Source organism: Caloenas nicobarica, chromosome 2 (assembly GCF_036013445.1).
Source record: "Caloenas nicobarica isolate bCalNic1 chromosome 2, bCalNic1.hap1, whole genome shotgun sequence".
In the NCBI taxonomy this organism is placed as follows: domain Eukaryota; kingdom Metazoa; phylum Chordata; class Aves; order Columbiformes; family Columbidae; genus Caloenas; species Caloenas nicobarica.
This window is the reverse complement of record NC_088246.1, coordinates 16,698,137-16,842,315: the sequence shown is the minus strand read 5'-3', so window position 1 is coordinate 16,842,315 and position 144,179 is coordinate 16,698,137. Positions and strand designations below refer to the sequence as shown.

At 40.0% G+C, this 144,179-nt stretch overlaps 1 protein-coding gene across 14 annotated transcripts; it reads left to right on the top strand.

The window, feature by feature from the left end:
- Positions 1-31,179: 31,179 nt before the first annotated feature.
- On the top strand, positions 31,180-138,991 carry SVIL (supervillin). Of its 14 annotated transcripts, none has more exons than XM_065629714.1 (41): positions 31,180-31,266; positions 68,929-68,995; positions 74,154-74,245; positions 79,590-79,647; positions 79,786-79,937; positions 80,353-81,037; positions 85,810-85,890; positions 87,938-88,819; positions 89,152-89,322; positions 89,956-89,990; positions 91,201-91,262; positions 91,633-91,772; positions 92,533-92,628; positions 93,846-94,098; positions 95,608-95,631; positions 96,699-97,002; positions 98,821-99,034; positions 104,531-104,660; positions 108,797-108,874; positions 109,486-109,554; positions 115,369-115,519; positions 118,211-118,300; positions 118,385-118,471; positions 119,535-119,712; positions 119,995-120,167; positions 121,413-121,568; positions 122,324-122,460; positions 122,959-123,106; positions 123,230-123,375; positions 124,767-124,942; positions 125,046-125,187; positions 125,520-125,796; positions 127,667-127,818; positions 128,993-129,098; positions 129,919-130,126; positions 130,785-130,918; positions 131,604-131,759; positions 132,150-132,293; positions 136,498-136,619; positions 137,425-137,580; positions 137,706-138,991. In XM_065629714.1, the coding sequence occupies exons 1-41, from the start codon at positions 31,203-31,205 to the stop codon at positions 137,790-137,792; spliced, it is 6,783 nt and encodes a 2,260-aa protein (XP_065485786.1). In that variant the 5' UTR covers positions 31,180-31,202; the 3' UTR covers positions 137,793-138,991. The 14 variants fall into 14 exon arrangements, with proteins under 14 accessions (XP_065485786.1, XP_065485784.1, XP_065485783.1 ...); XM_065629712.1 differs by having other exon boundaries at positions 85,807-85,890; positions 115,372-115,519; XM_065629711.1 differs by having other exon boundaries at positions 85,807-85,890.
- The last annotated feature ends 5,188 nt before the right edge of the window (positions 138,992-144,179 follow it).

The window sequence follows — 144,179 nt, the reverse complement described above, 5'->3', positions numbered from 1 at the left end:
AAATACATTGATAAATCTTTTAATTTAAAATAAACTACAATATATGATTTGAGTAGAACCAAAGAAGGACTTCCAAGTACACTTATTTTTTTCTGTACCTAGTAAGTACAGCATTTGAATTTTAAGACAAATATCTTCACCTTTAAAGCAGTAGTTAGTTTAGTAGGGACTAATTGATGAGAAACTGGGGTTCTGTGGGTTTTTTTAATTAGGTTTTGGGTTTGTTTTTTGTTGAATTTATTTTTGTGATCTTGATCGAAAGAGTAATCCATTATGGTATGTATGGAGAGTAATTCGGGAGAGGTTCAGTGCAGCTTATGGATGATCCAGATCATTCACATCTCACTTGCCCATGTAGGTTGACTGTCAATGCATTACCTGTAATTGTTAAAAATCATCTGTTTGAACTCTGCTAAGCTTTGCTGATGTCATAACTCATTCCAACACCCTGCACTTGTTTCAAGCCTCCATTGTTACTTTTTTGTTTTGAGAACAAGACTTTAGAGACACTAGAGCAGTGGGATGTGCTCAAAGCTGGGTAAATCCGGGTAGCAGAACTGGTTCAAAACTCTGGAGAAAAAGCTGCTGGTGAAGGTGGGGCTCTAGAGCTCATATTGGGACCTCTCAGGGATATGAGCGATCGCTCCCTCTGTCACAACAGCACTTGCAGCTGCCCCTGGCATCAGTGCAGCTGGAAGAGCAAATCTATGCTCTCTTACCTTTACAGATGGTAGGATTTGGGGGTAGCATGCCTGTTACTGCTTTGCCTGCAGGAAGGGCACTTAGCCTAGTAGCATTTTGGTACCAGAATGATCTTTTCTGGAAGTGTGATCCAAGGCTCTACTTGTTTTCCTCCTTTATTCAGTATGTATATTTCATTTAAATGGGTAATTTCTTAGAAATATGACTTAACTCACAAATGGATTTCACTAGAAAGTCTTTATCAGAACTCTGAAATCAAAGTGTACAGATGTGTCATTTGGTTGCTTAGGTGTGCTGAGAGATGTGCTTACCATTGACAGAGTCCCATTAATTACAAGACAGAATCTTATAACCCATATGCCAAAATCCTCCTTTCTGTGATGGCTATTAGTGGCATTTTATTTTATAAAAGCAAAAGCGATTAAAAATTGTGCCTGCGTCTGTTATTGTTGCTATGACAGTTGTCTTTGTCCAGTTTTAACTATCATACTCTGAATAGCTCTTAACTGGGATTGTAACATTAATGGCTATGTGCAGAGGAAATAGAAGAGGAAGTCTTTCAGTGCTGTCCCCTTCTCTGAGTCAAAAAATATTTCTTCTGAGTAATATTCATCGAGATGCAGTGGGTTGAAACATTCCATTACTAACTCTGTTTGGTGTCTGGCATAATTAGGAGTGGTATGGTTAAGATATAAAGTAGTAGCCAGTTTGTTAGCACTATTTAATCATGGCTTGTCTTGAACAAGACAGATGGTACCACTGATACTGTGCTTCTGAGACTTGAAAACTGGAAAGATCACTCGAAATAAGGTGATGCAATTTTTGTGCAAGGTCATGTACAAAATTGTGTTACCTTCAGATGGCAATTGTGAAACAAGCCAGTGCTCCTTGCAACACGCCTATCACTCATTGCATAAGCAGCAGCAAATAAGGATGATCCCTCTGTCTAGGTGTAAGCAGTGGGATGTATTGTCTTCAGGTGCCAACTTAATTTGCACCCACGTGCAACGCTAGTGTAAAAAAAAAAAAGCTGTAAAATAGCCTATGTTTATTCAGACCCTCCTTTCTAGTATGCTGAACATCTTTCACTAATGTGGATAGCTAACTTCTGCGTAGTCAGTGTCCCTGTTAAGAATTTACATATGGCTGTCTTCCTAACTCTAGCTGGAAAATACTGTCACAAGCTAAGTTTCTTTTTATATGTTAGATGGCAACCTGTTGGTCTGAAAAACGCATTGCTGGAAACAGTGGTAGCAACCGTTTGGAAAGCTTTATGACCCTAATCCAGGCCTGTTTTAAAGGGTAACTACTTCTAATACAGAATCTTGTACAGTTTAGTCCAGTTGGAGGGCCAGCTGTCTATTTTGGAAATCAGACTGTGGCCTTTTAAGATGAAAGTCATATTTTTGTGAATATGAACTCTCTTGTATCTGCTCTTGGTGCCTTGTCTGAAGGAAGGAGCAGCTGTAGGGCGTTCGCCAGACCTGCACTTGGCTGTTGCTGCCATTGTGTTGTGTGTAAACACGTACCATTATTTTGGATCACATAGCAGCCTGTTCAAAAGGGTCTCACATTCCCCAGCTGTTCCGCAACTTTTCCATCTCTGAGCTTGCCAGCTGCTTAATGCAGGCAACTGTAGCTGCATTTGTTTCTCTGGTGTTAAGTATTAGTGGAGATAAAATTGACTTGTTAAATGCTGGGTGCTGTGAGCACCTCTCCTGCTTCTAATGGACTTCAAAGAAAAGTAGAGTGTTCTTACTGTATCAGCATTGGCAGAAGTTTTCTTTGCCACTAGTCAGACAGATTGCATAAAAATCTTATTTTCTTAGGTTCAGCACAAATAGGAAATACAGTTATGTTTACATATATATGTACATCCACAGCCTGTGGTAGTAACATCCAAAAGAACTGGGGTATGAAAAGGTGCTCCTTAAAGCCATGTCAACAGGTCTTTTGTTTCCTCACTTATCTGAAAAATGCTCAGTTTAACCAGGCATCTTGTCAGCCAACGCTTTCATTTACCAGTTCTTGAAACAAGTTTTATTTCAGTGGCCGCACTGCTCAGATCGGATGGTGGGGAAAGAGCAAAGGCTCTGAAGTGCCTTGTATCTTCAGTGAGTGCTCAGTCCAGGTGAGGGACCATAGGCTGAGCCCTGCCTTCTGGATTTTTCCATCCAGCCTGCTGCCCCTGCTATGAAAAGGATAGGAAATGCCTGGAAAATGTTTTGTGTGGCTGAACTTGTCTTTTCTGCAACAGTGAATCTGTAACTATCTCCCCGGAGATACAGAAGTATGGCGAACTTCAGTTAAAGTTTTGAACAGAGTAAATTCAAGCACCTTTGGAAAAGGGAGATATTTCTGTTAAAGACTGAAGTCGCTGTTTTAAACACTTAATCTGTTCTACAATGTCAGTTTGAAACTTTGAGTGAGAAGGAGCCTGTATTTGGTTGCTGCAAGAGATGGTTAGAGATAGTGATAAAGCTAAGTTTCTGGAGGTTTGAGCTGGTTTCATTAACTGGCATTCCATGCTCCTGTATAAGGGGATAAATCAGACTTTTTCTTGAAAACATATTTACTGCAGTTCACAGTTGAAGAATGTAAATTTGAATTTTACTGGCTGTTTGAATCATTTCATGGTAAAGGAGACTGGAAGGGAATAACTTTTGCATTCTTGCTGTTGATAGCAGAAAAGGCTACTTCTCCAGGCTTTGAGTTACCCATTGTAACTGATCTGAAACCTGTTATTCAGAGAGGAAATTTTCAGGTGACTGTAGATTTATATATTTTTTCCTACCCCCCCCCCCGCCTTTTTGTTTTGTTTTGTTTTGTTTCGTCAGGCCTACTCTGTCCTAGCTGGTTGTAGCTTTTGTATTCCTGTTAAACATCAATGCTACCTAAATTATGCTAAGAAGATGACTCTGGCTTAATCATATGCATTGCCCTGTAAAAACAGAACAAAAATGTAAGAAGTTTCTTGATTTAAGGTAGTGTATTTCAGGATCTGTTTTTCATATCTCCAAATAGCTGAGAGTTTGAACTTTTCCATTCTAGTGTTAGTGTCTTAAAAGAAGTTGAAACATTGACTGTCTTTGGCTAGATGCTTGCTCTTGTCTTCTGGAAAATTAATTCTTTAGGACTCAGTGTTGGAATACTAAATCAATATTTGTCTGAAATCATAGCAGAAATACAGGTTTATAGTTTGAAATGATCATATTAGATAAATAGTTATGTTAGCTGAGCACAGTCATGGATATTAGCTGAAATGTGTAGTTATTACAGAAAACGTGGAAATGAATGTGAATTCTGGATTTAATAACTACATGTATTAGCAGTTCTTTAGAAAACATGTAACAAGGGTTCTCATCCAGAACAGCAGACTGTCCCTCAAAAACAGAGGAAGACAACTGAGTGTGATACTGAGGGCAGGCAAAGATGGGTGAGGAATGGAGAAAAAACGTCTGTCACAGAGAAGGTTAGGGAACGCTTGTTTTTTTAAGTGCTGCTGATTAATTCATAAAGCCCTTTGGACTGAGTCTAGGGAATGGACATAGAGGAGATTGGGAGGAGTGGAATTTGAGAAGTATGAAGTATGAAAGGAGGTATTGGTTTGTCCTTGGTTGAGCAGAGGAGGAAGACAGTAACTGATTAATAAGAGGTGTTTGGTTATTAAAGGCTTTAGAAGAAACAAATACTTCTACTGGAAGGTGGTGGGAATCATAAAATCATAAAATAGTTTGGGTTGCAAGGGACCTTTAAAGGTCCTTAAAAAGTCAAGCGATAAGACTTGAAATGGCAGTAAATTGCTAAAGATGTTTAAAAGCAATGGGGGAAAAAGAAGGGGTTACCCCCTCACTCACCTCCAAAACCTGTTCTTAACTAAGTTGGTGGAAGTTCTGGAAAGGCATAGAAATAGAGCATTGAAGGAAGCTTTTTGTTAGAGGTTTGTGGGTTTTTTGGTTTTTTTTTGTTTTTTCTTTCTTTTAAATGAAAGGTTCTGTCAATGTTGTTAACTTGGCTTAAATTTGCTCCATCCCCTACAGGGGAAAATATTTATTTTAAAGTTTCCTCTAAACTTAAATTGGCTTCCCAGGCAATTTAAAGACATGTCTGTGTATGTAATGCCTTCCAACTGCAGGAAAGCTGACAACTGCAAGCCTTGGCAAAGGAGTCTTTGTGGATTGCACAGGAGAGCAGCATTTCCAGCAGCAGGAAAATTGCTGTTCCAGAAATATAACTTGAATTAATCCCTTCAGCCTTTGTTTCCTTTTGTTGTTGTTAATGATTTCATTTGCACAGCTAGTGGTAAGTGCTGCTTAGCCTGCCTCACTCCATGACTCTTCCACTGCTCTCCGAAGCTAAAAATTACAGTGCGTGTTGATTTAAAAACAGAAGTAGAGCTGCTTCCCCAAGCCACATGTTGATATGTGATGAGAGTTGCCATCTCTCGCTTTGGCAATTTAAATTGTTTCTTTCCAGGTTGGTCACTGCAGCTCTGGTTGCCCTGCATGCTGGTGAGCTTGGATGCCTGTTATCTCACAGGTTGTGCAGATCATGACTCTGCCCTGTATATAGCTGATCAGCCATGTGTAGGGCACCCCAGAGCCTACTTACACACAGTCATCTCTGTCACTGGGAAGATGCAAAGGTTTGCTTACTTAAGCAGAAGTTGCGAAAATGAACAAAATTACAAAAATAGAACAGAGTATGTTTATCAAGGTAATAGCTATCAGTAAGGATCTGGCTTAGTTGGGCTGCTGTTGTTAGGGTTGCCTGTTATAGTTAACTTGTGTTCTGGATGCTTTGCCTTGTTTGTGTGCTGTGCATGAGGCTGCACTCTCATCTGTAATCAGCGTTTAGGTGTTATCTGCTAAAAGGTAGCTGTTTCTTCTTCTGCCTTACTTCACAAGACTGCTTGGGTTATGTATTCCTCATTAGATCACACTGTTGGCTTTCAGCTTGAATTACTTTAGTTACAGTATTCTGTCATTTGTGGTTTAAAGCATATACTGTGACAAATATTACTTCAAAGGAGTTTGTACAAAACTTGAACCTTGCAAAGCTTAGAGAATAGACTCCCAGAACTCTGTAAATACCATGACCGTGGGATTGCACCAGCCCTCTCCTGGATGCTCTCCCCAGTGCCCTGCCCTCTTCCTTCCTGTAATATTTTAGAGTACCAGTAGTTGACAGAGAAAAGATTTGTTTTTTCTTAAATACACTTGTTTGTCCTGTTTTCATAACATTTGTTGCATGCTTGACTTTACAGCTTGCATGCAAATGCCTATTTTTGTATTTGCGGGTTGGCAACAAAGTTGTTCTGGCTTCCTACTGCAAGCAAAAGCCTGGAGTATGGCAATAAGTTGTTTATATGGATTCCTGGTATGGAATGCAAGTTTAATTCTTCTAGCTTGAAATTAAATTAAATTGAATAAAATGAATTTTGAATTTAAGTGGCATTGAACCCAGCTAAACAACTTCCTAGGACTTACCTTAATTATGCTATAGTTAGCTTTTATTAACTACTGCTAGGTATGCATTTCGGGTTTTAAAACTTGTGGTTTAAGAGGGGAATGCTCAGCTAATACTTCTGTAATAAACTTCATGTCTGAAATGCACTGCGTTGTGTACCCTGCTGGGATATTACAGCCACAGACAACTTGAAGGGATTTGTGTGGGCAGGGAGATGGCAGATGAAACATTCCAGGTGAGATATAAATTTCCATTCCCTGGTTTGGGAACCTAATCTGCCTTCCAGTAGGGAGCTGCAAAAAAAGAAGTCACCAGTGGTTTTGTTTAATCTGACTTGCTATTAGTGTTTTGACCTAACAGGCTTTTCAAAGAAATCTTTAAAGCAGTATTTGGTTGGACGTGCTGGGCTCCCAGGAGGTGCCTGCCAGCAATGAGCTGCTGAAATCAAAAGCAAAACCCCAAAAGGCCCATATATGTGTATGAAGTAAGGAAGTGGAGGACCAGAATGGTTTTGTGCTGAACTTCAGCCTGGCCAGAAGATCTTTCCAAATGCAACGAAGAGAGGGAACACTTTAAATACTGGTTTTGAGAGTTATGATTACTTGTGAAATTCCTAGAGTAACATACAAATGTACTTTCATGATGCAATAGTAGACAGTATCCTTCCAATAAAACAAATGCTATTTCATTAGATCTTTCTTATGCAAAGACTGACATGGTGACTTATAATCATGCCAGTCTCTGCTGAAACAGAGCAAGTAGTTTTGGTGTTACAGAAGTTAGTTTCTTAAGGAAGCCCTGAAAAAAACTTTTTCCATGGACAAGTTGGTGTGAATTGACATTCTTTCTTGCACAGGAAACCACAAATTCTTATTGTGGAAAACTTCTAACTCTTATAAAACAGTCGTTAGTTTTGTGTATTAAAGTTGTTCAGAATGTTCTAGGTTTTTTGTTTTGGTTTGTGTGGTTTGTGGTGTGTTGTGGATGGTTTTTTTTTTTGTGGCCTCTAGAGATCTGCTGTAAGAAACACTATTCTTTTGATAAACAGAAGATCACTTGCTCAATTGTTACCTGTCACTTGTATTCACAGTGCATGCTGCTGGGGCTTGGATACTTGTCAAATACCTACAAGCCTGAGACCATCTTTATTCCTCAATTATTTTTATGCCCTCAAGTCTCTAAGTATGACAGTTGTTGCAACAGAACACAATCCCTCTATTGAATACAGCCATGTCTTTGAGTTGCTTTGTCAGAGTTTCTGAAACTGGTGTACTTGAAATTGCCTGTGGTGGATGGGTAGCTCCTAGATCAGCACCAGTATGTGTGCACAGGTGTGCACACACACATACAGGCATATATGTGCTTGTGCGCACTCCTGGGCAACACTTGGCCAACATTTGTGTGCAACTTGAACGTGACTTGCGTACCACTAGTGTGTGATGTGTGCACCACAGGTTGGGAGTGACAAGTTCGGGTGACTTGAAAAATTACATGTATCACTTCACTGAGATTATACTGAACAACCCTCTTTTTCTTTATGCTGGTCTCTTTCTTTATGACCTGATGTTCTCAATCTCTTTTTTTTTTTTCTTTAATCTGGATTTCAAATGATCAGTTTTTCAGACTTCCCATAAGGTAAATCTCTTTCTTCACTGAGAACTGCATCCTTAATTTGTTCCTTTCAAATACACAATCAAGAGTAGAACACAAATTACACAGCACATTCTTCTTGTTTTTCTGTTTAATGAAAGAACAAGGAGTGGAGATGTAGCAAATTACCTAAGATAGCAGAGATAAAAGTGTTTTGTTTTGTTTTTTTTTCTTTGCAGAGCAGGCTACTTGTTTGAAACAGATTTATCACATGAACTTCATTAATGTTTTATACTTTCCAATATTTTGGAGTGTTAGCTGGGCTCTCAAGTACTGGAACGTTACTGCTGCTATTTAAGGCAGGACATCTGTCATAGTGTGTCTAGAGTCTGATTTCCCCAAGCCTGAACAATTCTTGCCTTTATATTCCACCTAGGTAGCTGTTGCTCTTTCTACAACCTAAAAATACTGCAAATAAATAAAGCTACAGAGAGGTTAAATGACTCTCTGAAAGTGTGTGATTTCTGAGAGCAAGAACTTGCCCGTAGCTATGTCTTATGTTGTCTGGACAATGCTTTGGCAGAGTTTTAAGACTTTGCTAAACCAAGCCAAAGTAACTTTCCTTTCTGGTCAGGCATAACTTTCTGTACTGGAAGGGTGTGCACAAAATAAATTTGTGCTTCTCACAAATGGTGTTAACACCGTCTCATGCTGCACACACCATGGCTTGTGGGATCCAGCCCTAGCAGCATCCTGCTGATGTGCTACCCACGGCTTGTCCCTTCCTTCTGGAAATCATGGCTTGTGTACTGACTCCCTTGGGCTTTGGGACTTTTCCCTTGTGGTAGCCTGAGTGTTGGCTGCCCTCTCAGTCGTGGTTTATGTCTCAACAGCTGTTCATTTTGCACACTTCTATTGTAAATGATATTTACAATAGTATTACAGTATTATTGAATGTTCCCTCCACAGAATGGTGAGGTCACTCTGAGCCTCAGAACTCATTTCTAGAAGTGGTAGACTTTGCAGGGTAATGCAGAGAAATTATTTCCTCTCTCTCGCTGAAACCCTACTCTGAAGACTTTGTTTTAGAGGCAATTATAGTAAGTTTTGAAACCTTTCAGGCACTCTTTGTGTGTGGCTTTGCGATTTACCATTTTGGGGGTGAAGTTTTCAGTCTAACAGCTCCCTGCTCCTCCCATTTCTCTCTGTCCTTCCTGCTTCCAGCTGTAAGCATGTGCTGATTATTCTGGGGTGGCTCTCATCCACTCCTTCAACTTTGCAAGCTGCCTTATCTTGGGTTTTGGTTGCTGCATCAGCGCATCAGTGTTCTGCTGTGTTAGCAAACTGAGGAAGCTCTCAGACCTCCAGTGCATGTGGGAGCTGGTGCGGTGGGGTCAGCCCAGCGGGGAGTGGGGATGGAGAAGAATGCGAGTGCTGGTGGCACAAGGCCCCTTGATCCAGCTCCTGACTTTAGAGCCTTGGTCTTCATGCTGGTGGAGCAAGGTGGATCAGAGTCAGACTGGACAAAAAAATATGTGCTCTTCACAGTTCACTTCATCTAACATGAATGGACCCATGTATGAACATGGGTTTTCTCATCACACCTTTCAGCTGTGATTTGACAAATTAAAAGCATTAAAATTGAATGCTGCGGTAGTGTTCATCTGAAGCTTAAGATGCTGGAATTGGAAGTTTTTATTTTTTATTTTGTGGTTGTGGCTCCTTTTCCACACTATTTTTTAAAAAGTTCTTTGTTTAAAGGAAACTTTATGCTTTTCAGGGAAGATCACAGCTGGGAAAGGCCAGAAACTGTTGCAGTTGTATAGTGTTGTTTGGCTCTATTGGATTGTGACTGTATATGAGTGTTAGTAATCTAAAATTGCAGATCCTTTACTCGTTCATCAGATTGTAAAGATGCTGTGAGATCATCTAGCATCTTTTAAAGACAGCATGAGCTGCTGTATTTTTGAGTTACAATAGCCATGGTAACAGCATGTCTTTTCTGTACTGGGGATTAAATTAAAGAGAATGGGGAAGAAATGCTTGGGAGGAAGGAAATTTGAAATAACTGTACTTGGGTCAATACAAACAACATAGGAAGTTTTGAAGATTTGTTCAAACTCTGGCTGAGTACTTAAAAGTTTACTAGAGAGTAATAAGTGCTATTGAACCTGATGGCTTTGGGTTGTGATCATCAGTGAAGGCCTGCTTTTTCACCTAGTTTTGCAATTGGGGATTTGCTTTGGCGCAAAGGAGGCAAGTGTCTTGTTTGAGTTAGCAGAATACAAGTGTCTGGCTGGAAACATTCCCAGCAATGATCTGATTCCTAGCCTTTTCTGTAACTGCTCAGTAGTGCCACCAATGCATATTTGGCAACAAAAGAGTTATGACAACCTGCGTAAACTCCAGGATTTTTGAATGTCCCAAAACCACTGGAATATAGCTTAAAAGCTGGTCGTTTATAAACATTGGCTTGAAACAAAGCAATGGGATTTAGCAAGACAGCTTTGTGGATTGTGGGTTCCAAGTGTGCTGGCTTCCTGGGAACCACCAGCATTGTTTAACAAAACTATTGCTCCTGCCTGCTGACTTTGTGGCACTGGTGGATGCAGCTTGGTAAGTTCACTGCCAGTGACTGGCCCTACACACCTACCTCACAGTACAGGAGTCTTGTCTCCTAAGCCATCATTTTCTAGACCAAGATCTCCGGATTAGTGCTAGGTTTTGTTTGCAAAGGACACCTGAGCTCGCTCTATTAGCTGCAGCAAGTGTTGAATTGCCTCAGTGTTCTAGAGAAGGCTGTGCTTTACTATCAGTGCATTCTCCAGAATAAGTCATATATACAGTTTTGACCAAAGTAAAACCAGCTTTATCTTCTCTCACATCTTAACAAAACTTTTGCTCATTATAGAGGAAATTGAAGTATTTAGATTAAAGCAAAAAAACCCCAACAAACAAAACTGCTTGATTTCTCACTTAGTTCTGGCAGTAGGTGCACATCCACTGTGCAAAGGGGAGACTAATGGTTGTGTTGAGCTCCAGACATGGGAGCGTGTTCTGCATTACAGGTGGATGAAATAAATTTCAGACTCATCTGGCAATAAGCAGAGTGTGACTGCTTGGCTGCCTTGAATTTTACTTGTATAAACAAACCTCAGTCACAGGTTTCATTTTGAGGAGCATTCTGAAAAGATTCTCATTCATTTTTTTTACATTATGGTTTGGTGATCTTATTGTCTGAAATATTACATAATTGAGATCTGAGATTTAGACTCAAAGTTAAGGTAATATCTCCATAGCAAAGTCCTTGTTGTTCAGAGGTGGTCCAGTGTTAATTGTTAACAGAGGTGCTCTCACTGCCCAGCTGAGATGCAAGGTTTGTTAGCTGAGTACTGCTTATGGCGCTCTAGTTGTTCAAGTGCTATTTCTGATGTCTTGCAGCACCGACATATTTAACTTAATAGATGTGGCATGGAGGACCCTTATCCTGAAATCTGGTGCTAGAACTTAGTTAGGGCTGTTTGGATTATGCTCTCAAATATTACTTTATATCTTCTCCAGATTTAATTACAGCATCTATTTGATTCATTCTATTTAAATAATGTGCTCTGTATTGAGTGCTGTTGTTTAGAACAAGCGTGTATTCGTGTGTGCACCTGATTCACAAGAATCTCTTTTATGTTCTGTTTGTCTTAGGCACTTGAGTCTTGCTTCATCTTGTTTACTGCCTCATTTCTGTTTCTTGTGTGGCACTATCAATTTCCAAAACCTTGGAGGGGTTTTTTGACTACTGCTCTTGTCCTTATGCATAAGTAAGTCTTCAGTCTTGTTCTATAATTGCTCGATGAAGAGGGCTATCTCAGTTGTTGAGGAAGCTGAGATGCTTTGAGGCGTTGCAGATCAGATGATGATTGTAGTAAGAGTTCTTCTGTTTTCCAGTGTAACATAATGTTGTCACTAACAGATGAAGCATTTTTAAAAATTTGCATAGGTGAACAGAAGTGCAATATGCTGCGTGAATCCAGTATGCCCCTAACTTTGTTTAGTTAGAAAAATATATTTTTTTAAACTTCAGGAATTCTTACATTTATTGAATTTTAGTGAAATTTATTTCATTAATGAGGATGATGTTATGTCGTTATGTCGTCACAAGATGCTTAAGCCCAGGAGATAAATCTAAACACAGGAAATGTGTCTTGAATCCATTGTTAAGAGATGATCTGAATAGGCTAGTACATGACGTACCCGCTAATGACCATGCAGCACTAGTCATATCCTTCTGCCTTGTCTGAGAGAGCTAAATGTTTAATATTCCTTCCATTTCTGAATCTGGCCTTTCTGGAGGCTGTAATTAATTGTGACTGTTATCTTTGGTAGGGTATTCAACTGTTTCTGTTTTGAATTTTATGGTCTGTTTTTGTCATTAGTCTGTTCTTGGGTGTTTGGGGGGGGGTGTTTCTTTGGTGGTTCGTGGTGGTTTTTTTTTTTTTTTTGGCTGTGCACTACTCCCTAACTTGCTATGAAGACTTCATTGCTAGACACTCAAGCCACGTCCGGTTGATCCACAAGGCCCCAACAGCCAAGATATCCTGCGTTCTGTTGGAGCTGGATGATGTGCTTGTGCTTTTGGGGATGATGTATAGTAATCTGACCAGGAGAGGTGACTGTGGAAAAACGAAGAGGAAAATAGGATTCTGAATTAGGTGACCTCTTGCTGGCTTTAGGGGAAGAGCTGCTGGAAAGCAGGTATACTTTTAAGGGACTAGTTTTCTGTTATGGGTCTCTCAAGAGCTGCATAGCTTTAATTCACATTTTAAACTTTTTGGATTACTCTGCTGTTTCTGGTTTTATCCAGATACTCAAAGCAATTTTGCCATTGCTGTGCAGACCCACTGAATGATGATGTTTCAGTGCAGAGTTGTAGTAATCGCAAGTCAGGCTTGGGCAGAAAATGGCCAATATATCGCTGCTATCTCTCCCAAACTCAAATTTGATTCCTTCTTTGTAGACATGTAAAAGGAACATGTGCTCCTGTGCAAAGCAGATCTTACAGTATAGCTGAATGTAACTGAAGATCAGAGTTACATGCCAGATTTTTAAGTGCATGATGGATCACATGGAGACCAATTTAATGGAAACTTAGTCAATTGTACTGCTGAAGACTTTGAAATCAACCCTAATTACCCAATTCAAGTGAGAATGCTTTTATTCAGCAAAGACTTTAAACATAGTTTGTCCTTCCCTCACTCTCCCACTTTTTATTGGAATAGGACATTCCTGGACTTGCCACTTCACTTTGGCTGGCCAAGGACTTGGAGTTGCTGATCGCTCTAGCACTTCTACCTTTGCCTGACCTCCAACAAATCTTCTCCATTAGCCATATTTGCAGTATCTTTCTGGCCAAAAGAAATCATGCACGTCTTATTTGTATTACATTTTTTTGGTTTGTAGACCACTCAGTCTTGCTAGGGTGCAGCATTGGTATGAGTTTGGAAGGAGGGCATGAGTTATGTGAATGATATTGTCTCAAGAAATTTTGTCTATATAGGTAAAGACTCAATGAGCATCAAAAAAAAAAGAAAATCTTGGAGACTAATTTGAAAAACTTGATGTTAAAAATTGGACAATTATTACATGTAGAAGCGCTCTCTTTTAATAAATTCCTGAAGTGTAAGAAATGGACACCTGTCTATGTTATCCACTTTGTTAGTGCTGGCAAATTCGAAACTGCAAGTGTTGCTTGTGATGAGCTGGAATTCCAGTGGTGACTCTGCTGTCAGCTCCCTTGATACCTGCTGCTTTCTATGCTCGATGCAGCAAGTCTGTTCCTCTGCGGTCCTGTGGTAAACAGTTGTGAAAACTGCTGCTTCTCAGCATACAAGAAGCTCAGCATCTTTAAAGCAGTGAATATGTTATGCTACTAATGGCTTTGGACTAATCAAGTGGAAACTGAGCAGTTCCACACTTAAAATGTGCTCAAGGTCCTGTTTGTAAACCCACTTAGAGATGAATGATGCATCTAATTTTCAGTATTTCTCCTTTATTTAAGTGTTGAGGGAGACAGTAAAGTATCAAAATTGATGAAAGCAAGTGAAAGCTGATTTGTTTTGGAGAAAAGGAACGCACTCTGGCTTGAAAGAATGATTCTTGAGACCTTAATGCTTGGTATTAACACTGAAACCTCATGTACTTTGAATGCTATAGGCTTAAGTTACAATAAGGAGGTAACACGGCTGCAAAATGAGTTGGAGAAGTGAGAGAAACTAGGCAAATAAAATAAAAAAATAAATAAAAGTGGTGAAGAAGTGTTGAATGTATGGGGTTTTTTGAAGAGGTGGTTAAGAGCTATAATCTGCAGCAGAATTGCATGTGTCTTCTGAAGGAAAAACTGCCATTTTTATGGAATCAGAACATTCAAATGTCTCTGAGCCTGAAGGAGTGTTTCAAAAATTCACTTTGAGAACTTGGAAGACAATCTAATGAGCATATGTGGAAATCTGCTCCATAATACTTACTAGGATGGCAGAAGTCATTGGTTTACATGCTGGTAAAATAGCTCTTTCATAAGTGTTGCTACTCAATGAGACTAAGAACATTATAATTTGGTTTTGCAGCCCTTTCAGAAGATGTCTTAAGTAATTGATGCCCTGGCCAAAAGAGTAATGTAATGGAACCATCTCCCATGCTACATTTTAGTTGTGTAGGAGCATATTAAATAATGAAATCTTCAAATCTAGGATCACACTTTATTTTAGCTAGGATTGGCATTTATTTAATCATAGGTGTGCTCTATTTCTAGCGGTTTATGAGAAAACTTTCGAAGTTGGAAATGTTCTTGCTCAGATACAGCCGAGAATGGCAATTTACTGCACGTCTCATTCGACACTGGTGTGTGCCTGTGTTGGGATGTGAGTTCAAGGTGGGACTGCTGTGACTTGAGTCAGTGGCAGCTGGTTTGCAAATATAAAAGGAATCTTCTGTTTGCCAGATGTATCTTAGTCAAAGTTGCTGAAGTTCTTTGAATGTACAGCCAGTGAAACCTATACACAGGATCCCGTGTGGAATTTATACTATTTGTCACTGGGATACCCACATTCATACTGTCTAGAGAATGTGGCAATTGCTGCACTTTTTTTTTTTTAAGTTGGATTTGGGAGATGAACTAGTTTGTGCAGCTAGTGCTTGGCTTTTATTTTGCTATATCTAATTGATATGTAAAAGATGAGGAAGGAATTCAAGCTAAAGATTAAGGACCGAGTGTGCCTAAGAGAGCTTAAGCAATGTAATTTGTGCTCTGAACTCATGACTGAAGCTCTAACTATAGCACATGCTTCTGGCCACTGTTCCTGTCCGAGGGTGCTCTGTCACAAGTGATTCCCACCCCTGTTGTTTGCACACTTCCACATGTCAGAGGTGACTCTCTCAGTAATGAGTGCACATTGCAAATCTTCACAGTCCTGATTTATGGCAAGCAGAGCTGTGCAAGTGCAGGTTAGAATTCTCTCAGATAACATAAATCCAGAACACTTGGGTCTGCCAGTTTGCTGATACATTAAGTGGGTGTTTTAAAGCAGATACTCTCTAAACTGCAAGGAAGAGATTGAAAACAATAGTTGTTTCATAGTCTTGCTGTAAACTGGGTTTTAATCTGTTTGTATTGTGCTGTTGGTTTTATTTTTCTTTCTCCTGTGTGTTTGTGGGTTTGGTTTTTTTGTGTGTGGTTTTTTTTGGTGGTGGTTTGTTTGTTTTGGTTGGTCGGTTGTTTGTTTTTTAGCCTGTAGGTAGGGAAATTCCCTTACACTTAACATCATCTTTGATTTCATCTAATAGTCACTTTTTACATTCATTGAGGTTCTTACCCTTCCGCATTCAGCGTAGCAAGTTACTTAGCCAAGAGGAATTACCTTTCTGTGATGTGTCTAGCTTTTCAGAACCTTGTTACCAGCCTAAAAAAATCCCTCACTCTGTCATTTAAAGTGAAACATGGCAGTCTAAAAATAAATTTTAAAATAAATCAAATTACCCTTTGTTGTAGCCCTTTGTGTATGTTTCAGAAAATGCACTCTACTTGCTGCTGGCTAACTGGCAAACTGAGCATCTGCCCTAAGCATGTATGTTATGAATTTGCGTGGAATTGGGGAAAAGCAAGAGGACACATCTCTGTGCAGGGTAGGAGTGAGCTGGTATCTCCACACTGCATTTCTCAAGTGTCTGAAGCGGGGAGGTCTGCTCTGGCTCAGATGTCTTTCCCAGCCGTGAGGAGAGGAAGGCTGGAGAGGAGTGCTGACCCAGCTTGCCAGCAGTGATAAGGCCTCTGGGTGGTGATCACAGTAAACTTTCTGCAAGAATCACATCCCTGCTTTCCCAGGAGTTACGTGAGGCAAGGATGAACTTCTGTCACTTGTTCTGTTGGACGCTTCTGGCCACTGGCAGCTGAATGACGTGCTGAGCAATCAAACAATGGCTCTTCCAGCGTTACTTGTATTCTGGCTGTTGGTACTTGCTTCTGTTTTCAAAACCGAATTTATCAGCATAGACAGACCACTGCACTCTGAAAATGTGAAATCTTATCACAAGTACTTCTGGTGCTGTAATAAACATACATAGCTTCCCTTTACAAGAGCTGCATATCATGCTCACTTTTTTTCTCCCATTGCTTACTCGATAGCCTGCCGAACAGCATAGATATCTTCTGAACAGAATTATGCAAAACCGGCAAATTGAGTAATAATGATATTGTTTCCATTAAATTCAGACTATTGTATTCTACATACAATATTCACAGCTGTATTACTGATAACAAGGCTGCTGTGCTACAATGAAGTATACCACAAAATTGCTCCGATCTTAGACTTAAACTATAATCAGACATAGTTACCTTAAAAGAAAAGAACCTAGGTCTGTAAATAAACTGTAAGCAACATAAGCTTTTTAATAGCAGAAACACTTAGCAAGGAACTATGCAAATCCCACAGGATTAGATAATCTCTACCATAATTATGTGGTCCACTGAGTAAAGTTTCCAAAGCTTAGCTCATGAAGAAGACTGGATTGTTTGTGATGTAATTTCATAAAACAAACAAGGAGACTAAAGACTCCAGAGGCTACTTAAGGTTTTGCAGATGGGTGAATGGCTACCACTTAATTGTTTAAAGTATGTGTGTGGAGAAACCTGGCAGTTGTAGGAAGAACGTCTAAGAAATAAACTTATCGTTAGATGTGTGCTGAATTTCTTTAACAATATAGCTGTGTTTCCAAGAGTTCGCTTTATAATCTTCTGTTTGAAATAAACTTTAAATGTTGTGTGAGGTTTTTGCTACTTATTCTGCTAGATAAAATATGTTGCTAAATATGTTCTGTCTGCTGTATTCAAATTGTGCTAATAAAGTGAATATTTGCTGTGATCTTTCTGGTTCTGCTTTGGTACTATTAACACATACCTGTTCTGATCCCATATATCCTGTCTAATTCTGCCACCTAAGACAACTGTGCTAATAGAAGAACTAGGAAGAAAACAACACTTGCAGCGATCTAGAAGGAAATGCTCCCCAGAACACAGGTGTTAGAGGAGAGATAGCTGAGAAGAGGTGGTAGACTTCTTAATGGATTGTCTTTCCTGGCTCTTGAGGTAGCCAAGCCCAAACAGCAACGGAGGTACAGCCACTGCTCTGAGGATTATTGGAAGCTGTGGCTTCCTTGGAGGTGCTTTGAGAATGGATTGGGCCTTCTCCCTTTCTTGAGAGAGGAGAAATCAGATTCAGCTTTTGGGGACATCTTATCTAGGGAACCTCCTGAAGACGATGTCTTGCCTTTTCATATTTTTATGGCTAAGTGATGTCTAACTGAGATAAAGCAGCATCGATCTTCCAAGCCAGGATTTTGCACTTGTTCAGATAAATCTGCTGTGTGATGCCCCACACTCAAATACAGAAGGAATCACAGAAACAGCAGCAAGTGGTGATCTTGTTGAGCATGTAGCCTTGTAGAAGGGAAGGCCCCTTCTGTGCCTGTTCCTGTTACCTCCCTTGTACTGGAGCTTCCTGCAAAGCAGAGGCTTGTCCAGGAGTATTCTGTCTCTGTGTGGATCCCTCTGTAAGCTTTATTTTACTTCAGTAAGTCTCCGACTCAAAGCCCCCAGAGAATGTAGAAATTTAGGTGATGGGAGCCACAGACTTGTCCAAAATGGGTATTCTCTGGAAAATATTCCCTTCCTTAGGCACAAAATCTAAAATGTTGCTCCAGAGAGTTCACATGAATCTCAGTGCCTTTTTAAACTTCAGTTATTTATCCTCAACAGACTCCTGCGAAATTGGAGAGTTCTCTTCATCTTGAGTGATGGACTGGGAGCTAGATTATGGGGGCTAGCTACTCTGTTCTCACCCACATGTACCAGCTTCCCCCTTTGCACCCCTCTGCTTTTTGGACCCCATACTGAATCATCAGTGTTTAATGTGTAAAGAAGCAATTGAATTATTTTTATGGTTGCTGGTCTGAAATGAGTCAGTGCAGGATCAAACGCGTTGTGGAGCAGGGGCAGGATGGACTCAGGCAGCCGAGGAGTGGGAACCTGGCAGCCAGCAGCTGACCCTGATTGCTGTGGGGCCACAGAACAACCCTGGTGACTTTTCCAAGGTCACACAAGCTTCTGTCAGCAAGAAATTGAAACCATCTCTCTTGTGTTATAGGGTGCTGACTGCAGGTCTGTCATGTGCAATAACTGGTAGGAAGTGGCTTTAGATTTATTCTACTTGAATTAATTGTTTGCTTGCAAGTACAGATGTATGTATTAACAGTGCTTTCTAGTGTATGCCAAAATCCAAATGTACCAAGCTGGTCATAACTGTAGGTCTTCACTTGTAAGCTGGGTGCATTTCATGAGGAATACGTAGTTACTTCAGGTAACTTTCCCTTTGAAATGTGATTTTTGGACAGGCAGTGATCTGTCAACTACAGTGTGTTTATGTTTAAGGGCTACTGCCCTTTAGTAAAGATAGCTCAGGAATTAGTGTCTGAAACAAATCCTTATATAGTATTATATGGCCAACTCAGTAAAAAAATCACTCAGTATGCAGTTGCCTGATTATTTACATAATCTGCAGTGTGACACATTGTCAACGGCCTAATACAAAATTTAGAATGGAGTATTTCACTAATCCTGGACACACAAATTTCTTAACAGATATAGCACTTTGAGCTATGTTCCTTATCATTAAGACAGTGCTGAATGTAAGGGTCTGAGGGCAGAACTTAAGTCATGTATTCTGACATTGATTTCTGTGCCTTATTTTTTGTTTGAATTCATCTGGGAAGGAAGAAACTAGGAAACTTCCTTGAGTGAAGAGTTTAGATCTCTGTGTTGGTTATGAAACTGTCTGCTTCACTCCCGTGTTTTCACAGTTTCTTTAGAAAAAGCTATATAAAAAAATTCTGGAAATAATTATGCGTAACATGTACCTTTTCTTTACACAATACACTACATTTAATTTGATTTGAAGGGCTTTCTCCTAGCTCTGGCAAATTTTGTCAAGCTACCATTAAACTTAATTTCTATGTATTTACTTTTTTTTTTTCTTGAAACCAGAGAAAGCTTGTTGCAGTTTAAGAAGGAGAAATCTGTCTCCAGCAATCTAATATATTGTGTGATGTTCTTCTAGGAACAAATGCATCATGTGGATTTTTATGTAGGAGGATTTTTAGACTTTTAATGGTTGGGTGTTAGCCACAAAGTTCATGTGACATGACAAATGTGGAACATCTGTGTACTGATGCACATCACTGTTCTAAAAGTCATTCCCACCACCACATGCATTCAATTAAGTACAAGAATTTAGGAAAAAAATAGTTGGAAAAACACATTCTGTCAAACACAATGGCAAGGATCTCTTGTGCAAGTCGTCAGAGCTCACTCACGCACTTCTCCATGCACCTCTTGTTCACAGTCTGTCTGATGTGCTCTATGCTTTAACTGTTGCCCCCTTTGGACTGGGAGAGTGGTACCGTGCTTTCCTAGTCAGTGGCAAACTATTTTCTGGTAAGGAACTGAAGTTTTGCATAAGAGATTTCTTGACGTAGTTCCTTGTCTGAGTGACGTATGGGCTGTATGTGAGGTAGTATCTGGCTGAGTTGGCATACTTGTTTGGAAATGAAGTGTGGCTGAGTGGCTTTGACCAGGATCTCTCATTAGAACATGAATCTTACTCATAACTCTGCTTGAAATGACCTTACTTAGCAACCGATATCCTTGTAAATCCTGAGTGCTACTGTTTGACTCCATGCTGTAACTGGAGTAAGAGTTTTTGGCTATAAAATGACTGTGATGTAGAAAAGAAAAGCAATTCTTATAGGTAAGATTTGACATTTAGCATTCTGGACCACTAACGAGGAATCCTTTTTCTTCTAGACTGCTTACCAAATTGCATGAAGGGTGCTGTACTTCACTGCAACTTGTATATACTTGGTGCTATCACCTCAGTCTGACAAGAGAAGCTGCTAGATATAGATTGCAGGATATAGTACATCCAAAAAGCAGACTTTAGGATGCAGGCGACAGCTTATGTGGAAGTGGAATTCATTGTTGGGGTGTCAAGAAGCTCCTGGCTGTGCAGAAGGCAAGTGTGTTTGACACTAATAGTTGTTTTCCTAATGACTTGCATATATTTCAGAAGTGGTCTGAAACTTCAGATATTTAGGTTTGAACACATCATTAAGTATATAATTTTTTAAAATAATGCAAAGCTATTCTTTCAGATAGTGTCATTACAGATAAGGATTTATTAAATTCTGTTACTCACAGCTGGAAACCAGTCTTAAAACTCAGTCCTTACTTTATAGGTTATCGTCACAGACTAATCTGGGAGCACAAATGTAAAGGATCTCCTTTAGTTGGTCTGAACTTAGTTTCAAACAGTTATCTCTGAAATGATTTCTGAATACCTCCTTCATATGTTGAAATTATGATGGCTGTTTTCATGCTGTTCTGAACTCTTTTTGAACTTAGTACTTCTGAAGCCTTTAATATCTTGTTGAAGAGATTTCAGTTTATAAGAGCTTCTACTCTAGAGTGCACATAGAAGCTTTTGTTCCAACATAGCCACATCGGCCTGCATTTCAGAGGCAGTGTGTACAGACATTGGAAAGCTTGGACACTTTGAAAATGTTACTTCACCTGAAAACAGCTTCTGAATGATGCCCTGCTTTTAAAGGAGGCATAATACACGGTCTGAAGGAAAACGAACATCTCTGGGATTTGTTGTCCAGAGTCAGGTGCTTAGGGAGTGCACAGGAGTGGTATACAAGCCCTAAATAATTCAGGCATCCATTTTAATTGTCTTGTTAAGCAATGCCATCTTAGAATTTGCTGCACTTTCATTAAATAGTTTTTATCATAAAACTATAGTTACCTCACAACAAAATGTAGATTGTTTAATCATTTGAATTGGAGGGTGGAAAAGTTTTTGTTTGGGTTTTAAGTTGGTAGTGTTGAAACTAACTTTTTCTTTTTTTTTCAAAAGCTGTGGGTCAAAACCAACCAGTGACTCTGCCAGCTCGGTTTGCCTGGGCTCTCTAAGAGGCCATCAGTCCCGCTGACTGTGAGCTCTGGGTCTTTAGTGAGGGAGGAGCCAGGAGGATTTTTATACCGCATTTCCAGCAGACTTCTTGTCTTGAGTGCTGGCTACAGTAGGCACATGAGAGCCAGCAGCTTTGTCCACATGCCCTGCGAAAGTCTGATAGAGAACCTGGGCTGATCTAACAGTGATCTGTCTGGTACAGGACTTGCTGAAACCCTGTGTTTCTGTTTGCAATGTTTTTCATTTGAGCTTTGTAAAACTGTAGTTAGGAAACAATTCTGGGTGTTCAGAATGTTTAGGTGTTAAATTAAGCTGGTGTTCAAAGTAGTTAAATGCAGCTTTATTATAGATTACTTTATGTAAACACCACAGTAGCCTCACACCCTTAGAACAGTTTGTGTAGCTTGTTTTACCCATTGAGAGTAATCCTGTGAGGCCCTTCTCATTTCAGCCTCCTTTATTGCATGCAAATGTCCTTCAGAGTGATGGGAAAATAATTTGATAACTTTTCGAAGTTTTGGAGAGACTTCTGATGTCTTGAATCTTTATTACACTAGAGGTCAGTGTATGACGGGAGCTTCTGTGAGGTGGTATAGAGTTTCTTGCAGAATCCTATTTCATCAAATTTGAAACCAGATTCTAAGAGAAACTTTAGCCTAATACTGTGGAAAAACCTTCACATTAATATGTCTTATGACTTTCTTGGCTAAAGGGCTTTTTTGAGCTTCCTGCTTTTAATTCTCCTTGCTTAAGGAGTATTTGGCAAGTATCAATAGCAGCACTTTAATGTGGTAAACATGAATATGCACACTTAATTGTTCCAACGTGCACCTCAAATGTTCATCTTGTGTTGCAATAACATAACTTTCAGGTTCAGATACATTTCTATATGCCATGCTATTTATAGGAGTCATCCTTAACTCATGCTCTGTATAAACTTAAAAATGGTGTGGTGGGAGAATTGCATATGCACCTGTTGTTCTTCGTGTAGCTCTCAGCTTCCTGGGCCCTGAGCTGATACCTTTCAGGTGAATGGCTTCACTTTGGGGTGCTGAGGGAAGTATAGTCAGGCATGATTCTCCTGACACTTGTAGAGATTGTCTCCTCAGCAGGTCTTGGGCTCTTCAGAAGAGTAATTTCTTTAAACATCTGGAATGTGTAAAAGCAGAATGTTTCTGAAAACATTATTGGGCAGGGGGACTGGAACAGATGGTCAAACTACGACCGTGTTATGTGAGGTCAAATGGGAGAGAAATGCACTGAGGGAGAGTCCTGCTGCCTGGAGCAGATTACAGCACAAACGGCGATTTAAGTAACATGGTGGAATGGGAAAAAATAACAGCAGGGTGGATTTGAGCTCTTGAATGCATTTTCTAAGAGAACTGGCTACAAACAAAAGTGCCAGTATCCTGTTACTCTTGTGTAGGTTCTCTCGAAAAGCCCGGAAAACAAGAAAAATTAGAATGTGGGATGTTAAGAGTTTACAGTCTAGCACCAATACAGAGGGTAAGTGCAGGCTTAGAGCTGAATTTTGCTGTTCTTAAGTGATTTTCTGAGTGTTCAAGAGAAACCCGGACCAGTAAAAGTCTTTGTGGCCTTTCTTTTGGTGGGTGGAAGGGGAAGGGGATGCTGTAAAAGCATAACCAGCAGTCTGAAAATGTCCTTTGCTCTTGGCTGCTGCCCAGTATGTTCTGTTACACGCTTCTGGAGCATCAAGAAGGATGACACCTCAGGTGAGATAGTGTGAAGGAGGCGTTAGACTCTGGTTTAATTGAACTCTCTGTAAGGATTCCTGGTTTCACAGGGAAGTTGTTGCACTCCTCTGCCTCTTTCCCAGGTTTTTCCAGGCTGCATTCTTTTTTATTCTCTTTTAAAATTGAAGATGTACCAAGGCTTTGCAGAATGGGGCCTTATCAAAACATCTTTAAGTTTTGTGGTGTCAGGCTTCATTGAGTTGGGTTCGAAGAGCCTCAGAAGAGGATGGCTTTGCAGAACTGATGTGACATAAGTCACTAAGCAATAAATAAAACATCCTAAAATTTTCTTTCCTTTTTCTCTCCTTTTGACATTAGAGGGACAAAACCTTCATTTGTTTCAGTGAAACTCTTTAAAGTCAGTTCTGCACTTAAGAGCTCCATATCTATGAGGTTTATCTTAAAGAAGTGAAGCTGTTGTAGCTGTCCTGTAGTGAGCCTAGTGAATAACCTGATGGGTCACTGCAAATTCTTGCAGAGCAGCTGTATTTCTGTCTGCTGTGCACATCGTGACAGGCTTTCCTGGTTCACCTTTCAGGTGTTAAATTAGTCCAAATATTATGTTATCTGCATCCAGAAGAATCTTTGTCTAGAAAAACTGGAAGTTTGATTATTCTCCTGGATCAAAAATGATGGACGTTTGTGGCTAAGCAGAGGCAATTATCCACTAGCCCCTTTTTCTCGTTCATAGTATCAAGTATCCAAATAATATTTTGATGTCTATCTTTTCCTTCATGATGTACTGACTGATTCCAGGATTCATCTATTGTGTAATAAAGTGGAGTCCATCAAAAAGGGAAAAACATTATTTGGAGTGTCTTTTCCTGCTTTTGTTCTAAACTCTCAAAATATGGGAGTTATCGGATATATGGTTCACGTGCTTGCCAGACACTTCTCAGATTAACTGGAGTGAGAGTGGAAAAATTGCAGCCAAGGTCAATCTTTAAAAGGTTGGATTTCAACTGCCAGCTCTCGCATTTTGATTTCAGCCTCAAATGTTCCCTGGTAGGTTCTCCCTATTTCTTAGGACTTGTGTTTGTCTCATTGTGTGTTCTTGCCAAAACTTCTTGTAAGACTTTTGATACTAACAAGGGTGTGTAGAATATAGTGACACAGGCAAATATACTTAAAAAACCCAAACAAAACAAACCCAAAACAAACAACCACCACCACCACCAAACCCACAAAACCACAAAAACCAAAACCAAACAAAAACCCCCATCAAAACCAAACCAAACAAAACCCCAACTCTGTCAAGATAGTTCAACTCCTACCGGATATTCAAGGTTCCTCTAAAAGGACAGGCTTTGACAGGCTTCAAAGCTTCAGGCCTTCAAAACTGCAGCACTGTGGTCTTTTCTCTCTTGTTCCAACACACAGATGTAGCATTTTCCAAATCAGAAGAAATAATGAAATATGCTAGTGGAGTAGTGGCAGTGTACACCAGGTTAACTGCATGCTGTGCATTATAAACATCAACTCTTCACAGTTGACTGAAACTATAGCTGAATTTCAAATCCTTGGCTTTTCTGTCTTTTTAAAATGTTAATATGTAAAAAGGAAGCAGGTAGGAATAGTAGAAGTATTCAGGCAACTCTAAGGCATAGCAACAAGAAGGAATTCGGTAACTGTGCCTATGTGATCATGGAAGAAATATAATAGTTTATCTTTCTTTCAACTACCCCTTGCTGACCACCTTTTTTCCTCAACTTTCCTACCAGGCTGAGGTGAATCCGCACTAATTTATCCTCCCAAAGTGCAGGAATGCCCATTTGAGGTGAATGGAAGTTGGAAATGGCAAAACAATAGCATGTGGTTTACCATATTCTGGGAACTTTAGGCAAGTTTCCTGCCTGAAATACAAAGATAAATGTGGGTAGACCATAAAAACTGGGTTAGTTAAAATGTGTGAACAGGTGCATAACATTAGGGACTTACCTGCCTTATCTGTTCCCATGGACTCTAAAATAGTCTATGTTTGGAGGTTTGTTTGTCTTCTAAAATCAGAATTTTTCCCAACTTAGGCAAAATTCCCATCCTGTCTGTCTTTCTGTTTTTTCAATGAATTATTTTTGTTTTGACCTCTTCTCTTGATGCTGCTATTAGTGTCTGACATGTTCAGCAGCTGCAGTGGAAGTAGAGCAGTGACCTGGCAGGTCTTAACAGTTGTTGCTCTGGTCACTTTGGATATCATGACTTCATTTTGTGCCTCTTAGTAGATCAAAAAAGGAAGTCTAATAAAGCAGCAGTGAAAGTGAAAGCAGTATATTTTGCACCTAAAGATATATATAGGTGTGCTTCACCTCATCCCGCAAGAGGAAAAATGTTGGTTTAGCTACCAGCTGGTTTACAGGAGGGAGACAATAATCTGTTCAACATGACAGACTGTTTCAGGGAGTTCAGGTCTGCATTGCAGGACTCTTCACTGCTCTGTGGAAACAAACAACTCTATTGATGGTACAGAATAGAGTAACAAGCCTGGAGTAGTTGATTATTGTATGTTTTTATGAGTTCAGGGCTTTGGTATCCTTAAGGACAATGTGGTGCTCGGATAATTCAGCTAGTTTGAAACAACCTAATTTGGGTACTGCATCAACATGAATCTCCACATGAACTAAATCACCCTGTGGGAAAGCAATTAGTGTTACAGGCAGAGCCAGAGATGTTTTGTATTTGCCAAAGAAAAAGATAAAAGCAGTTGTGGTTCAAGGTATGGGGATCAAAAATCAGGCCACGTGGCAGGTGTTGCTCACAAAGCTGGAGCTGCTTGGTAAGTCAAGTGCTCTCCACCCCAAGAGGTCTCAGATCTGTCTCCTGATTGCTGTGCTTCTAGGAAGAGAGCTGGCTCTTCCAGTTGTATCCACTGATGTTTAAAATTAAAGATCTTGAGGGTAATAGTCTTTTAGTAGATGCTGCTGTTTTGTTGTTGTCTTCTGTGCTGCTTGACCTTATTGAAACTTGTATTAAAGACTAATTTCCGTGAGGTGGTTAAGTAAAATATGAGTATGAATATGAGGAAAAACTTCTTTAACTTGAGAGGGCCAGAGCACTGGAACCGGCTGGGCAGAGAAGTTGTGGAGTCTCCTTCTCTGGAGACATTCAAGACGCACCTGGACACATTCCTGTGCGATCTGCTCTGGGTGAACCTGCTTTAGCAGATGGATTGGACTATATGATCTCCAGAGGTCCCTTTTAACCCCAACCATTCTGTGATTCTGCGAAAAGCTCAGCATTTCTAGAGAAGTTGGTAGTTCAAGAACGTGTCTCATGTAAAAGGCTCAGACTGTGGTAAGTGAAGGGTCAAGTTCCTCAGGGTTCCAGGCAAACTTGCAAGACCTCTCTTTCCCTGTGAGTATAGCTACAGTGCATCAATAGCTGGGTTTTGAAAAGTGCTGTTGCTTGTGGTGATGATCTTCTTCTATATGAATGGGCAAGGTAGCAATACACTCTAAACTGCTTCATTCCCTGTAGTCAATCAGGTCATCCCCTTTGTGCAACTGCCTGATAGTTCTGAAGTTCTTTTCATACCCTGGGATGTGCATATGTGGTTCTAACCCATATGTTTTTTGTGTTTACTTCTTGTAGGAGGAGGACTGCCTTTTGGATTGTGAGCCACTTGGATGTGGTGATGCAGATCTACCTAGAGGGTCAGGCCAGGATGCTTGGGATTTAAGGTGAGCCTGTGCTGAAAAATGAATGCAGATGTGAACCAAGAACTATGGGTCATTGGTTTTCTTCTTCTTTTTTTTTTTTTTTTTTTTTTGTCTTGTATCAAACATTTGAAGAAGAATTTGTGTGTGCCTCCTAGTATGTATGTAGCATTAATAAAATGCAGGTAGCTCTTGGAGAATTGTGTAATTTTTGTGAGTGGAGAGAGATGTGATTTCTTGGACATTATCAGGAAGATATCACTGGTTCGTATCAGCAAAATGATATATAGATGTTCTATCTCTTAGCTTTCTTAAAAGAGAACTGATGTCGAATTCTGGCCATACTGCCTGGCAAGAGCTGCCATCCTACTGGTTCTCTTACCACATGCAGCCTATGCTTTTTCTCAGGGGTATGGTAGGCACAGTTTCAGTTGTTACTCAAAAATTCTATGATAACTGTTTTCCTTGCAACTTGCCATGGCTTCTGAAGGCTGAAGAAACAGAGTGTAAAGAGTGGAAGTTTGAGTAAAAGCTATTTTGCTGGTTTTAATATCTTCTTTAAAAAAAAAAGTGGGGGGGAGCGGTACTGGGGGCAGTGCTTACCCTTACATATGCTCAAGAGCTTGAACAGTTAGAAGGGTTTGCAGTAAAAAAGCGAAACCTCACCTCGATTCCTGAAGATTTGGGTTTGGAGCATAGTCATGGAAAAAATGCATTGAATCTCAACAATTCTGAATTTAAGCATTTTTATAAAGTCTCCTCCAAAAATGTTAAGGGCAAGCACATTCACATCATGGTTATTAGGTGTATACTTTCTGTGCAGTGAATAATTTAATGAAGATGAGCAGAGGTAGCCAGTTCTTGCAAGACTAAAGCATGTACTGAAAATTATGTGAACAGTCCTGTGAATTTAGGTGTTTAAGGGAAATATGTGCTTAAATAACTTCTTCCAGCAAAGACTCAAGTATGTCAAGCCTCCAGAGAATTTCTTGCTGAACTTGCTTCTTAGTATATACCATTGTAAAATGGTTGTAACCTTCAGAAGATGATGCTGTCAGACCATGTGAATGGCTATTCTGGCTGTACTTTTTTAAAAAAATCAACAACTAACATCCATGTGGATTATCTCAGTAGACAGTTTAAACAAAGAGATATTGTTAACAATATGCAATTTACAGATCTAATGTGGTTAAGATATGACAAGACATAGCTTGAGAAGGTCTGATAACTAAACCACAGGCTACTAGGATATATAATCTTCAGATGACCATGGTTAAGTTTTTCCATAGCATCTTGCAATACTGTGCAGTATTTACTGTTTCCATAACTGGCTTAAAATAAATATTCAGTAAGTAATTACATGAGCTCCAGATTATCAGACTGTAAAATGATTGAAGAAAATTGATGATCTCTGGAGGTCATGACCTAGAGTTCTACTTTGTTGTTGGAGCTGTATCTGGGTAGGACTGTCCAGTTGACATCAGAGGCTGGGAAATGTGCAGGACACAGTCAGCTGAGTCACACTCTCTTTTCATACCATTTCAGTAGATACAGTTAATGAACATGTATATATATATTTTTTTTTTTAATTTACAGTTTGTTGGTTTTGTTAGCAGCATAGCATTTATCGTGTACTACCTGTATTGTGTAACTTCCACAAAAGGCAGCAAGGCCAAGTCTTCACGTGCAAGTTCATGTGCTGTCTGCCTGGACACTTACTTTAGCAGCACTGCTTATATATGAAGAAGCATGCAGTGTTCCTTCTAATACTGGTTTATTTTTAATTAGAGAAATTTCAGCCAATTCTTGCTGTCTAATGTAGCTTGCAAAACAGTGACTTGTTTCATTTCTGTCATGTAGGTTAGAATTGAAACACTAGAGATGCCCAGTTTTTATAAATCCCCTGTCAGTGCAGCAGTGTCCTACAGGTTAATGTCACATGTTGAACACCAGTGCTATATTCTCTCTAACCTCCCTGGAAACTTCATCCTCTCCCTTCTGAGGATAAAGGCAAAAACCCATTTATTTCCTATTTATTTTCTCAGATATCAATAAGACTGTTCCCCACTACTATGGTTTCAATTCAACTACTTTTCTGAATAGTTTGTAGGCTGTTTCTTGCACTGTTTTAAAAATAATGCCATGAAGTACCTCTCAATCTCTTGCTGACCCAGACTGCTGCAGAACAGTAGTACTAGACTTCTTGCAAAAGCCAAGCTTACAGGGAATGTCATCCTATTGAAAGTGGTTTGCTCTTATACAACGGATGACAATGCTTTTGTTAAAACACATGTGTGTTTGGTGGAGTACCTGCTGTGCCTGGTGTCCTCTGGCAATATTACTGATGCTCAGTTTGCCTGAGGATGGAAATGTTAGTCTTGGATTAGCCTGGCATCTTGTGCAGAGGGTCACGATCCTCAGTTGTGCTCAAAAGTGTGCCAGCTCTTCACCTTCTACCTTGTTGATCTTTGCTATTTTCTCCATACAGTTACTCTCAAGCTTTAGGATTGCCCTACTTGAAGGCATACTCCAAGCTTTCGTATTTGTTGTCATGGATTTTTTTTTAATTGTTTGTTTAGAGCATTTGGAATTTGTAGTAAAGGTGTTACCAGGTGAAAAAGGGTGGGATTGGGAGAGTGCAAAAGCATTTTCCTTACTGCTGCATCTCTCTTCAAATTAGTAATTATTGGTAAGAAAGGAAGCTATGCCTGATGTCACTCCCAGAAGTTTAACATGCATCTCTGCACATGACCTGGGCTGTTGCCACATCCTTAGCTATTTATTATGGTCAACAAAACAGCATCCTGACTTTGTGAGTGTGGTAAACTTTGCATAAAACCACTAATCCATTCAGTCTGACATCCTTTCTGACACTCTGTGCTTCGTTTTATAGTAAGGCTTTTTGAGGAGCAGCCTGTCCACCTGGGTTATTTCTTCCTAATTTCCATTCAGTGAAAGATTTCAGATTTGTTTCTAGGATCTGAATTACTCATGCCTCTTTCAAAAGCTTTTATTGCAATGTCCTACTGAAGATGTCAGAAATGTTCATCTTGAGCAATATTTTGTTTCCCCCAAACTGCAATGACTTGAGAGTATTGGTGTGAAGCCATGCAGAGCAAGAGAAGGTCAAGAAACCTGAGAAGTGGTGACCCAATGTACTGCTTTTGCTAATTTCTTTGAATTAGTGACTCTACAAACCTTGGTGTTGGAGACTTGCAACTGATACCTTTCTAAAAACAGAGGGAGGGAGGAGAGGGAGTACTCTGTTTATTTCGACAACCACAAGCAACACTTCCAAAATACACTTGTGGTTGTATTGCAGAGTTATGAATCTTAGTTTATCTAGCGGTGACTAACATGATGAGACAGTAGCCTAATACGTCCATGCTTTATTTAGAAAAGGTAGTTCTTATCGGAGACCCGGAATATCAGTGTTTCATTCACTGTGTTTGCTGAATCCCTAAGTACAGATATCAAGTCTGTTGGCAGTTCAGAAGATACAGAAGCTCGCCTTTTGGGGCCTGACTGCAAGTTCTCAAGGATTTTGCAGTACAGAAAGAAACAAATTCCTCTCCCCTTCCACCTTCTTTTTTTCCAAATGCACTTTTTAAGCTGTCCAATGGTTCAATCAAAGTTAACGAAGGGTTGTGATATCTCTTGATCAGATAGATTTTTCACTTACATGGTGGTGAAATTTTAATGCTGTGTTATCTCACTGGAGTGGTGGTTCACAAATAGATTGTAACAGCTTTCTAAATTCTTCAAGCAGAGCCTACATTATACTAGTTGTTACATTTAGAAAATCCTACATGTTAAGAAAAAGATTACTTTCTCCTCGTTGCAGAGACTAGCTTGTAGAGTCTGGGTGTGTGTCTTCAGTAAGACAGCGATCTTTTACTGCTCTGCCTATTTAAAAATAAAATGGAAGAGCACATCCTGGCAAACTGGGAGATCTTCAGTTTTGGGGTATATACAGTTTGCATTGAAGATAAGCTTGGTTGGAGGGGGCATGGGCTTTGACACAAAACATGTGGCTTTATTCCCATAGACAGACAGCGCAGCCGAACTGTGGGTTACTGAAGCCTGTGGGACTGTCCTCCCTGACCTGCCACCTTCTCATCAATTCAGAGCCCAGAGAATTATTTGACCCTGTGGCAGTAACACCAACTGTAACATGTGTCTGATAGTGAAAGAATGAACGGTTTGTTCTTCCAGAAATACGAAAAGGGTTTGTGTTGTGGTTTTTTTGATTGTTTGTTTTAAGATGAATAAAAAGTGCTCTGTGGGTCATGTTATGCTCTCACAGAAACTTGAATATGCTAAATGAGCTGGTTCTCTAGCTGAGCCAATGGGGACGGCCAGGCACAGGCAACACTTTTATCCCACGAGAGGGAGGAGGGGTGAATGAGCTGGGAGATATAAGCTGAAACAAAGCCATGCTGTCCTTCTGAGTCATTCGCGCACACTGGATGGGTAAGGCTTCCTGCTTCCTGGGACACAGAAGTGGGGTCATGATTCTAACAATGGATGCTGGTAAGTCACTTTTTATTAAATTCGTCTGTCCTTTTTCCTGGGAAATCTCTCCTTCCCATCCCCAGCTGAAAAGAAGATATCTGTATACTGGGAAGCTGAATTGTTAAGTAAATGAATGCTTAATCCAGACCTCTCAAGCTGTGTGCACTTTAGTGTGTGTTACACTGGTGTTATTGCTTGACTGTCACTCAGTGAAACACGTATCCTCTCTTGCAATGCAAGACCTTGGTATTGAAAGTGTGTCTGTTAATTTGTACTTCTGTCTTCATTGGGACAGAACGTGTGGTCTGAGAAGTGCGTGGTGTCTCACTCTCTTTGATAATAAGAGGTCGTAGTCTCTGAGAGACACATGCTAGATCTTATGCTTGCTGTGAAAAGTTAGCAGGGAACCGATGTATTGGCTGTGGCTTCTTCTACTCTCTGTTTACAGAAATTTTGTATTGGGGAGGAAGAGATGGAAGCTGCTGCATTTCCGTGGTAGTTAGTTCTGCTTTGTGTGTTTATAGCCAGGGAAGTCTAGAAGTCTGTGTGAAAAGAGCACACATAAGATTTAAAAAAAAAATAGATTAGGCACAAAAGTGGAATCTTTAGCATAGTTCAGTGTGTGATAGCGAGAATGAATGTAGAGTGGTTTCTATAAAAGAAACAAGCGATCCCAGTCCCACTCCTTGAGAGGGGGTGTGTTTCCATGTCATAACTCACATCCTTCAAATTCCTCTGTAATAAAAGACCTTGGATTTTAAATGGTTATGGATAGGGCATAAGGCACCAGTGGTTGTGCTCTGGCAGCATGCTCACGGCTGCTCTTTCTCTTACCAGTTGCAAGCATGCCTGTTGCATTTTTAAGAGCTCCGTTGAACTTTTGTCAGCAGTTGGTTCAGCTACTTCTTTTCACTGCAGTGCAGAAGCATAATGTGACAAGTTCTACAAGCCATGTTCAAAGTGATAAACTTATTCAGGCAGATCTTGCGGGTCTGTTTTATCTACTTGTCACATGCTCAGATTCTTCCATGCTAATGAAAAGCTCACTGTCCCCTCTGCATCCGAATTGATTTGGTTAGGCATTTGCTAGGGCCTAAAGGGAAAACTCTCTGTGCCTTCTTCCAGCTCTTTGACTTTCCTGAGACTTGCAGAAGGTGACCCAGTTGGGTTCTTCATGCACAATTTAGAGGAGATAGGAAACCACTTCCTTCAAGCCACCCACACTGAATTGAAGTTGCTTTGTCATCATCTGTGTAGGCAAGATTGAAACCAGTGACTGTTTTTGTGTTCAGTGTATGTTATGTGCTTTGCAAATCAGTTAAAACTCAGGCCCTCTAACTGAGATGATAAAATTTAACGCAAGATCATAGAGTATAATGGCATATGACTGACAATTTTCCATGACATGGAGGATGATGGTTTTTGTATTTTGACCCTTTCATTAGAGTTGTTTCTAGAGGATCTGAATTTCCGGCCCTTCTTAAGGCTGCTTGAATACCGGGAGTTAGCAGTCCCCTTTTTCGCCTGTTCGTACAAGGGCCGATGCCTAGACTGTAGATGTCATGCCTGGCATTAAACAAGGATGTCCCGGTAATGTTCAGCATTTAGGTGCTCATGGGAGATACGGATCCAGGCTTTGCCCACAAGACACTTCTTCCCCTTTGAAGTACCCGAGTTCCTGTACTGCATTGCAGTAATTTATCTCTTTGTTTTGGAAAGACATTGGAGATGTAAACAATATATGGTTTAAAAAAACCCCTCTTTTATTTGCATATATTTATGTACTTGGATTGTGTGGTTTCTTTGCACTGCGAGGTGAACCACGAAGATAATGCTGCTTACCTGTGCTTCACTGGATCCAAACCTGTATCTTTTTCCAGAGCATTGTCACTGCACTGGTTCCTCAGGAATTGCTGTGCTCTAGTAGCACTACCGGTAATTTTCAGAGGTATGTTGACTTGTATGGTTAGTAAACATACATTTTGGAAGCTTCCTTACGAATACTTAAATCATAGTTCTCAGCTTCTTTGTGGGAAAATGGTTCTACCTACCTGAAAGGAAACATTGTAGTACAAGGATTTATAACAGTGAGTTCTAGTACTTCTCAAGTGTATTTAAGTTACAGAAAAAAAATATACAAGCGATACAGTGCCTTATGCCTTAATCTGGGACACAGATAGTGGTCCATGAACTTTATCTGCTTCGTTTTGCCCACCTTTTAAAGCTAAGCTTGCTGTTCTTGGAACTGTTTGCTTATTTCACATTGTGTGTTTGAATTACAAGTCAGGGCTGATTTTTTTTTTTTTATGAGTATCAGATTTTTTATCTGTTTTCTAACAGAACAAAACCTCTGTTCCTTAAGATAATTGTGAGAATACTTGTACACTTGTTTCAGTTTTTATTAAATGCATCTTGTTCTGCTGCATTTGTCTTTGCAGCTTTTAATTTCCTGCAGGAGCAGGACTAAAAAAGTTTTGGATGGTGGGGAATAAAAAGGAGAGCTGCGAGGTTGAGTTGACAGTATAATTGGATTTGAAGCAGCTACAGGCTGGGACTGTTGCAACAGCTGATTTGATCCTTCTGAGTTTCAAGAGCTATTTATGGTAGATTAGCTGTATCAAAGCTCTACTGTTCCAACCATAAAAGGTTGGTCCTATGTGAAGTTGCCACACTGCATTTGGCTCAGTCGTCTGAGGTTGGAGAGCCTATAGCTTTTTATGTGGATAAATCCAGTGATGGATGGAAACACTAAAGGCAGATCAAGGAATAACATTGAGGACTTCAGATGGCAGCGAACTCTTAAAAGGAGATTTTCACTGATACATTCTTTGCTCTAACGTTTGGAATCTGCACTTGGATATAGCTTCTGCATATTTACTGCATTTAGTGAATGCATGCTTTTAGGAAAGCGCTGTTCTAAATTTATCTGACTTATCTGAATCATCTTGATGGCACATGTACTTGCCAGCCTTGCATGTTGATGTTTGGCAACTTTTGTGAAGTTTGTTTTGTGTTTTCTTAGCGAGTGAGTGTTAGGTCCTTTGGAAAAGAATCTTAGCTGAAGTGAGAAACTTTTCTGAAACAAGAATTATGAAATTCCTGACTAAAGAGAGCTCCAGGCATTAACTGTAACTATTTTGAGAAGACTTTGACCCTTTCTGCTGCATCCGTACCTTCTTTTCTCCCTTGTGTAAAGGCAGACAAGTGCATTTTTTACAAGATTCTGAAGTAAGTAGCACCTCATTCGGAGAGTTTGCATGCAGTCACTCGAACCAATTGTTTGGGAATATTCATGGCTTTGTCAGGTTGAAATGTGAGTGGGTTTATTCCAGCCTGTGCATGCCAGTCATTCAGCCTTCCTTAAAGCATTTTGTGTTTTTCTTCTCATGGTTTTGCTTAGAGGATGAGTTCATTCTACCATGAATGGAAAGTCCTGTTGCTGGTTAATTTGTGTGTGAGGTGTCTCTCCTTTTTCAATTTTAATACATTAGCCTTAGCCATAGTACTACAAGCAGCTATAAAAATGCTTCTATAAAAACAAAATTTTTCAGTAGAAATTTTCTCTTGTGTTTAAGAAGTTCTATAAACACATGTGAATACTGTTGTATTAGGTAAGTCTGTCGTATTTTGAGACTAGGAGCATTCTGAAGAAAGCTTCCTCCAGCTTTCCATTCTCTTATTTTTAACATTACTAGGACACCGCAGGTATTACTGGCACTGCTTTACTTTCCTCTCCTGCAGCAGTATCAGCTGTTAAAAGGGGAGAGCATACGGGGCAGAAGGGGTGGGAAGAGGAGGTTCTTTGCTTTAAGGATGTTCCAGGTGTTGTATTTTAATCTCCAAAACCAGAAGAAATGTGTCCTTGCCAAGGAAATAATTTTTCTGGTTTTCAGTTTCCCTTTCAGGAACTAGCAATTTAAGGCCATCTTCCATTTTATTTGGATTACAAATCTGTATTTCTCTGTCAAATGGATCTAGAATTTTTATTCTGTCTCACATAAACCTGTGTTTTAGCCTAGGGAATACCAGAAGACAGAACATGCTTGGAGAGTTACTGTTTAAAAACTGCTTTATCAGTTTAGGGTTAAGAATATTTTATTGGAATAAAAAACCCCATATGTTTAATCTTTCTCACACAGACCTTGTTAGATATACATTTAAATACTCATGTCTATGTACATACTTTATAGAAGATTGAATACTTCTACCTGCAGAGGCAGTGAGGGTTAGGAAGAAACTGTCCAATTAATATCCTCCTTCTGACAGCCTGGTAATTTTTGTCTTGGATTAACAGATGTGCGCTTCAGTTTGATACCTGACTTGAAAATGGTTTTACATTGCTTCCAGTAGAATTAGTATTTTTAGTAGGCATCCTTTTTTATATGATCTGATTTTTTTTTCTTTGTTACTTGCATTTTAAAAAGCAAGTTGATATAAATTGCTTCACCATTTTAGAATGCCTGTGTTTTGCACCTATAAACCTGTTTATGTCAATGCTTTAAAAGCCTTAAAACAGACCACAAAGACATCAGGTTGGGAAGTTAGATACCCCAGAGTCTGCACAAGAGCGGGAAGACGCTGTTAGAGCTCCTAACTTGCATTTCAGGCTCAAATGTGCTAAGGGTGTAATGCAGGAAACATTTTGATTGATGAGAGGTAACAATATCAGCTCCTCTTTGTGCAGCAGATGCTTAAACTTGTTGGAACAGGGAAACTTTCTTCTGTGCTATCTCTGGGGAGTTAGTCAATTTAAGTGTTAATTCTACCTCTTCCGATGCTGCTTTGTCTTGATCACATTGCTAAATTACATTCTTGGCAAAAATTTCCAGTGGGAAGGAAGATTTCAGATTTCTAGGAGCTTTATTCAGAAGGACTATAGCTTTGTACTTGGCATTTCTTCACTAAATTCCTTGTATTTGTAGTTTGTGTGGCATAAAGGTAGTGGGGATAGGCGAGCACTTTTAATCTAGCTGTGCCATTTTTACTTTTTTTACAGAGAAGAGAGGTGACACTGTATCTGTACACGAGGCTCCTCAAAATGATCTAGCTGAGGAAACATGAAATGGTAGTACACATTTCTTCTTCACATCAAGCCAAGGTAGAATCAGAGATGGTGGAGTTGAGCCATTTGTGACCAAGAAATTTCCAGACAGATCAGAGGAGTATTTTGCCAATTTTCTGTGTGGAAATGGTGTTGCACTATCCTGCATGCATTATAACACATTATGAGCCAGGGTTTCTCTCTCGTTTAGATTTATGTTGATGAAGTGGTTTGAAAGCTTTGTATAGTGCTAGTACACTAGTTTATGCAAAACATTCTTAATAATGTGTAGAGTTTGTGGGTTTGTTTTTGTGGGTTTTTTGTTTTGGTTGGTTGGTTTTGGTTTGCTGTGGTTTTTTTATTATTATTTTTAATGCAACATTGTCATTTTCCTTGCTTAGAACACATTCACAAGATAGGCTCTCGTCTATAAAGTGTAGACACAGTGCGAATTTGGGATTGTCCTATGCAGGGACGTGAGTTGGACTCAATGATCCTGACGTGTCCCTTCCAACTCAGGACATTCTATCCCTCCGTGATTCTAACCCTTTCATATAATGAATGTAGGTGAAAACTGCACAAGCTTATTTAGTTTAAATTGCCATTGTTTGAGTTCATGTTTGTTCCCCAATGTGTTGATTGTTGTGCATGGCAATTTCACTACGATTTTTGAGAGGCAAAAGCTCTGGGATAGTTTGTAGTGACAGGGTGACTGAGATTATTCACTTTGCAGAGGCCTGGCGGTTCGCAGTGTCTGTTCTTGCTGAATGCAAAATGGAAAAGCCTCCATTTGACATAATGGAGGGGAATAGTGAGCTCTCAAAGGAAGCACTGTGCACAGTGGTCTCACATTATTAATTCACTGGTTTCGCTGCTTTCCCAACTAGGCACTTCAGAGTTAACAGACACATTGGAAGGTCGTGATTTTTAATGAGCAAAACATGTCCTAGTTGGAATCTGCCTTAAGCAGATAAGAATGCATTGGGTAACTGGTGATAAAAATGCTTCTGATGTCACTTACTCACATGGTGGTGTGTTGAAGGGAGTCTTTCAGTAGAGAGGGTACAGCAATTATGCTTTAGTCTTTACTGATTTATTTGTATTTAGTTGATGGGATGGTCTCTCTTTGCTCTAACGATGCCAGTTTTCAGAGTTTAAAAAAGATAATCTGTAAAGTAAGAGTTCAAAGACCCAGATTAAAATTACTAAATTTTCCCGGCATGCGTCTCTTCAGGTATACAAAAAAGCATCGTGATGAACTTGGACATGAAGCATCATGTGTCGTAATAACTAAGGCCAGATACATTTCTAAAACAACTTAAGGCTCTATCAGGCTGTTATGAGGGAACTGTGTAATTTCCCCACAGAACTGAGCCGTTTGACACCGAAAGCTGCCATGCTGTTACTAGTGGTGTGTTACAAAGGAACTGCATCCAGATGTTAGCCGAGAGATTGCATGGCAAAGTGCTGTGAGAAGTTAATAATACTTCCATGGAGTTAATGACTGCCAAATGTGCTCCTCACGGCTTATACCTGTAAACTCTTGGCAGTCAGCAAAGACCCACACGATTTCATTCTTGCTCCATCACATAGACACTAAAATAAATCCCTAAAATAAAACAAAGCTAGCACTGTCTCCTAATAGCTCACTGCGGAAGGAGAGAGGAGTGTAGATTAGTGTTTAAAAACAGTTGCATCAGATGATCTAGGGAATATGCAAGTCGTATGTGCTTCACATGTGACTTTTTCAATATTACCCTTTCTGACTAGAAGCCCAGTTAAACCTCAGAGACAGCTAGAATAACTCTTTAATTCTTAGAAAATAAGTGCCCCAACCGTTTATATTAGAGCCAAAAATGGACAGTATTTCAATGTCATTTTCTATTAAGTGCCAGCTGGCCCCAAACCCAAGGTGAGATCCTACCAGAAGCAATGTTCTGGGCAGCTGTTGGCCCTCCAGCGGCGATTTGGGCTGGTGATGCCAACCCTGTAGCCACAAATCAGAGCTGGGAGTTGAGAGACCTGGGTTCACTTGGCCTGCCTTCAGTTTCCAATACAAAAAAATGCCTGATTTGTTAACACAGGCAACTGGAGCTGAACAACCAAGGCAGTTGCTCCAGCAGCATTGGATTTCACTTTTTCTACTTCATTGTGAAGACAAGTAGCTATTTTTTGCACTAAGCAAAGCTAACCTTGAATGATATGTTTCTTATTGTAGTCAAACCATCCAGGCATATAACTAATTTGAAAGAAATAGACTCAAAGATTCAATGTTGGTAGTTCTAAATAACATGATAAACTCTTGAAGTTAAGGGAAATTAAGCTTACTGCATGCCTTTAAAACCCTAACCAAGAGTTAGTTTATTCTAAAACTATTTCAAACAAAAATCATATGCCAACTCCCTGAGTTGCACTCGGTGAAATATGTGTGAATTGCACAAGCTGACTTTGAAAACATAGCTCAACCTCTATCCTTTCATTCTGATTGGATAGTAAAGGTCGTCTTTGCAAGCAAGGAATCTTTACTTTCATAGCTGAAGGCTGTGTTTCAGAATGGGCAACTTAATTTTATAACTGTAAAACAAACTCAAGTCTTTAAAGACCACCTTATAGTTACAGGTTTAAATACCAAATTCTCAGGCTGAGGTTTCTCATGTTTTCTTACTTCCATTTCTTCTTATATTATTACTGAGGAAACATTAGTAGAAAAGTAGGGAAACATTGCTAGAAAAAATGTATACCTTATAAAATAGCACAAAATACATTTTGGTTATAGAGCTGTACATACTAAAATATTCTGATTATCAGTACACAGATATATAAAGGTATGGTACAATTTTAATTGTGGCAGGTTTTATATTTTTTGTATTGTCAAAATGCATTTGTCAGTTTATATCTGCAAATATTAAAGTTACAGATGATTTAACAATTGTCTTGTTAGTATTTGGAGTGGTGTGAGTCCTGCCACTCAGCAATTTAAAACTGAACTGAGCAATTAACACTAAAATGTTTCTGTACCTTTGCAAAAAATCAAGAATTTTGCACTTTCACTCGACCTTAAGCAACTGTACTGAGAATGAACAGAACTGTTAGAAGGTTTTTTGTGGTCAGTTCTGCTTATATAGTGATTACTTAGAATTGTGCTTCATCTGGTTACAGTCATTTTGTACCTGAAACACTAGTGAATCAGAGCACGTCTAGAAGAAATGTATTCTGTTTGCAAAAATTGTTCATATTTGGTGTGTGGATAACTTTTATATTTTTTTCCTAGCTGAAATTTCTAGAAAGGGTAAGGGTCTTTTGTCTTATTCAGAGCAAGAAAGACTAACTGAACTAACCACATATACTGACACAGGTAAGGTCATTTAATTTTATGAAATGCCATGTAAATCTACCCTTGACATCTCCTGAAGATTTCGGAGGAGTATGGATCAGGCAGTCTTAAGGGCACGTATGTACAGGTACATGTGTCTGTAAAGGGTAAATAGACTTACGTGAACATATTGCCACTTTCAGCAGATGCAAGTCATGCAATGAAGAGCCAGGCAGGCTAACAGTGCTGGTGCTGGCAGGATTGGCATGTAGGAATCTGCACCAAGTCTTCATCTAGGTACTGATTGCCATGAGTGAAGAGTGACCTGTCCAGCTAGACATCTCACAGAGATGGAAATGGGTTATTTAAGCTGTAGAAAACCTGGTTTGGTTAGTCTCTTTGAAAGAGTAGCAAAGAATTGGTTCTCTTGAAGTATCTCAGAGCTCAAAAGAACAGACTTGATGATCATATGCTGACATGTAGCATGTTGTGCCAGATAAGAGAGTGTTCAGCTCAGAGGAACTCTGGTAACTTAGAGAGCTGCGAAGCTAAAAAAGCTCCCATACATGCAAATGGTTGGCATTTATCTTCTGACCAGAGGCTGGAAGCCTTTGCTGATCAGTCATCAGATGAAATCACAATCTGTTGTATGTAGGGATTCTGTTTAGGTGGGCACAGGGAAAATGATCCATCCTGGCAGTTACTCAGAGCCATAAAGGCTTAGATTTTCCAGTGTTAAGCTGTTTCTGGCTATTTGGATTATGTATATTTTGCTGCCTGTAAGGATTTGTAATGGTTGAGTCAAAGGAGAAAACATAGCATCAACACACTTCACCCCAAACATTTTGTACTATGCCAAGTAATGTGTGTCAGATGTATTAATTGGGAGGATTTATAGGAATTACTAATTGCAGAAAAAACATAAGATCATCAATAAGACTTTGTGTTCTTCATAGCTGCCCTGCTTTAAGCAAGGGAGGTCAAGGGCAGCCTTACTGTTCACTTGCCTGTAGACTGGTGTTCAGGGCTGCCTTGAAGCTGGTTCAGGTATCAGGCTGTGGTGAGTTTCAAACTGAGATCTCCTCATGTCTTTTGGAAATACCTAGGCACTTCAGGCACCATTTGGTGAGGCCAGCCACATTCTTTCCTACTGCTGTCAGGAATGATGGTTTTGTCCACCTACGTTAGACACGCACACCTACTGGATCATGTTCCTGCAAATGTTTAAGGCTAGGGTTACCAAGTTTGTTCTTCTGACTGCTTTAGGCAGCTGATGGTTTGGACTGGCAGATGGCAATAGTGGAAGTGGCAACCTCACTTTAAAGTACCAGTTTAGGAAAACCTCCCGCTTGCACCCCTGTTCCCAGTTTTCTCCTGAACCACTCTCTCCATGTACATCAGTTGACTGCATGGCTGCATAGATCAGGGAACTGCTCTGAGAACTTTTTTCGCCTTCCTCTCTAGCCCCGTGGTTCCCCAGTCCTGCTCACCATGGCCATGCCAGTCCAGACGCTGATTCAGTGGGGGTGGGAGAAGTCAGGGTTAGAAAAGAGCTGCTCAATGTGGGAGTGAGAATTAAGGGCAGGTGAGTAGGGAACACTGTTGGCTCTGGTTAGATGGCAGAAGGGACAAAAAATGTGGGCCCTATGAGCTGTGATGTATGTCAGTGCTTTGCATCCACATTGGGTGGAATGTCAGCATCTAAATGTTTACGACTCGAGGTCTGTCATACTGTGTTCACAATAGCCTCAGTTTATTTGATTTAAAGGCTTAAACAGACCATGGTAAGGCAGGTAGGACAAAGTGCTGTGCACTTGTGCTAATATTCTAATGCCGAAGAGAACTTATCTCCTATTTTAGGACACTGTATTGATTGTTGGACCAAGCTTACTGCTGTTTCTTCTAGCCCAGTGTTGAAATCACCCAGTTATCTAGTTATCTTTGTGCCAGCTACTGACAGAGCATCACAGGGACTTAAGTCTCAACAATCTTCTGCTTAAAATTAGTTGGTTCTGCACCTTTCATATGAAATCTAAGTAAACTTTTGTCTTACAAATTACAAAGGCTTATATGCTGCGTGTGCTGGAATGTTTGGACTTAAGTAAAAATAGGTTTAAGTAAAGTCAGGGTGTAATTTTGAAGTGCAGCTACAAAAGACTTATGTTTGATATCACACAAACTTTGCCACTTGGTTGAAGCCAGCCCAGAAGTAGCTAGTTTCTTGGGAAACCATAAACGGATGTGAATTTCTGAATTAAACCGAGGGCCAGTAATTCAGTAGACTTTTATGAGTGACTTGCAATTGCCTGTGATGGTGCGAGACTGAATGCAGGCAATGAAATGTCATGACAACACAACTCTGTGGAAGTTAATTGTCAGGAAAAATAGTGACTCCACACACATCCCTCTCCACAAACACTTAAGATGAATCAAGAACTATTAGGCTTAGTTGCCCTGGCCTGTCTTCCTGGTGTTGCAAGTAGCCTTCTGCAGCAGGCCACTTGCTCCCTATGCAAGATTTTGGAGAGAAAGAGAGGAGAGGAAGCAGGAGTTGAGAGAGATCAAGGATTAGGACTGGTCTTTAAGACTGAAACCTAGAGCAGGTTTCAAGGAGAACCAAGGGAAGTACTTCGAGAAGAGGAGCGCTCTTGTGCTTTTGTTTTTACTGTCTTGATTGGATAAATGGGCTAGTTTAAACAGCATCTTCAGGTCACTTCTCTGCTGGGAACAGACAGGGTTGAAATGCTGGGATAATAGTCTAAGATTTAATCTGAATATTGCATCATGGGATTACACTCTGGGAGGTGTAAATGACTCATTCTCAATGTGACTTCACTTACATGTCGTATACCCTGACAATGCCTTGCTCAGTACCTTGGGATATTTTACTCCTTATTCATTTGACTCAGTGGCTGTGAAACACAACCTGCTGTTTGACTTCAGAGTCTTACAAATGGTTTGAGTTGAAATGAACTCCAGATCAATTAACACTTCTGAATTGTTTCTCTCTTGTGACATGTGACAATCAGTTGAATTACAAAGTAGTTTTCTGGTGTTTGTGTTGCTTCCACAAACCCGGATTTTTGTGTTGAACACAATTTCCCTATTAGCAGGGGAGCAAACTCAAGCGTGGCCCTTGCATATTCTAAGACTGGCGGGCTGAAACCTAAGCATGAAAGCCAATGGAGCTGAGATGTGTCCTTCTGCCTGCAAAGGGATGTTTTACTGCAGCTCCCGCTGGGCAGACATCTGTGAATCTTCCTGACACAGAGGAGTAATTTTGTCAGTTCACTGGGGGTTAAGTGTATTCAGTAGAGTACAGTAAAAAACAATGTAGTTGGTGGTACTGTTCCCGTGGCCATCAAGCTGTACTCTCGGTGGGTGGTCTAGCAAAGCAGACAAGCTCTAAACGTTTATAAGTATTTACATAATACGGGGCCCTGACCCTGGCCAACATGGCTGTATATATCCTATTGAGAGTATCAGGTGCCAAAAAAAATGGGCATTCAGCTTTACCCAGCCTATCATGTTTTTTCCCTTGTAGCTAAAAGTCCTTCCTACAACCACTTGCCAAGTGTTGTAGCTGTTTAGCTTTAGGGGTTGACAGCTACCCAAACCTGGTTTTGTTGCAGGCTAGAGATTTAGCTTGTAAATCACTAAAAATAAATAAATAATTTGGGGGGATGGGGTGTGGGGAGCAGAGAGGAGGGAATAGAGTTTTGCAGGGCAGACTTTGGGTTGGGTGTTGTGGGGGGTTTTGGTGTGGATTTTGTGTGTGTGTTTTGTTTTTGCTTTTTCGTCTCCTTTTGGAGCTCTTAAAGCAAAAATTGAGCTTTTACCTCAGGGGTTCTTGAAGTAAATTATTTATTATTTTAACGTTCTATTGTTGTTTAAAAAATAATAACAACAAAGCCATTCTGCTTCTAAAGGAGGTCTCTTATAAGTGAAAGGTCTCCCTTTCCCCTTCACCACAAAGGATCTGTCCCTCTTAGGGCAAACAGGCAGCTTGTGACTTTGACAATAGGTCTTTGTGTTCTGAAGACATAGCGTAAATTATTCCCTCCCCAAAGAAGGCTGGGAAAGAAAAAAACAAGGCCAAATAGCCTGGTTTCTCCACAGAAGCAAGCCAGCAAGACTGTAATTTAACCACAGTGATGCTGTGCCTGCTGTACCCTGACCAGTGTCAAGGACTGCTTGTAGTACAAAAGCTTTTCATCAGGTTTGGTAAGAATTTACAGTTCTATTCCCGAACACTCTCTCTGGCCAAAGCTGTGGCCTGGGATCTAGAGGAATCATCAAGGGAAAAACTGCAAGTGAAGATGTTCTGTAAAGCCATTTTATTTATGGTACTGCAGACTTTCTGGACTGGCCGATAGACCATTGTATCAGTCCCAACTTTAGCCTTTCACTTTTTAAAACAGGATCATGATCCCATCCTTCAGGACTTCTGGCCTTTCTTCTTCACTGTCTGAGTTGCTGGTCTCTGATTTCCCCTCCCTTTCCCTTTGAGGATTGCACCCTTTTTTATTACCAAAGTCATTCTTTATCTGCATTTCTTTCCTCCCTTTTCCCCGATAACTTTGAGTAGTCTAAAAGTTCCATTTGGAGGCACCTTTAAATACTGCTTTTGCCAAATGGTAATGCTGGAAATGACTCTTCCAAATTGAGAGGTTTTCATTGCTTTGTAAATACTTGAAGAAGAAACAGAAAGCAGAGACTTTGAATGCTGCTTTATGACAGATCAAACCTCTTGCCGTGTTTGTTCTGAAGTGGTAGTGGTGAGGGCAAATTCACATAAGTGCATAAACTGTTCTAAGGTAAGGTTTGATGCCTTCAGAATGACCTATTTAAATTCATTTTGTTAGGAAATGAAAAAAGTAGTTCTGAGCTTTTTTGAGCTGCCTCTCTACTGGCAAAGGAGAAGCATAGTCAAGGAATAGATGAGAGAAATGACATACTGTTTGGCTTTCTAGTTTTGCCTTCCAGTTAGCATGAATATTAGGAAGCTTCGAAATAACTGACTAAAAATAAACATCTGGCTTAATATATTTAATGTAACCTTAAATTTCACGTGCCTTACAAACTGTGTTCTTAACATTTATTGCCTGATGCAAGGTCAAAAGGGTTTCCGATTTACCTGCGCTATGAACTTTTATTGAGCTCTTCTTTCAGAAGTGGAGATGCTTTACACCTGGGGCTGGTTGGCTCACAGGTCTGTGAAATACAGTAATGTCCAAGCCAGTGGTTTGAAACTGCAGCACCGTCACAGTTCTGAAAAAAATAAACACCTCTCAAACAAGTTATACATTCCGGTACAGAAGAACTGTTTATGCCTCTTGGTAATGGAATAATGTGTCACAAACTTTATTTAGCTATTGCAGTGTGCCAGTTTCATCTGACTTGTGGCACTTGCTGAAGCAAGTTGACTGTGTGAAATAGTTGTCTGTACACATCTCATAAACCCCTTGTGGTTTGGGCGCCTGTTCTCTTACAGAGGAGCAGCCTTTGAAGGGCTGGCTGTCACATGCTTGGCTTTTAATTCCAGTGGCACGTAGGGAGAGAGGAACAGGAGGAGGTAAGGGGGAAAGAGGTTTTATAGGCTAGAACTGATGAGGCCTGTGAAGAAGCATCAAGTCCAGCGGAGGGATTAATATGCATCCTTAGCAGTAGCGCTCAGGTGTCTGCTGTGTCCGTTAGTCTCTATGAAACAACCTAGATGGCTGCACCAACTGCAGGCTTGATGTGCTTTCTGACAGCATAAAATTGGCTTGTAATAAATATGCCAGGGAAGCAGCAGGAATAATCGAACCTATTTGGGAACTGACATGCCGTTGGGTTTTCATAAATCCCTGGAAGTGTAATGCTGGCAAATTAATATTCATAAACCAGGCTATTAAAATTTTAAGAGAACCTTGAGGGGGTGATGATGTCAGACTCCAGAGTTAATTATAGAGATGGTAAAATTCTTGGCTAACTAGGCTGAACATGCTCTCACAGTCGTTTTTACACAACACAACAATCAGAGGGAGACACAGTGTTGGATGCAGTTTCTGAATCTCTTAATGCATTCCCTGAACTGCAGGTCTTCCAGTGTACAGAAGACGAAGTATTTACATCCAGCTACTGCGTAAATAAATCAGCTTCAGGTAGCTGAGTTGCTGATCATTTCTCTTGTGCTTATTTTTGTTACTGAATTGGTCGTAATTTCTGGCTTGCTTGCTGTAAAGTGCCCTGCTAGGCTGCGAAGCATGTGGTGGCTCTCTTGAAAATTGCCAGTTGTTAAATGCAATCTGTAATGTTCACTAACTTAAAGTTACTGCAGTAACTTTTCTTGCTCAAGGTAGCAATTAGTTTTAAGGATTGTTGCTTTGTTTTAAGATACTCTGTTCCTCTCAAAAGAGTTATGAAAAATATCTGATTTCTGGTTTGTAGAATTAGCAGTATTTTATAATGCTTTCAGAATTGCTGAGGGGTTGAAGAGAGCTACAGAGGTCACAGTTCTAGTCTCACTTGGCAGAAATTAATTGAAAAATCTCTAACTCTTGGTAGTAGTCAGTGTACTCTTATTTTTCCTGTTGCATTTTTTTGCCACGGTATTGGTTGAAACTTTAGAAGAAATGACAAAGCAAATCCCTCACGTGTCCTTGGCACTTAAGGTTCCTGGTACAATGGGAAAAAACACTGAACGGGATTGTAGCTGCCCTGGAATCAGGGTAGTTAAAGTCCTGAATTTTCGTACCTTACTGAAAACAATGTTACTATTCCTCTTCAATTAATACATACTTCCCTTCATTCTGAAATAGAGTGAAAAGGAAGAACATGTTACTGTGTTTCTTGAATCAAGGTCAGTAAAACAGAGCCCTCTTAACAGCACAACCTGTAGGAGGAAAAGGAACAAAATAGTACTTGGAATTCTTTTTAGATGTGGTGTGAAGTTAAAATCTAAACCAGACTAGTAATTTGTTTTGGTCAAGCAACTATAACAGCTGATCAACCCCTTTATTTTGCCAGACTAAGGAAGAGTAAACACTAGATAAACATAGTAAACATAGTTAAAGCAGTTCTTAAATCCGAACAAAAAGCATGGAAACAACTGCAAATCTCAAAACATGCTAAATAGGATTCAGAAGGTTTGAGAGGATTCAGAAAGTCATTCCAACTTGTTTTGAAATTGAAATCCTTCCTCTTAAGAGGCAACTCTTCAGCAGTCAGTAAGTCTAATAGAGGTGCTATATGGCCATAAAAATGCAAAAAGTCTTAAATTTTGAAATTATTTTATCAGAAATAATGTTTTCAAGAGCTCTCACCACTTGGGGGAGTGCAACGGGAAATCGCTAATGTCTAGTGAGACATGCTGCAATTTTGAGAGAAGGAAAATCCCTTAATAACCTCAGCTTTTAGCAGCCCTTGTTGTAGGGTGACTGCCAGTGGCTGCCTTTGGGTGTAAAACACAGGCTGCCTTTTTGACAGAGGCCTTTGGAATCCTCTGAGAGGAAAACTTATTTATCACTTACCTAATCTTGCAATTTGCATGATTAAGTTAGCATGTATTCTTCTGCACTGAGTACTCAATCTTGAGTCCTTTTAGTACAAAGGGACTTGTGCTACAGAAACTCTTTCCCCCACACTCCTCTTCCTGCTTTAAGCTTACCAAAGATGCTTTAACTGTGCATCCTCTCTACATGAGATCAGGCAGGAAAAATAAAAATATACATTTGCAAGTTGTGTTTCATGATGGAAAACAAAGTTCAAGACTGTTCTGGATGAGAGCCTTTTGAATGCAACTTGCAGGCAGGCAAAGTTGTGTTGATCACATCCCTGCAGGAGGCAGCAAGGCTACTTGTCATGGAGGAGGAACTGAACAGATGCCAAACAATCATCACAGGTCTGTCCTCTGGGAAGAAAAGCCTTGTTTGGTTGAAGTCCAGGCTTTTCCTTAACAAATTAAGTTTTTAAATAGGTATCCCCCCTTCTTTCTCCCATAATTGCCTCATTGTTATGTTGCTATTGTACTTAGTTTTCTTGTCTGTGTTGTTCAGACTTTTTAGATGGAGAATCTGCATCTTCATGCAGATGCAGACCATGTCTGGTTCAAGAGATTCTTTGGGTACCCTCCCAAGGTGCCCAGTATCCACAGGCTTAACGACTGATATCATCAAATCAACTGTCCATCAAAGGAAGGATGCAAATGGTTTCTGTCTTTGCAGCCAGGTGTTTCTGTGAACGTTGTGGTCTAAAAAGGCTGGAAGCGAGAGGCTGGCGTGGTGGTGATGGTCCACCCAGCTCCAGTGCTGGGCATCTGCAATGCCGTGGACATTTTTCCTCAGGTCAACAGCACTGGGCTAACACTCCAGAAGGAGCATAGAGGATAATCCAAGCTAAAGATTGTGCAGAATGTGAACTTCAACTTCTGGAACAAGAGTTCTTTTTCTGAGGGAGATGAAAGTACCTTTATATAGATAGCTCTGTTTTGCTTTAATGCCTTTTTATATGGTTCCTGTATCTGACCTTGACAACATCTGAGAACATGGGGAAGAAAACATGAATGGAACTTGATCAGGTCTTTTTTTCCAAAAGAAAAAAGAAGAGTTACTGAGGATGTGGTAACTTTCCTAGCTGGGAGCATTTCTTGGTGTGGGAGAAAGCAAGGTGGAGAAACAAAATGCAAACAGATCCTGATGTTGCACTTGAGGTCAAGTTATAATTTAAGATTCCTGGGGTCTCCTCCTCTCAGTTGGTCTCCTCTGCTGCTAATGTTCCTGAGACTCCTGGAAGACAGGAGTATCAGAAAGACGGCTGGCTTCGAGTTTTAGTTCTGTTTATTTTTGTCAAAGTGGCCTGGTCATCGGCTGTGTAAAAATAGTCTGTCTGTGCGATGAAGGGGGATGTGATCTCAAGGAACCATCTTGCAGGTATTGCAGTGAACAAACGAGTGCTGACACCGACGTGAGCCACGTCTTATTCCTGCATTTTGATCCATTGATGGTGCCCGGTTTGAAGTTTTATGTCCAGTCATTTGTCAGCACTTCGGTTGGCTCCCTGTCCCCCTCTCATTCAGAGCCAGTGCTGCCTGTGCATTTCATATGACTGTGCCCTCTGATCTGGAGCCAGTTCTTGCTCTCCAGAGCAAACATGCTGCAGTCCTGAAGACAGCACTGTGATACAGGCAATAAGTGTCCTCAAAAGTGTAGTTGTGTGAGCCTCAAGTTTAGCAGGATTTATGTGGAGCTCTGGTCCCTGCCTAAAATCAGATACTTTAATTCTCTTTTGTTTAATCACTAATAAGGGATTAGAAAGTTGTTTGTTGGTGGTTTGTTGGTTGGTTGGTTTGTTTGCTTGCTTTGTCAAACCATAATCTCCGCATTTGTTTTTGTACAGGGTTTGTTAGAGGAGCACATGGCTGTATTGATTGTGCAGAGCTGCCACTCATTTTGCCAAGTTGTTGGTTTGCATGTGGCCAGGCAGCATTTATGAAAAAGTCCTGCCCGGCCCTGCCTGCTCCAGCATTGTTTCCAAATAAAGGCATGTCTGTAAGGGGACTTAAGCCTCCAACTGCCAGACCTTAAAAAAAAAGACCTTTTACCCATGGATTGAAAAGAGGTGATTTATCTGCAACAAACTGTTCCTTCCCCGCCCCACCCCGGTCCCCCCCCTGCTTCCCTTTCTCAGATTAATAGAAAAAGTTGCTTTTAAATTTAAATCATGCAGACTGATTGTTTTACACTCATGCTCTGTAGCAGACAGTTTGGGAAACTGACCATCAGCCCAGGAGTCACCTCAAACTTCTCAAAATGTCCAATCGATATATTTTTTCTACATTTAGAGCAATTTAAGCAGAAAATGCTTTTGTTCCTGGAGGGTATTTAATAAGTAAGCCTTTCCTTGCATTTAAACTCTCATCTATGTGATGAGCAGAGAAGTTGAAAGGCTGGCTTTATCATGCAAGGTATTATATAGCAGTTTGGCTGACTTTTTATTATTTCTTAAGTGAGAAGTACTCTTTATCAGGGTTTAATACAAGTTTGAACTGACATAATGGTGTTTTGCTGTGTATGATCTAATGACATAGCTAACATGAGGTTCTTAGGAAGAGGTAATTTATTAGACCAGCTGGTATGGGGGGAAAAATGAGACAAGCTTGCAGGCACACCATCAGTTCATCAGGTCTGAAATAGAAGCAGCAGATATGAAGGTTAAACAGAAGTTACAAAAAACTACTCAGTTTAATCAGACATGCATTGGACTGTCAAAGAAGAGCACATTGGTATGATGTTCCTTCAGTGGAGGGGGGAGGGCAAAAAGATAATTGTTTTACTGGAGAAAGAAATAAGGAGTTTACAGCCTGTTGAACAGAGGGGAGACTATAAAACCAGTACGCGATGAGCCCATGGCTGTTCTCAGTATCTAGGGCACCTGGGAAATTTTAGTTCTTTGTCTTCTCTTTGGAAAGTTTTATTTTTGTAGGTTTTTTTGAGAATCGAGTTTGCAAGATCAGTCATTTGTAGACAAATAGCATCGGGTTTATCTAATTTAACTTTATCAGTCAAATCTAGTTTCAGCCATTCTTTGTCAACTGGTTTCCATCCTTATGCTACACTGCTAACGTAAGAAGTTATAGTTGTAAAGGTAATGGCAGAAAGAAAAAGAACCTCTATCGTTTATTCTTAAAACAAACAAACAAAAACCCCAACAACACAAAGTATTTATTTCCAAAATCAGATCACTTCTATTCTAACAAGAAGCCCTGAATGCTAGTAAGTTTTTTTAATCTATTATTTTCCTCAAGCAAAAACAAAATTCAGAGTTGAAATATTAAAGAACAATTTTAAGGCTTTGCAGAATGACAGATGCTTTAGTTGTGCTGCTAATACAGTTGACATGTGCTGTTTGCAAGCTTTGAATTAGGATGCTTTATCATTTTTTATATTTTTTTTATTTTATAATATTTTTCATATTTCATATTCATATTCAAATTCATATTCATCACATTTATCGTATCAATTCACATCTGGTGATGCACTGTCCATGTATATTGGACTGTACACTGCAGAGAGCAGAGGAAAACTACTTGGTGCTCTTTTTCTAAAGTTTTTCACTCTTTTTCTGTAGTGCTGTATTCTAAAATAGTTAATATTATAGTTGAAGCAGTGTCAGATTAAACATGTTAAAGTAGAAGTCATATTCTAACTTGCTTGTCTGACTTCTTAGTTCTGGTCTGTCTGTACAAATGCCTTCTAAATTAACCTCTGTATATATTAACAGTTGCTTTTAAAGTTATGGTATCTGGCTTTATCATGCAAAACTGAATTTCAATAGCAATTATAATGCTCAAAACGATTGATGCTGTTTGGTGTCAGGAGTCCCAGGAACCAGCCTGGGTTTTTTTGGTTTGTTTTGTGTTTTTTTTTTTTTTTTTTTTTTTCCCTGAGTCCCCCTGCTGTATGTTAAGAGGGCAGAGCTGTTTAGTCAGCTGTGTCCTGTTAGTACCAGGGGCTGGATAGGTAACCCTTGCATTTAACCCAGGCTCTGGGGAGGTGGAGAAGGTCAGAAAGGCTTAATCTAATTTAGATAAATTACTTGTCAGGAAACGGGTGTAGCTGTGCTAGCATTTGTCTTCCTCTGCCAGAAGCCAGTTTCCTCCAGACTACTGAATTTGAAAAAAGGTGTCATGTGTTGAGAGCGGTTTAACAGCAAGTAGGATATATTGAGGGAAAGACCACAACATCTTCCATGATCCTTGTTGTGTAGGATATGGCATATCTGTGTCCTGGCTTTCTTGGAGGCAGTTTCACAGAAACTTTCAAAGATTAAGGTATGTTAAAATATCCCTTTCACACGGTGCTTCAGTCACGTAAGTCTTCAGTCACATGGCTAGCATTGGAGCCAAGGTTTTTGTGTTTTGCTTTCAAATTTTTCAAGAAATTACCTGTAACTAGTTGTGAATGCCCTTCACCACTACCACTTTAGTTAGTAATACCACTACTTTAGTAACCTGTCCAATGGGCCTCAGAAGACTGGCTGAAAACCTAAGCTGGACATCAAGTCACCCTAAGACTGGTCTTGAGGCATTAAATGGCTTGAGTGTGGCCTCTGTGTAGCAAGTTCACAGAGAAACTGATATTAGAAGCTAAGACTAATATAGTGATTTAATATTTGACCAAAAAGAAGTAGCAGCACTAGGCATTCATGTAATTTTTGATGTGGAACATGTTACAGAAAAAACTGTAATCTAACTGGAGCTTAATGGAGTGCAGTGGCTCAGTTCTAACAGATAAGGTCTTTTTTGTATATTGTCTGCACATTGCCATGAATGAAAGCTACTTTTACAAAGGTAGCCAGCATTTTCTATAAAGGTGGAATAAGAGTATTTATAGGACCCCATCCTGATGCATTAATACTACCAGTGCTTGGAAAGAGAGAAAATAAACTGGCATAATGATGAGATTAAAAATGCAAAGGGGGAAAAAAGGTATTTGTAGCAATTCCAGTAGATAAAGATGGGTACAACTATATATTATTCTGACATAATGAGATCCAAGGTCTTTTCTGAGTTGTTCTTACCATCTTATTTTCCAAACCCTATCTCTTAGCAGAGAGAACTGAAATGGAGTCAAAGTCCTGCTGCAGTCCTTAAACTTGAAAACTGAACTATCTTGTAAGGAAACCACACTTATTTATTTTCTTCACAATCTAAGATAGTAAGGAAAAAAAAAAGTCTACGAACAGGAGCAGTTAAACCTTTAGATAAGGGAATAGAAACAAAATGTAAGTTTTATTTTTCTGGGGAGGGTAAATTTGTTACAGTATTTAACAACGTGTATTACTGGATGTTCCTTTTAAGGTGTTTGCCACAAAGCAGTGAAGGTGGAATACCCTCAGGGTTGGCATTCTTCACCCATTAGAAAAAATAAAGGACCGCAGCTAACAGTTCAGCACAGAGAAACACTTCTAGGCTTTTTCAATAAAACAAGGCAGCGGTCTACACTGGTGTAGGCTTCTGGCATTCCTGGTGCTGATTCACCTCGTCATCCCTTAGTCTCCTCCTTTCTCTTCCCTGCCTTTCTATGTTTGGAAGTCATTTTTCAAGGTTACTTACCAAGCTGCCTGCCTTCTGCTTCTCTTGCTTCCTGACTACAGGACAAAAAGATAGAATAGGTGAATAAGATTCTTTTAATCAAGAGCTGTGTGTTTACTCTGACAGAAAATTTTCTTACAGTCAATAAATGAAAACAAATATTTAAAAAAACCTCCAGCCAACCAAACTTTTCCCGTGAACACTTTGTAAAATCCAGTTTCTATGCTGATGGTTTTTATACACCCTCAGACCCTTGAAATATCAGAAACTAGATGTTCTCACACTGTTCTTCATAATGACTTGCAAGAAATACATATAATTCTTGGCAAACAAAAAGCTCCCAAAAAAGCAACTAGTTGCAAACTTACATATGCCAAATTGTTTAATAGAATACTTTCATACACACAACCCCCCTTGAGGGAAGAAAGTGAGAATTTGACTATAAAAATGAAATTATGCTTTCCAAGTGAAATCCCTATATAGTGTCCTCTCTAGGAGGAATCCTCTAGTTTTGTTCAGCCTTCATTAAATAACATTGTAATGCTCCAGATCTCCTTGGACAGGATTTTGTTATTTTACTGCGTATTACTGCATATTGTAAGCTAATGCAACTCTTGGACGTACTCCAGTCTGTGCTGTCTTGACATCTAGACTTTGGGTATAAGCTGATGATTATGGTTTCAAACTTCCCAGGAAAGGAAAATAAGAGCTGAAGAAAATGCTGCAGCTTTTCACAGTGATCTCATGCATGGCCACATGCTGTCAGGATGTTTAAGTTTCTTGTGCTGAGTTTTAATGCAGGCATACTTTCCATGGGAGTTTAAAACACTGCTGTAGTTTGACTTAAAGCCATTGGCAAGCAATACACTTACAAGATGGTCTAAATGTCTTGAATTGTAGCCTCGACTGAGCTTTTTTCTGTTTACTTGACTATTTAAGAATTTGATTTTTTAAGTCAAAGCAAAATATGTGTATGCTGAAGTGCAATGCAAATTGTTAAATCATTTATTTAGAGAAGCTGCTGGATTACCTAGCTCTTGTACTGATTTATTTTATTCAGGTTTTTCCATTAGCACTTAGAAAAATCAGACCAGATGTAGGAAGGCAGTGAGGAAAACAAGCATCTTGCTTGGACTTCAAAATCCTTTCTGTGGAGTGTTGATATAGAACTTAATAATAAATGTGCCAGTAGTGCTGGTGTGCTGAAATAAAGTTCCCAAGTGGCTCCCGGGGGCTCCCTACCATAGGAAGGAGGACTGATTTCATGCCATAAGAATACCTTTTGCAGACTGTGAGCAGGGCACTGTGCTGGCAATGAACTAAGTGCATTTCAGTGAATTTCTTGTGTACCTGTCCTGTATATGCTCTGATAAGGTCCTGAAGCTGTTTATGGCTTGGATCACGAGCTGTGGCTGTGGGGCCTGTGTGGGTGGTGGGGCATTTTAACAACGAAGCTTCTCGGGGTCCATGCACTCCAAAATTCCCCAAGGCTTGTGACATCTCATCACTCCTGAGAACTGGAAGTTCCTTGATTTGGAGAGTGTGGCAAAGAGAAGTCTTGCTGCAGAACTTGCCCCGTTTCCCTGCTGGGTTTTGTGCCCACCCTGAGCCCTGTCCTGCAGCAGCCGAGCGTGGTGTGGTGCCTGGGCTGAGCTGGCTGAACGTGTTGCTCAGCACTAGGCTGCGTTCACTTGTGACAGGCCCCTGGTCGCTGAGGACTTGGTGGCGTCACCTGGCACAGGACTGTGTCCCACTGTGTCCTGCTGCCTAAGAAGCACTATACTGTGCGTGTCTGTGACTTCAACGGTAATGTACTATTCCTCAGCAGTGGTTTTGCCTCACTTTTAAGGAAATACTACTGTAGGTATATTTTCAAAACCTGGGTTGTAAGGCCTGCCTTGCAAGGACCTAGTCTGGCACCCTTTCTGTAACTGGCTATTAGTGTAATATATTACTATAATAACCAATGACCATCAAGAGATCTAGATCTTTCCAGCTCTAATTTGTTCAAGCTGCCTGTCTTTTCTCTTTTAAGGGATGTCTCTTTTTTCCATTACACACACTCAGTGCTTCTCTTCAAACAGCATAGCATTCCTTTAGTGCTCTGCATGGGACAAACAAGTTGACTGATGAAGGGAGTTTACCTGCAAAAGAAAAGTGTCCAAGACCATCAGCGTGCTTACACCATCACCTCCGGTTGTTGGCCTGCTCTGTAGTGTGCTGCTGAAGTTCAGCTTTGTGTGCTCTGGGTTGGTTCAGCTCTCACAAATGCACATCCTCAGTTTCCCATGTGCAGATCTCACCTAGTGAAGGGGGGAGTATGCATTGAGTGCTAGACTGGACAGCCCTTTACGGAAACCTCCTGGAGAAGGGAAACAAAACCCTGCTCAGGAAGGTGGCCTGGTTTGGGGAAGGAGTGGAGTGGGCGAAGAGAGCCATTGAAATGGGGCTGGATCTCTAATGGGAGAGTCTGCAGTGGGAGCTGGAGAAGAGCCAGTGGAGAGGGCAAGTAGATTTGGGAACACTGAAGAGTACAAGTATGGTGGGATTGCCCATAGGATGGGGTACAGGAGGAAGGTGGAGGTGTGCAGAAGGCAGCAGAAGTTAAATCAGAGAAGGTTTGGCAAGGATGAGAGCTAGGACAGAAGAAGAAGTAGAGCTGGGGATGGCAGTTGTAGTCTCAGCAAGATGTGTGAACTTTGGGGCAAGTACATCTGAGCTCCTCCCATGTGGCAGCAAAAGCTGTGGTGTGGCAGAGCACTCCTTCCCACCCGTCACCCAGGCAGTGAGGTTGCACCAGCCTCGGGAGCTGGTCCTCTCTGCGTCCCCAAGGTGGCTCAGGGAGGCTGGACTATAACAAACTTCCCAGCTCCCCAGGCAACTGCCCTTGTTCTTTCATTCGTAGGCTGTTTTCTCTGCTCACTACATTCATTTGAACAAAGTCATGACATTTTGCTTTTGAGCTGGAACTGGCCCTCTGTACCACCAGGGGAAGAACACCTCCCAGTTACCTCACTGAAACCCCATCTGTCTTCTGCGCAGTGCGTGCCTGCAGCACATTTTTGTTGATTACGTGGTAGCTGTGTTTCCTCCTGTGTGACCGAGGCCTGGGGTGGTAGTTGACTCTTGTAAGGTCACCAGAGGAAGTGGCCTGTTTGGCAGAGTGTGCACGGAAAATATTCTTCAGCCTTGATTTAAAGTAGAGGTCTTAGGTGAGCCATTACTCTGTTCTTTCAGCATCGCCTTTGACATGCATAGATTTTGCTGAATTTACTTTTCCACCCTGTTCTTGAAGAATTCAGTGAGAACTTTACTCTCTATCTCTGTACCAGTCAGGTAGACCTGAGTCCAATAACTGCGCTTTGTCCTGAACAATGAAAAAGCCATGCTTCTTTGCAAGGGTGACTTTGTACCACTTAGGTGTCCTTGTGCATTTAGGATATTCAGAAGACAGATTAAAAAATGTTAATTCTTTTTTCTTTTTTTTTTTTTCCATCTTTAGCACAGTAGAGGAGATACTGCTGTATTTCTAAACTGTCCCAAAAATTCCTTCCTGAAGCCTGTGTTTTTGGAATTCTTAACGTCCGAGAGTGAAGATGGAAAATGGGAGTGTTACAATGGACAAAAGTCAGCTGTTACTTTACCTCCCATTTAAAACTGCAAAAGCATAAAAGCATTCGAAAGCATTTGCTAGCGTGCAGTTACACAAACGGTCCTAAATTAACTGGTGTCAAATAAGCAGTAACCTGTGAGGGTGTCACAGTGTTTTTTCTGGATGTGCCTGAGTTTATTGAGATTCTCCTTTTTAACCAAGAGGAGAGACAGTGTTCCCCCTGGTCCTTTGAGTTTGTCAGTGTGTATTCTGAGAGATTGAAACTGAATGGGTGAACCCATGTCCTCTAGCAAGTAGCGCGAGCCTGCTAAGTTTTCTGTTGTCCCAGCCTGGATGCCTGTGAAGTGTGACTGAATTCCATAGTTCAGGGCTATCCTGACTTCTGTTAACAGAGTTTTAGCAAGATCTAATGTGCACAAACCAGTCCACCTCATTCGTAGTGTGTTGCTTAGTTTCCTACAGCATTCATTATTGATATTAGATAGTCAGAAGGACGTACTGCTGATGTAAGCAAATTGGACACAAAGTGAGTTAGCTTAATTTAGAGCTACTTGTGTGTAATCGTGTCTGACTGGCTCTTTTTTGGATGTGTGCGCCCCATTTCTTTCTATTAGTGGAGAATATATTGGGTGAGAATAGACCTTTAATAAAAAATCAGCAGTTCTGAGCCAAGATCTGTGTGTGCGTCTGGGCACAGCTTCGGCTCAACATGATAATGGCTGAGCTTACAAACTCTAGCATGATTCCCAACTGCATTTTTTTAACATGCGCTATTTAAAGAGAGAGTTGGCCATATATGCTATCGCTTTTAATTATAACAGTGTGAACCCTGGGTTCATGGCAGGAACAGGACATCACTGTTGTAGATTGGTTTCTTTCAGTGGGCTGATAGTCATGGTTTGGTTTTACTCCCGGTGTGTTAGAAATTTTGAGAGCTCTGAGAATTGTTTGGTAAATGTATTGTTGCATCTGGTAGTACTAAGTAGGTATTTAAGCCTTACAGGGTGGTGGTATTTTTCGAAGGAGCTGTGACATGGAGTTGACAAAACGCAGGAACTGAAAGTTTCCAGGGCAATGTGCAGGATCCTCCATTCGCCCTCTAGTGCCGTCCCACAGAGCTGTGCCCTCTGTGCCTGTCCCTGCTGACTGGGGACAGTCCCTGCCAGCCCTCCGGCAGCGAGCTCACTGGGATGCTTCATTCAGGGCAGCAAAGCGCTTAGAAGATTAGATGCTGATTTTAGAAATATCAGGGTACAAATAACATCTGAACCATCCTGGTATTGTACTGTTCAGTACCAGACCACGGGAGGATGAAGGAGAGGAATGCACTGTGTGTACTGACCTGTAGGGAACAGGCCCCTCTGCGTGGCCACTTGCAGGGGGCTCAGGGCGGTGCTGCTGGGGGGGTGACCCGTGCTGCTCTCCGCTGTCTGCAGCTCTGACCACAGAGAGATCTCGTGGCTTTCCTTGCAGACTCTGTGCCGGGAAAGACGGTAGGATGGTGTCCAGATCTGGCATCTCGAAATTGCCTTTGGAGGAGCATAAAGGAAAAACTAGTCTCAATCACAGGAGAGGCAGCGAGCAGCAGAAGCAGGGCTTTTTTGCCAGATAGATATTCTGGGGAGAGTAAATAATTACTTTTGAAGCCATCTGTCTGAATTGCCATGAATCTCGCCATAATTGATCAAGAGTGTTAAATAATTGAATAGTAGTGTTCAAATGTGTATCTGTACCTAGCTTTCATCTAGTTCACTTGGTTCTAGTGCGTGACAAGTACCTGTCTGCTGTCTTGAAGCTGTGAAGGTGGCTGTTTATCCCCACGCTGCTGGCCTACTTTCAAGCAATTCATGCAGTGAGAAACCTGATTATTTTTCCAGTCTAGTGGTCCTAAAATGTGCTGTGATGAAAACGGTACCTGAACTTGCTGCAGTGGTAAAACTGAAGCATGATCTCTCTCAGCTGTGAGCTGCTGGCTGAGCTTAACCTCTGGTGTAGGAGCAGCGAGAGCTCCTGACCAGTGCGGATCTGCCGAGATTCCCGTGGCTCAGCGAGCCCGGGGGTGGCAGAGCGGCGGCACAGCAGTCCAGGAGGGCTGGCCAAACCTCCTCTGCCTGCCCAAGGGGACGTCGGCTCCAGCTGCTGCTGCGCTGCCGGCTCGCAAGGTAAACACTGCGTGACCTATAAGCCAGCCAGTCAACTCGCGTGTGGCCTTATTAGGCAAGTTGCTGCGGCGGCGTCTGGGGACGGAACATGCTGGATGGCGGCAGAGAGTGCGCAGCCCAGAACAGATCCAGCCCAGACCCCTCGAGATACGACCCAGTACTGCGGCGCTGACAGGGAGCTGCTGCTGCCGAGCGCAGCTGTCGGAGACTGAACTCTGCTTGGCAAATATCAAGTATTATGCTAGAGATAGCTTTAAAAAAACACATATCCTTCCATGTAAATGTTAATAACTGTAGTTCTCTTTCCTGACATATTTTTCATGTGCTTGGTTATAACCTTAGGATGCCAGTTCACACTGTCGTTCCATATACGGGAACACTTTGCGGTTGCCTTTGTGAAGTATGTTTTCATTCCTTGTGCTGCCTACTCTCAGAGACACACCTGAACTAAGAGGAATGAGTTTTTGTGTGTGTAAGACTTCAGGACTTGGTTCTTCTCTCTCTCTTGCGCAGTTTTATGCCCTTTATTGGAAGACTGTTACTAGCTAAAGGAATGACCCTGCTCCCAGGAGAAGGGGAATATTGGCACATGTTGCCTATGTGCAAACCAGGACTTGACTAGCTTGCTTCATACCCGCCTCATAAAAACTGACTTTCACATGGAAGAAGGCTTTAAAAAAAAAAAAGTCTGTGTTTTTACCTTAGTAAAATCCCCATATTTTTAGACAAGTACAGTACAAGCAGGTGCTGTGCAAGCTTTCATGTGCAGCTCTGTCGAAGCTCTTCGGATCTGACTTGTGATTAACTGCTATTAGTGATGGGTACCCTCCTGAGCACCAGGCACATTTATGATTTTTGCAGGGGACTAGGGAGTCTATGAGGGCAATAAAGAGTAAAGGCCGTGGCTGCTATGAATTTAAACCTGCTCTCTAGAGAACAGGCTCCAGAACTGCAGCATCACTGTGCTAACCAGACTTTCTTTTCTCATGAATTTTTGCTTAGCCATGCTGGTTGCAAATTAAGCCTGATATGCATGCTTATCTGTGGGGATGTTATTTTCAGTAACAGTACTTGTAGTTGAGCTGTCCTGCCTTGACCATCAGCTCTTGAATAAAGCACATGCTTTTTCTTTATTTCTTTCACTAAATAGTTACTTTTCTGAGAAAGCATTGCAACATGCTATAAACAGGATGGGAGCTGGGGTCATGGGTTTTTTTGTCTGCCTGAGGCTTGAAAATGCAGTTATATTTCAAGGTAAGTATGCAGGGATGTGATGTGACCTGCAAAATGTCACATCACAGTGGTAAACAAAATTGCTGTTTTCCTTAGATGACTATCGAGAAGAGCTAAAGAATTTTGTTATAAATTCTTCCTTGTGGTATGTGTGCCTCTCTCCGCTCCCTTATTGGGCTCTTACTCACGAGCGCTGATAGCAGCGCAGAGGTGTTCAAGAGCAGCCGGGAGAAAGCTCCGTAGCGGGACTGTGCTTTTGCGTCCTTAACTGCGCGGGGCTGCTTGCCACTCCAGGCAAGGAGGCAGCTTTGTGCTGGTTGTATTGCACTCCTTCAGAAAGTTTTCCAGAGACTGAAAAGACTAAAAGTGTCTAGAGATGGGGAAGCCTGTCCTAGAAACCCTGGCCGCTTGTTTGGCAGACAGTTTTGCAGTCTCTCCCAGCAGTGGCTTCTGCCGTCAGTCACTGCAGTGGCAAAGCTCTCGTTCACTGCAGCAGGAAGGAAGAAGCTGCCGCTTGTGTCACGACTTCAGTGCCGATCATCCACAGACCTGTGGCTGACCATGTGCCTTCACATTCTGAACTGCAGCTGCTTTACAGTGAGCCACGGTGGGAATGCTCTCAGATGCTGTTTTGCTGGGTAAAAACCTGTCTTTCCCTGGGCTGTTTAATCATTTAAATTGTACATACTGCGGGGATGTGTTCCTGCCTTATTCCTCCTTTCCAGCCATTTGCTCAGTCCATGCCCAACCCTGGCCCTGTGCACACCTGACATCTTCTGTTACTGTTTCGGGCCTGCAGACAAACAGATCTGACTCACTTCAGATAATGTGCCTCACTGGTATATCTGATTACCCCATGCGAGAGGGTTGCGTGGCCTTTGAACTTCCTTTAAGGAGCTAGTCTAGACTGATCCTACTCCTAAAGAGGAAAACCTTGAAGATCTTTAATTATGCTACAGTCTTGCCATATGGTTTGGTGAACAGTGATATGAGATGTAGGCATGCAGGGGGACATTGCCTTCACGTTCCTTATTCTGAAATGTGTTGCAAGATTGAAAGGTACCCAAATCTCCTTTCAGGAGACTCTGAGTGCTGTAATTAATGACTTGAGCGAGACTTCTTGAAATCTGAAATGGTAATCCAGAGACAGAAAGGCTTTTTAGGCATGGAAAAATAGCTGTTGTTCTCCCTTTTCCCAGAGCACATGAGTACATATTCAGTACAAAAAGACCATCCATATTCTTCTAACACATTTGTCACCTTCTCCTAAAAAACTTTGTCCCCTGTATGGTGCTTACTAATCAGCTTTTTTTAGTCTCTTTGCACGTGACCTGTTCTAAAGTACACCACACAGGTAACACAGTGCTGAAGTTTATCTGAAGGCTTGTCCAAAACATAATCACTACCCAAAAAGCAGAAATCTTCTTGCCGGGATCATTATTCAAAAAAGTGGAAGTGGAGAAAAAAAGCAAAGTAAAAAGGATTAAACTTGCTTTTCACTGGAGGAATGATACCATGTCATGAAACTTTGTTCTAGTTTAAAAGTCTATACAAGTGGTCTCCGTTTAGAAATGAGAATATCACTTTGCCTATGTTTATGGAGTTTGCATAGAAAAGAGAAAACAGACTGGCATTGCCAACCAAGAACACGTATTCTTTTTGCAAGCTCGGACGCTTGAACTTGACTTGAGATAATAACTTCCTGTTAAGTGATTATGCTACTGAAGTAATCTGTTAGATTTTTGACCTATCCTTTAGCTTTAGGCAAAACGATTTCTTGAACACCTTGGCAGAATTTGCTAGAGGGTGGGGGAAAGAGAAAATAAGGAAAGGAAGGGTCTTCTAGTGCCTTACCACTTACTTCTGGAAATATGTTCCTATGTGCCAAAACCTGACAGGGTGGCTTGTGGTGGGCGAGTGGCCTGGAGGCTGGGCAGAGAGGTCAGATGGAGCGATGGAAGAGCGCGGTCACGTTTAGCTCTCTCTTCTGACCTTCATTCCTGAGATCATCCACAGCATCTCAGGTCTTGGCACAGCTCTCTTTGACTTGCTATCTCAAGAGCCCTCTCTCCTTGTCCAGGAGCTGAGCAGTGAAATAAAATTCATGAGCTGCTTTAGAACTCTACCTATGAAGTGTGGATGTAAATATGACTTCATTATCGTGTTTATACAGATCATCTCAGTTTTCCGTGCTGCTCAGATTCCTGTTTACCTAACTAGCATATTTGCTGAAAGTTTCTTTGCAGTCACTGTGGGTTTTCTTTCCTCTGCATTCTTGATTTTTTTTAAAATTTTTTTTTATTTTTAGGCTTTCTTCAAACAGCTGTCACAGACTTCATTGATTTTTTGTTTTCATAATAACTGCAAGCCACAACAAAGTATCTAGTTCTCCTTATCACAGAGGAGCACTTCTAAATATAAATTCATAAGCGATCAAAATTCAGAAAGAAAAAAGACTTGATCTTGGTGGGACCTCATTCATAACTCTTCAGTGCTTTGGGTCTGACAGCCCTGTAAGTTGGGAACAGCTTTGCAAGCCGTTTAAACTCCAGTTTTGATTACAGTGATTAGTTTTGCCAGACAAAAGGAAGATATTTTCCTTCTCTTCCTGTGGGAAGCTTCAGAGCAACATTTAGCTGCCAGCTGGTCTTTCATGAGCAGTCTCAGATTTGAAATGTATGCATGCTTAACCTCTAGCTCTTTGCCCAGATGACTGCAAACTTAGCTTCCAGCTGGGCTGCCCCCCTTTCTAACAGCTGAACTGTTGTTCTCTTTTTGTTTGCTTGTGTTGGAGGCTGCTAATACTCAAGAATTAATGATGGCAGAGGAGGACAAGAACATTACTACTGATTTGTAACACAACCGTGATAACATAGTTTGGCCGAGCATACTTCTAGGTCCTGGAGAGTGGATCACTTTGAAGGGCAAAATACTCCTCCTTCATCCCTCATCAAGTATTTGGAGATGAATTTATTTTCTTCTGGGAAAGACTTGCTCTTAAACCTAACATTTCCAAACAAGCAGCAAAAAGCTAAATCTAAGACTTCATTTCTTTATACCATTGCTTGATCCTGGCGTCTGTTTTTTATCAAGGTGTCTTTTCCAGTGCCAGCGCTGGTTGAGGGACAGGACAGACTTGCAATAGGAGACCCCTTTTGAATGGAAGGGAGGGAGGGAAGTTGTCAGTTACATACAGTCATCTTCCCAATGGGCTGTGCGAAGTGGTTAGCATTGGTGTAATACCCTAGGGCTCCAGCATCTCTTGGCTCTAAGAGTTTTAATGTTGGAAGCAGCATTGGCATATACCTCTCATCTTGAAGTGAAGCAGAGCAAGCTCTGAGGTCACAGATTCTGCACAGTAGCACAGTTTTAGTATTAACAGCAGTGGCATTAATGTGAATTCATGGATACCATGCACAGAGCCATAACTGGTGATCACCTTCCACCCTAACATGAAGAGAGCTGGAAACCAGACTTTAGACTATGGGATTTTTTGGAAGACCTTGATACAGGTGTTCCTTTTATTGCATATTTTACTTTCGTCTGTAATAATTCCTTTTGTTCCCATGAGTAGGCCCCTGTAATCTTGACCTGCCAGCCGTAAATAGTAGGGAAAGGAGTCCTACTTGTACCAAAGCCTGTCACAAGTATTCCTCCCCAGGTGGTAGCCAGAGCTGTTGGAGAAGCTGTCCTCTTTCTATATCCTGTGAGTAGAATTTGAACAGCACAAGCAAGAACTTGTTTAAAACACACACATTTGTCAAAGGCACTCTATAGAGTGTTTCTGTCTTTGTGCAGCTCTATGTGCTTTACCTTCTACACCTTGTTCACCAGAAAGATGCTGAGGACAAAATGTTGGAGATGATTACAGCAGAGGAATGTGAGAGCCTGTTCCCTCCCTCCACAAATACAAACACACCTCTTCTTCTCTGTCATATGGGACATCACCAGACATGGAGATGACAGTCAAGCTAAGGTCACCTCTTTTGTTAGCTTGAAGGATTGATCCCTTTCCTGGTCATAAGATCCTGTGCCTTTTTCTTTGTTCTGGCACCTCCTGAAAAGCATGCCCAGCAAAAATAAAAGGGAATATTTACTAGCAGTTCAGTCATCTAACTGCGTCAGTAGGGGAGCAGGAGGTCCTGCAGCGTGGAATGGGTAGGACTGTCTGTCTTGGCAGCTGTGAGCTATTGCATTGGCTCAGCTGTCAAGTCTAGCTTCTCCTTCAACCTTGCTAGAGACTGCAGCCACGAGATTTATCAAATTAGTGTTATTTATCTGCACTTTATGAGAACTGTTCTCTTAGTGTGCACCAGGATGAGTTATAGGTGCTTAAAAATGCTCCAGGTAATACCTGTATTTACAAGATCAAGTAAACACTCTCTTCCCACAAGCAGGGTTCAGGAAGAAGGGACCTTTTTAGAACTGCACTTCTCTTGTTGATATACCCACACAGATACTGGTCCAGAATGTCCCCATTAGCTGTTACCAGCAGCTTCTTTGTTATTTCTGCACTGCCTCATTTTTGTGTTTTAAGCACACCTGCACTTATGTTAGGCCATAAAGCGGATTTTCAGGTTAATGGCAAGTTTGGACCACTGTCAACAGATTCCATTTTTTGTTAGCGCTTTTGTGTGTACTAGACTCGAGTACGTGGAGGCCTTCACAGCTGGTCAAGAGAGCACTGTCACGTTCAGTTTGTGTTCAATGGGTAGTGCTGTGAAGTGGTTAGAATTAAACACGAGAGCCAGTAAGCTTACAGGCAAAGAAAAAAATGTGGTACATGCCATCAAATATTTCTGAGCAGGGGATGTTACTTGATGACTCAGAGGCTTCAATGCCATATTCCATGCGTTGGATGACTCTCGTTCTAGGGAGCTCTGGGCTGTTGAAAGATTGGTTAATAAAAGGTGCTTTGGTTAAGGTGACTCCAACATTATTCACATTTTAAAATAAATAAAAAAATAATACAAATAGCAGGGGCATTACACAAGGTGGAGCGCGTATTCTTCTATGCATTGCAAGAACTTGTTGGCATGAAAGGCAGTGTTTTGATGACCTAGGCAGGCTAAATACAACCTCATGGTAAGCCAAAAGAAATTAATAGGTTTTTGCTAGATTATATTTTTCACTTGTGGTTAAGCAGTCTCTTTCACAGCATCATCACTTATATTTTGCCTGTACATAGAGGATCCCACCATGGATCAGGGTCCTGTTGTGCCAGCTACCATAAAAGCAGGCAAAAATGCCAAGAACTGTCTTGTGTTTCTAAGCTGACTTTTCATGGTCCTGACAACCTCAGCCTTGTGGTGAGTTTTTTACTGGTACTAGTTTAAATCTTTTTGAAGGCAAGAAATCTGTTGGAGGGAAGCTAGTGGGCAGTTACTGCCTTTGGTTGGATGGGGCTGAGTGCGTGGACCTGTTTCAGTCACATATTTAATGCTTCTTTGTGTGTGTTAGACAATCAGGTACTCCAGTGTGGAAGGCTGAGCCAGGGTTGTTTGCACCATTTTGAACAAATACTTCCAGACTTTCAAATTTAACTATAAAGGTTTCTGACTCTTCAATCTGAAATCCATCAAATATGCTTAATAAAAAATATGGTAGCTAGACAATACTTTTGTGCAATTTTTCACCTTCTGTCTTGAATTAAAATACTTGGAGCTGTGGTATCTGTTCTTAAATCTCCACCTCCACCAGTAATTTTGCTCATATGTTATCCACAGATCTTGTCTGTTTTAAATGTTCCAACTAATAGTTAGACAAAATATTTAGCATAATGATATGATTAACAGAGTCCATTTGTTTTCTTTTTGGCAGCCTGGATGCTGCTTTTCTCAAGCAAGCGTTGCAGTTTATCCTGATTAGAGATAGGAACTAATTATTCCTCTTCTTGGAGGTGTGGTGTTCTGTTCTGGGGAGGGAGGTTTGTTTTGTTTTGTTTTTAGTATGAGGATTTGGGGGTTCTGTATTCATTTTGTAGGAATATCATATGTGATTTGGCTGGATCTTTGAAGTGGTAATATTATAAATCTCCCAATCACCATTGCCCAATCTGTTTTAGCATTCATGTGCCTAATTTCTGTTTGTAATCTGATTACTGGCTTGAGCTGCTCCAGCTTGCAGCCTATTGCTATGCATTTACTATACTCCCTGGGACGCGATAGCCTGACAGCTCCGGTCCTGTGCTATGAAAAATCTCTACATGATATTGCTAAGACAGGCCTAGGGCTGTGGCTGGTTGAGAATTAGCTGCTATTGTAGTTTCTCTTTGCTGAATCCTTTGTTTGTGCAACCATGTTCAGAAATCCTTGGATCTCCAGCTATTTGGGAAATGTTAAATACTCTGAGGAGCAAGGTAAGAGTTCCAAGTAGATAGAAGAAAATGCAGTTCATTTCTGTGTGTTTAATCTCTCTTGTATATATGTATGCATCTGTAAATATTGTTTGACTGGATCCTCTGCAGCTACATTAGCTACTTCTGCAATCGGTATGCAGTTAGTCACCTAGGCTATTTCATTATTTCCTAAAGGACACTTTTGAAAGATCCGATTAGATGGATCTTTTAATTAGCTTAGCTTGCCACTGACTTAGGGCCTTTAAATATACTAAGTAACACTGCAAGGTTGCATCTACTTTTTTTTTTTTTTTAATATATTCAGCATTTTTAAATTTCCTATGTATTAAGCTGTGAATAGTGGTTTTATCTGGTAGTTTGTACCTAAGAGGGAGGGGGACTGTAGACTGAACAAATGGTTAAACTTGTGAGCAACTGTGATTTAGACCTCAGTAAATATACTCTTAATTTTAAATACAAATATTTAAAATTGTTTTAATGTGGTTATGAGCATGTTTAGAATTCTTCAGTGAAAGAAGGAACAAAATGCTGTTGCAAAGATTTTCCTTCTGTGTATCAGGTTCTGTGAGGGTGGGTTTTTTCCTTTAAATTAACCATTGAATTAAGACTGTGTTAAACTGATGTTCTCTTATGGGCATATTTATTTACTTTTGAAGCAGAGTTGTTTTACTTTTTCTCCTGTGTTTGCATTTAATTTTAAGACTTCCATATTGTACTAAGTAAGTTTTATTGGACTTTAATCCCCACTCATGGGGTTTAATTTGAACAGGAGGAAATACATAAAATATCAAAACTGTATAACAGAATGTAGTTTTCTGGTTGGGTTTTCTGTGTTGGGGAGGGGGAGAGAGGAGCTTGCCCCTGTGAAATACAGTGAAGTTTTAAGGCGTTTTTGAGGCATTTTAGATGTGGTGTGTATAAATACTACTGAATATGTTTAATGGGTAGCGAGAGTCAAACCAGCTTGCGTGCCCCCTCTTAGCAGCCCTTCTCCCTCCCTTCTCCCAGCGCAGCCATGAAAGCTGCTTTCTTCCCTTCTCACGTCCCCTCTCCAGTTTTGGCTGGGCTAGGGAGAATTTCTCTGTGGTCTACTTGTGGTTTTCATAGCAGACAGCTGTTTTAGTGCCAAAAACTATAGGATGGGCTGTATCCCGTTAGAACGGCTATAAATTTCAGATATGCCTGGTTCTGATTAGCTAAGCTGATTCTGAGCTGGGCTTTTTAAGTTACTGCATACTCTTCTCACAGTAATGTAAATCTGGCCTTTTTAGAGGATACTTACGGCATGGAGTATTCTTTTTATTGTTGTAGTGTAAAATATAATGATTTATATACCATTCACGCTGTTTTTCTTATAATACTCTGTTTTGGTCTAACAAGATGTTTCTACGTAATCTGTGTGCTTTATTCTCCATTTACTTGGAAAGAGAAAATGAATGTTAACAAAAACAGGAAAAAGTTGCCTATTAAAGTTGAAGAATGCTATTAGTAAAGCTGCTTGAAATCTGCAGTGACTTGTAGCAGATGACTAAAAATGCTTTTTTGCACATTTTAAACATCTTTATCAAGCCATTAAAATGGTCTTTTTCTTTTACTTTTTTTTTTTTTTTTTTTTAATTTTTATTATTTTGTTTACCTGGAGAGGTGGCAGAAAGAAGTGGAAGAGCGGAGAGGGCTAAAAAGTTTTGAAAGGCATAGACAGAAGATATATTCTATAAATTAAGACCCATGTTGTCAGCTGTAATAGGTTTCATTAAACCCTTTCTGCAAAAATAAGAAACATCCTACCTACATTTTAAAATATTTTGTATAAGCAAATAATATATTTTTTTTGCCAGTTAGCTTTTCTTTGAAATAGTTAAATCTCAGTTCTGAGGTAGAGTAAAAGGGATATTGCTGCTTTTGAATCGTTCTAAAGTCCAGGTTGTGTAATAGTGGTCTGTCTTTGAAAAATAAAGTGAACAATGTGTCAGTGACCAATTGTTTTTTAATTTAGGGTCTGGGGGTAGTTGATGTAATACAGATGGAGATGGAAGGCAATTTTCCCATTGGGAGTAAATTATTAGTAGCTTCATGTGTTTTTCAACAGCAGTCACAGACCAGGTGCTCTTCTGCTTCCTGCTTGCAGTTCTCCAAGGTCTCTTAATAGCATATGCATTGTTGAATGGAGGCAGCTGGTCCTTGAAGCACTGGTCCCACCTTAACGCTGGTCATTGTTTAGACCATCTCATGATGCTCGTGACTGCAGAAATGAAAAAGCTGAATCTGGGCCTGGGAGAGAGGGGAAATTGCCCATTGCCCTCTCTGAAAGTAAGCATGTTCTAAGGCTATTCAGGAAAAAAAAAAGAGCTCCCAAATAATAGACAACCTGTAGAAATATTTCTGTCATAGATGGTGTAATACTGTTGTTGCAACAGATCCTCAGCTGGGCATCTCCGACTTCTGCAGTGAATATGCAGTTTTTATGGTATTGCTAAGCTGCAGCCAAAAAGGCTCTTGCTGCTTCCAGCATTTCTCATTTGCAGAGTGCTTCCTGAATATGTCTTCCACCCATTTAATAAGCTGGGAAACAGAGTAAAGGAGTTTAAATGATAGCCCCAAACTGCAGTGCTACACCGTGAATACTGAGATTAGAGCATGGCAGTTCCATGGAGTGTCGACACTTTTGATATGTTCACTGTCTATACACGTTTTTGCAAGGCTTTGGTTTATCACCATCTTGAGTATTCCAGCTTATGCTACTTTGACTAGAGGGGAGGCCTTTGTACAGTCTTTTCCAGTGGAAAAGGACTATGATTGGAGACCATAACCTAATTTCCTAAAAGTTCCCCATTTATTAGAGCAAATTTACTATGGTGTTGTGTTTGGTCTTTCTTTCCCCACAGATTTTGACAAAGAGAACTCAGTCAGATTTAAGCCTTCACGATTGCTCCACAGGAAGAGAGCTCTAAGGTAAGGTGAAGTTCTTCTTGTCCAGTGAAGATGATTGGTTGCATGACTGTAACTTGCAGTCATTCCTTGAATCTATGTTCATTCTTTTGTCAGGGAAAATGATTATTGCTTCTCTAGCAGGACCAAGCTTTGGCCTAAAGGAGATGCTCTGAACACGTATTGAAAACACCAACAGCCTCCTAAGTAATATGGAAATTTGTAGCTGGCATTGCTTAGGGAAGAGTCTCACCCTGCACTGAGCCTCCTGCCACTGCAGTGCCCATTTTTCCTTGCATGGCATAGACACAGTACAGACGTTTGGTGCACCAGCTTGGAAAACTGATGTCTGAAAAAGAAGGTGGCTGAAGTGGGTGAATTAATTATACAGCCATGCAGAGAGCTTCATCAGGACATGGGAGGGGACATGACAGAGATGAATGGAGAGGTGACGCTGCGTCCTTGCAGGGCCATGCTGCCTCACGCCTGCAATCTTAGGGCACGGTTCCACAAGGCTGAGTAAGGGGATACAGTTCTCAGCTAGGCAAGGTGACAAGTCACGTCCCCTCTCTCTTTCCATCCTCACTCCAACCGTTCTTGGTGTCCACCTTTGCGCTTACCGGACTCATTCATAATGGCACAGAGAGGAGGCCAGGGAGTTGGAACCAACTCTTTCCCCAGCAACCAGCTGTTTTGTTGGTTCAGCTGCACAGGAATCCACTGGCCTTAAGGCACCCAGGCTCAGCTTTGCAAGCATCTTTTCAGTCAACGCACCCTGATTCTCTGCCACGTTGTTCTTAGGTACTGCAGAGACATGGAGGGAACAGGTGTACAAGACACATTGTGTTATGGAAGGCAGGTAGGAAAGAGAAGAGAAGGATGTGACTGTAGAATGGACCTTTTATATAGGAGTCCAGGGAAGGAAATTCTCCTGAAGGCAGAGAAAAAGAAAAATGAACATCAAGCACCTAGCTTGAAGTGGATTTTCATACCCGTATTTCAGTCACAAAATCTCAGTATATCCCATAGCTTTAATCCAGATGGCAGGGCAGTGTTACCAGTGGCGTTTGGATCAAACTTCTGCCTCTTTTGGGCATGTAACTAGGTTAGTGGGACAGCTATTTAGAAACTGTATGCTGCTGCTGCAGCAGCAGATGAAGTTTTCAGCCTGGAATCCCTGATGCATAGAAGCAGCCCACACTTACTTTGGATGTTGTAAGAGCAGTATAACTACTGAGACTGTCAAATAACTCTACTAATGCCACATTATACATTGTTTTTAAAGAAAGAAATGTGGAGTCTGTGAAATATTGTTGCCTGTGTTTTAATAGGATGATTTCCTGAACATTGGCCAGTATTATGAGTTTGTTAGGAACCTGACACCAAACCGCACACAAATCCTGTGCGAAATGAACTTGTGGAACCTCATGCTGTTGATTGCATTTTGTGAACCATGATCACAGGCTGCATTTCAGGCAAGCAAAGGAGAAGTTCCTCTTTCAGTATCCAGGTTTGACAGGGAATTTAGGAAGAAAGAATTCTTGCAAACGTCTATTTTTTTTTTTTTTTCATTTGGAGAAACTCCAGTATGCCGTAAATTATTTTAATAACGAACGTGCATAGCCTAGCTGTTAAGTGCAGAAACTGCTGGTGCTGCTGCTCGGAATCTGCACATACATTCATAGCATAACTTGAGAAATTAAGAAAAGCAAAGATGAGTGGATCTAGTTGTGATACTTCTAGGACAGGGTTGTGGATATGTTTGAAGGTACAATATACTTGGCAATCCGAGTCTGAGTGTCTGACTCTGCTTAAGCATCTAAATTAATGCTGCAGCTGCTCCATTAGCAGAGAAACTAATAAAGCAGCGAGACATCTGGATAGATCCCTTTGAGGAAAATGGGAAGTCTTGGTGAGGTATTCCTTATAAATGTATTGTTTTAAAAGCCTTATAAGTAGTGTCCTGTCTTTTAAACTATTTGGAATTGCGTTAGTGTTATTCTGACTCAATTTAGAGTCCTAACGAATGTTCTTATTGAATACTGTGACATGTCCTAAATATGCCTACTTTCATTTTTAGAACTAATTCTATATATGTATCTATAAATACCTAATTGTTTGGCTTGACTGTATCACCCTCAGAACAGTTCTGTCCCTGAATTCTCTGTGCAAGTGAAAGCAATGTAATTGATACATCAGTTCAAAACATTTTGTGTTTGTAATGTCTAAGTATTCAAAACAAGCAATACAACCTGCAGCTTTGCGAGAGAGAGAGCAAAAATGCCTCTGAAGAGAAAAAAAAACCACCCTAGTCAGCATATGAAAATACTTAATCATTTAAAAATAAACAAGTACATAGAAGCTGCCAGTCTGTCCACAAGGAAATAGAAAATTAAGGCAGAAGGGAGGCTGTGAAGGGACTTTCAGAAAGCAGATAACCTGTGGTGCTCTATAGCCTAGCAAGGGTTAAGCTTAAGAAGCTTGTGGTTATTAAAAGAATTTTAATGAAATCTGCCAGTGAGCAAAGGTTGGAAGCCACCCTTGGTACTAAGGAGGAGGGAGCTCACATACAGGAAGGACTGGATGTAATGGAAGAAAAGGGATGTAATGTAATGTAATAATGCTAAGTGCACAGTTGTGCATTGGGGGCTGATAAATTTTTGTCACTTGCAACTGATGAAAGCAAAGCCTTGGCAAATTAGTTCCTCATGCAGGATTGAGCAACTTAATATAGTGTAGATATAAAAAGGGAAATGTATTGTAGATCCCAGTGTGCTAGCCATATAATAATGCTTTCTCTATTAAAATTCCTATTTTATAAGACACTGCTAAGACCCAGTTCTGGAATCAAGACTATCCAATCCTGCTTACCGTATACAAAAAAAAGATAACTTAGAACTGGAATAGACAACTTTTTTACAGATAATCAATGAAACTGAGAGCCTGTCTTGAGGAAGCTGAGTAGATATGGAAAACTTCTGTTGAGAAAAGTAAGGTGACCAATGCTGGCACAAGAACAAACAGAAGAAAACCCAGTGAAAGACATTTATACTGGATTTAGAGGGTCTCTGGCTTCAGAGTCCCTGGAACTCCCTGGAGTTTGGAGGAAGGGGCAGGACTGAACCTAACTAGTTAGCAGGATTTATAAGTTTGTTGAGGATCCACAAGCAATCCAATAATACAATCCTTTTTAGAACCAATGGGCTAGTGCTAGTCCTGATTCTGTATGATTTTACCCTTGGAAATTTGTGTGGGACTGGGGTGGGTTACAGATGTTAGTTAAATTAAACAAGGGTCTTGCTGTATGAGTGAATGCTTTTCTGTACAGAGCTCATGTTTCTGGAAACTAAAGGTGTTGCTCTGTCAGAAGCATTATGGAACCAATTGGAGATGCTGCTAAATAAAGCCTTGATATTCAAAAGTCATGAGCTTGGTCCCTCAGCACTTTGGAGACAAGTTTTAAGTAATCAAATTGATTTGACAAATTTTGGTTTTGATTTATAGCCTTAGGCCAATATTCACATTTTTCAAACTCATCCTCAGCCAAAAGGAGTAGAAACTGCTTTCAAATGGAAACTGGGAATCTCTCCACCTAAGCGTTCTCCAGAATCTGTCTCTGTAAGAAAATAACATATCATGAGGCTAATAAGAATCACAAGTGTTGGCAATGTGGGGTTAAGCATATAGAAACATGCAGTTAACTGTCTGAGTCTGCCCAGTCTCAGATGACACGTGCACCCATTTACCTGTGGCTGCTGTGTTCTGTTTTTTAGTTTATTTTGATTTTTATTTAGTTCCATTAAAGTGTTTTCGCCCTGTTAGGATACACAGTTTTCTGTAATGGACAGCTTATTGCAGGTCTTCATCTTCTATTTGCTATTTTCTGTAGTGGCTAACATTGTTTTTCTTGGCAGTACCTGGAATAATTTCCGTAAGTGCAGTTGTTGGAGAGGATTTGCAGCAGGTGGCACAGTGCCTGAATGTGACATAGCCCAGTTTCTTGTCATTTCAAGGGTTTCACTGTCATTTCAAGGGTTTTGTTCTTTCCTCAGTGTCTTACAAAGGAATACTATTTATAAATGATAAAGAATCAAATACTTCTTGGAGTTAATGTGAAATGTTATTAGTCATTATACGTTAACACTTTTCCATGAGAAATGGTTCTTCTGGAATAGTAAGTGCAGAATAGTTATATATATTTGGGTTTTTTACTATTTTTTTTTTCCTAACCAAATACCTTTGATGAAAAGGTATTAGGTTATTTAAAAAGCCATTTAAAAACCGTCCTAAGGAAGGATTTTCCAAGAGTAAGGCTGTGCAATTTGTCTTATCAGAATGATGGTAAATAGTATGGCACTGCACTACCACGGCCAAATGAAGAGCCTAGGATCACTGTGGAGATTTGTAGCTGTTAAACCTGTCTACACAGTTTACTGAAGGTTTTAAGACTAGTTTAAGTTTTCTTATGCCTGATTGGGATAGTTTAGAAGTCATAATGACAGAATAGAGCAGTTCTCTCTCAGTTTTTAGTCACTGGAGAGAAAAATCTCACTTCGTATACCTACAAGATATACACTTCCTCCAAAAAGTCTCTGTAGACAGTATCTACTTTAGACCATTATGACATCTACATTTTACAGCTAAAATTTGTATATTTAATGAGTATATTTAAAGATATATTTTGTCTCATCTGAATGGGCATTTTTTCTGTTTTGAAAAGACAAAGGTATAAAACTAGATGATCTGCTGCTCGTGTCAGCGTATTATTATGTAAGCCACATAAGATCCAGAGATCAGTGCAGTAACAACAGAGCAGTCATCCAGAAAGCTTCTAGGTGGAGTGTACAATACAGTACTGCATTTGATGAAATATGTTTTAATATTTATGGAGAACCATTCGATACGGATTATTTCAAATGTAGCTGCTAGTGGAGCATTTTGAAGACAGTCTCTGCTCAGTAATTTAATGCAAAAATGTGTCACAGTCAGTTCTAAACAAGTTTCAAATGATGTTATGTTTGGCTTTGTGTATTTCTTGGGGTTATTTCTTATTTCATTCTTAGGGAAAATATTTTCTTTGGTATCTCTGTTTGACTATCTTGCAGTAAATTGGTTACATCTTGGCTTTATTTGATTTGTAGCAGAAACATCCACAGTTCTGTAAACCAGATGTTGCTTTCAGTTTTCAGAAGGAGTTCTCATTTGAAGATAAAGAAGAACTTGCCAACAGTACAAAGGATATCGATGCTAATCTCTTAGCAGTGCTTCCAAAAGGTAGGTAAGGGGGCATGTTATGAACACAAGTGGTAATTTAACAGCATATGAAGTTTAGTCTGTGCAAGTGCAAGGCACAGTTAAAATCACATAGGCACAGATGTTTTGTAAATGAGTTTTCTTTTCCCTGTGAAGTATACATAGGGAATGGAAGAGAGGAAGAACCACAGTGCTCTTTTACAAGGCCTTGCTGCATCCCTGCTTCAGCTTTGTTTACCTAGTTTTCAATAGGTTAAGAAGCAGTTGAAATTCAAAACTTCAGAGAAGTTTCTCTGTACAGTTAGATTACTACTGAAGTCAAAGGTATTAACTTGGCTTGTAATCACAGTCCTGTCCCCTTCAGTGGTTGGTATAATCACTGTGCTTCCAGGACCAGCTGACTACACACTGAATTTTAGTCTTGCACACTAAAGGACCTGCACTACATATGGGATTTGGGATTATTTTTTTAAAACTTCTGTCTTAGTCTGAATAACTTATGGAGGAAACAGCAGTTCCATCTTTGTCTTTTAGCACAGTTGAAGTAGAGGCAAGAATTAATTCTCTTGAATTCTTTAGAGGAAATGACAATCTGCTTTGAAATAGTTCTTGGCCAGTAAAAGGTGACATTTGACTGAAGAACTGCATGTAACTGGCATAAAGATATTCCCTTCACATGTTGTGGATCTCTGAACTTTGATTAAAACTGTGTATGTCTTCTGATGTTATTTTTACCCTTTTCAGAAAAACTGCAAGGCTAGATGCACTAATCCCAACATAAAGGAACTGGTTTGCTCTTTTAATGTCCTTTGTTGCAGGGTTCCTTCAGAAAGGAGCCCTCCTCCTCAGCACAACATTTAAGTGATATTTAAGCGATGTGCTTGCTTTTATAATGTAGTCATTACAGACGTTCAGAAAGAGACTTCACTGACACAGTGATGCAATAGAGTGATATACAGTTATACATTACAGACTTCCTGAGAGCACTAGTCAGTAAGAACACATAGACACTCATTATTCCATATACTTAGCCTTACAGTCATGCTGGCCAACAAGTTAATTGTGAGACCCGTCAATTGAGAAACCTTCTTTGTAAGTTGCTTCTCAGTGAACTCAGTTTCTACTTCCTAATAAATTATTCTCATAATAAAGGCATCAGATTTGGCGTGTATCAGACTTAAGAAAAAGTTAGCAGTGGGAGCTGATGGTTACATTCTGAGGGGACTACTTGAGGCCAAACGCTTTCTGAAAATTCAGATTATTTGTCCCATCTAAGGCCTAATTTTGATCCAGATTTGCACATGTTGGAAAATTGGAGGAATATATTTAATTTTCAACTGATACTGACTGAGCTGAGGTTCAAAGAGTCTATCTGAAGTCTCACACGCTGCTTCCTGCAGTTAAGCATTGAACATGTTAGTATGCCTCTGCTAGCATAAACAGAAGATAAATGCTTCTCCAACCTGGTTTGTAGACCATCATCTTTGCAGGTGAGGAGAGGAGGAGGTAGGAATCAGGCTGGTAGGCTTCACTGTTGTGTTAAATTTTCTTCAAAATGAAAATGTGTATATCTGCATTGCAATGGTTATTTGCTGTCTCTGAGAAGTTAAGCCTCTGGCAGGTAAACCTTTGATTCGCGTTTGTTCAGGTTTCGCAGATGTGCGTGCTTACTCTCTACTGGGGACTTTTGGAAGGCTTGATTTAGTTTTTACAGCTTCTGTGTTTTAAAAATAAAACTGCTGTCACATGTCTGCAACTTTATTCACATGTTTAGTCCTCTGCTGTTATCAAAGAGCGCTTTCAGCAAAAACATTCATATTCTGTAACAAATGTTTCTGAAAGATTTCTGAATTCTATACGAAATTTTTCACCTTAGTGGGTTTTTTGAACATTTTTATAAGACGCACTCTGAATGTACTTTTAATTTTTTATTCTGGGTCTAGCCACAGAAAAATACTGCTTTTGCTAAATACTGGTATTATAAAGTAAATGCTGCTCGGAAGGTCTACAGTTACCAAAATTAACATGTCTCCTGACAGTCTGCCTGAGAGGGTATCCTACCATGGCATCCTGCTCAACATCCTAATACAAAGCCTTGAAGTTCAAGGCTGTTCCTAAACCGTGACTCTTCTTCCTGTTTCCCTTAACTATACTGACCAACACAGAGCTTACAAAGTGTGTTGGCATGAAGTAACTTAGATAAGGAGCTTTTACTGTGAAATTAATTATTTTAAGCTTCTTAGTCTTTTCCTGTGTGCTGAATCAGATCTCTGTGCTAGCTTTTAGGTAGAAGTGTTGTATTCTTTAATGTTGTTGTGGGTGTCTTTGAAATGGTGTAGTCTCTGATGGTCATGTGGAAAAACACCCCTTGAACAGATGGGAAGTTGGCACAAACTTATTCAAGTTGCAAACTGAAAAAGATAAAACTGATCACCCAAGCTTGCACGGGCCAACCAATGTCCTTGGGAGTGAAATTTCTCCAACTGGCTTTCATGTTTTGACATCAAATATTTTATTTAGCAAAAAGCAATCACTAGAGGAGATGACTTCCTGCATTTTATCTTTTCTTTTTTTCTCTTCTTTGTACTTCTTTTCCCTGCCTCTCCAGAAGAAGAATATTGCTGAAACTACTTTCACAAAAACTTCTGCAGGTGTTGGCCAACCTAGCTGAAATTACTGTCTGGAATCTCAAGTGTGGAAAAAAGTATAAGGCAGCATAGAGTAGTCCTGTGCTATTTTTGTCCCATCTTGTTTGGGAAGGTGTTGGAGAGATGCTTCATGAGGCCAGTGCTCTTTTTAGGACTGCAAAGCAGTAGTAGAATCTCTGGAACTTCAGCTAACACGTAGCATGAGGGTGTTGAGCTAATGCTGCTGGGAGTTCTTTGGATGTTCCACATTTCTTGTATGCAGATGACTTATAGTCAGGTTTCCTTTTTTGGAGGCAAGAAATAAAAAGACAACTTCGGTATATGAAGCTATGCTTTAGAGCTTTACTAGAGCTGTGTAAAAGACCTGTTCTCTGATGATGGTTTTAGGGACTGTATAAATTGGTGACTAGGGAAGAAAAATGATCAGGATTTGGATGGAATGTGGTTTTATTAAGTGCGAACTGTGGAGGCCTTTGACCTGTCTGAAGTGGCAGAACAATTATAGGTTTTATTTTGACCATTTTATGTATGCGTAGCAAACAGATGGAACAGAAATCTTTAACGGTCAGAGGGAACAAACTTAAACAGAAGTAGATTTGGCAGAGGTGAGAGTGAACTATTTATGAGAAATCATTTCCTTTGGTGTTACTGTGAGACGAAGGCTGGTTTCATATGGATATGTTCTCTGTTTAATAGAGTTCCACTGTTAGCACAGCTTGAGTAGGCAGGACAGCAGCAGGAACTGCTCATGTACTGAGAGAAAAGTCTATAAAAACAAAACATAATGGCTCATCTTTGCTTTGGTGTTGGTTTGGGATGCAAATTTTGCATTGCCCAGGTCCAGTTCCCATCCATCTCCAGAGGTCTGTGCCTGGAGCTTGCTGACTCTCAGTGCCTGTCTTGCACTGTCAACCTGGTCAACAGCGGAGGCTTCCATCTGCTTTGCTGCAGATGCTGGAGCGAGGCATGAATGAGGTGTCCCTTGGGTTAGCACTGTTAAGTAGCTGCATATTTAGCTACTCTGCGTTGCTAGTCGAATCAGATATGTATGCATTAGATTTTTTTTTTTCATGGCATGATGACAATCTGAGCTAACTTGGCTTGAGAAATTGAAGCAGATAGGTTGAGTCTGCTTTCTGTAAAAATGTAGACTAAAGGAGATGTTTTGGAAAGGGGCCAAGTTGATTTCTTTCCCCTGTTCATCGCTCATTCTCAGTAGGCAGTCATCTGTAGCATCAGACACTGTATTCATACCTCATTCATTCGCTTCTCTGAGTAGTCATGATTCATACATTCATTCCTGCTGATTCAAGACATTTTACCTGGAGTTCTAGTGGCATTTCAGCACATAAGGCTGATGTGACAGCCAATGTCAATAGTATCTCTCTCTATCTGAGGTACAAGCACTGGTATTGACTACAGCAAACTTCCTGGGTATGTGTCAGCTAAGCTGAAACCCTGACTTAGATATGCATGTATGTTCTTGCAGTAGAGGAAAGGGAGAGGAGAAGGTGCATCTGGCTTTTGAAAGGGTGTTGTTTCAATAACGTCTGCCTTGTAAGTAGAGTGGTGAAGTCTGGTAGGGAAAAGACTGATAGATTTAATTCTGCAGTGGTGTGGAACAGTGTCTACTAGACACTCCTGACTCATCAGGTGTTTCTGATGGCAATCAAGGGCTGATTTAGCAGGCTGTAGACTATAGCTTGCTTAAACTTTTGATCCCTGGGTCAACAGGATCAGAACACCAGAGGTGTGTTGCATCAGAATAGGTGCACACAGCTTTTTGCACCACATCTTTGCCAAGGAATGATACGGAGGAGGTGTGGGGGGTGGTAGTGTTAGCACACACACACATTCCCCCCGTCTGCTGCATCCTTTGACAGCCTGGGTGGTTTCTCATCCTTTGACAGCCTGGATGGTTTCTCTTCCTGGTCGTAAGAAGTCACACCACACTTGTTTATGTAGCACTCGCTGCTCCAGTGTGGTTTGCAAACAACACTGATAACTACGTACATATGTGTATATATATATAGGGGTTACTTAATGTATCATGCCTCCTGTTAGTTCACTACTATTTTGTGAACTGACTGATGTCTGCTAGCAGATAATACCACCAAACAATTTAGGGGGAGAGAAGAAACGTATGTCCAATTAAAACTACAAGGGAGAATTAGTGAAGCAGACCATGCAGGAATATCATGAGGGCACACAGTCATTTTCACTCCAACCATAAGTCACTGGGATTCTTGGGATTTTCTCAATAGAAGGGAGTGGAGGAAAGTAAGAAGGAGGGAGGGCTGTTTCTCTTTAAACATAGTCCCCAACCTTGTAAACAGTGTAAGTAGCAATTCTGTACTATCTGCTTTTGAAACGGGTTATTATGTTGTGTAAGCTTGACCTCACCTAATCAAAATGCGATTTGCCCAGTTAATATGAGATCTTGAAAACTGCTGGGATGCAGAGTGGATTCTGACTTAGCCTTGGAAGTACCTGGAGGGGAGGGCTCCTTGGTGTGTACACCCATGTGCCTAGTGCACTTTTGACAACACAAGCTTAATAAACTAGGAAAACAAGAGGAAAATGCTTGTTTCCTGAAAAAAACTGGTTTAAACCTCTTAACTTTGACTGTTCTTTCTTATTCTAAAGCACTTTAGCAAGTTTCTGTGAGTTTCTGAAACTTAGTAGCTTATAAACTATATAATCTTTTGTTGTCTCAGTTTCAGAATTAAGAAAACTGTTTGAACCAAACAACCAAGATTTTTTGGAAATGAAAAGGTAAAAATAAAAAAAGTCTTCGGCCTGTAAAACAAAACACACAGCTTGTTTTGTTACCTCCTCTTAGAAACTCTCCCCTCAAATCTTCAAAGATGCTCGATTTCACATTTTTCACTTTTTTTTTTTTTCCCCCCCCAGAAAAGAGAGAATAGCTAGACGCTTAGAGGGAATTGAAAATGATACACAACCTATGCTTCTCCAAAACTGTCCAGGATCGGTCACACACCGTTTACTAGAGGAAGATACACCAAGATATATGCGTGCAACTGATCCATACAGTCCCCACTTAGGTAAGTAGTATATATCAGTCAAGCTTGCATTGCTGTGTTGCTTTGTGTTTACTGGCCTATCATTTGTGCAGTACATGGAGAGGACTTTTATAGAAAAGCTGTGGTCAAGGTTTTTTTAACTTGCCTTTTAAATTCTCTAGTCGTCGTATTTGAAAAAGGTTGATTACCCATATTGTTTTAAAACAACAATAATTTGATAACGATTCTTAACGAATTATAACTTATACACGTTTCTTAATAATTCGTATGTGCTTTTGCAGACAGGAGAGAAAAAATGTGATGTATGGTAAGTGTACAGTCTCTAGTACACTTTGTTTTGTAAGAAAATAGGAAGATTTTAGTTCACTGGATGCAAATGTTGGGTAGAGTACTCGGGGTTTGGGGATGGACTTGCTCATACTTGTACTTTTGACAGGAAGATCAAATGAAGAGGAGGAAACTTCAGATTCTTCTGTAGAAAAACAACCCAGATCATCCAGATACCGAGCAGAAATCACAGGAGGTAATACAGAGTCCTTGTATAGTACAGGAAATATGGATGTCCAGGAACTTGAGTCAAAAGCAGAAAGAATAGCTAGGTACAAGGCAGAGAGGCGGCGCCAGCTGGCAGAAAAATACGGATTATCTCTTGATTCTGATTTGGATTCTGACTACTCATCCAGATATACACGGGCAAGGAAAGATCCCGACAGTGTGGAAAGAAAGGGAGTGAAAAGTGAAAGGCAAGACGATGAAAACAAGGACTGTGGCTCTCTATATTTGTCCAGGACTGAGACAAAGGAGTCAAAGAGTGTGATTTCTGAAACCAAAGAGTACTCCAGCCATGAAAAAGATGGTGTTCCAGGTAAAGAAGACCTCTCAATTGAAAAGAGTGATAGAAAAGCAGATGATGACAGTGCCATTAGGCAGGCTTCTGACCCTTCAGCAGCCTTGGATAGTTCTGTCTCCCTTTCACTTTCTGGACGAGAATCTTCCTCCTATAATGAAGTGCCAATATCACCAAAGCAAACCCGCAGAGAGTCCCGTTCTTCACCGAAGCGGGCAGCCTCACCAATCCATTTGCAGAATGACCAGCCCTTGCACAGTAACATCAGACAAAGGTAAGCATGATGTTTAATTGGTTTTTTATACAGTAGATTCCTTATTCACCTTCTGCAGCAGCATCTACAATATTTGTGAAAATGTATTTATTACCCTTAAGAATGTATTTAGTGGCTTTGGATGTCTCAGGCTGGATTGATTTGGTTTATTGAATCACAGTGTGTTTCTGATACAGGGAAGTTGATATCTATTTCTATGATTAGTTGTGCCCTTGGTTTCACTTTATATTTGTAGAATTTATGCTAAAATTAGGACCTTTGGGAAGGGAGTGCAATAACTGATGTTTAAGATGTTTACACAAAGTAGAAATTGAAGCAGTTATGGTTCTAAGTCTGCTTTTTTTTTTTTTTTCCATAATTTGTTAGAGCAAGCCTTTAACTTTTTCGTCTACATCCTGTAATTGTTTGGGTTCAGGCTTCCAAGTAAAGGCAAGTTTTTTCTCAGTAAAGGTTTGAGTAGCTTAATGACGGCTGCTGCCAAAATAGAACAAGTCTCAGAGTTAAAAGCCAAAAAGTGTCTTGGGTCAGTTCAAATAGTAGTTCATTTATTTTCCTGCTGTGAAAGGGTAAAAACCCTTTTGAACTGTGATAGTTAATCTTTCAGATAATATCAGGGTATGTGTATGAAGGGGCAGGGGAGAGAGTTTAAATTTTATGCTGAATTTGGAAAATGTAGCCTCCCTCATGGTGTGCTGAATTACTTCAGATTTGACAAATTTACTCCAGTGATAGGGTAACCAGATTCTTCCAGAAGGAAAAAAAATATAGTTTTCACTAGTTTCATATTGTAATTTCACACTGTAGTGCAAAAACAGACCGTCAAACTTTTATGGTACTGAAAATAACACGACTAAGATTTTTTTTAAACTATGGTTTTTCTCCAAGTGTGATTCTTCAATTGCTAGGTAGGTGGATAGATGGAAAACAATAACTAAAAAGTTTAAATGTTGCAGCTAAAAATGATGTAAATTGTAATGTGAACTTAATCATAAACACATCTGCACCATGCTGAGCAGTGCTGACTGTTTCTAAAAACCTGAGATGAACTGTCATAAACTGAACCATTTACACTTTTTAGTATTTTTTGCAATAGGTTCAGAAACAAGCTACTTTGACTGGACTTCTTTATCCTTCCTGTCAAAATCACAAAACTTGATTCTTATTTGTTGTGGCCTTTCTTATTAACTCCCATAAACCTACCTTAAAGTTTGAATGAGGAACCAATCTTCCACGTCAAAGGTTAACCACCTGGTGGATTCATTAAGTCATAAATTTTCAGTGGCTGTAAACTGCTCAAATGTACTTAGTTGTCTTTTTTGTTTCATTTTGTTGCATAGGACACAACCAGTAGTAGCCTCTTAACAGCTTTTCATTATTCGGGTGACTTCTAATCCTGCCGACCTTTTTTTGCATGGTTACCTGGCTATTTTTGCTGTCATTGGACTCTCCCAATTAAGCCAAAATTTTAAAGGAATATTGTCATTTCAAACAAGCCATCAGAGGGGAAAGTAAGTTGATATACTTAGGAAGTACTATCTTATATTTAGCTTATGCTTTAAGCTTACAATTCTGCTGCCACGGTAAGGAAAATAGTCATCACAGGGTCATCCATACAACTGAGATCAGAGTTGCACTGAAACTCCTTGAGCAGACTAGGTTTATTTCAGGCTCCAAAATCCTTGTCTCTGAAGCAGTCTCAACTCAAATGCTACAAAATATTATCCCTTATCTTCACATGGTCAATTTGAGATAAATCTCTTGACTAATCCAATTACTGATAGGAAGGGATATTGGAGCAATGAACCTTTGGCAGATTGTTTTCTTCTTTTTTAAGGTGAAGCAAGGGACAAAGTTTTCAGCCTTAGGAAAGCAAAGAGAATAGCCCATCAAACTCTATAGCCAAGAATGTGGCTGCTGCAGTGCTAAAAGGGGTTTTATTTTCTTTACTCTCATAAAGCAGCCCTAGTCCCTGTTTCTGTGCGAGGAAACCAATGAAACACTGAACTATGAAATTCCTTCTAGGCTGTTCTCTCTTCCAACTCAGGAGAAGCTGCACTGCACAAAGCATTGTGGGGATGGCAGTTGCCCTGGTGAAACAGCATCCTGGCTATAGAGAGACACCTGAATCTGCTCATTCACAGATTAGCCTTTCACGTGGAGAAATCAGATCTCCTTGTAGCTGGCAAATGTGTGGTTTTTTCTAATACAGCTCCATAAACCAGTTACAAGTTCAGACTGAGCAGGCTGAAGGCATTATCAAACATTCACAAATTCCAGCTTTTCCTTTAAAGCCACCTTTCTGGCATTACCTATTTTTTGGGCAGAAGAGAAATAGTTAAGGGAACTGGTTTTAATCGGGGCATACTTTTTCATTTGTTGAAAGTTATACATCCCTATGGGATCTAATGCTATGTGAAACACTAAGGGATCAGCTGCGTTTGGCAAGCACTGGAGACAGGCCCGTTCTGCAAGGTCTTCATTTTTTTTGAGACTTAGTTGTTCTTCATTTCCAGATAATAAAATGGGTAAGATCCATTTTCAGGTGGGTTCTGATGTTAGGACAGTTCCAGAGTTTAAGTTCCATCCTATTTGTGGTACGATCATTTTTACTTCTCTGCTCTGCAGTAGTGCCTCACTAACAAATAAGAGATTGGGGCAAAAGCAGCAGGAATAAGTCATAACTTAATACAAATCGCTGACTGCATTATCATGAATTTCAGATTCTTTCTGGATGAGGTTTGGGTCAGTATTTGTGTGAAAACAATTTTTTCCACAGTTACTGTCTTATCTAGAGAAGGAAATCATCTGAACCCACCAAGATGTGGTATAGCTCTTACAGCAGCCAAGAGTTTAAATGTAGGATTTTGTCTCTTGTTTGGATATGTGTGTAGGCAATAGGTGGTATTTTAAAGGCCAACTTGCGAAGAGCCTGTTCGTCGTTTTAATACCCCTGACAACTTCCAGCGTGTACTCACTACTGTGATATTTAGAGATTTAAGAATAACCTCTCCAAAACTCTTGTCCCTGTTTCTGAGTGGTAAAGAAGTCATTGCGTATTTCCATGCAGTCTGTTTGAAGTTACTGTGTGGTAGTCTTCTATAAAGCATTTGCACAAGCAATATAAGGGCTAACGCAGCTTTCCAGGTGGCCGCTGGTTTGAAGTCAGTTCCACATTAGATAGGTTGCAAAATTGTTTTTGTTAAATTTAAATTTGCTGAGTTCAAACTGGAAAATAAATGCAGCTTGCTTTGGAATACATATGAAAGCTTTGTGCATTCAGTCCTAAGAAGATTTAATAATTAATCTTAGTATTCATCACTGAGAAAACAACAAAGTGCTGTGAAGGTATCATTTGACATCGTCTGCATTTGCCTGCTGAAGCGGCTGATTAACTCTAAATTCAAAACACGGCTTGCATTCTTCTGACTGCTCTCTTCAAAGGATGAATGATCAAGTACAAATAATTGCAGTTTGGGCCATGCCCACTATAAACATGTGCCAAAGTACACATGAAGAGACGAGAAGGAAGTTTGCTTCAAAGCAACTCGAGCTACCGTGTCAGCTCCTTTGGAAGTTTTTTACCTCCTATTTGGTCAGTTCCTTTAGGAATTCAAAATGTGGAAAAACAAAAGGTGTTCTAACAGTCGGTGTTTGACTTTGTTCTAAGCTTGATTTGGATAAGGTGACAACTGTAGGTGAGTTCTCAAATTTAAACTTATTTGCAGTAGATCCACTGTTACCTTAAGAGCAGTTGTTGATTTGACTGTTTTCAACTATTTCCGTTAGAAGACTAGCTAAGAAATATTGAAGTAGACGACCTGGAGCTTAATTTGGGATTTACATCCCGAATAGCTCTACTGCAATGCGAAGAGTTCTCTCAGATGTAGGTATGGGTAGTGGAAAGCAGCCTGGCTGCTTGTCACCTCCGAGGAGGTTGTAAATGTTAGTGTGGCCAGTCAGTCTGTGCGTGCAAGTTTAAAATATTTGATGTGATCTACTGTTGCTGAGGAGCTGTAGATGAAGGTGGGCATTAAGAAAGTATTTGAGAAACTGTACATAGATGGTCTGCAAATACCCTTTCCTTCAGGGCTTTTAAAAGTTTGCAGTGCTCTTGTTTCTTTTTATGCTTTCATCCCCAAAATGGAAACAGAATAAAGTCAAAACAAGATCAAATTGGGGGATGACTTTGTTTTTTGAGCTTTTCCTTTCCCCTGTCACACACTGGCACAGTGTGTTGTATTTGAGCTAACTGGGTTTGCATTTCTGAAGCTTTTGTGATACAGGGATACAAGAGGATCCTGAGAATTTCTTAGGAAGTATGATTATAGCCATCTGAATTTCTAACTTTGTTAAATTCATATAACTACTTTGTTTTGGACCCAGCAGTCTTTACCATTTCAAATGACAAATTAAAGGAATGTTTTAGCAACTTTTCCAGGTGTCCTTACATAAACCCTGCAATTGCAAATAGAAAAAAATGTAGTTGCTTCCACTTCAAATTCTGGACAATGCACACTTGGCGAAGTGGTCTTTGCAGAATATTTAACATTCAGAGCACTTTAAAAATGTTTATAGAATTAATATGATAGCTTGTTTCACAGTTTATTGCCTTTCAATTTAATTAATGTGCTGTGCCTTTATTTTCATGAACTGTCATTTGTAATTGAGTAATTAGAAAACAAAAAGAGAGGTGGGGAGGGAAGATTGGGAGAAACAATGGGAGCATGTGTTGAGATCTCAAAAGTTACCTGAAGTTCTGTTTTCTGTAGTAGTGCAGGGAAAGCAAAACCTGAATGGTTTCTTCAGAAAGATTCAGAAGGGGACACACCTTCACTTATCAGCTGGCCCTCCAGGTATCAAAAAATGTAGCTGTGTGGCTAACAATCAGATTACAAACCTCCCCTTTCTTTCCCTTTACTGTGTCTTCCTTTAACACTTGCCTTTAATTTTCTTTTAACAGCAGCAAGTTAGGAAGTGTTGTTTCTTGTGGATAAACAGCTGTTGAAGCTTTTTTTAAGCATCTGCTTTTATAATAATTTATGACCAATTGGTATTTTCATGAAGTACAAATGCCTTTAGCTTCTTCCATAGCTACTTTCATTCTGGCTTCCACTGTTTTTTATAATTTCTTATTTTATCCTACCTTGTACTCTGCAAACCAGCAGATTTTCACACCATGCACCAATCCATGTTAGCATTCCCTACAAATAATTCTTTGAATTCCAAACGAGATGGTACGAGAGAAGTAAAAAAAGAAAAAAAAAAATTATATATATATATATATAAAAAAGTAAAGCAAGATCTTGATCAGAGCTACAAGCAGCTGCTTTCTCCTGGTTTGGTAACATATACAGGTAGACCACCATGAGAAGCATTGCAGGAAGACTCTTTTCCATGTTCCTGATTAAAATAATTCTTATAACCCGGTACTAACATCAATGTGGGTGTTCTGGAGAATGCTTGGTACACATAGTTTAAAGAATCACTTTTTCAGACTGAACACACTTTCTGTGCTTAAGTAACTTAGAGAAGTTTCCCTGCTAAGTGCACCAACCCTCAGAGATAAGAAACAGCAAAGGATTAGAAAGGTTGGTGTTTCAGCTAACTTTGGATGTCCCGAATTGTTCTCTCAGAAATTCATTTGCCTTTTTTTCTAAATCTCGCTTTTTAAAATAATGTAACGTCCAAAAAATCTGTTGGTAACAAGCCTGGAATTGCACATACTTTGAGCTGGATTACTTACTTTCAAATAAAGAGCTAGTGTCATACTGTGCTTGAGTTTCTCTCCTTCCTCAGTATTAAAATAATTTTTATACCCATTTGGGAGGGGAGGAGGCACAGCGCTTTCGTTTTTAATGTTGTGTATGCAGTGTTTACAAACACTCGCCCTGTAAGCTGTCCGAACACTCGGCGTGGCTGTAAAACTGCTGCACATTGACGCGCGTCGTCCTAGAGCAAAGGCTGTGTCGGGCTGCGCCTGCCTGGCCTCGCAGAGTTGTCTAAAGGTAGAACACAACTCTGGTTTGTGTGGATGTTACACGGATCTAGAGGCGTTTCTAGAGAATACACTGAAGTAAGGTAACTTTGGGGAACATTCCTGTAAGTTTTGCATGTGTGTAATGAAACATTTTAAAACAGAATGCCTGGTTTGGTTTTTTCCCCTTCCCCCCCCAGCTCCTTTTTTTTTTTTTTAATTAATTCTTTCTTCCCAGCAAGCCCTCTGAAGAGCAACAGCCATACCATAGTTTCACTTTGGGCTTTAAGGCTTGCACTTTCAACATTTTTTTTCTTACTTACTGAAACAGGTTACACTACATGTAACATTTTAGATCTCTTATATGACACACAAAAGCACAAGTAAAAAAGTCTCTGGCAAAGCATCTGAAGGGATAGATAGAGATAACAAGGTGTCTTTTCATCCCTTTCCCCACTGCAACAGCATCTCGATATGACATGAGCTGCCCAGTGTTCAGACAGCTTCGAAAATCTGACTACATACACAATTACTGGTGGAATTTGCAATTTCAGGCTGAACCAAACACCTTGATAGTATAAAAAGCAGTTTTGATCATCTTGTTTGTTTGAGACTATGGGTATGTGCTGTTTGACAAACACAGTTGTGACCTCATGGGAACAAGCTGTACATTTTCAGAGCTTGCTCAGTTACCTTCTCAGGAGCCGTGCATGTTCCAGGGCCTGTGGATCAGCTGAATGTTTTTGAGCAATGTTACAGCTAAGATTCGGGAGGGAGGAAGGGGTTGCATCATAAGATTGCTTTCTTTCATGCTTTTGCTTTTTATTTTAATATGATATTGCTGTCTATACCCACAGTAGGTGACTGTGTTCGTTCCCAGATTGGGTATTGCTGTTCACAGCTTTAATCCTTTTTCTTTCTTAAAGAGTAAAAGTTAGAGAAAAACTGGTGAAAGAGGAAAGTGCTCGTGGAAGCCCTGAACTTGCCACAGACACAGTATCTCAGAGAAAATCCCATCCAGTGCCAGCCCACTACATGCCTCTTCAGACAGAAACATCTGCCTTTGATAGGGTTATAAATCAGCCCGTCAGTTCAGTCCGCCAGCCAATACATGGCTATATTCAGCCTGCTGGCGTTGCTCACACAGCTCAGCTGATGGCAACAGAAGAACAAGCAAACAGCTCTGTTGGCAACCACCTCCCACCAGACAGCGTTAGCCTCTTGACAAAATCGTCAGCTGCCACTGCATCAGAGAGTGAAAAGAAAGAGGCACTTGGTTATGGAGCAAAGCCTGATGAAGAAGAGTCCTTGGAGGGCGAGCAGGCTTCCAAAGGCAGAAGACCAATTTTGCCATCCGAGATCCGCAAGCAAGGGAAGAACCATGAAGGCCTCTTTGGAGAACTGGATACCGCGGTGGGGAGTTCCTCTTTCGCAAGCAAGCTGAAAGTTAACTCCGAAGTTCAGCGAGAGCTGGAGAGCAGTAAGAGGCAGGCTCCTGAGCAGCCGTTCAAGACCCCTGAGAACATAGAAAGGAGTGAAGCTGTTATGTACATACAGAGTGGGTCTGTATCGCAGCCGGCCAAGGCCAAAGCTCCTGTTTGGAAAGTGTCAACAGCAAAGCATAAAGTCCTGACTCGCTCAATGTCTGACTATACTGTGGCTTCTAAGTTAGAAGCTTTTAAAAGTAAGGAGAGCATGGAAGCAAATGCACCCAACGGTGAGATTGGCATGGTTGACACAAAAGTCTCTGTTGCCCAGCTCCGTAATGTCTTTCTGGAGACTGCTAATGCCAACAAGAAAACGGAACTGTAGGTGACGTTTCAGACATATTTTCGTGTGAAACTTGCACGTCCTTGGCAAAAATTACACACACTCAACATCAGTTGTGTTCGGCACTTAAAGCACACAGCTTAGCTCTCACCAGTGTGTATTGGAGGCTGAGATGGTTTGAATCCCGCTTTTGTGCTTCTGCTCGCTAGTGCAAGTTGTGATGTGGGGTAGCTGGAATGTGTACGTCTGCGCATGTTACCGGAGGAGCATGCAGAGTGATATCTAGTGAATTGTTGAGATGCTTACATCTATGCTTTACTTCTTTCTTCTATTTTCTTTTCTTTGCGCTTTCTATCATGTGGCTTAAAAGTGAATCTCGGTTTGAGATGTCAACGGCAGGTAGTGATTTGTCTGCCAATGGTGACCGTGAAAGAGGGAAACGAAAGCCGAGGCGCTATTTTTCTCCTGGTGAAAATAGAAAGACTTCTGAGAGATTTAAAACCCAACCTATAACATCAGCAGAACGAAAGGAGACAGATAGGTAGGCACGTACATAGCTCTGTGTAGCATTCTGGTGCAGGTGGACCTGAAACAGCTTGTGAAGAGACTTTGTTCATTTATTAACATAAATATTTTGCAAGGTTATTGTTTATCTTTAAAAACAATCAAGTGTTTGTTATAGCTTCTTGTAAAATAAAAACCAAAACAGTGCCAACAAAACCAATTTGTTGTAAATCCCCCCCATGTAAAATGATGAACAGTGAATCATCACAAAGTATTATAGTTGACTGGTTCTGTCTAATGATAAATGCTTTTGTCTGGTTTTGTATGAACAGTTTCCATCTACTCTGCTTTATCATTTACCTTTTTTTTTTGTAAACAACCAAAGCTACATATTTTATGTTAAAAGAGCTGGCAGCAAATCTTAGACTTTTATCATCTGCAAGATGAACTGGAAATCGTTTTCCTTTACTGTATTTAAATTTGGCTGCAGTTGCTTGCCTTTCTGCCTTATTGAGGGATGTCAGAGTGGAAACTGTTGAAACTTGAAAAATAGATAAAGTTTCCCCATTCTTAAGGCTTCTGAAGTCCTGCTACTTCAGATGCAGTTTGAATTTAATTTTTGCTGTCTTGTTTCCAACTAATTTTTTTCTGTTTGATACTTTTTCACTAGGTCAATCTTGAGTGCAGAAATACCAACTGCTGAAGGTATGTTACTAAACTACTTTCTAAGGAAGAAATGGGACCAAGTGTGTTTTGTTTTGTTTTAACTGAAAAGCTATTTGATAAAGCAAACAAAATCCAACTGAAAATACCTATCTTTACCTATAATGTATTGAAGTACCACTTTTCCATGAGCCATGTCTACTACAGACTTGATTTCAAATTCATTTATGTCCAAATGTCTGACTATGAATACCTAACTCCATATGGGAGGCAAAGGGGGAATGGCTTGACATCTTTCAACACAGGTTGGTTTTGATTTTGTTTTGGTTTGGTTGATTGGGGTTTGTTTTGTTTTGTTGGGGGGGGGGGGGGGGGGTTTGGTTTTTTTTGGTGTTGTATTTTCTTTTTCTGATTTATACAATAAATAAGCTACTTAGTGGAAAAAAAATACACATTTTAATGGGTGATCTAGGACTAATAACTAAAAAAGCCTTTACTATAGCGTGGAACTGATGTTGGTAACATTTTGTACCTAAGGAAGTCACAAGATGCTGGTTGTTAAATTATATAATTCAGCCTGCCATCTTGCTTCTCTTTCCCTCTTGTCAAGTCTGGCACAAATTAAGTAGCTAATCTCATGAGTACCTAAATTTAGATTTAATGCCTTATGCTATTTAAAAGCTGAGTATTCTCTGCAGCTTTGAGATGCTGGCTCTTGGATCAGGAGGATGCTGATTTCAGCTCCTAAGGATACCAGCTGAGCCTCTGAAAAATGGGGCCAGAAGGTGGCAATCAGAATGACGAGCTTCCAGGAGAGACCATCTTGTATGGTCAACTAGTAGAAAACAGATGTTCTATACAGCAGGATGAATACCGAGCTTTAAAACAGTCTTTAATTATTTTCTTAGCCTATGTGTTATCTAGTATAATAAGTTTGATTATTCATGGAAGGTTGTTTGCATAACTTGAAAGCATATGAACTGTCCTGAAGACAAGTCTTTTGTTTTCAAATCCTCTTAAGAATTTTCCTCTGATGTAATACATGTAAATACAAGTAAAGTTTACACAGTTGGCTTCATGATAAGTCTTTTGTTAAAAGGGAGTAACAGCCATCTTATTTGCTGGTGATGCTTCTTGTCTTAGTAAAACGTAATTTTTGAAGAGTTCACAAAACGTTTAGTCAAAAAAACCCCAAACCTTGCACTTAAGCTTAATTCATTACATTCAGCCTCCATTTTTTTCCTTTGTGTAGATGAAGAAAAATTGGATGACCGAGCCAAACTAAGCGTAGCTGCAAAGAGGCTGCTTTTTAGAGTAAGTATTACATTTTCTTAATAGAAAGTTGAGTTAAACATTTCAAATACAAGATGCTGAAGAAGCCAAAGTGCATTAGAATGAAATGTAATGCAGTTAACCAAGTCCAAGCTACATAACTTTTTTTTTTGCTTTCTCTTACCTGCCTATACAGTAGACCTGTTGCTGTAAAGCCTTCTTTAAGGATGTCATTTGGAGAGATGTGTAGTTAGTTTTAATTTCATGACGCCTACTGTGCAGTTACACCTTGCTTCTAATTCAAAGATGGCTATTTGGGAAATTTACTACTTTGCATGCAAGAAAGCTAAAAAGAAAGTAGTGGTTTAGAACTTTTCTTCCATGATTTTAATTATGAAATATGTCCTCTTAGGAAATGGAAAAATCATTTGAAATGAAAAATATTCCTAAGCCACCTACAAGAAGTTCAGCAGTAGAGAGAAGACTGCGGCGTTTGCAGGATAGATCGCACACACAACCAATTACCAGTGAGGAAGTGGTCATTGCAGCTACGTAAGTCTTGTACATGTATTGGCTCTAACTTTGGTTCCAGCTTTTAAATCTGGGAATAAGTTCCATATATGTGGTGTTTACAACTTTGTAGCATGAAAAACATTTATTGTTAAGGGCCAACTTCCTTGAGAACCACAGGGGAAGCTATATTGAAATTCCTTTTTAGAAGTAGAGGGACTAGTGAAGCATAACTTGTATAATCTGTAATTTGATAGAAAGCTTATGAACCTGTAGATTAGGTAAGTGGGGTTAGTCACAGCATTGGTTTGTAACTGAAATGAAAAAGCTACTTTGCGCTGAGGGAAATCTGCACCGTTTCTTATGGAATGTATTTGTATTGCGGAAAACCTTTCGCACTCTGAAATCTCAAACATACTTTTTGGAAATGCATTTCTTTCACTCTGGTCATACATCATGAAATTTTCCTGAAAAAAAGGAAGTAATTTGGGGGGAAAATTAAACAAAGGTGAATGGGTGTTCATCTAATGATCTACTAAAAGATAGCTTATGTTGTGGGTAACGAGTAACTTCGAGACAACTTGTTTGCTCCTCTAGGTGTTTAGTTCATTCAAAGTGTTTGAAGCTATTTTGCAAAGGTCACGGCAGATAACTCAGTTAATTAAAAATCATTGCTGTTTGTTTTTTTCTGTTTTGTTTTGGTTTTGGTCTTTTCTGTAGTTAACACTTCATGTATTGCTTTTCTTAATGCTTTTTTCTTCTCTCTCCCTGTGAATTTTCCCTCCTTGGCAATTCTTTAAAGTGAATCTACCCCTGCTTCACGTTCTGTGAATAGCCACACAGTAGTGACAAGAGTACCTAGTCCCACTGTAGTTAAGAGCACTGTACAACCTACCAGGTACTGGGGGGGATAAACATGCATGTTACATGGAGCACAAGATTCCTCAATAGCAGATGCGTCTTTAAAGTCTTGAATGCCCTTTCAATGTGTCAAGTCAAGAGTATTTAAAACATTCATCAGCTTCATTTATGTTTGCATGGTAAAACACTGCAGCTTTTTTTGTCAAGCATCTGTTTTCAGGACCTTTCTAACCACACTTACCTGTTCTAGAGGCATATTCTTCTCTGTGAAAGAAAGTAATTTGCATGTGAGCAAACCTAGCAGAACCCTCTTTGCTTTTGTACTTTTTTTTTTAATACAGTAATGTCATCTTGAGATGAAAATAGCGAAGCTGGGTGCTTGATTTCACAAGCAGTACATATCGTCTTTGTCTGTCTCTACATACATTTTTTTTAGCTTGCAAAATTAAAGGAAAGATAAGAAATTGCACCACCTATAGGTAAAGTTGCAGAATACTGTTTGCCTGTTGCGAATGAGAGAATTTTAGCAGACACCACGACCGAATTAAAAAAAAAAAGAGAGAGAATACTACTAATTCCATAAATGTGGTTGAATATATTGTTGTAGAGACAAATGCAGTTATAGCTTTTATGAATGAATGTGGCTACCTTCAGCATTGGTCAATCAATCTTCAAAATTAATGGAGTATATTTCAAAACTATTTGTTGTTCTTGAGTTATTCCAGATAACTCAAAACAAAAGACAGTCTGAATTCTGTTCCACTTCAAATTATAAGAGGCATTACAATTTATGCTAACCTAAAAACAACACTAACTTGAAGTTTAAATCCATCTTTAAAATGTTTTTACCATTTCTGCTACACAAATGATTGCTAATAAAATTGAATTTTATGTAAATGGCACTGTAGGACCCATGTTTGTTCTACAGCAGGCGTGTTAAATGTCTCTCCGTAGCTCCGTATTTTGTGTGAAGAGATTTGTCTGAAAAGTCTCTCTTCAGTCTGGAGTTCCCCTTTTAAAAAAAAGTGTTGTGTCCAAATCAAATGAATTTGTGAATGAAAATTTAATTTTTTTTAATTCTTCAACTGTTGAATTAGAATTCGTCATGCCAATGTTGAACCACTGCATAACCACTTAAGCTGCTGTATTACATTGGCTATTGTGCTTCACATGCAGTTCTGCTTCTATCAGGTTGAGATTTTAAAACTCCATAATGGCTCCTTCAAAACTCATTTCCAGTTCTCTTTTTTTCAGCTTGCAGGCATCAGCACACAAAAAAATTTTAGCAAAAGAGGAGATAAGAGCAGCCAAAGAGGCAATGGCGCAAGATCAGTCCGATGAACCAGATTCTTCCACCTTAAGTTTGGCAGAAAAAATGGCTTTGTTTAACAAACTGTCTCAACCAGTATCCAGGGCCATCTCCACAAGGAGTCGAGGAGATATTAGGCACAGGAGAATGAATGCTCGTTACCAAACTCAGCCAGTCACTCTTGGGGAAGTTGAGCAGGTAAGTACAATCTCAGCTCTTTTTCATTTGTTTCTTTTTATTGGAGAAAACAGCTTCAGAGTAAGATGCCATAACAGCTGGCCTTCTCTTTGCTCTGAGCTACACACTGCGGTCATGACATATTCACAGGAAAAAACTTGTCAGGAAGCCGTCTTCTGACATTGAGGAACAACATCCTCTAAAATGTTCAACTTCATTGGTGTGTTTTTCTTTTTTGAGTAATTCAAGAGTATATCATCTTCCTGACTGGTGCATGCTGTACCTTTCACAGTGTCTATCTTTTCCGGTAGAATATTACATGTCTTCTAAAAGTAAATTCCTGACCAAAGGGGTAAAACCTGTGACATATATCATTGTGCTTTAGATGTATTTTCAGGGAATCTTGGAGCTTTGTCATGTGCAACTTTCAGACTCTTTCCTGAAAGCACTATGTATTTCCATTTTTAGTCAGGACATATTCTGTCTTTTCCTCTAGGAGGGGGCATTGATTTTTTTTTTTTTTTTTTCCCTAAAGCAGGATACTTTTTAAATTCAGAAAGCCATGATCAAAATGAAATTATTTAATACGTGCAGTGGAATTGGGCTTCCTGTTCTGGAATCCTTCATATAATTGGAACTGCAAAGGAATGCCTTTTGTGTGAAGTCTGAGCATAAAATGAGCCAGCAGTGGTCTTTCAGAGCTGATGGTCGCAATAGCAGAAACATCAGTCCCTTAGTATTACAGCTTTAAAAGAAATCACTTTCACAGTGAAGCACAACTGCTATACATGTTGTATTTCTAGGGATTTGTATCAATCTGAGTGTTAGAAAGTTCCTACCCTTCTATTTCTGTATGCTTCACTTATGATTATACATTTTCCATATTATAACAATAGAATAGTGAGAAGGCAGGATTCCCCTAACCATATTGGTGCAAAACTGTGCAGATATATAATTGTACTTTATGCCTACTTTGCTTAGGCATGAAGTAGTAGTAAATATTTGGCAAATTTATTTCAGCAAGATTTCCACACTTTACATAGTCCTCTTTCTATTCATTTTCCGCATGCCAGCCACTGTGACAGCCTGGCCTCTTTAATGGTTGTGTCACTAACTTGTTTGGGGACCAGGAAGGTGACCCACAGAAATGGGCTGAAGCAGATAGGGAAGAAGCCAGTGACAGTCACATTGGTTTGTCAGACTTTTACAGAACAAATTTACTCTTCAAGCGGGGAAATGCAGAGGAAACACATTTTGTCATCTCTTTCTGAACCTTGCAAAAGAAATCAGAGTTGATTCTGAACCAAGTTCAATGGGAATGTGTTTTCAAAAAGCCTTTCTATAGTAAACTGTTCATTTGGAGTGTTGGGATGTTTTGAGATGCAGTTACAGTTTTTCTAGGAAGAAACAAAAGGAAGATATCAAAATAGATAACTACAGGTTACGTTACCAAAATACATAGTTGTAAATATCTTGTAATTAAAGCTGAAATCCCTTTGCTGATCTCCTCTAATTTTCTAATTCTGATAGATGCAATGGAAAAAGAGTAAACTGGTAACTATTTTCTTAATCTTTCTTTGGAATCTTTGAACTAGCGTAGTAGTCTTAGCTCTCTGCTTTTCTATTTGTTTAATGAATGACTGTGTTGTCCATGCTTTATGGGATTTGCATGTGCATTTAAAGTTTTCAGTTGATTTCCTCCTACTGGTGTGATTTTGTCTATTCCTTTTGCATGCTGTTCACTAACCCTGCAGTTTAAGAAAACAACAAAAAAAGCCAAACAAAAAACCTCTTGCGATGTGTATGAAGGCATGTTTGTCAGTCTCTTTCATAGCTTTTGTCTCCTTTGAGGAAGACAAAGCCAAGCTCTGAATGTCAGAAAAGTTTTGCATCTTAACTGTCTCTAGGAAAACTTCATAGAATTGTTATGTTAGAAGAATAGAAAAGATAACTCTTCCACTGTAGAGGCAGGCAAAGCAAACTTGGAGTGTGTTTTTAATATGCCTCTTAGATTCAAATACTTTGCTCAGAGATGTACATGAGAGCCAATGTTAGTATTTGAAAAAGTCAGAGACTGACAGTCTCGTGTGAAGGTGATTTATGTGGCAGAAGCACCAGGAATGTCCGCGCTGTGCAGGACAGCACAGAGCAGAGTTTCTGGTGCTGAGCTACCTCCAGAGCTGGCAGCTGCATAAACCGTATCAGGGCAGAGCTGTGCCAAAGCTAATTAGCCCTGCTGAGATGCAGAGTTGATTAGCCTGGGCACATGGCATGTCATCCAGCATCTGGAACCTGAACGGATTTCTTTCCCCAGTGCTGCACAGTACCACATCAGTATGGAACTTTTCATGGAGCTCTGACACAACGTCATGTTGCATGCTACACGTACACCTTTTCTTACTAAAGATGCTGCTGTTCACATGCAGTTGTTTCTTCCCTGGGTGGAATAATCCATCTGCAGACAAATTATGGGAGCGTTGTTGCTCCCCTCATCTGTTTCTAATCTACGCTTACAGAGCACTATATTCGTATGGAAGCACACCTCCGAAGAACTGATGTGACTAGACTTTTCAGGAATTGATGATTTCAGAGCTTTTAAGTCTTCTTTTTTTTGTTCATAGGTACAAAGTGAAAGTGAAAAAATTACTCCCCTGCCAGCTGCAGTTGCAACGTCAGTTTCAACGATGGCATCTGCCCTTTCTCCGCTGCGTGCTGGAGACCTGCATATGAAGCCAGCTGGTGATGGAAGCGTGAATGCTGTCGCTAGAGCCGATTTGAGATTCCACTCTTCAGCTGAAAAGTCAGACTCTTCAGGAAAACGCACACAGAAGTCAGAACAGTGGCAGCCTTCAATGGAAGCACTAGAAAGCAACAGAACATCAAAGAGGCATGAAGAAGAGAGAAAGAGGTTTCTAGCACATGAAGGTAATGAAATTACAAAGTACAGCTCCTTTGAGGAAGAAACCGCACATCCTGTTCCTGAAAAAACAGGAGACTACCATAAAGAGGCAACGTGCAGCTTCCGGAGGAAGGGCAGCGTGGACCTGTTTAGTTCACAAGCGCTTTTTCAGCGTCTTGAACAGAAGGAAATCAATACTCACATGCAAGGGAAATGGGAAGTCAAAGGAGCACAGTCCTTTGAAGAAAAGATGGATTTTGAAAGTGTTATGAAAAGCAAGATTTTGCAAAGAGGTGCAGCGTATACTTGCTTTTGGTGTAGTCTTGTTCAGCAAACAAAGGTGTTTCTCTAGTTTTAAAAATATTCATTTCAAGCATTATCAAGGCTGGTTATTTTTCCTTTTTTTTAACACAGCTTAAAGATAGAGAAATAGCTGTGAAATCTTAAGTTTTACAACCATAGTTTTCTCTTTGTTATTCGTTCATTTTTTCAGCCTTTAAAATTGGCTCAATTTTTTTCAGATTTTTTTTAACTCTCAAAGAAGTGGTATTATATGTTGAAGCTAAGATTCATCCTTTCCTCTTTCGCCCCTGCCTCTAAAATGCTGAACTTCCTTCTCTGGGTCAAGTGTCTGCTCTTAATTGTTGCCTTCTTGTGCATATAGAGTTATGTATTAACTACAGACGTACATATACAGCTAGTAGTGGATAATTTTGAGATAACTAATTTTGCAAAACCGCTCTTATTTTCTCTTGAATGTGGTCAGGTAATTCCCAGAGCAATTAGATTTGTATATGCACAGCATAATTCAAACTTAATAGATGAACTCACCCATCTTTAAATGAAGTGCTTTGGAAATAATCAGTCAATTTGATCATTGCATAAAGCCTTCTACTCTGTTGAATTTAGAAGGATGATATATTAGTTTTCTGGTTTACTGTGATGGGGTACAGGACCACATTACCCTGTAATGGCAGAAGCACTTTTGTCTTCATCCTGTGAAGTTAACTTATTTTGAATCTGATGGTCTTTGAACAGATGTAGGGAGGAAGGTATAGTTCTGCCTGTATTCCTCAAAAGCAGTGTCCATTCTATCCAATTAACTCTCAGTGACTGCAGGGGAGATAGAGTGGGATAAAACAGAAGCAGTTGTGTATCGGAAGAGTGTTGTGATTGTAAAATTTCAAAATGAAAAATGAAGATGGCTTATATTTTTTTAAAGACAACTGTAATGGTGCATTTATCTTTCATCAAGGCAGTTTTTCCTGTGGTGTAATTGCTGCTTGAAAAAAAACCCCAAAAACCAAAAAACACTCCCCCCCCAAAAAAACCCAAACCAAAACAAAACAAAAAAACCCACCAACAAAAAACCCCACAAAACAAAAAATCAAAAACCCCTCCCCAACACCCTTCTAGAAAATAATACCTTTATTAAGCTGTTAAATGTCCTCCTAGTATGCTACTTATGCATTAAACTGCTTTACAAATAAGTTAATTTCTTATTTAAATTTTGTCTGTTTCTCTTCCCCTACTGTTTATTCCCTTCTCACTTTCATCTGTCCATTTGTTTTCCTGTTGGTGTGTGATGACAGGAGCAGCAGTTTGTGCCTCAAGTTCAAAATTGGGTATTGAACATGTGAACTTCAGTAAAAAATGGCCAGTCTAAGCAGCAGATAATATTGCTTGATTAATCTTTGTACTCTAACTCAGCCAGAAGTTTTTTCCTCTGTTGGGATGGCATGTGATTTGAATGTTAAAAAATTTGCTCCTTCAGTATTAGTAATGTAAAATATGTCTGAGAATAGTGTTAACTCTAATTCAGCACTTCTCTTTTCAATGGGCAGATCACACTGAACCTACTTCTGAACTCATCAGCACGTCAGCAATGAGGACAGTTTCACAAACTGCAGCTGTGGCATCCTGTAGACTGCAGGACCTCTCCGAACAATTGGAAGGCAAATTTTATAAGAATTCCTGTGAGATGTTTTCCATTGGAGACAACAAAGCACAAACAACTGAGGATGATAATTCAAGCAAAACAATGTCAATTAAGGAAAGGTACTTTAATTTCACTTTTAAAAAAACCTCTATAAATACAGTTGTTAGACTGATGGTGTAAAAAGTTTTAAACCTGTTTCTGAAAAAGCTAAGCAGTGATTATTAGGCTTTATTAGATGTTGAAAACTAACAGCAGAAACATGCAGCTAATCTGCCTGACATGCTTTTAAAGCAAATGGTGGTGAATGAGAATTACTGTTCAAGTGAACGTGATAATCTGATTTTGAAAGAGCCACCTGAAAAACCAATAAGTAGATCAGAAAACAAAAGTTGTAAAAATAGTTTTTCTAGTTACGTTTATACTGATATACTCAATACAATTCCCCGGTTCTGCTTTCAATTACAACAGGCATAATGGGAATATTTTTTTTGATAGCTAGTTTTTAGTTGGTCTATGGGAGTAGTCTCTTTCAAATGAACCGACTACAGGGAGTCAGGGATAGACTGTGTTCTTTCCCTCTTTACTTCAGAAATACGTGGTTGCCATTTTGACTTCTGAGAACTTACTGGAGGGATTTTAAAAGGGTTGGACAGGTTTGTGGCAGTATTAGAAATATTTTTTCCAACCCAAGATCATTCTGATCTGAACCAAAATGTTAAGTGTTCTGCACTTGTGCAGATAGCAGGAGTTCACAGCTAGAGCTGCAATAGCTGCTGTAGTACTTGTAAAAGTCATTGTAATTTAGTTATAACTTTAAGAGTATGAACTCAGATGCAAACTGTAAAAGGATCTGGTAGCAGTCCAGTGAGTAAAATTGCGATTATTTGCTCTGGGTTGACAAATGGGCCTATTTTTACTTCAGTTCTCTACAGTGAAAGCAGAACCAATATATAAAATAGCTGCTCAATTAAACTTCCACTGTGTAAAGTGTTCCCACAATTCGTGAAATGGGTGTGATATTAGGAACTCCAAACCTTTTTTTTTTTTTTTTAAACATGGTTCCAAAGCGTACTTATTAAATTCATGTATTTCTAAGACATATGTAAGTCATCCTCATTTGTAGAGCATCCCCACTCCCTGTTATTCCCTGAACATAAAGATGGGGTGCAGGGGCAGCTACAACAGCTGTGCAGTCTTAGTCCCCCTTCTGAAGGATGTATTTACTTGTTCAGTTTATTGTTGTTGTTTTCCTTAAAGCAACCTTCATCGCCCCCCGTCCCGCTTCTGTAAATATGTCAGCTGTCTGGTTAAATAAGGTTTAAGACAAGTAACTTCTGGTTTATAGGTGGTAAATGATCCTGGTGAGGAAAAAGAGGTTGGAAGGAAGATCCAAGTATTAGCAGCTGTTTCGGTCCTAAATTTAATGTTTCAGTTGAGTTGATCTCTTGAGGAACTGGTTTTAATGACTGTCGGTCGCACTCAAAATCTGGAACAGCTTTCGTTAGGCCTCCAAGACTGTCCAGTCAGTCCCAAAACTGACAAAGGAAAATACCTGCTGTCTTGTCAGGAATTTGTACATTCTGATTCTGCAAACATCTGTAAATGGCAGAGCTGGTACCAAACTGTTTTAGCTTTCCAAAATACAATAGTCTACTTCTTGGCCCAGAATTAAAAAATTACAACCAGTCATTTTCTTTTACTTGGCTATAGCTGATGCCAAATATTCATAAACCTCAAAGAACGTTTCTGCTGAAGATTAACAACTACACTTTGGATTTTTTTTCTTTCCTTTTTCATTCATTAACTTCATCTTCCACCCAGTGCATTTTTCTGGCTGTGTCAGACATTCTTTCACCTTATGGAAGAACAGCTTTTCCACAGATGTGATAATATTTGGGCAGGATGCATGCATGCTGGTCAGGATGAAAGTGATTTTCCACAAACACTTAATTCACTGAACTAGTACTGTCCTTGCGAGTGCATACCTGGCATTTTCAGAATTACCTGTATTATACAGAAGAATGAAAATAATTATTTTTGAAGCAAGAAAAGACGGGTATCCTCTCTTCTTCTGCAAACACGCAGCTGGGAGGTGAGAGGGAGCAGAGGCTCATATCTGTGAGTAGTTTTGGCTGTGCATTGTTTCAGGCAGCCAGGGCCAATCCACTGATGTGTTGTATATAAGTGGTGGAAACCTTTTTTAATTGTCTTGCCTTCAGGAAGAGGAATGTCTTGGAGGACTTCACATAGAGCATCAATTGCGTGTACCTACCTTTTGCATTTATGGAGACCAAAGTTGCTAGAAGGCCACCCTATCAGCTCCACGTTAGAAGTCAGCTGCATGCCACGATTACCATTTAAAAAAACTACCAATAACTAATTTCTGGTGGAGGTCTTACCATCATTCCTTCCTTCTCAGAAAGAGCCCAGCCTAAACTTGATGTTCAACCTTTTTTTATGTATGGACACCAGAGCAAGACTTATGCAGACTAGTCCCCACTATAGTGAATTTATGCACTCTTTAACAGTTGGTTTCCTTTCTGTTATTACTTATTTCATATATACCTCCAGGATTTATGATTTAGCTGAAATGAACTGGTCAAGTGTAGCCAGCCAGTGGAGTACTTGTGAAAGCCAAGCCTGTGTCCAGTTTAATCTGTCTCAAGGATAACACTAGCAGCTAAGATACTGAAATATTGCTGCAGAAGAAAGATGTGTCATTTTTGACATTTTTTGCCAGGACTTTTTCCAAGACCTTTCATAAAATGCTCGTTGTTTAGGCAAAGCCGTTGTTGAAATTTATTTTTTAAATTTCTCTTCATTATTAATCCAACATTTTGCCTTCAGCTGTGAAATATTTTGCTTTGAACCCATCCTGAAACCTCTGGGATGGTGATCATTGTGTATCTTGATGGCAGATATTCTATCTCAGTAGCAGGTGAATGAAGGACGTGGAGCAAGCTGTCAAAGATGGGCAGATACATAAAAAGCTTTTTTCTTTCAAGAAGAGTAACACAGATTTTTTTCAGGTTGGAAAATGAACTTATGGAGGCAGAAGCAGTATGTGAAAGTGAATAATGAATGATTATTCATTATTTATCAAAAATGGAGAATTAGAGGTATGCAATGAAACTACTAGGCAGCAAGCCTTAAACAAATCCAAGGATTATACCAAATAATTGCCTTATTTTTGCAGACTTTTCAAAGAATCCACTGCTGTCTCCTTTGAGTTAAGCTACTGAGCTAGTGGGCTTGCTTGTGTGAACCAATTCAGTAGTGCTTACATCTTCGTTCGAACAAAAAGGTTCGGAGTCAGGACAGTCCAAGTTTGTTGCCATTTCCATCATGCGAAGCAAATGCGTGGCTTTAGGTCGTACACAGCAGTGAAGTTTTCAATGGCATACAGGGTATACAGGTCTCTTTAAGTGGTGATTTCGTTGCTCAAAACAGACAAATGTGTGTTCCCAGTAGGAATGAGTTGTCTTGTTACTTACACAAGTGAAGAGTGGAGGGCTAGAATCCATTGTTACGACAGAGGAGAAAACAGAGTCTCCAGAGGCACAGAAGCATTCTCAGAATTATAGATTTTCTCTTCCTGATCAACAAAGCTGTTTGGGGCAAAGGTCTAGCACAAATACCCTGCAGGAATGTCAGGTTAAAAAAGAAAAAGAAAAAAAAAAGGGTTTTCTGCCTGCTATGCTGAGCAGCCATAGACATTTTTAAAAACAAACCCATCTTAGGCCAAAGCTGACCAAAGTGCCTTGCAGCTTCAGTTATCGCAGATCATTTCTAAGCAAAGCTGACCTGAGAGAACATAACTACTGAAGATTATTCAACTGCGTGGTGGCAATTCAGTCCCGTCTTGGTCTCCTCCACAGTTTCACACATGCATGGATGCACTCCAGAGGATTAGTTCTGGGCCGTGAAATCTTGTATACTTTCTGGAAACAATGACCATGGCCTCAACTCCTTATTGTGAGTCCTTCTCACCCTTACTCATCCCGTGCTGTGAGGTATGAAGCAACTAGGCAATGTGAAGCCTGCCAGCGCTGCCTGCCTGGGCAGGAGGAGAGGAAATAACTGCTTTCTTGAATACTAATATTCTTACTGCCATTGTATTCTGTGGATTTGCTGTTTTCTGCATTCTCGGTTTTTCTCAAATGACTGCCTTAGGACCAATTGGTCATCCTTGAATAGGTCAGCAGCATAGTTGCACCCCCCAGATTTTTGCAGGAAGCAGCTGCCTAATACTTGGCTTCTGGCTAGATCTATTCAGTCCTACCTGTTCCTTCTCCTCAGCGTTTCAAGACAAGACTTGCTGTGAGGGTATCAGTAATCATATCTCTAAGAAGGAATCTCTGTATCCTGTGGTCAAAATAGTTTAATGACTGAACCTGTTCAAATATTAACAGGGTTAAGGGTTTTGTATAATCCTTACTGAAATGACCTGGATTAAAGAAAGTTATGTAGTAAAACTTAATTCAACTAAAATAAAAATTACTTAGTGCAAACAGTTGCACAAGCAGGTATACATTTTATGGATTACTAAGAGTGATTTCTGAAAGCTAGAAAATTCATACAAATACTAATTTCTGAGGAAGATAAGTTGAAGATCTTGCCAGTGTAGCCCTCGTATTCCTAACTGACCTCCCCTGCTCCCAAAACTAATCACCTCAGGGTTTGTGCGGACAAACAGGTTCTAATTCTAGGAGAATAAATCTATATGCTGTCCCCACCAGACCCATGTAGAGTCTCTTTGTGCAATATTCAGAGTTTTGCTCAGGATTAGGAAATAGCACTTTTAAAAGATCCTACTTACCTGAGATTAATGGCAATCCACATTTTAAATGTAAGTCATCCTTTAAACAAGTTGAATCTTGCAGATAGATTTCACAACTGTAGTATAGTTAGCACCAAGTTACTAGTGCATTTGTACTACCGATTTGTGTCACAGCAATGCCTGAGCTCTGCAAGGAGATACTAAGTGATCGCTGGGAGTCTGATAGTAAACTCAGTCACTGGAGTTGTAGTGAAAGCAGTAAGTGCAGAGCTGTCATTCGATGTGCCTGATGCGACCTAATTGGTGGGTGCCTACTGAACAGACCTCTTCTTGAGTTTTAAAGAATTTTTTTTTTTTTGTTATGAGTACAATAAAGACCAAAGGTAGGATATGTCTTATTAACTTTGGACATCTAGAGCATAAGCATCCATAGCTGAGCTAGTCACTCTCTGTGCCTTACTGAGAGACAGGCAGGAAAAAAAATAGTGATTAATCTATTTATATGTCTACTCTAGGATGATCTGATCTGCATTGTACCTTGGTCACCCTTGACCATGTTGGCAGTTTCCACCAACTATACAAATTAACTGGAGTGCCTGTCTGAGATCTAGATGTCTGTGTTTTGACAGATGATTCCCATTCAACATGTTCAGTAAAGGCTTGGCATTTGTGAGCTTTGTATAAGTGTATGGAACGTAAATAACTATAGTTAATGGTAGAAAACTTAATTTCAAATTCTCTTGAATGCAGCATTAGTGATACAGTAAGGGTAGCTTTTGAGGATAATGGGAAATACAGTGTTTAAAGCTATCTCTTGGCACGGTTTTTCTTCTAGGTTGGCATTGCTGAAGAAGAGTGGTGAAGAAGATTGGAAGAGCAGGCTCAGCAAAAAGCAGGAGTATGCAAAAGTGTCTGTTACTGACCGTAGCGCACAGATACAAGAAGTTGAGCAGCTGTTGAAGAAGGTAACTCTATCCTTGTTTGGAAAAAAAATCTTGCTTGAAATGCTTCAGCTTTTTGAAGATGCATCCAACTAGACAGGCATGCCTAATGTTAGCTACTAGCTCCTGCTATTCCTCTTGTTGTCAAGTTTGTTTAACAAACAATTCTCCCAAAATAAGAGCTCTTTAAATGAGAATGTCCTCACTGTCTTGGGACATATAATATTGATTACAGTGTCTTTTCATCAGCAGATTATGAACCAGTAAGTGGACCTGTTAGGCTTCTGGAACATTTACAGGTATAATTATTTGAGCCTTTTTCCCCCCAGTGAAATTGGCTTAAAACTTTGTTAAGGTGTTTTCTTTAGTATGGGTGAGCTCGTACAAATTTCAGGTTCCTGAAGCTGTGTTTTCTCTGTGCATATACTTTTTTTTGAGCAGTAATTTTGGATCCTAGAAACACTGAGGAAATGCAGGTACCAGAGCGTTCATGAGCCATTTGGCTTTTAGTCATCTTGCATGATCTTTGGTGTTTGTAAACAGCCAAAACCATTTGGACAAAGATTTTATCTGTCTTGTCAGTGTTAGTGAATAGAGTGGTAAACGGTAGAAAGATGTAGCGGAAAGGGAAGTCTGCATTGTTAGCACACTCTGGCTATGTCTATAAATGAGTAAATGACGTTGCCCAGCAGGGGTGGGTCTGTAAAGCAGAATGATTACTGATGAGGACCTGTTATCCATGTCATACTCACTTGTTTTGCTTCAGTGAAGCTTTCCATCAGGCTAAATTTAGCCTGCTCCTGTGGCCTGACTGCCGTTATCCACCGTGGCGGTACATGGGAATCCAGGAGCGTGCTTCAGGGCTTAGTTTCATCCGAAAGACTGTGCGTTCTGCAATGTGAACCAAAGCACAGAAAGTGAGGATGACTGGGAGATTTGCTGGTTCAAACTGCAGGATTAAAGTAGACTTGCTTCCCTTCTGAGTCTAGTATTTTGAAAATGACAGTGTCAGGTAAAATAGACTATTTCAAAAGTCTTTCATTTTTGAAGGAGTTATTTTCACAGAGGACAAGTGAAGATAAAATTTGTGTTATAAATTTTACTAGTGGGGACAGTAATTTTGGGATCCAATTATTTAGTTGTGAAGATGCTGATTCTATCAATTAGTATAGGCAAACAATAACAAAGTCTTCTGTATAGGCAAACAATAACAAAGTCTTCTGTTCCATCAGTATATTATAAGTAAAGAGTTCTTACACAATCTCTTATCATTGAGGAAAAATCCATGCCTGAACATGTGACTCATCAATGGTTGTGTGTTAAGTGGACAGAGAAAGAAGCAGTTTGGTTTATGGGTTTTGTTTCGGTTTTGCCCTGTGGACTTGCTCTAAAATCCAGTTGCTAGTTTGAAAGATGGCCTAAAGCAAAAGTAGTTTCAGTGAAGAAAGCAAAATTGTGGTCACGTTTTTAACAGACTAGTCTCCCAAACGACAGCTGTTGAGGTCAGATAACAAATGTGCTCTAGCTAAAGACAATGGGGTTGAGAAAAAGCTTAAAGCAGTTGCCAAGATTTAGGCAGAGACAAAACCTTTGTTCTCTCTTCTCGCTCCCCAGCACCCGTATCCTCCCTGCTGTGTTACCATATGCAGCAACTTCACTCAGCACAGCACAAGTTAGGCTTTTAAAGCAAGCAAGAGAGCATGAAGTGCTTAAAAGGTACAAGCTTTGAAGTGGCAATGCTAGCAGTGGGGGTTTCTGTGACACTGGGTCACCCACTCTGTTGGTTCATGTTAGCTCTTGGCTATTTAAAGCCTAAATTAAAGGATTTGCATGTCTGTCAATGGGTGAAATCTTGGATGTATAAGAAAAAATGTTAGTCTTATTAGATACACAATTCCATGGACTGTATTGATATTTGTGATGCTGGTTCATTATGTGATACAAGATAAATAATGTAACGGTTCACTAAGTTGACCACACTGCTTCCAACACACCATGTTAGCTGCCCTTAGATCTGGAATACTATTACTGATAATTAATCAACGTTATGGCTATTATCCTTTAAGGACCATGAAGCAGTGTGCCACTGAAGTCTCTGTTTGTAGAAAAGCTTTGAGATTATGATGTACTTAAGAATCTTAGTGCTTTCTTTTGCTGGATTGCAGTAAAAGTGCAGGAATTGTATTGATTCCTGTGTTTTGAGCTAGTTAAAATACAGTTTGCACACATGGCAGTCATGCATTGACAGCAAGGGTGTGTAAATTTCTGTCATGGCCTGCTGGTTCAAAATAATGCCTGAAGCTTTTCATTACAGTACATCTCTCCTGTTAATGTAGTCAGGCATCTTTTTAGGTTTTCTTTTGTGCGTATGTCTCTTTTAAAAGGTTATCTAACTTGTTCTGGAGATTTGATTATTGAAGCATAGCTGTATAAAATAGAAGCTATTAGAGTACATTTAGATTTCTAATAACAAAAGAAGAAAGATTCATACTTTTAATAAAATAGCTACATTAAATAGTGCTGTTTGATCACTTCTAGTCAAAATGCTTCTGCACAGTGAGATATTTCTCACATGCTTCTGCATGGTGAGATATTTCTCCAAATGTGTTATTGTCATTTATATGTAGGCTAAACTGTAGGGGAAAAAAAAAAACCACCCCACACCAACAAAACACCAAACCAACACAAAAAACACACCTAAACCGAAAAACCCCCATAAAATTAATGGAAAAGCTAACACAGCAACCTCAAATGGGGAAAAAAGGGAAGAAGAAATTAGCTCAGAGATACAGATGAGGAGGGAAGATGAGATTTACTTGGAGATCCAGCCTCTGATTTGATGATTGCAGCACATGGGGGGAAAATTTGTTGGAAGCTGTGAGACTTCCTAAATTTTTTATGTGTACGGTAAAACATACTCGGACAATTCAAAGAATAGCTCTAATGTCAGGGGAACAACTGTACACTGAGGAATGTCTAACTTAAAAAAAAAAAAACCTTTTATTTGGGAAAAATATTTTGGATTTAGTATATTTGTATTCATCATCTTAGATTGGATGGAAGACTTCCAGTTTGGATTTTTTCATGGGTAGAAAAATTCATTAATTTAACAGTCTTTCCTTAATATTAAAATAGCAAGATTTGCTGGAATGGAAGTTCCTATTTTATGGTCAGCCATTTTTAACAGAGTCCCTGATTAATGTGATTACCAGCTGCATTGTAGTCATATTGAAGCAGTGAATTACATTTGAAATGCCCTTAATTCTTATAGCAAGTTCAAATTGCAGCTCAGCACTGGTGTTAAGGGCTAGGGCTGAGCAGTCAATTCAGAATTACTCAGAGATGAAGTGTGTAAAAATCTCGAAGTGGGTAAGCCCTTTAAAAGGGACCTTTAGGCAAAATGTTACTCTCTTGCTGTGGTTATAGTCTTATCCATTTCAAACACGGCATCCACCAAGTGCTCATATCCAGTTCTAATCAAAGCCGAAACTAATGAGTAGGCTTCATTTCAAGCCATTCCAACAAGCCGCGTTTACCCATATTCTGTGCAATGTTCCACATTTGCTTTAACCTATAGAAAGGAAGAAGAATTATAGATGATAAAGCCATGTCTAATCAGCTTTGGGTAAGCCCAGCTCTGAGGCAGGGTTTATTTGTAGGCTTTGTTTAGAATGGTGAGCTCACCTTTGCAGAGTGCTGAGGGCTTAGCAATTCCCTCCAGATGGCTTTTGAGTATCCCAGCTTTAGTAAGCGTTCTTTCCCTTCATCCAGAAAATTGATGGCTGCTTGTTTAGTAGGGTCTGATTAAACTTGCAGCAGAATTATTCATATTGTGGTTGGCATGGTTCATCAATTTAATGGTGCTTGATGTGAAAAGTGTATCTTCTGGCTGTGCTGTTTTGTTCTGTGTTGAGTTGTAGTGATGCTGTTACTAACTTGTTTAATTCCTGCATGGAATGGCTTTGGTAAACATGCTGTTGTATTATGACAACATTTTTGATCTCTGGCTTTCCAATAAGGAAAATATTTCTAGAAGACTAAAAGATTCAGATTTACTTCATTTTAAGAAGTTAGGAGAAGATGAGTTATTTCTCCCATCTCAATTTCTGATAGTCCAGTTCTTTTCTAATTCCTTTGCTTTGCTTCTGTCCTTGTCATAGGAACCTGTATATGCTTCTACTTACTCTCCCGTTACACCCGCTCTCCATAAATTTCATCCTTTTCTACCTATAAATCAGGTGAGCAAATTCTGCACAATTTAAATGCTCAACAATTTCAAGTAAGCACATTTTGACAGGTGGTTTTGGTTTTTATTGTGGTTTGGTTTTGTTTGTTTGTTTTTACATAGGAAATTAATAATCCTCTTAACTGATTAACCAGCTTAGTAAATGCTGCTTTAAAGAAACACAGTATTATGCTACTATGCTGTGTATTCTTCTTCAATATACATTTTGCTAGTGTTTCTCTTATGGTTGCTTTTCTGAACATTCTCTGTTAGACTATATAGATGAGAAAGTGAATGAAGGAGGCATTATTGCATTTGTTATAACACTGAAAACTTTCAAGTTCTTAAAAAGGGTGTATAAAAGGAGCAATATGTAACTGCATAGCATTTATTTTAGAATAAAATGCTGTGAACCCTGACTTCTCTGTAAGTAATGCACATATACAGTATAAGACATAAAATCATCTAGTTTATTGACTGTAAAAATACAAGCTGCTTTTGTTCAGAGGTGACTTTCCTGTAGTCCTTTTCCCTAGTCCCCGTCTAAAGGATTTTTGCCTTGGCACATCCTGCTTCTATTCTCTGACTGTCCCATCTTCCTGCTTCTCTCTCTCTTCCTTTAAGGTCTGTAGTACTAGTTTGAAAGAATCGAGCTCTCTGATTTCTGATGAACGTCATCCTTGGAGATGGAAGGTGAAATGCTGTATAACTTTCTATTTCATTATTGGAGGGAGGAGTAAGACAGAAAATTACATTCACATCTAAGATGCACATTCCCAAAGCACCTTGTGGCAACAGAGTTAACTTTGTGTTTCCTTGTAATAGAGTTCTGTGGTTTCAGTAAATGTTGAAGAAGCTTCATGTGAAGTACTTAAATCATGTCCATACCTCTGCAACTCCATCATAAACTCTTTGTAAAGCTTACTTATGAAGAATTCTTTGATAATTAGAAATATAAACTTCCTTCAGCTAGAGCTACATAACAAAGTTGTCTTCAAGCAGAAGTAGAATACTGGATCTGAGCAAACAGTCCCTGTTTCACATGATCAGAGGTAAAAAAAGCAAAGGCAGGAGCGGGCAAAGAAACAAGCTGAATTAAAACAGAAGAAAACAAGGAGAGTTCACTGGAAAGTCCCTATAGATCTATGCAAATTAATTCTGCTTTATTACACCTCCTTGTCCCTTGCCTCCCGTCTCAGATCTGTTTCTAGTACTACAAGGACTCCACTGGGTTCTTCATTCCCACATAAAATACAGTGTATGTCGCATGTGGGGAGCAAGCATTCTCACCAGCGTGCGTAATGGCAGTGAATCCAAGGGGCAGATACTCACTGCTAGAACAAGCATGATGGTTATGGCAGAGGCTACTGGATCGATATTAAAAATTTTTTACTCCTTGGGGGCTAGTAATTGAAATGTTTTGGTGTTACCTCTTTTCTGCAAGCTGTGGATTTAATATAGCTTTATTACTATTTACTTCAGAAAACCTATTCATTTTGTTGTGACATAGTTCACAACTCCATAATCTAGAAGGTAAATATATAATCTAACTTAATAATGTAGTATCCCTCCAGTAGCGAGAGGACGTCCTTCAATGGGGTGTTCATCCCATCTGTTGTAAAAGGGGAACACCCAAAATGTGTTTGTCTTTCTATTGACCATGGTGAGCTACATCCTGCCCTCTTAGAAAGGTGCTCCCTTCTAGCATAGTGGCAGGGTGCATACAGATTTGTTTGTTTGTTTTTCTGGAACGATTCTTTTGTTGTTTGCACCAAACAGGAGTTGAGTATGTTCTATTTTGCTCAAACCACTTTTGAACAGAAAATCATGTATTTGCATTTGAGTTTTCTCCTTATAACAAGACCCATATAAAGTTGCAGACGAAAACAATTGCATGAGCTTTTCCATACTTGTACAACTTTGGATGATTCTTGTGGTTTTTTTGTCTTAGGAGCCCAAACTAGAGAAGTTACTTGTATTAAAAAGCAAATAGATACGTTATGGATTCTTCTTTTATTTAATTTATATCATTGGTTTTAAAGAGATCCGTCTTTTGAAAAATACATTTTTTATGTTGTTTCTTGGTTTGGACTCCCCCAGGTAGGGGCAGTCTTGATCTTCAATGTTGAAAGCCATGAATTCTCTTATTCCTTGCATTAAAAAATGAAACCCAAAAAAACCAAACCATCATGCTAACAGACCACTCTCAGTTGCGTTCTTGTGAGCTAAATGGGGACAGAGCTTGGACTGGAAAACTGTGGGGTATGAAATGGAGCATTGCCTCGATGTGGGCCCTTCCGTAGCATGAACTGGTGCTGCGGGAGCGATGGAGTGGCTGTGCATACCCTTCAGAAACATGTTCCAGTGCTAGAAAAGACCAATATCATCATCCAACCTAGCCAAGCACTGGGAGTAAAGTAATCCCTGTTTCTGACTTTTCTTGCGTTGAGTCTGTAACTGCTTCTCAGACTTAAAACACATCTTTTAGAAAAATATAGTCTTTATTCTAAACTGTCAAATACAGAAAATTCACTGCAATATTAAGTAATTTTTCATGTGTAATGACTGTTGCTGGGTAAAACTTAACTCTTAACCCTCTCTTTGGTAAAAATAAGTACTCATTTAATATGAGGTAGATTTTTTTCAAATCTTGAAAAAATATTTTATCCCTTTCCTGAAACCTGTCAAAATTTTCAGCATCCTGCATTAGAAGTGTAGAAGCTAGAAACAGATAAGTTATTGCAGTACAGGTAATCCGTTCAGAACAACTGTTCCATGACATGGGAACATGTCCTATGTTCCATGTTCTTCTCCTCTTTTTCTGTCTTCCTAATTGGCTGGTTTTCACTTTTTTCCCTTTTCAAGTAACATTTTTCTTAGAAGCCTTGTTTACCAGATTTTTCTGATAACATTTTTTCTTACTCATCTATGTGATTATTTCTTCCTTATCTTCAACATTCTTCTGTATGTTGTTGTCATCCTGAGGATCTTCTCAGCTGAACTGTGTCTTTTTTTTCCACATGCATGAAAATATTTTGCTCAAAGTTGGGATGAATCAGATCACGGCATGGTTCTTTTCTCTCTTGAAATATTTTTTTGGTCAGTTAACTAGTTTGCAGCCTGTAAGCTGCACAGATATTTTTATACTGCTCAAAAAAACCTCAATGTCATCTGTGATTAAGAAAGAAATCAGGTAACTGTTAACATATTTAATCATCCTTGATCTCATCAAACTTGCCATTTTGATTAAACCTGTTTTCCATAATGCCATGTGGAATGGCATTAATTATGCGCTTCTGCTTTGATTTTTTTATTGATTGTCTTACGGCTGTCTTGCCATGAGTGACTGGAACAACACACAGCTTGTATGACCTGTGCCTGTATGCCTTAGTTCTACTTGTTCTAAATATTGTCCCCATCTGAGCTTTTATCAGTCCTACACATTTTCCCATTTTCAAAGGCTTTTTTTAAAAATCACTGCTTGTGTTTGGGGCATTTCCTTTTTCAGATATTTCATGTTGTTGGATGCCAATTAGTCTGATCCTCTTTCTGTTTAATTTCCTTTTAGGAATTTATCCTTTGTCTGAGGTGAACACATGGATGTATTTTTCATGGAAAATTTAGGATATTTCATTGAATGTAACAGCCTTTTTTGTTTAATGGAAAAATAGCCTTGGAGCTGTTGTCTTCTTAAGCTTTTATTTATTCCCGATACACTACGATAATTCTTGTTTTGTCTTTTTATTGAGGTTTTTAGCTCTCCTTATCAAAATATCATCGTTACAAATTTGAGATTTATTCTTCTTTCATACCTTAATATTTTTTTTAGTTGGAAACAAAATTTGCACTTAAAAGCTTGTCAAATTTTACCTTTCTTGCCATATTTTCTCCCAACCAGAATGTGCTTTGACCAACTCATTCCTCCATAAATGCTGTTAATTGGCAATTGTGAAGGCTTTCTAAGCAACTCTCAATTGCCAAGTGAATTCGTTCTGAAATTTCTTTTGACAATTGCATTGGCATGTGTTAGTTTTCCAGCTTTAGCGAATTATTATTTCTTTTAAGCGTCACATATACTTTTGGTTTTCACCAGGACTATTACAGCAAATTAAATGGGTTAGGGGTTGTTTGGTGTCTATTCAACTTATCTTTTTTTTTTAGTTGATTTGTTTATTAATAGAGGAAGGTAGGAGTCTTCATGCATTTGGAAATCTTCATGCATTAGGAAGCGATCTAATATGGAATTGCTCCAGTCTGATTTATTTTTTTTAGGAACTCCATGGATTATTTACCCAATGGAGCAGCTTGAAATCTTCCATTAAAAAAAAAAAAAAGGAAGTTTGTTTCTACCGTTAGACGACTACTTACTCTCTTTTGTCCTTTGACGAGGCTCGAGAATTACTCATGATTTTTCTTACCATTTACATGTGCAGTGATTAAAACAAATGCATTCAAGGTCTGTGTCTTCAGAATTTCCAGTAGGTCTGCAGACTCTGGGTCTTCTGAGTATTTGTTGGAGACTAAATTCAAAGTTAAGCCCCCTGTTACTTAAAAAAATTATAAATAACACACATGAAATAATCCATATGACTCTACTTCATCCTGCCTCTCCCTCACTTCCCCTCATATTGTAATCAAAGTCAGCATCCTCACTCAGTTAAAAGTATTTAGTTTGTGTATGAAATTTCACTTGTGGTTTCATTAGGTATATATTAATTTCCTATCAAGAACTCCTTTAGTATGTTGCTGTGGTTTTTGTTTGTGGGGGTTTTGTGTGTGTGTGTGTGTGTGTGTGTGTGTTTGTGGTGTGTGGGGTTTTGTTGTTGTTTTGGTTTGGTTTTGGTTTGTGGTTTTTTGGTTGTTGGTTGGTTGGGGTTTTGTTTGGTTATGTTTTGTTGTTGTTTTCCTACCAGTTCTTCATCCCAGAGGTGCCTGTGCTTCGGATGTTGGAATGGGTGGAGACTGGGGGAGGCGAACAGAAATTTCTTCCAGTGTTTTTATTTAAAGCATTCAGACGTTTGCAAAAGAGGAAGCAATATCAAATAGACTTGCATCTTGTTATTTCTACTGAACATTTCAGAGTTCCAGGGAAAAATCTGAGGTTTTTATCTCAATTATCATGACTTGCACTCATAGTGTCCAGCTGCCCAGCTATCTTTCCTAATAAACTGGGAGCAAGCATTACTGCGGAAGGTTTCCAGAACCAGAGGAAGCAGTGAAGGGCTCTTGTGTCCTAGTCCTTGTTCAAGCCGCTTCTTGGCTTGGCTTTGCTCTTCTGACTGATGGATACTGTTCCTGGTAAATGCGGAAAGCTACAGAACCTCTATTTTGGTGTGTCCTCTGCAGTCACAAGAGTTTTTATATAAAGTAACTGATTTATTTAGTCTGTTGCATTTTAAGAAAATAAATAAACAAGAATATCTGGCTTTATATCTCTTCCTTCTATTTTAAAATGGAGCATAGTGTTTATGTTAGCAAGCTTTTGGGTCCTTTTTTATTTCCCCTCTGTGGTTGTATGAGCTAGGGCTGTGATAAAGCTTTAGATTTTCATGCGTTTTTTTCAGTTCTAGCAGCTAGGTTGTGAAGAAAAATGCCAAAGGGCACACAACTTGGAAGTAATTTTAGAGTTTACAGTCCCATGCACTAAAAATACTTTTATACTTGATTTCTATGCAGTATAATCCCTGAAATGTTGCTACTTTTTAAAATAAGTGCATTGAAGCCGTATTTTTTGGCCTGGCTTAGCTACAGCGGAGCACGTAAATTCAGTTTCTTTCCTATTTAATGTACCATCATCAATCCTTTGTGTTAGGAGGGCACTAAGATACTTAGTGCTTCTACCTGCTTCTAATCACTCAAGCTGTTGGCTGCTACCCTCTAAAGCAACCAAGGAAAGCTGAGAGTGACCTTAAAAAAAAAAAAAAAAATAAAAAAGGGGTTTGGTCACAGTCATTGGAAAAATACTCAGTAGAGCAAGCTGACATAGGAACTAAAATGAGCAGGCTCTGGAGAGATAAGGCTGCTAACTCTGCTTGTAGAATTGAGTTACTGTAAGAGAGTGATTCAGAAGTCACAAGCTGAAGTTACATTTCTTCGCTGTTATTCCCTGTGCCACCTGCAGATTTGCACCCTTGAAAACATCTGCTGAAAGTCAGTTTAGTAATCTCACTAGTGTAGCAAGTCATGCTTCAAAAGAACGAGATCTGGAAAATTATATCATTTGCGGAGTAAATTGTTTGCTTTGCTCAGAGGGATGACATTTGCCTGGGCTGGTAGTTTGAGTAAAAGAGCAAAGAGCATAGACCAAAACCTTATCTTCACAGTATAATGGGTCAGCAAGACAATGAAGCTTGTCAGGGTCACTAAGCTTTTTCTGTGACTTTCCTTTTGTTCTCCTGTTCTCTTCCCTTTCGAGCTAGCAGTTGAAATGTTCAGCTAGTCCTTTGCTATATCCTGGTCAGTTTACCCGTTTTTTAAAAAATCTCTTTCTCTTTTTCCCCAAAAAAGCAGAGAATGGTAGATAACCAAGAGAGTCAGATGACCATTGAAGAAAGGAAACACCTAATTACAGCTCGAGAAGAAGCCTGGAAGTCCAAGGGTAAAGGAGCAGCCAATGACTCCACGCAGTTCACCGTAGCTGGCCGAATGGTAAAAAAAGGTCAGTGATTAAATGATCCTAATAAAAATAAGCCACCGCTTATCTGTCTAGTCAAAATAAAGTCAAGCTAAAGCTATGCAGAAACAGTATCCATGTTTAGCAAGAGGAGGACTGTTTATCTTCAACTGAGTATCTAGCTCTTTGTGGCCATTGGTATTGGTCCATTTTGTTCTGCACAGTTGCACTGCCATCCAGTTATTACTGGATTCAGTCTGACTGGTGGTAGTCAATTGCTTGAACAGTCATTTCATTTTTACATTTTATATGACCCAGAGGACACAGTTGGATTATTCTTTCTTATTTATTCCTCCTTTGAAAACGCAGAGCACTGTCCAGAGAAAAGTTGTGAAATTTAGTTGTTACTATTGGTGGCACTTCCCCCACTCCTAGATCACTGGGATTATTTAGCAAACACATGTTATTTTCACGGATGCTGTTTGGGACAACAACTTGAAGTGTTGTGTTTGGCTGAAGAAATCACTGAACAGACTTCTGCCTAGAACCAAGGAGTAGAAATGACAAGGGAGCAATCTTCACATTTTTTGAGATCTCTCAAACTGAGTCACTGTTTCCAGATGCAATCATTCTTCTGACTTGGACAGGACTCTCAGAAGCCTGTAGAAATATTAATACCTGTAGAATGGTAGAAATATAGCTGTTTATGCTGTGCGCCCAGGAAGATGATAGCTTTGGGAAGAAGGCACCTAAACTGATCTCTTGTGGTTAATGAATACTAAATTTTGTTTTGTTACCAGGACTTGGTTATGAAACATGACAATAATGAAGCTTGAGTTAAATTACAACACCAAAAAAACCCCAACACTGTGGGGTGAGGGCAGTATTGCAACAGGGAGTAAATCTACTTGCAATTCAAGCCACATTCTGTTGGCAGATAAACAGAGGCATGGTATTAGGAATTACATCTGTTAGTAACATATTTTAGCTGCTGCTTACATTGTTTTTCTGCTAGAAACATTAGTGGTCAGTGTTTAAAGACTAACATATTTTGGAGGGTCACCAAGAAAAAGTGTCTAGTTGTCCACACTGCTTTTTGGGATTTTTTTTTTTTTTTTGCTGAATAGATTGGTCTTTGAAAAGGAATAGAAGGTGATAGCATTTGCTCTTCTTCATGGGAAAAGAAAAATACCTTGAAAGGATCTCTTTAGGTGCTGTGATCATTCCTTTGGAGAAGCAAGGTAATTCAGTGACAGTGGCATCAATAAAAGTAGCCCAAGTGGGATTTTATTAGGATGTGTGCTATTTTTGTTGCCTAAAAGAATAAATTACCGTGATGAGTTCTTAATTTAAGAGATCAGGTTTTTAATTTAAGAGATGATGAGAAAGCAATGCAGAATTAAATCTTTGTTATATACACGTGCACAGATGCTGTATCTTAATTGCTTCTTGTGGCTGCAAATTTTTCAGTCCTAATTGGAAGGTGATTCTTTAACTTCTGAAGCAGTTCTCAATGTGGTCTTGTGGATTAAGTCCTGGGAGAGCTGCTTAATAGCTGTGTCCTCTCAGATACGTCTTGATGAAGGCTTTACTGGTTGACTTAAAACCTGCTGTAATTTTGAGTCTGTTCGGCAACAGTGAAAAAAATAGTTAGTGGAAAAGCTACTCAATTGTATTCTAAATCTATCTTGGTGTTTGACAATTATGACTTGCTCAGACTTGCAGTAAAGGTAGTGGAAATGTGGTTAGTATAAATTCTCCTAGCACAGTATCGGCTTAATCTCATCAAAACAACTAAAGGCTTAAACTTATGTGGCTTTCCAGTTAAGCTATGGCTAAATGGAAAATAGATATTGGAGGAAAGTTTAAATGTCAGTTTCCCTATTTACTAAAAGTCTAGGCAACAAGAGGTAATAGATGCAAATCGTTGTTTCAGAATGCTTTTCTACCTAATAAACCACACGAAACCCATAGAGTGCCATTTCTCTTACTGGAGCAACCTAGATTCACATGAAAGGAACTAAACAAAAATCACCTTATTTTATCTGCTGAGTCCAGAATTAATTGATTTACGATAGTTACTAAAAACGAGGGAGGAGGCTACAACAAAAGGAGGGAGTAGTGCTTGATATGGCAGGGACTCTGACTTCCATTTCTACTTCCATTTCCACTTGTTCTTAAAAATGCAACATGACCCAAGAATTACAGCTTAATCCAGGGACAGCATTCTCAGGTCAGATGCCTCCTGCTATGTATATTAATAGAGAGGGGTTTAAATTTAAAAAGGGGGATGAGGGAGTGGTGGTGATGGTGAAGGTGCCAAGCAAGATCTTGGTAGTGTCCCTTCAGAAAAGTTGCATGTTTTTAAAATGTGGCTTGTGGTAGAACTGGAATCCAAAATTGAGACCAAGTGAACAGCTGCTAACTTGAAAACAAGCAAAATGGCTGTATTCAAGAGAAAGTATGTATCTTGTGTCAGCTTGCTTACAGACACTCGGAAACAATACTTTGTTCTTGTGAATGGGACAGTTTCTGAGGCTGCTGTTGATATAAGGAGCAGGCAGGGCAGTACACTCTGCCATCCCTAATACAGCGATTGTGGCGGTTGGGGAAGTACGAGGGACTTTAGGAAGTGGCCAGGCTCATCTGCTTTCCCTGAATGGCTTCCCCGTCATCATTGTTGGAAATACGGGCTGACACAGGACTGCATTTCCTTTGTTCTCTGTTCTGACACAGGCCTGGCTTCTCCAAGTGCACTAACGCCAGTAGCATCCCCGTTCAGTAACCGGCAGAAGTCTACCACTCCAGTGACAAAGCCCTTGGAAGGTAAGGAATAAAAATGGCTGAAACATGTTCAGGCTTTTTTTCACTTCCTTTCAATTAACAAGTTTTACTTCCTGGTTTTCTTAGAAATTGAAGCCAGGCCTGATATGCAATTGGAATCAGATATGAAGCTTGACAAGTTGGAGTCGTTCTTGGGAAGGCTGAATAACAAAGGTTGGTAGATTGACCAAAGGTGCCAATGAATCTGCCCTCCAACTTGTGTAAATCGCTTGAAGTACCTCTTAGTTACAATATCCGGTAACAGAAACTGAATATTTCTGTGTTCAAACTGCACTTACTGAACACACAGTTTATTTTTGTGATTCAATCTTTGCTAAATTTCAACAAAAAAGCCTTATGCTATTGTATTACTAATGCACAATAAAATAAATCACAAACACTAAAATAACTTTCTTCCTTCTCTAAGCACTATGTACACATTCTTCTTGAGAGCAAAATTTCTTAAAAGCACACATCCAGTCTGAACAACATTGCCATATACAGTGAAAAAGCTTAAATTTAGTTTAATCTTGTTAAAATCAAGATGGGACACTAAGGTGCTTCCAAGCACAATTCATTCACCTTCATGCTTTTTTCAGAACTTACTCTCTGTAGCAACTCGTGTAGCATGTTGGCTCCCTATGAAGCTGTCTAGAGTTCTCTGTTTTTTCCATCTCGTATGTCTGTCCTCCATTTGTAAGACAAAAATACTTTTGTAATTTATAGGGTGTCAAATACCATAAACAAACATGTTCACATTTCAACAGAGGAGACACTAGCATAGGATAATGATTGTGCCATACTCATGAGTCCAAAATAGTGAGTCTTCCACTAGTAGTTCTAGTAGATCTTTTCAAAAGAAGGAATTATGTGTTTGGAGGAAAGATGGAATGTACAAGACCATAAAATGCGTATATCATCTTACCAAAACAAATAATTTTTGATAGTGCCTTTTTATTTGGCCATATTTCCCAACCATTTTGTAATAAAGATTATTGCATATGAGTAGCAATTACACTCCATTTTTATCATTCTTTTTCAACAGATTTTTCTACCATCTCTCTTTCAAATTCTATGCATTAAAACCAAGCAAACAAACAAAAAAAACCCCAAAACAAACAAGAAAACACTCTACAAAAAACACACCCCAACAACTACCAAAGAAGCAGTATTACCTTTTCTAGAGTTAGAAACTCTAGTATGATTATTTATTGGGTGAGGTGTTTTTTTCCTGCAGTTGCTGGGATGCAGGAGACAGTGCTGACGGTTACAGGAAAATCTGTGAAAGAGGTGATGAAGCTGGATGACGATGAAACATTTTCCAAATTTTATCGCCATGTGGATTTCCCTTCCTCCTCAGTGCCTTTGGACCTTGATGAGGACTTTGATGCCATCTTTGATCCTTATGCACCGAAGTAAGAATTGGTTTTTGTGGTTTGGGTTTTTTTACATTGTTTTAAATGCAGACATAGGGGCGGTGGTCAAAATGTTCATCTTTAAGTCATCTTGTAGATATCTTAGTACTGGGCATGTCCATTTCTTCTACACATCTCTGAAATCACTCTTCTGCCTGAATCAAGGAACTGATCCTGATTTCCTAACAAGTGTCACACACAAAATCAAAGCAAATCTCTTGTCATTAGATGATTCTGACTAAGTAAATTAACTGATGGTTGTAAACACTGCTTGTCTTTCAGGCTAATATCTTCTGTAGCAGAGCACAAACGTGCAGTTAGGCCTACACGCAGAGTTCAGTCCTCAAGAAACCCCCTGAAAATGCTGGCAGCAAGAGAAGATATTCTTCATGAATATACTGAACAAAGACTGAATGTTGCCTTCATGGAGTCGAAGCGAATGAAAGTAGAAAAAAGTAAGCTAACAGGATGACTTGCACAAGACACTGTCTTGCTATTTTAATTGAAAACAAAACAAAAAATCTCAACACAAAAACCACAACTGAAGAAATGGAACATACTCTCTGAGAAGCAATAAATTGATTGAGTTGTAAGGTTGAATGTAGACTGTCTAGGAGATCTGTATGTAAGGCCATAATGACATCCTCAGGGAAAGCTACCTACAGCCGCCTAAGGTTTCATTACTTACTTTTAGAGCGGTCATCTTGTGCAGAGAGAGAGAGTGCCACTGTGCCTGCAGGGTGAGGACAGGAGATCAAGGCAAGTAGATCTAGCATTATGTGATGCTGGGGGGGAGAGCTGGCAAGAACAAATAAACTTTTGTTCAGGTATACTGGCCTCAGTTTTGAATCCTAGTTTTCTCTCAGAAGCTGGAATTAGCCTCCTTGACTTGGAAAGACTAATTTCCGTAAAGGATCAGTGCTCTGTGGCAGAGCTTTGTGTTTTACTTGTGACATGACATTGCTTTCTCCTGACATCCGAATGGACAGCAAGAGACATTATTGTAAATTTTATTCAAAGGTTTGTCAAGCCACTTTTACCATTTTGGATACAAGTTTTCCTTATTACATTCAAATAAAGAGAGATCATCTTTAAATATTGCCTGTATTGATGGAAACACTGATTATATGTGTAATACTTTGTTCTCGTTTGATGGAAAAGCATTTCCCTGAGTTATAAATTCATAAAGTGCTTTGTCTTTGGTTGAGAAATAAGCAAATGTAGTCAAGAATTTAGGCTTTAAGTTTACAGTAAAATGTGACTAAGACTCAAAAACGTAAATGGCTGTTGCATCACACTGGCTGAGACAAATTTGAAGGGAATTTCAGTTAGTTAGTCCTGGATACTCTGCTGTATTTTATCTCTAATCAATTATTAGGCATTGAAGATCTACATAGTACTTCACAAAACAATGGATAAGACATGTTTCCTAGCAAAGTTCGTATATTTGCCAAATAATATAATCCTAACACTGACAGTTTACTCTTGGATGATATCTAGAAACTTAGGTACTGCTAAACCCACAAAGCTTTTGGGCTAGCAGTTAATCTGAGTCGAGCCTGGTTTGGCCATTGCCCTTGAGGAAGAGAAAAATTGAGAATAATGGGAGGAAATATTTTTTTTTAATGCAACAACCACTTTTTAATAATTTTGTCCTTTTTTGTGTGTGTTTTATTCTCCAACTTCTTTTTATGTACAAGTGTCTACAAACTCAAATTTCTCAGAAGTAGCACTTGCTGGCTTGGCAAGCAAAGAGAACTTCAGCAACGTTAGCCTGCGGAGTGTTAATCTAACAGAGCAGAACTCTAACAACAGCGCTGTGCCATACAAGAAGCTAATGCTGCTGCAAATTAAAGGTATGCTGCAACTGCTTTTACTTTCTATATGTAACAGGCTGATTGTAACATATGGGAGTTGCCACCACAGTTGGATGCTTAACTTGTTCTAGATCTTGAGCTCAAGGTTTATGTCCAAAATCTGAAAGAATAAGTGAGAACTGTATGATAAGTGCAAAACCTTACAAATAGGTTTGCATTGTGGCCACTTCTGTGTTTTCCAAGGAGAAAACAGAATCTTTCAGGAATTCTGGCCATCTCCTGTGGAAATTTTTGAACTGTCCCATTCTTCCAGTGCTTAGTATTGCTTGGAAGTGACACAACAGTGTTCTTGCTCCACTTCCCCTTACAGTGCATAGTAAGGTTTCTGATTCTCCAAAATAATAGTTACTTTTTTGGCAAAGTAAAATTCTTTAAACTTTTTACTGTCAACAGAAACTGTGCCATAGCTTCACTTAAGCAAATGTAAAGGATTCTGGAATTTGGCTGCTATCTGCCATTTACTTAATTTATTTTTTTTCCAGAAGGACATAAAGTTGTTAAAGCAAGAACAGGAAATAATAGAAATATTAGTTGATAGGAGGCAACTTTTTTTTTGTTTCCCGTGAGTAAACCCTTTTTCCACTGTAGTGGTCTTTTAATTCTTCTTTAACAGTCTATTTCCATATATTTTGCTACATGTGCTGGGATTGTTTGTATTTCATTCAAAACAAATTAGATCTTGGCATTTGATAGCAGTAGTCAGAAGAATATAATTAGCTTTGTTTTCTCTTTAGGAAGAAGACATGTTCAAACAAGATTAGTTGAACCAAGGGCCTCGTCACTGAACAGCGGAGACTGTTTCCTGTTGTTAACTCCACATTTCTGTTTCTTATGGGTAGGAGAGTTTGCAAATGTCATAGAAAAAGCAAAGGTTAGTACTAGTTGGGTCTGCTACCATTTATTTTTAGAACTGTCGCAGTATATATCTCTTTGTGATTGAGCCTTAGCATCACTTGTCTCAAAAAGTGACATGTAACTGATAGTCAGTGACAGGTAGATATGCAGGATTCCTGTAAATATGTTTTAGCTTGTGCACTGAATGAAAGCTGACATCAGAATGTGTAGGTTGTGAAGCTGCAAGAAAAAAGAGGATATCCTCAGGAAACAGATTTGCACTCAAAGAAAAAATAGCCTGAATAGCAGGATGTCCTTTTTATTCCCATGTTCATTAAGATCAAGTCTTAAGGCAAATGAATGAATATATTTCTGTAACATTTTCTCTAGTGTCTGTTTATTTAGTGCATTAACAAATAACCATTTCTTCTGCTCTTTATTATATCCTATCTACTTTTGCCTTCTCCCTGAACAAGATATGCAGAAGTATTCCAAAGGCTTAGATAATCTGTTCAGTTAACTGTTAATCTCTTAGGCTTCAGAACTTGCAACTTTAATTCAGACAAAGAGGGAACTTGGCTGTAGAGCTTCTTATATACAGACTATAGAAGAAGGAATAAATACCCATACCCATGCAGCCAAAGACTTCTGGAAACTCCTTGGTGGACAGACAAATTACCAGTGTAAGCATTCTTAAAGTTACAGTATCTGATGTTTTATCACACTAAAATAGTTGAGTCAGTTCTCTTTAGTGAAGATAGGTGGATGTTAAAAATTTGTATTTTTTTTACAATCTTTTCCTTAAGCTGCTGGCAGTCCTGAAGAAGATGAAATGTATGAATCTGCAATAATAGAAACAAATTGCATTTACCGCCTTGTAGAAGATAAACTCATTCCTGAGGATGACTACTGGGGAAAGGTGCCAAAATGTACCCTGCTGCAACCAAAAGAGGTATCGTGCCACTTACTGCTCCTGTGGTAAGTGCAGGAACATACAGCTGATAACGACTTTCAGTAACTGCAAATGCTCTTGGAGAGGCTCACTGAAAACTGGGTCCTCTGTGTTTCTGAAAAGCTTCTGAACACTTGGCTGTCTAGAGCATGCTGCAGGTCTCAAGAAACTAGCTCGTGTTATCTTTAAAGTGAAATACTATTTCAGGAAGTATACATCTTTTTGTCAACCATGGCTCACTCCAAAGTCACGAAGTGCAAAACAGGTAGCACTTTGGAAAAACAAAACAAAATAAAAACCTGTTTTCCCTTTCAAGCATTTTTATTTCTATCCTTAGCAGACTTTTTCCTTTTAAACAACCATTTCATCCATCTAAGTAGGAATGAGAGCAGATTTCCAAAATAAAGACATGATGCCTTTTCTTGAAAGTATTCAAGTTACTGCCTGTTTGCTGAGCCAGTTACCCAAGCTGTATATTCTGTCAGCCTTCCCAGGCTGCAGGACGAAGCATAGGTCTAAACATCAGTGAAAGCTGTTGTAACTGGACAGCAGTCATGCAACAGAATCAGGTTTTAGTAATAAGAGCTCTCTAATCTGTTGGTGACTTAGCTGCCACCTAAAGATACACCTCATAGCATTCTCTGTACATGCCTCCAGTCTTCCTCAACAATTAGACGTCACAGCGCAGACCACTACCCTGGTCTTACTTGCATTATCATAGAATCACAGAATAGTTTGGGTTGGAAGGGACCTTCAAAGGTCATCTAGTCCAACCCCCCTGCAATGAGCAGGGGCATCTTCAACCAGATCAGGTTGCTCAGAGTCCCGTCCAGCCTGGCCTTGAATGTCTCCAGGGATGGGGCATCCACCACCTCTCTGGGCAACCTATGACAGTATTTATTCCTCATGCCTAGCCTGAATCTCCCCTCTCTTAGTTTAAAACCATTACCCCTTGTCCTGTTGTAACAGACCTTGCTAAAATGTCTGTCCCCATCCCTTGTAGGCCCCTTTTAAGTACTGAGAGGCCACCATAAGGTCTCCCTGGAGTGTCCTCTTCTCCAGGCTGAACAACCGCAACTCTCTCAGCCTGTCCTCACAGCAGAGCTCTTCCAGCTCTCTGATCATCTTTTTGGCCTTCTCTGGACCCTCTCCAACAGGTCCATGCCTTTCCTGTGCTGAGGGCTCCAGAGCTGGATGCAGCACTGCAGGTGGGGTCTCACCAGCGTGGAACAGAGGGGCATTGCAGTGCTAGTTGTTAGTGTCACTGCAGAAACTCAGATATTTGGAGGAGTTTGTGTTCAATGCACTGTCAGCTTGCAGCACAAGGGAACTGGAGGATCAGGGTACCACCTAACCTAATTGTAGGTTGGGTTTTTTTGTTTGTTTTTTAGGTGCTGGTATTTGATTTTGGCAGTGAAGTGTATGTATGGCATGGAAAGGAAGTTACCTTAGCACAAAGAAAAGTGGCGTTCCAGCTGGCAAAACACTTGTGGAATGGCACCTTTGACTACTCCAATTGTGACATAAATCCTCTGGACCCAGGGGAGTGCAATCCTCTCATACCCAGGTATCAAAACTTGAGTTTAGTCTCATTGCAGAAACTTAGGGTTTTTGCCTTTACTTAATTTGTTTAATATGTTTGATTTTATTTCTTTTGTTCCCTTGTACAGAAAGGGACAAGGACGTCCAGACTGGGCTGTGTTTGGCAGACTCACAGAACATAACGAGACCATACTGTTCAAAGAAAAATTTCTTGATTGGACAGAGCTGAAGAAACTCGAGAAAAGTTCTAGTGAATCCCTTCACCAGAAGGTGCATATAATAAGCATGCTAGGTATTTCAAACTAGATGACCTAGTTGGGTTGGAAGCCAGGGAAGCTTGCTTTAAAGGATCCAGAGCACTTTATTTTGCGGGCTTTGACCTGGGGGTCAGAACACCACCACCTACAGTCAGCCTACGGAGTTGCTTTATATTAGTGCCAGGCAGCGCAATGAATACTGCCAAGGCGGCTCTGACAAGGCATCAAATGATGACAAGATATTAAAGTCCTGAAATATGCAGGAATCAAACTGTTTGACTGGAACCGTGGGGTAAGAAGAAAAAAAACTATGCTCAAAGAAACCTCTTCTCTGTTTTTTGACAGGAAGAATCCAGAGCTGACTCTAAACCATATGACGTCATGCTAATGGTAGCTGTGCCCCAAACAACTGTAGGCACAGTCTTAGATGGAATGAATATTGGCCGGGGCTATGGACTTGTAGAAGGAGAAGATGGGAGGCAGTTTGAAATTATCACTGCATCTGTGGATGTCTGGCACATCCTGGAATTCGATTATAGCAGACTGCCGAAGCAAAGCATAGGGCAGTTCCATGAGGGAGACACATATGTGGTGAAGTGGAAGTACATGGTGAGCACTACAGGTTAGTGAGCAATTCCATTTCATCCTGCTGAAATATGAAGTGCAAAAAGGGCTGCTGTTATTGGTGAGATACAGACCTAGGCTTCCTTGGTTGGGAAACTGTTTTCAGGGTTAGAAATGCTAATTTAGCCTTCCTAGGCCACTAAGAAGCAGAGCTTATTATTTTATTTTGTTTAAAGCATTTAAAAAGCTGTAGTTATTTTTAATACATCAAATGTAATACTGTCCATCTCTGCTTTTACCCAACAACGGTGTTGTACATGTTCACAGGACAGCTCATTATTGTGCCCACAGCTTAACACCAAAATAGCTAGTCAGCTGGAGTAAGTGCAGTGGTCTGAATGTCTTGCAAAAGACGTAGGCTTAGCAATAAGGAAAGCCTTTGCTCAGTAATGGAGAACAGTAACAATGACAGGAAAAGCCCTTGCCAGCTCGTTGCCCCTGCTGTCCTTTTTGCTCTTTCTGGAAACTGTGGGTTTCAGTCTCAAGTGGAAAATTTTAGCAGTGTTCTGTTCTGACAAAGAGCCTGAGAGCAGCAGGTAAATGTTGAGAATCGGTCAACTCCGTATGATCATTGGAACTCTCCCTTCTGGCACTAAACTAAGAATAGGTGGCTTTTGTGGTATGTAACATAGAAATAGTCTAAAAATGATTGTTCCAAATAGGAAAATATTCAAACTGTTGGAAAGCAGTATAACAGCTATACAGCTTCAGGCTTTTAGCCAAAAAATGTAGGTAGGTCTCATTCAGGATTGTTGAGTCCAGATACTGGCAAATCCAAGAAAAATACAAAGGCTTGTAAGTCTTGGGAGAAGTGGGTGATGCTAATACTGAACTGTAAACAGGCTCCTAATCCAAATGGATGAAAATATATTCCATCCTTCCAAAACAGAATAAATTTTTATGTAGGAGGCAGTACTTTTATGGGCTGAATGCACAGATAAGGGTGAAAACCATAATTTTTAAAAGTGACTAGTGGTTTGAGTATTCTCAGATTGAATGAAACAGAATGTTTTCTCCTAAGTACTTCAGCTGGACGCTGCTCAGCACTGCTGAAATCAAGGCAGAAATTTTAATACTTTTTTTAAGAGTCTGGTTTAAAGCTCTTGGGGTTTTTTTAAAAATCTTTGATTTAATCATATCTGTTTATCCAGTATTCACTGGAAAGTGTAAAATATTCCATAACTGGTGGTATTGTTGAACTTCACTTGCTGTAAACATGATTTGCTTATCATAACAACTAAATACCAATCCTTTAAAAAAAAAAAAAAAGTATTTGCTGCTAACCCACTTTGCAGACCAATGTAAAATACTGAGTTAATTTTTAAAACTAAATAAAAAAAACCTACCTAATCCTAACTTTTTTTATAATTGCAAAATATTGCTTTGGTGTCGTTTTCCTTTCTAATATCACTTTAACAAGAAAGATTTTTCTTTTATGCCTGTAGCTTTCTCAACTGTTGCTGTTTCCAGTATCTCTCAGCAGCCAGCTACTCTCCTGCTGCCAAAGAACAGTGTGTAATGTGGAAAATGGGCCGTAATGCACTCATCTGGTAACATGACTGGACGTACCATTTCACATGCAGATTGGCTCAAGTGATGTCAGTTATTTTTCTCCAGATAGTACCAATTCTTTCTACACCTCTTTCTCTGGCCAGCACAGGCATCTGTGGGCTTACATCCACCTGATGAGACAACGCCAACTTTGCATGGGGACGTACTGGCTTGGAGACCTAATGTTCCTCCAATTGGACATTTTATCTTTCCTGTTCTGGACGGGATAGTGCTGAGCTGGCAGATGAGATTAAACCATGTGCTGTTTAAACCTATAGCCAGAGTACTTTCTTCAGCATGTGCTTTTTGTTTTGCAGTTGGAAGCAGGCAAAAAGGAGAGCAACAAGTAAGGGCTGTTGGGAAAGAGAAATGTGTGTATTTCTTTTGGCAAGGAAGGCACTCCACAGTGAGTGAGAAAGGGACATCAGCACTGATGACAGTGGAACTTGATGAAGAGAGAGGAGCACAGGTGAGCTTCCTGCAGACCTGGGTGGCAGACCTGGTAAGACTTGCATGCCCAAGTAGCCACTAATGGTAAATGCATCTTCTCTGTAGAGGTGTTCTGGCCAGTACAAATGGCCAGACCTCAGAATTACTTTTGGCTTTATTTCAACTTCAAGAGATACATAAGCTCCTTTATAAGTTGTCATTCTCAAATCCCACTTCTAAAGATGGTATTTCTGAGAATGTCTGAAGAAGAATGTCTCCTGTCCCTGCAGGATTAGGTAAAGCACAGTTAAACAAATTAGCGCCTTCACTTCGAGTACACGTTCAGATAACAGGACTGTCTTCATAGTGCTGAGAACAGGAGAAGCACTTTCTGCCAGGCCAAGGCATGAAAATACATTTGAAGTTTTCAGTCTGTGTAGTCTGTAATTACATATTATACTGCCTTGTTTTGCAGAGATTCTAGCACAGATTCAGCTAGCCTGAGGCTCAGAGGAGAGGCTAGCTTGCTTTGTCTTTAGATAGAGCTGGGGTTTTCTTGATTGTTACCATCATACAAGATGGGAGGTTTAAAGTTGGTTTCTGTACCTTGATGATGCTGTAATTAGTTTTTTTAACAGCAGCATAAACGTGACCAGTAAGACAGGAATTTAAAAAGGGGAGATACATAAATAAGCTTGATCCAGAGTATAGGATTTTGTGCAACATAGCTGAGTTGGCAATTGGCTGTATCGGTTCCATAATCAAAATGTAGCATTTAATGAACAAAGAAACGTGTATGTTGTTATGTAAACCACTTTTACAACAAATTTTGAACCCACTTCCGTTCCTAATTTTTCTCCATAATAGTTTCAAAGAACATCAGGCAAGATGGCCCAGTCCTGTAAAGGATTCAAATAATGGTTAGTTTAAACTAATTGAAATTCAAGTTTATTTGGTATTCCATATCCTCTGAAACTCTTGATTGTTGAATTCCAGCTAGAGGTTTCTTTTTATATGCAGGTCACATATGAAACCCATTGCATGCTGATATATGTGGTAATTTAAACAATAGTCAGCAGTTGTAAAGTAGAAGGAAAGCCATCTTCGTGGGTGGCTGTAACTATATATTTTTTAATAATCCATAGAGACTAGTTTTCCTGAGTCTGTATACTTGCTTCATTTTTTCAATGAAGAGTGGTGCTTTCAATTTCCAGGTACAAGTGCTCCAAGGGAAAGAACCACCATGCTTCCTGCAGTGCTTCCAAGGAGGGATGATTGTACATGCTGGAAGAAGGGAAGAGGAAGAAGAAAATGCACAAAGTAAATTACTGTTAGTTAAGAGCTTCTACCCCAAGATCCTTTTTACCTGTTGTGAAGGGCTTTGACTTTAGTCTCAACTACCATACTCTGTAGAAAAGGGAAGTGAATGCCATGAAACCCATGAGACAGCTTTGCAATGCTGTGTTTCATGGTAGTTTCTTTCTTCTTTGAGCATAGAATGGATTTTGTCACCGTCAAGCAAGCTAACTTTATTGTATTGATACATATATTAATCGTTCTTGTTTTTTAATTAAGCAAAGTGCCCATTTGGTTTAAAATATGTTATTTCCTACATAGTCTGGGAAAAAAAAGATTTTTATGAGTAGTCCTCGTGCTCCAAGGAGAACTCTAAGCTTTTGTTAGCCATTCATTATTTTTTGCAACATGTTCCTTGATTGCTGCAGTTGAGGTAGGAGAATTTCAATGCAAGCGTAGTCTGGACATTTTCCAGTTTGCATCTGAATGTGACCTCCAGTGCCTAAGGTGCACAGGGGAAGAGGAGCTGAATAGATGGACTACTGTATTTTTTTTCCTTTTTTCCCTGTATGAAACAGAGCAGAAACTTGACTCTTCCGCTCTAAGCTCTTTAACACTTAATACTTGTACCTTCGTAGCAAGGTTTCAGAAAGCATCTTTTCTGCAACAGCATTTCTCGAGTAGTGTTAGCCAAACCTGATGCTTAGCCAGTTTATTCTGTCAATATAGGCATGCAACGTGTGAAATTCATCCAGTATGAGAACAGCTGTTCCAGAGCAGAGGTCTTGAATTTTCAGTCCCATGTAACTGTATAATACTGCTGCACTGTTCCTGTCTGCTCCAGGTGACTGGAGGCTATATTGCGTGCGAGGAGAAGTTCCCAATGAAGGAAATTTACTTGAAGTAGCATGTCACTGCAGCAGCCTGCGTTCCCGGACATCCATGATTGTCCTCAATATAAATAAAGCTCTTATCTACCTGTGGCATGGCTGCAAAGCACAATCTCACACCAAGGATGTAGGAAGAACAGCAGCCAATAAAATAAAAGAACAGTGAGTGTCTGACTTATATTTTGGAGATGTTTATACAGGCTACCAATTTACTTGAAACAGTCTGCCTCAAAGAGAAGTTGAAATAAATAAAGCTGTCCTCTGAGTACAACTGCAGCATGTGCATGCTTAGTAAGAAGGAGGAATGACGGGTAGTTGATTCAGTGGAGTGGGGCACATGTTCTTTAATCACCGAAGGTCAAATGCACTTATTCTTCATACAGTACTAATTAAGGTTGCAAAAAAATAGTCTTTTTGCGTTTGGAGGGAGATGCTCAATATCAGAATAGTAAACTAAACCCCAGTTGATAGGAAAATTAGAATCAAGTCTTGTGAATAAGGAAATTAATTTGGGAAAGCATGCGATGGGGACAGCAGTAGTTACGAAAACAGGCCGTGAGAACACCTACTGAGACCTCGTGTGAGCATCTCCTCCACCTGGGAATGTGATCAGAAATGGCATGAGAATGGTTGCTGACATTCCATGTCTTGTTTATTGATAATTTTTGTCATCATTTTCAAAAAGCCAATGTCAATATGAAGTGTGCAACAAGCTTACAGGGTGCTTTTGGGTTCTAATAGTGCAGGTGGCCAGCAGGTTTGTGTTAGCTGTGTTTGGGGCGGAAAAGCTGAGTTCACTCTCTTTCTTTGTGTTTTGTAGATGTCCGCTGGAGGCAGGGCTGCACAGCAGCAGCAAGGTGACGATTCATGAATGTGATGAAGGATCAGAGCCCTTGGGATTCTGGGACGCATTAGGAAGGAGAGATCGAAAGGCCTATGATTGCATGTTGCAAGGTAGACCTGCATTCCTGGATTTGGCACTTGCATTTTACTTTATTGGTCTGTGGCACTGTGAGATTTAATGTAAAGCTTTTGAAGAACTTCTTGGTAGTTGAGATGATCGCTTCAGGTGCTTCCAAAAATCCTACTGAGTTAAGTAATACTGTTCTAGAAGGAAAGTGCTGGAAAACCGCGTGTTTCATTTTGTTCTCTCCCCTTTCTGCAGGCCCTCTGTATTCGTGCAGCACAGAGCAACAGTTAATGCTGTTACCAACATATTTTGCTTTTCTTCTGAAGGGATTTAGGAGGCAGTTCTGCACACATTCTTATCCAGTCCTTGCTTTGAAACTGCCAACAAAGGTAGCAGGGGAATTAATTTACCAAGTGGAAAATTTGTCAGTTAAAAGTAAAGTCTGAGATGGGCTAGCCTCACATAAGCTGCAAAACAGCCAGTTATGAAATGTCTGATAGTAACTCACAAGGATCAGATTCAAGCTGATGGCAGCCAACCTTTTAGATCAAGTTCTTCACAGCTGTTGCTAGTCCCCCAAGACGTTTGGTCATCTTTCTTGATTTTTCAAAAAACAGAGAATTTACAGTCACTCTGAAAGATGATTTTTGTTGTTGTTGTTGTTGTTAACTTTTACATTAATCTCTGGCATTTTCTATTGCAAATCTTCTTGATTTTTGTTCTTTAAAGATCCTGGAAAGTTTAATTTCACCCCCCGCCTGTTCAGCCTCAGTAGTTCATCAGGAGAGTTCTCAGCCACTGAATACGTTTACCCGTCAAGAGACCCTGCTGTCATCAATTCCATGCCATTCTTGCAAGAGGATCTTTACACTGCCCCACAGCCAGGTATATGCTTTGCAATAATTAAGTAACAAGAAAACAGATAATTGTATCCTGTGTTGGGCAGTGATTCAGGAACTAATCAGTTTTAACTTGATTTATCACTGAAAAATGTGTGCATGTGATGCTTATACATCATTTAGCAATAGCACTAATTTTTCCGTGATAAAGATGCTGAGAACTAATCAAACATACATGTATCCCAAAAGCTTGCTATAAAAATACCTTGTTTATATTGGAGAATCTGAGTTCAGCTGGCTGAATAACCAAAGGGATTGGTAAGCTTCAAAATGGTCCTGTTCTGATGCTGACAAGCATACAAGATGGGTTGTTTAGGGGATTCTGAGAACTAGTAAGTGGCTGGTGATGGATTTGTTGGTTTTTTTGGCTGTGTAGCACTGTTCCTTGTTGACAATCACCATGAAGTGTACCTGTGGCAAGGCTGGTGGCCTGTGGAAAACAAAATAGCCGGATCAGCTCGAATCAGGTGGGCCACAGACAGGAAATGCGCCATGGAGACAGTGCTCCGGTACTGCAAAGGTAACCAATTGCGGTGGCTGCTGTTCTGAGTGTCACACCTTCCCTACTGTCCCGAGCTGAAAGGTACTCAGGTGCTCCCCAAACATTATCGATAAACATCAGTATATTTGAAGATGCATTCACTACTCTTTCTTAGCAAACCATTTCTCTAGTAATGGCATTGTTCCCAAATTGCCAAGGTGCTCTGCTGACTCAGTTCTCAGAGCAAAGACTTTATTTCTCTTTAGTGCCCCCATTGTGGGAGAACAATTCAGACATCAGATCTCTAAAATTCTGAGAACACAGCCTTTTAAACCTGAATGCTTTCTGTCTAGCTCCATTTAGATTTCATAAGCTTATGTGTATCTAAAGACTGAACGAAGATACCATTTGATGATGTAACTGGGTTTTGATTTAGTGGGGGATTTGGAAAGACTTTGAAGATGGAGAACAAGTCTCACACGGAAACAGGTGGCCACTGAAAAGGCTGGAGCACAGAGCTGAGGCTCGTGCTCATTTCTACAAGACAGTTATTGCCACTCAGATGCCGTGATTCAGGCTGCAAGTGATGGTCATGTAAGAGTACACAGACTAGGTTATTTTCTGCACTAGCAGAGTTTCCTTGAGATACCATAATGCTTTCCTCTCACTTCATCTAAGGCCGTGTGAGGCTGGGAACAGACCTTGCCTCTTCTGATGGAGGATGAATAGAAAAAAGTGTGGCGTTACCATTCAGGAGAGAGGGCATAAGTAACAGCCATGTTCTGTTAATTCAGAGCAATTTCTCACTGTGAATAAGTCACTAGGGCTTAATTGGTGTGAACTATGTCCTCTTGCAAAGAAAGCCTGATCACTTATAGTCTTTGAGAGCCCGTGCTGCCACTGGTTTCTTCTGTAGCAAATAAACTTTAGAACTTGTGACGCAGCTGGTGCTGTCATCTTCTCCCATAGACATTTGCATATTTGAAGAGGGAAAGTGATACCCTTGTTGGCTTCCACCCTTAAGAGGATAAGCCAGTCTCTTCTTCCCCACCTGCAGGTCAATTAGGAGTAGGAGCAAGTGCTGTGTTTCTACTCAGTTGTCTCATGTCACTGAGGGGAGATGGTAACACCTGGCAGGAGACAGCTGAAAACCAGTACTGGAGACACTGAAATGTGAGCTTGATTGGACTGCAGTATTGCTCTACATGGTTCGACCTCTGGTGTCCCTGGCCCTGCCCTGCCAAACCGCAGCATTTGTTTAGGAATGGAGTGCTAAAGACAGGGCAGTAATTGGAAGAGTCTTTGGCAGTGACTGCTGAATTCCTAAAGAAGAGACCAGTTACTTGTTCTTCACCACCCTCACCCCCAGTTTTTGCAAGTCAGGAGTGATAAGATGCATTTCTTTGAAATCACTTCATAAACATGCTTCACAGCAGAGCTGAATGTCAGCACAGAGGAACAGAGCCCCGTGCAAAGAAGTGCCCAGAGCTGCTCAGCAGGCTAGCGAGAGAGATGGAAGTAAGATCCCCATCTTAGTGTTCCTGATGCTATCCTGTGTAATCTTCTGGTAATGAAAATCATGTTTTCTGGCCCCAGCAGAGATGGAATCAGATACACATGCTGAGGTTTGGATACTCTTCCAGATTTCTTGAACTTCATTGAGTTCGGTGATGGGAAAGGAGATTAATACCTTCTGCACTGGATTGAATTTGCTGCATCCAAGTTTGATACAGAGTGGAAAGCTCTTTAGTGAATCCTCAGGGGTCTGAAGTTTAGCATATGTATCACAGGACAAGGGTTTTTGCTGAGTGCTCGCTTCATTACCTCTGGCCGTGACTTTGCGGCAGTTGTGGCTTTATCCTCTTTGCCATGGGATAGTTCTCAACAACTTTGGGCTGTGTGGTTGGATAGGTACAGAGCACACTTGTTATTGTTAAAGATCAATTCTACTTGTACTATTTCTATACTAAAGCTGACATGAACTTGCTTAGTAGATTTTACTGTTCAAACTATGCTGTTCTGGTGGTCTGTCACTTTCACAATCTAGGATTCTGTCAACCACCTCAAAATTTCATTGCATCAAGCTGTCAGGGCTGACTAGCGCTTATGTGTTGTTACTTATCAGGGTGCAGAAATTGAATTTCAGGAGATACCAATGCTGCTGCAATTATTTTGACTATCAGAATATAGTTCAGTGATGAGAAGCATTAAAATGCTTTTCTCTTATTTTTCTCTCTCCTTTTCTTTCCTCATCTATCCCCCTTTCCCCTCTGTCTCCCTCCCCCTGCTTCTTTTTTTTCCTGGCTTGTAGTGTTTAGCTACATGATGGTATGAAAAAGATTGATTAGCAACTTTGGATATCCCTTTAATATACCTAGAAGTTCTTATTTTGCATAAATCTTATTTATCTTGTCAAAATGTCTTGAAAGTTTTTCTGTGGTTTTTATCTGCTAAATCAGCAGTCTTGAGAGCTGAGCTGCAGCCCACTAGGAGAGAGAAGAGTCTGGTTTGCCCTTCAGTGATTCTTGTGAGATCAGCTTGTGCCAAGGCCAGAGTTCATGCAAGGAAAATGCTTCACCACTTACATACAAATTCATCTTACCTGTACTGGAACATTAGCAAATGTCACTCTCCTTTTATTTCTTGGCTGAATTAGTGAGAGTGGAGCAGTGCAACCAGAGCAGGTTCACACATTTTTTTTCAATGCAAAGTTTTTAAGCGCTTGTTGAATTGTTCATGGTAGAATGAGCAAATAAATCACAGTGAAAATACATGGAAAAGAAGGCTTAAAATCAAGTATTCAAATGATAGATCTCCTGTCTAAACTGTATAGTTAAAACACTCACATTTTAATACATTTGGTAGACTACTTCACAGAGCTTTTATCTCTAGTATTTCAGTTTCATGTGAACATACTCTCTCTAATCAGTTTGCTCCGAACACCTGATGTAAAACCAAACCCGTAATGTCCAGGTTTGCAAGCCCAATGGAACAAGGATGTCCCGCCAGGCTCTCCCTTTGCGTTCAGCACAGGGCTTGCACCAGCTCCCTGGGGTGCTCCTCCGCAGTGGGCAGGAGGGGGCTGTTGTTCTTTTCGACCCTTCTGCCTGACAGCCCACGTGCATCAAGTGCAGGTAGGGACTACAGCAAAAGACAGGATCGTCTGTAATGGATTTATGCGTTCTGGAGGAAATCTTAGTGCGTTAAAGTTGCTCTGAGATTGAACGTAGGGAATAATAGAATTTTGCAATAAATAGTTTTTAGGGAAGCCACAGCCCTCAGAAGTGAGGTGCTGTCATGTTGCTCTGTTAGTTTCACCTGATTCTGGACTTGGCAACATCTTCAGCTTTTCCATTGCCTATCTGGAAGAAAGACTTTATTAGACTGAGTTATTTGAATCCAAGTAAGATGAAGGTACAATATTTTTTTGAATGATAGCTCTTCCCAGTCCCCGACTGCTTGTCTGCCTCTTTCCAATAATATCTGGAGTTCATCAGTGCTTTTGAATCTTTGGAGAATTAAATCATTCAACCAACAGGGCCTTTTTTCACCAGTCCTTGGCATAATGACTTTAACCACTTAATCTGACACAGCATCGCTCCTAGGCAGGGTTATGTCCTATATAGTGTGCATATGTACATATTTTAAAGAAGGAGGACTGTCTTTGAAAATCATCACTAATTACCATCCAGCTATTGCAATACATCTGTTAACTTTTAGATCCTATTCCTTTGAATTTGTAATATCCAAATGATGGTGTTAGACCTCAGTATCCCAAGTTAAGAATAGTTTAAGCGTTCTCACTTAAGTCTCCACACTTAAGCTTTATTTGTTGCTGGCAGGACACTTCTACTGAGCCTACCAGAAGGTTTCATTTACCTGAATCTGGCTAATTTTCAGACTCTGCTTACTCAGATTCTAACTCGTTTGTTGTAAAATAAGAAATACATTGGGTTAGGAAGTAACTGGGAGGGATTTTCAGCGTGCATGGTTTGATCTTTGTGGTCAGATACAGTAAAAGGCAGATTTAAGAACCCTGAAAAACATGTTAAAAGGTGCCCTACTACATTAAAAAAATCCTGGTGAAATTTATTTCTACTGCCTTAAATTACTTCAGCTTTTCAGGAAAGTATCAATTAAACATGCTTCTGAGGTAGCTTTGGATTATGGGTGACATTGCAAAATATGGTACTGTTTGTAATTTCTTCTTTTTTTTTTTATTATTTATTTTGACTGTTTTTAGGAAAAAATGTAAAGAAGCCCCCCAAATCCTATCTAATTCATGCTGGCCTAGAGCCTCTGACCTTCACCAATATGTTCCCAAGTTGGGAACACAGGGAAGACATTGCAGAGATCACAGAAATGGTAAATCTTTTCATTGCACAGACTGTTTCCTGTTGCTACTAATTGTGTCTTGTGTTGTCAGTAACATTGCTTGTTTGTGCTGTCAAGCCCCAGAATCCAGAGGATGAACTTAAAAAGTTCAGGAGTCCGCACAGGAAAAAAATAACAACATAGCTAAATTTTGACTGGGAGTGTGGATATTGGAGGCATTCCTGGTTGTTTTTTCATTTAACTTCTCATGTTCTTTTTTGTTAAAAACAGGAGGAAAGTGTTAGCTGAATCGTCTCTTAGAAGGAGATGTGCTAGAGTTTAGCAAAACCACTGTTTCCATCATGTGAAACAGGCAGCAACCTGCAGTTCTGGTCTGTCCTGCAGGCTTGAAGTGCAGGGGAGCAAAATGCACCGCAAGGGACCCGCTGGTCCCAGGGCCCCAGCACAGACTTCCCCACTTGGGAAGCGAAGTCACAGCTGAATTCCCTGTGACTGCTTTAAAAGCCTTCGGTGAAGGGGCATCTCAAGGCAAATGATGTTTTCTGTTTTGTAAGTCTTCTGCAGCCATCCTTGGTGGAAAATGCTGGCTTCATGACTGAACACAAATGTCAGCCTTAAACTGAGATTCTGTGAGTACAGGATATCCTCCCGCTAAGTGCAGACCTTTTTTTAGCTGTGAAATTGTTGTAGGGCAGGGCTGTCCGCCTCTGTGCGGACCTGGACGTGTGGCTTTGTGCTCCATGGGCCAGGTGGATCCCATGACACCTGCAAACAGTGGGAGCAGTTGGTGGCTTCAGCATCGTGATCCTCTTCTGTTTTCCTTTTCTCCGTACAGGATGCTGACGTTTCTAATCAGATAATCCTTGTGGAGGACGTGCTCGCCAAGCTGTGCAAAACGGTGTATCCACTCGCAGATCTCTTAGCCAGGCCTCTACCTGAGGGAGTTGATCCACTGAAGCTTGAAATTTACCTTTCAGATGAGGACTTTGAGGTAAGGAGAGAATAGGTGCACTGCTACTCTCTGCATGTGTGTCTAGTCGTGCTGCAAAGTCATTTGTCAGTTTTGCTATGTATAAGTGTTTTTACTCACGGCATATCCTCTCGTTTTAAATGCAGGCTGCATTGGAGATGACGAGAGAAGAGTACAACGCGCTGCCGTCTTGGAAGCAGGTTAATCTGAAGAAGGCAAAAGGACTTTTCTAACTTGTGTTTATTGGAGTGAGCACTAAAGGGATGTCTGTTTTCACTTTCTATGCCCTTTACAAGAATTGTACCCCACATTTACAGAATAAATAGAAATAATCTGAAGTTATTAGTGACTACCTATCTGGAGGTGTGTAATATTATAAAAAGCCAAGAGAACTCTTCGGAAATGGAATTCAATTTTGACTCTTAAAGGTTATGTGTTTAAGCTCTGCTCTCCTATGCACTTAAACAGTAGTTTCTTGAGCTACTGCTGCAGGTGTCCTTTGGCTATATACAATACTTGCCATTTTTGTTTTTGAAGAAGTTCTCTTTGTAAAGTGTTATTTTGTTAGTTTGTGGATTACAAAGAATTTATATTTATATAAACACATAGAACAAGTATGTATTTAACAATGCAATATATATTCACTTTCAAGACTTTCATGTCAAAACTACAGAAAAGTAGCTGGATGGCAGTTGCTTGTACTGAACTAGCTATACCACCAATATGTATCTTCTACGCATTCTGAAAAGTTTCTCTCTGCAATAGGTAATGAATTGTTCTCAGTGCTGCTTCAGGTGCTAAACTGAACAAAGCATTTGTATTTATAGCATGGATTTCTTGAGAAACTATGCGAATCAACCTTTATACTTTATTATCCAAAAATGTATAGTGCCTTGTTTTTTGTGTACAGTTTATATACAAAAAAAATAAGATTGGTCTGCTTTTTGAAGATGGCTTAGAATGGTCTCCTGTGTTACTTTTATAATAGTAGAAATAAAAACATCTCAGTTTCTAATACTTGTTGTAAACATTAAACATGTCTTTTGTGATATAAGAACCAAAAGTAAAAGCTTCTGAATAAACTCGTAGCAATGCTCTGACTTGTCATTATTTTGTACTGTAATCTATGCCAAGTCATTGGAACCTTCCATAACATGGTATTTTATGAAAATATTTTAACCTTAGATATCTGCAGGTGTTGTACAGAGTTATCATTTGAGAAGCAGATAACGTAGAAAAAAAATCAATGTATGAAATAAAATTAGGTTGTGCAACACTTTATTGCTGAACATTGGAACAGTCACACAGCTCCTGTATCCTTTGGGCTGCCTCGTTTTATACATGAAACCAAAATTATTATGCCGGTTTTCAAACTTTGAAAAAGTATTTTCAACCATTGTGCAATTGGGAGTAAAACTTGAACTGAAAACAAGTATGGCGTTGTGTCCATTCTTTCAAGATACACCAGAGTCAAAATTGGTTTTGTCCAGCTAATTAGCACATTGAATAGAGTAATCGAGTAAAAATTTGCTATTGTTTGAAATGTTTTTCTGGCGTCTCTGTAACAACTTGTGTGGTTCCCCTCTGGTAGCTTTAGTGGATTTCACATTTTCATTCTGCCCGCATAAGTTGCCTTCTGCCCTGCAGCCCTTCAGAGCTGCTCCTGCCTTGGTAGAAAGTGATCACCTGCAGGGGTGCCTGTTGTCGTTCTCCTAGCCCCAGGGAAATTAAGTAGGATCTTTGAACGTGTGAGGTGTAGATTTCATCAAGATCTGCACTAAATATTGCCCCACAGTTAAAATTAGTCCTGTTTTGACAGATCAGGTAGTAAGTTGTAAGCTGCCTTTAAGTAAATAAACCAAAAGTCTAGAAATAGGCAAGTATTCTTCAGCTGACCTGAGATATTGCCGGTGAATTTTCAGCACCAATGTTATTTCCTTTCATTACTGGTTTCTGTCAAGAACCGAAAATAAAGAACCCAAGAAAAGGGTAGCAACAGTATTCAGAATCAAGATATTTCTTCCATAGTCTCCAGCAAAAAGGAAGATGTTTAGATGTCTGACAGTTCCTCAGAGGTTCTCAGCTATGTCTTCTGCAAGGGGGATGCTCTTGGTTTGAAAAGGCACGGCTCTATAGGGATACGTTTCTTTTTGAAGCACTGAGAGGTTTCCAAAGTCACTGCTGTATTCATCTAAGTATTTTTGCACCCGTATATTTTCCTCTTTCACTCTCTCTAGCGATAAAATCAAGCAGGAATGAAGTTTTGTTTATTCACATTCGATCTGTACTGTGGGGGTAGCAGGTTGCTCTGTTTTGATTTTTCTCTCTAACAGAGAGCTGATTTGCATAGCATGATTGACCTTGTTTTTCCCTCTGGCAGGGTGGTATCATTTGCTTTTGTTTTTCCGGAAACATCGTCAGTCCTCTAAGTGCTGCTGAAGGGCAACATCCACACACCCTTAAAGCCTTTAAAATCTCAGCTAGAAGACAAGACAAGCCGGCATGGGAACCTGCAAGCAGTGGAACATAATTCAGTGTTGTCAGCTTTCGGAGCTACCGTCATTTATATACAATTTGATATCTCGTGTCTCAGTTCCAGGAACCGGGACACAGAACCCAGCTTCCTATTTAAGTGCTTTGCTCCTAACATTGTGTAAGAAATTTCAAGGTTTTGCAGAAAATAAAATATTTTTATTGTCCTTAATATTCTTGTTATTTATCAAAATGCTATCCTGAAATGTGAAGCTGACAACAGAAAGCAAGTCATTGTAAGGCCTCAAACACAACTGTGGGTTATGTTTTAATTTGCTGCACGTCTCCATTGTGGGGATGCCATTTATGGTCAGAAATGGGAAAGGGCCATTAAAATCATCTTGAACTGTTTTTATAGCCCTGCTTGGGGAATACAGCTGAAATGGGACCTGTCTGGGTAACGGGGAGAGGGGTTGTTTGCTTGTGTCAAAGAGATCCCCAAGAATACACTTGCTGTCTTGGGGGAATTCAAAGGCAAAGTCTCTGGTACAGGGACCCTAGTACCTCAAACACAGCATTCTGCATTTTCTGCTAATCTTGCAGCTTCCAAGCCTTGAGCTGTGATTCCTATCTCCTATGGTTTTAAACTGCTCAGTCCTGACTCTTAAAAATATTGCTCTTTGATTACATAAACATTCCTGCACACGTAAGGATTTGTTAGCAGTGAAATGGGCTGGAAACACAGATAAATTTGTATGCCAAACCAGCAAATCAAACATGACGTCTGAAAAATCTGCAACCCATATGCTTCAGCCAGAAGAGGAGGAAAAATGGAAGGTAGGTTGGGTAAGAAAAAACAAAATTAATCTTTAACAGTTTGGGGGAGCTTGTTTCAGTCCACTGACATCCCATCAGTCTCCCAAACGGGTGTTTCGCTGAGCAGGAGCTGTTGGACCCACATGCCCAACTGGTGAAAGCTGATTCTGAGCTTGTCTGAAAGCCTGGGGTGCATTCATGGGAGAGGGCGGGGGGTGCAGAGTGACCCCCTGCGCAGCGGGTCTGGGGCTGGAGCCGCCGGGGCAGGGGCTTTGGCCACCCGAGACCGTTCCTGGGGGCTGCTCCCCACGGGGCAGCATTAAACCTGCTTGGCTGGAGCGGCAGGAGGAACAATGTGACCAATTTCTGCTGCTAACCCTCAGAGTGAATTTTCCTTTTGGATCAAGTAGCAGATAAGAAATAATAATATTCTCCAAAGTGCCCGCTTTCCACATCCCCTTGGGTTGAAACTAAAGGTTTGCAATAATAGGTCATTGCTGCCTAGAAGTAGGAGAAAGTAGCTTGTACACCCGAATCACCACTCAAATACGTGAGCCTCCTGTTCACCTGATGCACTCTCCCAGTGTGACGCTGGGAGCCGACAGCTGATGCTGTAGGGAAATAAATCCCTTTTGGGCACAGGGTGAGGATCGTGCTCAGCCAGTCAGTACTGGCTTTGGGGCACATGGTCCCCTTTGCTTCTCATCAGACAGCAGCGTGGGGTTGATGACACAAACCTGAGATGCTGCCGTGGATAGAAGAGCACTTTTAACCTTCTTCCTGAGATAGAGTGTATGACTTGGTCTTTGATGAGGATGAAAGAGGTTGGGGTGCAGTGCTTGACACACCAGGTTGGTTCTCCCTCCTCTGGTCTCATGTGTCCTGTAAGGTTGGTGCTGATTCTGTGGTGTTTTCCTGTGATTTGATCAGTGAAATAAGACAAGAACCTGGAAGGACAGCCAATTCTGAGTAACTCCTCTTTCTGCTGCTTTCCTGGGGAAATAGTAGCTAAAGCTGCCTGGAGAACAGTCTGGAGAGTCAGTACAGTTTCTTCATTCATGCTGGCTCTGTGGCTAAGTTTTGTTAAACCTTGTGACTGTCGGGTAGTGTTGTCAGCATTAGTTTTTCTCTATCGAATCCAACTATCCTGGACCTATAATAATAATACAAAAAAAAAAAAGCTAAAATATTTTACTAATATTTTTCCCTTTATATGAAGCCTTAGCACATGAGGTGGACTGGCTTCTTGCTAGCAGTATTTTTCTGGGCGCTGACTTCTAAACTTGGAGGTGAACAAGTGCAAAACCCCTCCACAGACAGAGGCATAGCCCAAATACCCGAGCAGTAAAAAGGGCCAACGCTAGAATGAAAAGGATGAAGCAGCAGCTCTTCCTGACCTTGGGCAGGAGGGCAATCCCAGGGACCGTGCTGCTCAGCCGCTGCCCTTCCCGTGAGGGAATCCGCTGCTGGCACACTGGTACCTGCCTGTGGGGTGGTCCCTCTCCCCTTCAAATTCAGCACCCCTCAGTTTAGCAGAAGTGCTGGCTGTGAGCCATCCCACTTGCTCTGTAACTCGCAGGTGGTCTTAAACTCCCTTTTTGACAGTCCTAGGACCTACTCTGTATCAGGAACATTTTGCACAGGATTTTCCAGTTTGGTTTTGTGATACTTAGGGGCAGATGGGAAGAGCATGCAGCCAAGTGGCAGTATTTCACCAGCCATGCCGCACCTTGTAGGGAGGACAGCCTTCCTCCAGGTTCCTCTGCACTTTGGGGGTCAGCATGGATGGGGAGAGGGTCATGCAGGGGCGACTCCCGGAGCTGGAGAGCTGCTGAAGGAGCAGTCCCAATCATCCCATAAGGCTGCGTGCTCTGGATCCGAAGCGAAGAAAATCTTTACATCTGACTTGTGCTTCTCCTGAAGTTCAGCATATTTCAGAGGAATGGTGAAAAAGAGGGAGAGCCTTACGCTGTGTGCACACCATCATCTTTCTTGCAGCTGAGTTGCTTTGCTTCCAGGTGCTCCCTGCCCTTTATTCCTTAGAGAATCAGCACAGTGTGCCCTAGTGACGAGGCAGCAGGCACACAAGATCAGCAGCAGAACTGCATCTTCACACTCTTTCATGCCAAATCTTGTGCTCTCTATAAGGATGTGCAGCCCAAGGGGCAAAGGTGGCCCCATCCTGTTTCTACAGTCACAGCCATAAAGTAAGGGCAGCCCTGTGACTTGATGTCCATGTGCAGTCCTGATGCACTGACGAAGCAGAAAGCACCAGTTGCTTTCTTGGCAAGACCATAAAGTGCCACTCACATAAATCTTTGTAAATCACTCCTTCTCAGCGTCGCCCCTTAGACTAGCACAGGAATGTATTTTCACAGCAAGTACCAGACTCTGGACAAATTTCTTATACCCTGTGGCTAAAAGATACAATATTTACACAAAAGAAACAGCTTTGTTTTCTGCCCTCTAATCACAATAAACAATTGGGGCATTTGAAGAAAACTATCTTCAAACAGAAGGTAGAGTTGTTTGTAGATTTTCACGGTAAAAGCTACTGACTGTGTATCTGAGGTCCCTGGCTCTGCTACACGTGTCTGCACACACACAGTCCAGCCCTGTGCTGCCAAACCCTGGCGCTCTCGTGTTTCTGTGCTTGTGAATCTACCAATATAACTAAGCTGGATGGGTCCTTGAGGGCTTATCTCTCCTGGCTGCCTACACCATGGCTGCAAACGTCACCTGAACCACCCCAAACTTCTGCTCCATCCCCTGCAGGGACCTGTCCACAGAACAATCCACAGGTTACTGAACCGAAGAAAAGTCCTAGGTCACACGCACTGCTGGAAGAGCAAGGAGAGGTAGAAGCAAGCAACCTGTATTGTCTCCATTTTCCATATTGCTACCTGATACCTGTTTAACCTCAATTTTACACTCCCTAAAGCGTGACGTTTGCTCAGCCTCCCCCTCTGCAGCCTGAGGGTTCCAGGCTGTGCCAACCAGCACGTTCATTTTCCAGTGGCAATTGCTGAGCCACTTGTGCTGTGATAGCAGCACTCCGATATTTAATCCCTCTGATTTCAAAATATGCTGTATGAACTGGTAACTGTTTACATGTGGGGCTATTAATTGTCTTTATGCAGCCGGTAAACATATATTAGCCTCAATACAATCTCTACTCTGGGTAATGGCAACATGCTGTGAAGAAAGGCACCTGCTTCCTAGCTCCAGAAATTGGATGCTGTATATAATAATGTTGTTGAAGTGGTAACACTTTATTATAAGTGCCTCTGTTCATTCACACTATGCTTTATAAATTGCTTATGATTTATAGA

Bases quoted from the DNA above. Each gene is read 5' to 3' on its own strand.
- SVIL (XM_065629711.1), top strand. From the start codon at position 31,203: ATGGGTAAGGCTTCCTGCTTCCTGGGACACAGAAGTGGGGTCATGATT. The intron at 99,035-104,530 runs GTACTTTAATTT...TTTTTCTTCTAG, and splicing joins ACAATGTCAATTAAGGAAAG to GTTGGCATTGCTGAAGAAGA. The intron at 118,472-119,534 runs GTTGGTAGATTG...TTTTTCCTGCAG, and splicing joins GGGAAGGCTGAATAACAAAG to TTGCTGGGATGCAGGAGACA.